Below are 122,608 nucleotides of genomic sequence, written 5' to 3' on the forward strand. Positions count from 1 at the left end.
AGTACAATTCATACATGCTTTTTTAAATTAAATTAACAGTTATCAATTGTCATCAAATCGAACCAACATAGCCACTCCGTGCAATTACTTGGTGCGTCGTCTGCTCAAATCACAAAAGAAATCCCTCTAGGTGGCACCAAGTGACATCTCGTCGCCAAAAGTATGAAGAGCATGAAAATTCTGCACACACGTCGTAAAACCAAACAAACATTTTCAGACTAACAATTAACTCTGTACACTTTGCCGAGGCAAGGTTATAATTATTTATAGTCTCCTTTTTAACGTTTCCCCCCAAAAATTGGTTCCAAATCTTGTTTTAATATTCCGAAGAGCAAGAGGTCTGCGCCCTAGATCTTCAAGGTGCCTGGATACAGGCCGCCTGATGTTGCGTTAGAGGGCCTTCTGTTGTTGTGCATTTTTATGCGTCCTTCCTCCGGTGTTTTTATTGGCGATAACTTCCGTAAGTAGTCGGTAAAAACTTCCACGTCCATTAGCCCTGCATATGAACCAAGTCAAGTATAGGTTATAAAGGCGCAACGAAGAAAATTGGTAATGGTAGCGTCTACTGATTGACTACACACAAAGGCAGTTAAAATATCCTCTCTTAAAAATAAAACTGGCGGCATCACGCCTTTGAAAGACAACGGGAACGCACCATATCCAATTTTACCCACGAGAGTTTTGGAGTCTTTTATTAATATTGTAACTAGGAGAGCCCCGACATTCTCGTGTTACACAACTTTCATGTCGGCGATCCAGTTTACATAAATATGTTGAATCTCTTCAGATGGTGTTTCTGTTTGGCTAAGAGGTTTCTATGGCCATGAAACACTTAGTTATACTAAACCACCCCAAAAAGTATTTTTTTATGCGCTGAGTGAAGACGCCAAAAAAAAAAAAAGAAGTGATTTATAAGCGCTTTATGTATTAATAGAATGTTTTCGTGGATTGTTTCGGCCGTCCTGCTACGCTATACGCTAAAGTTGCGCCACTACTGCGCATGCGCGCTTCTAGCGGATAGCTAGCAAAGCCGCGGAAGGTAGCGGAGGCGCGACATTTTAAGAAAGTTGCGTAGCACGCGCGCAGCGCGGCGTGACAGCGTGGGTGTCGCGAGAACGAGTCTTAACGAGATTAGGGAAAGCCGGCGACAGGGAAACAATTCAAGATGTCCGCAAAGCGGGCATGTGCCCGCTTCGCGATCGCGCTTCTTATGAGCAGATGATATCTTGCTGCTGTGGGAAGTAACCGCGACTAATCCGTTTCCTGGACTGTGACAGAGAGCAATTTAATAAATACATGGTAAATGCAGACACGAAACAGAAAACTAAAGAAAAACCTTCGCAATTTGTGTTGTGCTCGAAAGATGCGACCTCTTGCTCGGTCACTTTCGTCGTGACGACTACTAAGAATACCTTTAAACCTCTATTTCACGTAAGCTAGTGTTCAAAATACATAGTTATTATAATGTACGCTAAAGGTTCAACTGGCGCTAGTGTCATACGACTTCCGGGATGCGAATTGAAGCAGACAGCAACCAATCTACTTTTGTGGTGCTCCTGTGCATTCCTATGGGAAAACGCGCGTGTATTTTGTCTCTTCACCTGAAAATAACATAGTACACGTTTATCATTTGGGTCGTACCGAATAGTATGTACCTTTATTAATACTGTAAAAATGCAATTGCTTTAGTTAGCGCATTTTGTATCACTCAACGATGCTTAACTTCGATGTATTCGAGGCCCAAACCACTTTTTCAAAGTAGGTGTGTAAAAACAAGCGACGATTCTAAGCAAAATAACAATTGAAAAAAAAAAATATTGTGCGTGTTCAAGGGTCTTTACCATTCCGTTGACGCTTATATATTGCAAATAGGTCGGTCCTGTCACTATATAAAGATGACCGCGTCTTGCAACTTTACGAGCGGTTCAAAACGTTCAAAACGTACAGAGTAAAGTACGTGGGCTATGAAATATGTCTATATTTTTTTTCTATGCTGGGCAGCTTTTATGAGGAACATGTTCTCAAAGATCTCGAAGTTGCGGGTGATGGTTTGAACGTAGAACAAGCATCTTCTCAAAGCGTAAAGAATAAACCAGTACTTATTACAAATCGGATTATATTACGTGGCGTTCAATTAATTTTGATCGTACATGCACAGGGAGTTATTGATCCAGTGTTGCTGCGTAGCTCATGCCGTCTTTCTCGGTTTTCCAGATCTCCTCCGTTTGTTTGGCACGTATATCCCCACGCTGAAAAGCGCCGATGTCGTGTCCGAGCTAACAATGTCCGACAGTGCACATAACGACATGTACGAATCCGTTTTAGCAACGCTTTTAATGTAATAAATTGGAAAGAAAAACGCCGTAACTGACCAATTCATTCGTCTGCCTGACTGAGAAATGTTCCATGCTACCTTGTACGTACAAATTGTTCGGAATATTCGCTCTTATAATTGAGCGAAGGGAGAAAATGCTCTCGCTTATTTTCATACAAGTACATTAAAAAAAAAAGTCAATTTTCGACTGTTTGCTGTCTGCCTCAATCTGCCACAAAACACTAGCGCCATTTTACCTCTAGCGTACATTTTAATAACTTCCGAAATAGTCATTAGTGGCGTTGCGTTAGTCTCGTACCGCTATGAACCCTAGCGGTTTTCGACGTGTCTGGAACGCGTCTGCGACTGGTGTGTTTATCGCGTCCAAAAAAAGTGGTCCCTCGATTTCCGCCTGGTGACGTCATAGAAGTGTCATGCCGTCGTCGGTCGCGATCCTTGCGGTGTACCAGCAACGGTGCTGGGTCTGGCAGACGCCCCTTCTGCGGCAGGTCACTCTCTAGAGTGGCAGTTAGCCGAAGCTTCAGCATTTCTACGACCAACTGCCAGGATCGTGACATCCGACAGAAAGAGAGAGAGAGAGAATACTTTATTAATGGCAAAACAAATTAATTTTGATCCCCAGTCCGGGATGCCCTTTGGACGTTACGAGTTCTTATCGTGGATGGTTTTGATATGTTGTAGCAATCGTGGCCAATAGATGTCCTGACGTTCAAGAGGTAGAGTGACCCAGTGTTCCCAGGAGGAGGAGAGGGGAGCGTTGGAAGGGAAGGATATCTTGTTGAAATGCTTAGCTGTTCGCGGGCATGTCCAGTAGGTGTGCTCGGGAGTGGGATAGCCCTGTTTTTGGGTGATATGATGGAGAAAGACTTCTCAGCGGAGGGAGTTGGTCTGTGCCTTTCTAAGGAGGCTTGCGTCCTTTCGAGATGTGGCATGCGGGACGAGAGGTGGAGAGCGAGCGTTATGCCGCAGCGCGCGAAGACGGGAATTACGTCCTTGAAACTGCTGTCGTGTGAGAGCTTGAGTAGTAGGAGCCGATAGCAAGGGGCTGCCAGGACCCGGATCTTGATTAGGAAGTTTTCGTAGACCGCGCTGCCCCCTCCGCTAAGCGTTCCGCAACGAAGAAGTTGCTGCTGCGCCTGCGCGTTGATAGCCTTGACTGTGGAGTTCCCGCTATCGTAGCGTGTTGCGGAGGGCCTTGCGGGACGGCGAGAACGACCTACGAAAACTCCCTATTGTCTCGGGTTGCGGAATGAGCCGCTTCATTCCGAGCGATGCCTTGATGGCCTGGTATCCATTCTAAGAAAATATGGATGAGAGGATGGAGGTGTAGGTAGCGCTGCAGTTCTGCAGTTATGTGGGAGGAGGGGGGTAATGTGTGGAGCTCAATATCACACAGAGCTTTCTGGCGGTTTGTGCAAACTACGACATTGGTGATGGGGTTCTCGTGCAGCGTGATGGCTTCGAGAATTGCTTGTGCTTCAATTCAACTCAATTCAATTCATTTTATTTACTCCCATTTTTACATATGGGTGACGGAGACAGGGAAAAAAGCTGCAAAATGTGCAGCTTGACAAAGCCCCTGCCCCCTATCGGCAGATCGGCAGACAGGAAACGTTAACAGAAACATTTTAAAGAAACATTTTCTGCGCCTGCTGCCTTGTGGACATAGGTATGCTTGTGGGTGATCGTTTACGTTGTACAGTGGACGGCTGTGTATGCCGTCGTGCGTTCGTGGAAATCGGCATCGGTGTAGTATATGCCAGGCTCGTTTGTTCATAACGGATTGCTCTCATCTGGCGACGGGTAGAGTGGCGGACGGGGTCCATATATTTGGTTTTTGCCGCCACCGTGAGTCGGGGTATCATTTGCCAGGGTGGAAGCTGAGGGGGAGATGACACTGGGGGTACAGTGTGGCCTACTTTCTGAAGGAAGGCTCGTCCTTGTTCTTTGGTTCTGAGGTGGACATGCTGTGCTTCAAGGTGGACGAAGACTCTGTCTTGGATGTTTTTATGGAGGGCTGTGGCTTCTATGAGGTGATTGGGTGCCTGTTTGGGCACACCTAGTTCTGTTCGAGGACACCAGACGGAGTGCTGCTTCTAACGTCTTGCATCCTGTGGTTGACACACAGACGTACGGTAATGCGTACAGTACTCGGGTGTAGATTAGGGATTCCGTTATTTTTTGGAGGGCAGATTTAGTCATTCCCTCGTTCCGCGGGTAATGCGTTGGAGGATGTTCTTGATCTGACGTATAGTTTGAAGGGTATTGCGGAGCCATATTGTGTGCCGACTATCTTCTTGCCATAGGAAGCCGAAGACGCGGATACATGTCTTACGGGGTATGGGGTTGTTGTGGAGGCGAAGTTTGATAAGGTCTCGTTGTGTCCAACTTTGAGTTTAATTCGTTCGTCGATGATGTTGATATATTCAAACTTTTCGGGGGCACAAAATAGACCAATTCCGTTGGCATAAGTTTCGATTGTATCGAGAGCTTCTTGGAGTGCCGTTTCTTGTTCCCCAGGATTGCCTGTGTTACACCAGATAGTGATATCATCAGCGTATAATGCATGATGGATATAAAGAATGCGGTTGAGTTGGGAGGGGAGGTTCATCATGGCGATATTGTCACGGGTGGTGACCAAACAAAAAACAGGAAATAAACAGAAAGAAATAAACGTTTAATGTGGCGAACTTGTGCCAAAAAAATAAAGAAGGAAACAGAAGAAAGCAGAGCGTCGCGGGCGTCGAAGTCGGCGTGTCAGCAGAATCGAGCGCTAGGGCGAGACTGACTCGACAAGGTCGCGGGCGGCCTCTTATCTAGAGTGCGCCGCTATCTCGAAGATTCGGCGAAAGCGGTTCGAGCGTCGCGTGATCGGGGCGAGAATGAACACGCACTTTCTAGAAAACAAAAGCAGGGATAAATGATAGAAGTTACGTGCGGTACATGAATAAACGGGAACTTTCTGGAGGACCGTGACCGAGCGTTGCTTTCTCAGCCTTGCGCGCGGCAATATTGAATAACATCGGGGATACAATGGATCCCTGTGCCATGCCTTTAGTGATAAGAAAGTGATCTGATAGTTGTCCCTCACTGTCGAGTACACGATCGTCCGTTCTGTGAGAAAGGCTTGAACATAATTGTATAGTCGGCCGGAAACCCCGAGCTGCTGGAAGTTCCGCAGTACGCTGGCATATTCGACATTATCATATTCTGTTTTTATTTCGACTGCTACGATAGTACGCAACTGCGCCGCACTTGGGTATTCTTGAGTGGTAGCTTTTAACCAAAGCGCAAAATCTTGGGCACTCTTGTGTCGTCGGAAGCCTATTTGGGTTAATGGCAGGAGGTGAGGTGAGTGTGGTCAATGCGCCATTCAAGTCTGGTGAGTGCCATCTTTTCCATAACCTTTCCTATGCAGGAGGTCATGGAAATCGGACGGAGGTTTGCGATAATAATGGGGTCTTTTCCCGGCTTGGGCAGGCAAGGAACCTTAGCTTCCTTCCATTCTGAGGGGAGGATCCTTGTGCGCCAGGCTTGGTTGATATGTTGTAGGAGGTCCATAGTTGCCTGAGGAGAGAGGTTCCGGAGTGCGGTGTATGAAATGCTGTCCGGCTTAGGAGCTGTATTTCGCCGAAGTGTTCGAAGGGTTGCTTCGAGTTCTCTGAGGGTGAAGTTGGACTGAATGCCTTCGTGTGTTTCAGGGGCTTCTGGCTTTAGAGGGAGTGGCAGTTGGTTGTGTTCCGGATAGTAGGTATCCCGAAGTGCTTTTGGAAGTTGGTCTTCGGTGTAGTTGTTCATTTTGAGCGTGGCGAGGTGATTTCGTTGAGCAGTGTTCCCGAGGAGGGAACGGAGTTTGCTCCATATCCTCGTGTTGCGGAAATGCTGGGATAGATGTTCGCAATGCGAGAGCCATTGATCCGTGGTGATGTGTTGAGCATAGCTGGTGATTTCATAATTGAGGTCTTGAATGCTTTGGTGAAGATTGATGTTAATCTTCTACCTTTTCCACTTGCGGAGTAGGTTGTGCCGGCGCGTCCAGTGGGAGACCCGGTGAGTATTCACTGCACGGTAGTCTTCCGTGGAGTGGATATGTTTTGTGTAGACTTTGAAGAGATGCTGGAACGAAATTTTCATTTCAGAAAACAACGCGGAAGCGTTGTTTTCTGAACGGGCGCTACAAACCCGAAAGCATCACTCACAAAGCGATTTCTCCAACGGATGGTCGCATTTTTGGGAAAGAAGAGTGCGCTTGAATAAGGCCAAAAAAGCCCATGACGTCGTGATTCTCGTTTCCTCCTCTTCTCGTTTTGACTCCGCGAGGACGCGAAGAGAGAAGGAAGCACGGCCCCGTTTCTTCTCTTCCCCAACAAGTCTGCAAGAAACGCGACGTCGAGATTCTCACTCAATCGCATCCTAATTTTACAAAAATACGGCCATCCGTTCGAGATATTGCTTTACGAGTGATGTTTTGGGGTTTGTGGCGTCCCGTTGAACACTCCTGCTACCTTATCTTGTAAAATCCAAATTTTGGTTCAGCATCCCTTTAAGGATGTTCTGGAGGGAGAATAACCATTCCGGGTAGGATGATGTGTTTAGTGAGCTTTCCATGTCGAGGCGTGCTTTATGCCACTTAGTGATGTGGTTCTGTCTGATACGCCTGCGTAATGTACGCGTGAGGCCTATCAGCAAGGTGATTTTAATAACACAGTGGTCACTTCCGAGACATTTTTCGGTATTTGCTCAGTGTGGCTCGTCCGGGCCTTTGTACCACGTAAGGTCCGGGTTGGTATCGGCCTCTTTGCTGTTGCCAGCTCTCGTCGGAAGCGTGAAATCGTTGATAGAGGTGAAGGCTTCTTGTTGCATGAAACTCTCGAGTTTTCGGCCTCTTGGCTCGGTTCTATTGTAGTTAAAAGCTATGTTTCCTGTTATGAGGAGTCCCCTGTTATGAGAACGTGCTGGCCTGGAAAGTGCCAATGCTGCAGATACCGGTGCCAAGGAAGGAAATGCGTTGGGTTGTTTCGATGGCGATCAGTAGGTGTTGATGTGTATCTTGATGCCGTTAATGAGGCTTTTCGTGTGCACCCGTTCTATGTGGGAGGCGTTCATGTGTGTTGTGTCGTATTGAATTCTAGGGTGGTGCTTGCGCACATACTTTACTGTCATGCCCGACGCTTGTGGAGCAGGATGATACTGGTATGTTTTGCGGGGGAGGGATGGCTGACCGTAATGATCGTAGACAGGAAGAGAGAAAGTGCCATTTGTCTCCTGGAGAAGGATGATATCCGGTGGACAATCAGGGTGGAGAATGTATTGGGTGAAACTACTTTTTTTTCTTTCAGAAGCCGAGACAGTTCCACTACCATATCATGAGATAATCGGTAGCTGTGTGGTAGCTATTCATGGTTGTCCAAGGGCATTTCACTTAGTGTGGTTGGTGCACGTTTGCAGGAGAGACAGTCTATCGCCTCGTTAGCTGGCGGCTGATTTTTTGTGCAATGAGCTGCTGAAGCTGGGCAGTTAGTGCTGTTGATGTGCGGGTATCAAATCTATTATGAGTTTTTGTATGTGGTATACCATGTCATTGGTATTGTACTCCGGGGGCGAGAGTGTTGCAGGGCGTAGGAGGGGTGGTTGTGGTGGAGGGCAGGCGTATGTGGGATACCAGGTCATTGGTATTGTGCTCCGGGGGCGAGAGCGTTTAAGCGTGTAGGAGGGGTGGTTGTGGTGGAGGGGAGAGGAGCCACTCAGCCCCTCATCTGTCCAGTGGAGGGTGGTGTTTCGGTGTTGGTCCCGGTTAGTGGTGGTCGAGGGGCCTGGGGAGGAGAGGGTCGATTCGGTTGGGGCCAAGTACATCGAGGTGCTGGCTTCTGTGTTTGTTTCTCTGGTTGGGCACCTGGGGAGGGTTCCGGCGAGTGTAGTTGTCGGCGTTGCGTTGAGTAGGATCGGGCCCGGTGCTTTGGGGGGCTCTGTCTTGTAGTGCGGTGCCTGTGAGAGTCTTGCTGGGCCTGATGGGTAGAAGACTCAATGGCGAGTACCGAGAAACGATTGCGTGCTTCCAGGCGGGGCCAGTGAGCATTGTCGCTGCTGGAGAAAGAGGGTTGCGTCGGCTTCCCCTGGCGTGGGCTTCGGCGGCTTTGAATTCGTACCTGGAGATCCGCTTGGAGAGTGGTGCAGGTTGGTGTTGTTGTACTGTGGTCGGCTTGCAATTTAGACAGCAGACTATGCATTCGTGTTCTGGGATTTCGTTGTCCAGCGTTGGTGGAAAATGTTGGCCGCAGTATTTGCAGAAGCAGTGAGCTTGTTTGTGCGGGCATACATCAGCTTGGTGGTCGATGCGAAAGCAGTGCCTGCACTGTGTAGTGCGGACTCTTGGTGGGTAAATGCGGTAGGGTGTGAGGGCAAAGATCGCGTATCGAGGCAGGTGTGAACCCTCCAGAATCACTATGATGGTATTGGTGGCTCGTAGTCGTCGAAATTGGATAATCCTCTTACTTTGTACTCGGTGGAGATCATTGATGTCTTTGTCGCTGTAGTCTTGCGTAATGCCGTGGATTACACCTGGAGCGATGTTAGGATCATGTGCCGTGTACGGCGTGATGCCATACGTTGTTCCTTGGAGCACGATTTGCTGGACATTTCGGAGCTTGACTGTGGTCGAATGACGGTAGCAGTCGACCGCGGTCAGAGTTTGAACGGGGCGTATAATTTATGATGACATGTTAAATTTCACGACGAGTGTAGTCGCGTGGGCTTGGCGAGGAGTCGGGGATTGCAATTTCTATCCCATGTCGGATGATGCTGCGTCCATGTTGTTGGGAGGGCGCGCGAAAGCTGCCGCAGCGGGTGGCGGGCGGCGAGCGGCGAGCCGGTCTCGTTGACCTGGGTGGTTAGGCTTAGCGCAGCAGTAGTGGAGGTTTGGACGCAGTTGAGAGAATACGCGGCTGTTTGTGCCGAAACTGGTATCCAGGGGTGTCGCACGTTGTTAGAGACGTGTGTAGGGCTCTGGATGGGCTTCCGAGACCTGGAGCCGTGACATTCGGCAATCAGAACTGGAGTCCGACGTGCCGCTCGCTTCTTCATTCCTAAGTTGCCAGACCACCCGCCGACAGAAAGACGCTCCAGATTTTATGAAGTCATTTGTCGCTACTTTGGGGACAGTTTTGATGAATGGGCAGACTTGTGCCCGTTACTTGAAAAAATGTAATGGATTAAAATTACAAATTACCGAGTCTCAAATGTAACAGATTACCATGCCAAATTACTTTCGCGGAAAAGTAACGGATTACTTTTCTCGTTACGTTACAAATTACTTTCACGTTACTTTTCCCATACACTCATCAAGAAAAGAAATTAAACAATTTTGATGTGTTCAAAAATGTTCTGCAACACTACTTTTCAATTGTCATACAATCGCATTATGGTAGTCCTTGTGACTCTAAAGTATTTTATTTATAGGAGTGTGGAAAATTCCAGTGCTAATTTTTTTTGCTTTAATGCGTTGCATTTTGCAGCACAACCTCAAAAATGCCAGTTTTTTGTTTGAAAGGCACAAGAAAACTAATTTTAAAGCTAATTAAGCGATCTTTCAATGTGCACCTGGTGGATGCATGTGGAGCCTTTTTGGGAGGTAATCTAGCAACATTGGGGAACTTGCTACATAGTCATGACGTAGCAAGTTCTATCGGAGCAGCGCCGCTCTTTGGAATTCAACATTTTCCTTCATAGCTTTCTTCCTTTACTCACAAATCGCGCATTGTATCAAAGCCGATAGCAAGGGGCTGCCAGGACCCGGATCTTGATTAGGAAGTTTTCGTAGACCGCGCTGCCCCCTCCGCTAAGCGTTCCGCAACGAAGAAGTTGCTGCTGCGCCTGCGCGTTGATAGCCTTGACTGTGGAGTTCCCGCTATCGTAGCGTGTTGCGGAGGGCCTTGCGGGACGGCGAGAACGACCTACGAAAACTCCCTATTGTCTCGGGTTGCGGAATGAGCCGCTTCATTCCGAGCGATGCCTTGATGGCCTGGTATCCATTCTAAGAAAATATGGATGAGAGGATGGAGGTGTAGGTAGCGCTGCAGTTCTGCAGTTATGTGGGAGGAGGGGGGTAATGTGTGGAGCTCAATATCACGCAGAGCTTTCTGGCGGTTTGTGCAAATTACGACATTGGTGATGGGGTTCTCGTGCAGCGTGATGGCTTCGAGAATTGCTTGTGCTTCAATTCAACTCAATTCAATTCATTTTATTTACTCCCATTTTTACATATGGGTGACGGAGACAGGGAAAAAAGCTGCAAAATGTGCAGCTTGACAAAGCCCCTGCCCCCTATCGGCAGATCGGCAGACAGGAAACGTTAACAGAAACATTTTAAAGAAACATTTTCTGCGCCTGCTGCCTTGTGGACATAGGTATGCTTGTGGGTGATCGTTTACGTTGTGCAGTGGACGGCTGTGCATGCCGTCGTGCGTTCGTGGAAATCGGCATCGGTGTAGTATATGCCAGGCTCGTTTGTTCATAACGGATTGCTCTCATCTGGCGACGGGTAGAGTGGCGGACGGGGTCCATATATTTGGTTTTTGCCGCCACCGTGAGTCGGGGTATCATTTGCCAGGGTGGAAGCTGAGGGGGAGATGACACTGGGGGTACAGTGTGGCCTACTTTCTGAAGGAAGGCTCGTCCTTGTTCTTTGGTTCTGAGGTGGACATGCTGTGCTTCAAGGTGGACGAAGACTCTGTCTTGGATGTTTTTATGGAGGGCTGTGGCTTCTATGAGGTGATTGGGTGCCTGTTTGGGCACACCTAGTTCTGTTCGAGGACACCAGACGGAGTGCTGCTTCTAACGTCTTGCATCCTGTGGTTGACACACAGACGTACGGTAATGCGTACAGTACTCGGGTGTAGATTAGGGATTCCGTTATTTTTTGGAGGGCAGATTCAGTCATTCCCTCGTTCCGCGGGTAATGCGTTGGAGGATGTTCTTGATCTGACGTATAGTTTGAAGGGTATTGCGGAGCCATATTGTGTGCCGACTATCTTCTTGCCATAGGAAGCCGAAGACGCGGATACATGTCTTACGGGGTATGGGGTTGTTGTGGAGGCGAAGTTTGATAAGGTCTCGTTGTGTCCAACTTTGAGTTTAATTCGTTCGTCGATGATGTTGATATATTCAAACTTTTCGGGGGCACAAAATAGACCAATTCCGTTGGCATAAGTTTCGATTGTATCGAGAGCTTCTTGGAGTGCCGTTTCTTGTTCCCCAGGATTGCCTGTGTTACACCAGATAGTGATATCATCAGCGTATAATGCATGATGGATATAAAGAATGCGGTTGAGTTGGGAGGGGAGGTTCATCATGGCGATATTGTCACGGGTGGTGACCAAACAAAAAACAGGAAATAAACAGAAAGAAATAAACGTTTAATGTGGCGAACTTGTGCCAAAAAAATAAAGAAGGAAACAGAAGAAAGCAGAGCGTCGCGGGCGTCGAAGTCGGCGTGTCAGCAGAATCGAGCGCTAGGGCGAGACTGACTCGACAAGGTCGCGGGCGGCCTCTTATCTAGAGTGCGCCGCTATCTCGAAGATTCGGCGAAAGCGGTTCGAGCGTCGCGTGATCGGGGCGAGAATGAACACGCACTTTCTAGAAAACAAAAGCAGGGATAAATGATAGAAGTTACGTGCGGTACATGAATAAACGGGAACTTTCTGGAGGACCGTGACCGAGCGTTGCTTTCTCAGCCTTGCGCGCGGCATTACTCCCCCCTTTAAAAGTGCATCGCCCCGATGCAGTGTAAAACAAATCAAAATAAAAAAGAACGATAAACTAAAGAGTCTTTTGGAGCACAAAAGGTCCACAGTCCTATCGAGCGTAGTACGGCTTCAGGCGCACGACGTGGACGACCTCAGGTCGTGGTGGGCGGCGTGACGATGTTCGTGTTCCGTCGGGCATCACCTCGTAGTTCAGCTCGCCGAGGCGACGAAGTACCTTGTATGGTCCAAAGTACCGTTTCAGCAGTTTCTCACTGAGGCCGCGGCGACGGATGGGCGTCCGTACCCACACCCTATCTCCGGGCTGGAAGTGGACGTCCCTGCGACAAAGGTTGTAGCGGCCGGCGTCGACGCGTTGCTGGTCTTGAATCAGGAGTCGGGCGAGCTGGCGAACTTCTTCGGCGCGTTGAGCAACCGCCTGGGCGTCGTCGCTCTCGTTGTCAGATGGCTCATGGGGCAGCATGGCGTCCAGCATGGTCGTTACCTTCCGACCATGTACCAGCTGGAAAGGGGTGAATCCAGTGGTCTCTTGAACCGCCGTATTGTAGGCGAACGTGACGTAGGGCAGCACCTCGTCCCACGTCTTGTGCTCTACGTCGACGTACATAGAGATCATATCGGCGATTGTCTTGTTGAGTCGCTCGGTCAGTCCGTTGGTCTGCGGGTGGTATGCAGTGGTTCGACGATGGCCGGTGCCACTGAGACGAAGGATCTCTTGCGTCAGCTGGGCCATGAACGAAGATCCGCGATCTGTAATCAGAACCTCGGGAGCGCCGTGCCGGAGGACGATGGACTCGATGAAAAACTTGGCGACTTCCACAGCAGTCCCTGAAGGAAGAGCTTTCGTTTCGGCGTACCGCGTGAGATAATCTGTGGCGACGATGATCCAGCGGTTCCCCGGCGTCGAAGGCGGAAAAGGACCAAGCAGATCCATTCCGATCTGCTGGAAGGGTGTAGTTGGAGGAGAAATGGGCTGCAGAAGTCCGGCCGGCCTCGTCGGCGGTTTCTTGCGTCGCTGGCACTCGTGGCATGATCGTGTGTATAGGTGGACGGTCTTGGGGAGCTTCGGCCAGTAATACTTTTCACGAATACGGGCCAGTGTCCGGCTGTAACCAAGGTGTCCGGATGTCGGGTCGTCGTGGCAGGCTTGGAAGATCTCCTCTCGAAGGTCACTCGGGATTACCAGCAACAAAGGTGTGTTGTTGTTGCCGAAGTTCTCTTTGTAGAGTACACCTTGTCGGATGGCGAAGGTCGGCAGTACTCGTGAGAAGACACGTGGCACGGTACTCCTGCCCCCTTCCAGGTGCTCGATTAATGCGCGCAGCTCAGGATCGTCCCGCTGACGTCGTGCCATATCGTCGGTGTTCACTGCTCCTAGAAAGCACTCGTCGTCATTGTCGTCGCTGCAGCCGGAAGGGGTTTCGACGGGGGCTCTGGACAGGCAGTCGGCGTCGCTGTGCTTGCGGCCTGACTTATAGACCACTGTCATGTTGAACTCTTGTAGTCGAAGACTCCATCGAGCGAGGCGTCCTGACGGGTCCTTCAGCTTCGCAAGCCAGCAGAGCGAGTGGTGGTCCGTGACTACACGGAACGGGCTGCCGTACAAGTACGGACGAAACTTCGTTATTGCCCAGACGACCGTAAGGCATTCTTTCTCAGTTGTAGAGTACTTTTTCTCCGCCTTGAACAATGTCCGACTTGCGTAGGCGATGACTCGCTCGATGCCTTCTTGCACTTGGACTAGTACTGCGCCCAGTCCCGCGTTACTTGCGTCGGTGTGAATTTCTGTTTCCGCATCCTGGTTGAAATGTCCAAGCACAGGAGGAGTCTGGAGTCGTCGTTTCAGTTCGTCGAATGCCTACTGTTGCTCCTCGGCCCATTCGAACTTCTTGGCGTCCTTCGTGAGATTCGTAAGTGGTGCGGAAATCCTTGCGAAATCCCGAACGAAGCGTCGATAATAGGCACAAAGTCCAAGGAATCTTCGCACGGCCTTCTTATCTGTCGGCGCTGGAAATGCCGCGACGGCGCGAGTCTTCTCGGGGTCTGGGCGGACGCCTTCGTTACTAACCACGTGGCCAAGGAACTTCAGTTCGTCATAGGCGAACCGGCACTTTGACGGCTTGAGTGTGAGTCCGGCGGTCTGAATGGCTTGAAGAACAGCTCGGAGTCGTCTCAAGTGCTCGTCGAAGTCAGCTGAAAATACAACGACGTCGTCAAGGTAGACGAGACAACTCTGCCACTTCAGCCCTGCCAGTACGGTGTCCATGACACGCTGGAAAGTTGCTGGCGCTGTGCATAGTCCGAAGGGCATCACCTTGAACTCGTAGAGTCCATCCGGCGTGACGAAGGCTGTCTTCTCTCGGTCCCGTTCGTCGACCTCGATTTGCCAGTAGCCGCTCTTCAGGTCCATCGATGAAAAGTATCGAGAGTGGCGCAGCCGGTCTAGAGTGTCGTCGATGCGGGGGAGTGGGTAGACGTCTTTCTTCGTAACCGTGTTGAGCTGCCGGTAGTCCACGCAGAACCGAAGAGTTCCGTCCTTCTTCTTAACCAGCACGACTGGAGAGGCCCATGGACTGCTTGAAGGTTGGATTATGTCGTCATTCAGCATCTCTTGAACTTGCTGATGGATCACCTCCCTTTCCTTAGCGGAGACTCTGTACGGCGATCGATGCACAGGGCGCGCGTCGTCCTCAGTAGCGATGCGGTGCTTGGCAACCGCGGTCTGGCGCACCTTCGACGACGTCGCAAAGCAGTCGCGGTATTCGGCGAGGAGGTTAACCAGCTGACGCCGTTCAGGGTCCGGAAGCTTAGGGTCAATGTCGAGCTGCGCTGGCGACGTACTGTCTTGCTGGGGCGGCGAGGATTCGTCAGTGATCGCAGTGATTTCGGCGGGGTTTCGGAGTTTCTCGACTTGGCCCACGGCTGCACCTTTCGTGAGGTGTTGCGTTTCGTTTCGGAAGTTCGTCACGAGGGCCACAGTCCGCCCATCCTGAAGTTCAGCTACTCCCCTTGCGACGCCTATGCCTCTTCCCAGGAGCAATTGGAGGCTTCCCTCGAGAAGAACTTCGCCACAGGAAGCTTCATCGATCCCGACAAGTACGAAAACACTCGACCGCGGTGGTAGGTTTACGTGGTTTGCGAGGACTCGGACCGTGGGTGACGTCGCTTCGGGTTCCTCCGCTGGTGGAGCAGGTTTTCGTAGCGTCAGCCGGTTTGTTCCGAGGTCGATGACGGCGCCATACTCGCAGAGAAAGTCCATTCCGAGGATAACGTCCCTCGAACAGTCTTGCAGAATGACGAACTTGACAGGGCACGTTTCACCGTGGATCTCGACGCGAGCAGTGCATCTCCCGACTGGTGTGATGAGATGTCCTCCGGCGGTTCGTATTTGGGGTCCTTCCCACGGCGTCATGACTTTTCGAAGGTGGCGGGAGAGCCTCCCACTCAAGACTGAGTAGTCTGCTCCGGTGTCCACGAGTGCCGATGCGTCGAGGCCGTCGATCACAACGTTCAGGTTGTTAGACACCGATGCAGGAGCGTCGTTGTGATGCTTGGGGTCGGGAGAGTGGGAGCGCTCCGTCGTTCTTGGAGGCTCTTTACGTCGGTTGTCTTCGGCAACTCCACCTCCAGGGGTTGCCGCGCCTAGTTTCCCCGGTGAGGAGCGAGGGGTGACAGGCTTTCACGTCGGGGTCGGTGCATCGGCGAAGCTGGACGTCGTGGCGATGGCGACCGGAACTCTCGGCGGGACGCAGGCTCGGGGGACTGGGGTCGTCGCAGGTACTCGTCGATCTCCCGAGGGCGTTCACCATACCGGGGGCGCGGGTCGTTTGGGTGGAACCCGCGCAGCCCGAGTCGTCGGTATGGGCATCGGCGGTACACATGGTCGGGTTCCCCGCAGTGGTAGCAGAGCGGGCGTCGGTCGGCCGTTCGCCACACGTCGGTCTTCCTCGACGAGGGTTGCTCCGGGCGGACGTCCTGGACTTGCCCTTCCTGGCGTCGAGGATACTGTGGCATCGGAGGGTCTCGTCGGGGTGGCGCCGTGGCCTGGCGGTTAGCTTGCGGCGGTCGTCGGGCCATGCCGGCGTAGCTCAAAGTCGGTTCCTCTGGCGTCGTCATGTTGATCGGAACCTCAGGTTGGAAGGCCCGATGAACTTCATCTCGCACGACCTCGGCGAGCGACAGGGAGGACGGGCGATCCATAGCGGGGAGCATCTTGCGGATTTCTTCCCGGACGACTTCACGGATGATGTCACGGATGCCTGGGAGGTCGGTACCAAGGTTGTATCCGGATGTCGCCAGAGTAGTCACGCCAGGGTGTCGCTCGTAGTGCCTGGCGCGTGCTAGTAGGGCACGTTCCATATTCGTCGCCTCCGTGACGAACCCGTCGACAGTTGTCGGAGGATTGCGAATGAGACCTCCGAATATCTCGCTTTTGACACCCCTCATCAGGTGTCGCAGCTTCTTCTCCTCTGTAGCCTGAGGATCGGCGCGGGCGCTCAGGCGAAGAACATCCTCAACGAAGCTGGTGATGCTTTCATTCAGACCTTGGGTCCTTGTTCGAAGGATGTCTTCGGCCCTCTCGCGTCGGTGTTGGCTGGTAAACGTCTTCACTAGCTCTTGCTTGCACACCTCCCACGAGGTTAAAGAAGCCTCGTGGTTCTCCAGCCAGTACCTTGCAGTACCTTCCAGCGAGAAGTAAAGGTTCTGCAAGCAGTGCTCAGCTGACCACCCGTTATGTCGGGCCACACGTTCATAATGTTGCAGCCAGTCCTCGATGTCCTCGTGGGTGTCTCCGTGGAAAGGCGTCGGAGTTTTGGGTGCGACGGGCAGGTATACGACGCTGGCGGTGGACGGGTTCTGGGACGACTGGCTGTCCATCGTTGGCCTCGTTGGCTGCTTAGTCCTGGGCGGTAGAGGTCCGAATTCCGGGTGTAGACCTTGGGTGCGACGACTGAACCGGATCTCGGAAGTGCTTTCGTCGGTTCTTCGTGGGCTAGGCGTCGGACTTGCACTGTGGGCCCTCGGAGGGGTACGCGGCAGGGGCATGCGGTACCCCGCACCTCCACCAAATGTCACGGGTGGTGACCAAACAAAAAACAGGAAATAAACAGAAAGAAATAAACGTTTAATGTGGCGAACTTGTGCCAAAAAAATAAAGAAGGAAACAGAAGAAAGCAGAGCGTCGCGGGCGTCGAAGTCGGCGTGTCAGCAGAATCGAGCGCTAGGGCGAGACTGACTCGACAAGGTCGCGGGCGGCCTCTTATCTAGAGTGCGCCGCTATCTCGAAGATTCGGCGAAAGCGGTTCGAGCGTCGCGTGATCGGGGCGAGAATGAACACGCACTTTCTAGAAAACAAAAGCAGGGATAAATGATAGAAGTTACGTGCGGTACATGAATAAACGGGAACTTTCTGGAGGACCGTGACCGAGCGTTGCTTTCTCAGCCTTGCGCGCGGCAATATTGAATAACATCGGGGATACAATGGATCCCTGTGCCATGCCTTTAGTGATAAGAAAGTGATCTGATAGTTGTCCCTCACTGTCGAGTACACGATCGTCCGTTCTGTGAGAAAGGCTTGAACATAATTGTATAGTCGGCCGGAAACCCCGAGCTGCTGGAAGTTCCGCAGTACGCTGGCATATTCGACATTATCATATTCTGTTTTTATTTCGACTGCTACGATAGTACGCAACTGCGCCGCACTTGGGTATTCTTGAGTGGTAGCTTTTAACCAAAGCGCAAAATCTTGGGCACTCTTGTGTCGTCGGAAGCCTATTTGGGTTAATGGCAGGAGGTGAGGTGAGTGTGGTCAATGCGCCATTCAAGTCTGGTGAGTGCCATCTTTTCCATAACCTTTCCTATGCAGGAGGTCATGGAAATCGGACGGAGGTTTGCGATAATAATGGGGTCTTTTCCCGGCTTGGGCAGGCAAGGAACCTTAGCTTCCTTCCATTTTGAGGGGAGGATCCTTGTGCGCCAGGCTTGGTTGATATGTTGTAGGAGGTCCATAGTTGCCTGAGGAGAGAGGTTCCGGAGTGCGGTGTATGAAATGCTGTCCGGCTTAGGAGCTGTATTTCGCCGAAGTGTTCGAAGGGTTGCTTCGAGTTCTCTGAGGGTGAAGTTGGACTGAATGCCTTCGTGTGTTTCAGGGGCTTCTGGCTTTAGAGGGAGTGGCAGTTGGTTGTGTTCCGGATAGTAGGTATCCCGAAGTGCTTTTGGAAGTTGGTCTTCGGTGTAGTTGTTCATTTTGAGCGTGGCGAGGTGATTTCGTTGAGCAGTGTTCCCGAGGAGGGAACGGAGTTTGCTCCATATCCTCGTGTTGCGGAAATGCTGGGATAGATGTTCGCAATGCGAGAGCCATTGATCCGTGGTGATGTGTTGAGCATAGCTGGTGATTTCATAATTGAGGTCTTGAATGCTTTGGTGAAGATTGATGTTAATCTTCTACCTTTTCCACTTGCGGAGTAGGTTGTGCCGGCGCGTCCAGTGGGAGACCCGGTGAGTATTCACTGCACGGTAGTCTTCCGTGGAGTGGATATGTTTTGTGTAGACTTTGAAGAGATGCTGGAACGAAATTTTCATTTCAGAAAACAACGCGGAAGCGTTGTTTTCTGAACGGGCGCTACAAACCCGAAAGCATCACTCACAAAGCGATTTCTCCAACGGATGGTCGCATTTTTGGGAAAGAAGAGTGCGCTTGAATAAGGCCAAAAAAGCCCATGACGTCGTGATTCTCGTTTCCTCCTCTTCTCGTTTTGACTCCGCGAGGACGCGAAGAGAGAAGGAAGCACGGCCCCGTTTCTTCTCTTCCCCAACAAGTCTGCAAGAAACGCGACGTCGAGATTCTCACTCAATCGCATCCTAATTTTACAAAAATACGGCCATCCGTTCGAGATATTGCTTTACGAGTGATGTTTTGGGGTTTGTGGCGTCCCGTTGAACACTCCTGCTACCTTATCTTGTAAAATCCAAATTTTGGTTCAGCATCCCTTTAAGGATGTTCTGGAGGGAGAATAACCATTCCGGGTAGGATGATGTGTTTAGTGAGCTTTCCATGTCGAGGCGTGCTTTATGCCACTTAGTGATGTGGTTCTGTCTGATACGCCTGCGTAATGTACGCGTGAGGCCTATCAGCAAGGTGATTTTAATAACACAGTGGTCACTTCCGAGACATTTTTCGGTATTTGCTCAGTGTGGCTCGTCCGGGCCTTTGTACCACGTAAGGTCCGGGTTGGTATCGGCCTCTTTGCTGTTGCCAGCTCTCGTCGGAAGCGTGAAATCGTTGATAGAGGTGAAGGCTTCTTGTTGCATGAAACTCTCGAGTTTTCGGCCTCTTGGCTCGGTTCTATTGTAGTTAAAAGCTATGTTTCCTGTTATGAGGAGTCCCCTGTTATGAGAACGTGCTGGCCTGGAAAGTGCCAATGCTGCAGATACCGGTGCCAAGGAAGGAAATGCGTTGGGTTGTTTCGATGGCGACCAGTAGGTGTTGATGTGTATCTTGATGCCGTTAATGAGGCTTTTCGTGTGCACCCGTTCTATGTGGGAGGCGTTCATGTGTGTTGTGTCGTATTGAATTCTAGGGTGGTGCTTGCGCACATACTTTACTGTCATGCCCGACGCTTGTGGAGCAGGATGATACTGGTATGTTTTGCGGGGGAGGGATGGCTGACCGTAATGATCGTAGACAGGAAGAGAGAAAGTGCCATTTGTCTCCTGGAGAAGGATGATATCCGGTGGACAATCAGGGTGGAGAATGTATTGGGTGAAACTACTTTTTTTTCTTTCAGAAGCCGAGACAGTTCCACTACCATATCATGAGATAATCGGTAGCTGTGTGGTAGCTATTCATGGTTGTCCAAGGGCATTTCACTTAGTGTGGTTGGTGCACGTTTGCAGGAGAGACAGTCTATCGCCTCGTTAGCTGGCGGCTGATTTTTTGTGCAATGAGCTGCTGAAGCTGGGCAGTTAGTGCTGTTGATGTGCGGGTATCAAATCTATTATGAGTTTTTGTATGTGGTATACCATGTCATTGGTATTGTACTCCGGGGGCGAGAGTGTTGCAGGGCGTAGGAGGGGTGGTTGTGGTGGAGGGCAGGCGTATGTGGGATACCAGGTCATTGGTATTGTGCTCCGGGGGCGAGAGCGTTTAAGCGTGTAGGAGGGGTGGTTGTGGTGGAGGGGAGAGGAGCCACTCAGCCCCTCATCTGTCCAGTGGAGGGTGGTGTTTCGGTGTTGGTCCCGGTTAGTGGTGGTCGAGGGGCCTGGGGAGGAGAGGGTCGATTCGGTTGGGGCCAAGTACATCGAGGTGCTGGCTGCTGTGTTTGTTTCTCTGGTTGGGCACCTGGGGAGGGTTCCGGCGAGTGTAGTTGTCGGCGTTGCGTTGAGTAGGATCGGGCCCGGTGCTTTGGGGGGCTCTGTCTTGTAGTGCGGTGCCTGTGAGAGTCTTGCTGGGCCTGATGGGTAGAAGACTCAATGGCGAGTACCGAGAAACGATTGCGTGCTTCCAGGCGGGGCCAGTGAGCATTGTCGCTGCTGGAGAAAGAGGGTTGCGTCGGCTTCCCCTGGCGTGGGCTTCGGCGGCTTTGAATTCGTACCTGGAGATCCGCTTGGAGAGTGGTGCAGGTTGGTGTTGTTGTACTGTGGTCGGCTTGCAATTTAGACAGCAGACTATGCATTCGTGTTCTGGGATTTCGTTGTCCAGCGTTGGTGGAAAATGTTGGCCGCAGTATTTGCAGAAGCAGTGAGCTTGTTTGTGCGGGCATACATCAGCTTGGTGGTCGATGCGAAAGCAGTGCCTGCACTGTGTAGTGCGGACTCTTGGTGGGTAAATGCGGTAGGGTGTGAGGGCAAAGATCGCGTATCGAGGCAGGTGTGAACCCTCCAGAATCACTATGATGGTATTGGTGGCTCGTAGTCGTCGAAATTGGATAATCCTCTTACTTTGTACTCGGTGGAGATCATTGATGTCTTTGTCGCTGTAGTCTTGCGTAATGCCGTGGATTACACCTGGAGCGATGTTAGGATCATGTGCCGTGTACGGCGTGATGCCATACGTTGTTCCTTGGAGCACGATTTGCTGGACATTTCGGAGCTTGACTGTGGTCGAATGACGGTAGCAGTCGACCGCGGTCAGAGTTTGAACGGGGCGTATAATTTATGATGACATGTTAAATTTCACGACGAGTGTAGTCGCGTGGGCTTGGCGAGGAGTCGGGGATTGCAATTTCTATCCCATGTCGGATGATGCTGCGTCCATGTTGTTGGGAGGGCGCGCGAAAGCTGCCGCAGCCGGTGGCGGGCGGCGAGCGGCGAGCCGGTCTCGTTGGCCTGGGTGGTTAGGCTTAGCGCAGCAGTAGTGGAGGTTTGGACGCAGTTGAGAGAATACGCGGCTGTTTGTGCCGAAACTGGTATCCAGGGGTGTCGCACGTTGTTAGAGACGTGTGTAGGGCTCTGGATGGGCTTCCGAGACCTGGAGCCGTGACATTCGGCAATCAGAACTGGAGTCCGACGTGCCGCTCGCTTCTTCATTCCTAAGTTGCCAGACCACCCGCCGACAGAAAGACGCTCCAGATTTTATGAAGTCATTTGTCGCTACTTTGGGGACAGTTTTGATGAATGGGCAGACTTGTGCCCGTTACTTGAAAAAATGTAATGGATTAAAATTACAAATTACCGAGTCTCAAATGTAACAGATTACCATGCCAAATTACTTTCGCGGAAAAGTAACGGATTACTTTTCTCGTTACGTTACAAATTACTTTCACGTTACTTTTCCCATACACTCATCAAGAAAAGAAATTAAACAATTTTGATGTGTTCAAAAATGTTCTGCAACACTACTTTTCAATTGTCATACAATCGCATTATGGTAGTCCTTGTGACTCTAAAGTATTTTATTTATAGGAGTGTGGAAAATTCCAGTGCTAATTTTTTTTGCTTTAATGCGTTGCATTTTGCAGCACAACCTCAAAAAATGCCAGTTTTTTGTTTGAAAGGCACAAGAAAACTAATTTTAAAGCTAATTAAGCGATCTTTCAATGTGCACCTGGTGGATGCATGTGGAGCCTTTTTGGGAGGTAATCTAGCAACATTGGGGAACTTGCTACATAGTCATGACGTAGCAAGTTCTATCGGAGCAGCGCCGCTCTTTGGAATTCAACATTTTCCTTCATAGCTTTCTTCCTTTACTCACAAATCGCGCATTGTATCAAACAGTTCAAGAAGACGGACCCTTATTTGTATACCAGGAGACAGCCATTCTCCCCGTCTGTTGCAACCTAAGAACGAAGGGCGAGGGTAAGACGGGCCGGGAAGGAGGAAGCAGACGGAACGGTAAAGAGAGAAGGAGGTTTCCCCCTCTCTTCTCCAGCGTTCCGTCTGCTTCCTCCTCCCCGGCCCGTCTTACCCTCGCCCTTCGTTCTTAGGTTGCAACTGACTATTGAAGATTAGCCCGTCCCTCAAAATTTGGACAAAAGTTGCTTTTCCCATCCCGTTCGCCCCTAAGCTGACAGTGCTGTGGAAACTACGTGCTCCTTGGCCCAGCCACACGCTGATCCCCCCTTGGGTACGTGGAACGGCTCTGTTGTAACAGGTTGACGCTATTCACAATGTAACCAAGGGCAAAGCTCATAGCCACACCGGCCTTTCTACGTCACGAATGCGGGGAATCCTTTTTTTCTTTTTTTTGTTTGCGACGGATGCCCCATGTCGCATCGCGCTCTCCGTTCGCTTTTCTTCGAGCGCTTGCTCGAGGGCACCGTTTGGAAGGAACAATATTGCCAGTCGTTCAAGATACAAACGTGCGATTATCATTTACGTTTATTATCCGTCATGCTTGACTCATTTCCGAACAAAATTCGAATATTTTAATTTTCGTTTCCGTACTTCTTTAAGAGAAAGAATGCCTGTGCATTCCGTTCACCTGTAAGCTGACAAGGCAGCGCAAGCTGCAACCACGTCCGCAATCCCGCTAGCTTACGGCCTCCGGAAATAATCCCTGGAATTGTGCAGATAAAGCTAGCGGTGCGCATGCTCAGTAGCAGCGTCTACTTCCACTAGGAGATTTGGAGGTAAGAAATCGATCTATGAAAGCTCTTTTTTGTAACGGGACTTTTAACCGTAAGCGCTACATCTCAAAGCTGCGCCCTCGTGCCTGCAGCTTTGACGCACTGTCAACTATGCATTTTTAGGGCGATGTTTAGAGCGCATGCTCAGAACGAGCTCACATTAATAAGCTGCTAAGACCGGCAACATTGATGGTGCTGAATGCACGTTACAGAAGAACTGTGAAAGCTCGCCGTCAGTACGCGCTCAGCAGTCGCGCTCACAGCTATGCCCACCAGTGAATACTCCCTATTAGCGGCGAGGTGTTTCGGTGACTCCCTCCTATAATTCCCTCTCGTGACGTCATTACGTTCCGTGCAAAAAGTTCGATGTTTTTTACAATGAGCATGGTGGAAGTTGGAAATCATAGCCCTCTGAAATCAACACTGCCAACACCGCCAAAAGTGAAGTTCTTACATTCCTCTTATATCCGTGGATGAGAAATCCTTTGCTGACGTCATAGCTAGTATTCGGCAAATCGTGGCAGGCTGACCACAGCGACGCTTTCGATCGCGCACGTCGCCTGACGTACTGACAAATACATGGGCGCGAGTGATCGTTTCTGAGCTTAGGTCGAGCAATTGGTCCCTGCAGACTGATATTGCTCCAGTTTCTGTATTATGTTCATATTTTAAAAGGTAACGAGTAATTAAAGTAATCCGTTACCAATATTTTGTAGCGGAATTACATTACGAATTACTACCGCAGAAAAGCAACGTGTCAATTACAAAGTTACTTCGAAACGTAACCAATTAGAAGCAATACGTTGCTTGTAACGGATTACTGCTCAAGTCTGGATAGAACGCTGAACAGACCAGTCGGAGACGCACTTTAAGCTCCATAGTTCTACGAAAACCTAAAATCAGGGCTCCGCTAAATACATATAGCGGAGTTTGTCGCGGATTGCAGTAAGCGCAGTGGTGGTGACTGAACCATCTACTAAAACTCTCTAAGAGAGAGTTTTAATAGAACGTGTTTTCAGGCCATACTTTTTTGTAGTGGGAGCAGGCGCTGCCACTTCGATGAATGCGCTGAAGCGCGGGCCTGTAGAGGTAGCGGGCCTTTGAAAATGATCGACTGCAACTGGCTATTAGGGAGCTTTCGTAGATCGTTTCCGCCGTCCCGCAACGTTCTCCGCAACCCGTTATGAGATCTGGCTTTCTTCAGTCAAGGCTAGCGGCGCGCAGGCGCTGTAGCTGTATCTTTGCTGCGGATAGAGTAGCAGAGGGATGAAAGCAGTTTACAAAAACTCCCTATTAAATCGCTCGCCCGCTAACAGTTACAAAAAAAAAAAAAAAAAAAGAACGTAATAGGTGAAAGCACATCATTGGCGCGTGGTTTCGAGCCCGGCTTGTAATTGGAACACATATACCAGGTTCTCATTGTGCTAAATAGAATTTGCATCTGTTTGCTTTCTCCAGTTTAACCTTCTCGCGTTTCCAGGGGGCGCTGTTAAAAAACGACTTGTGCATAGTTAATGGTAGTACAAAGCTGCGCGTCCGAAACTGCCACACGTTTAGCCAATACCACCTAGAAGACGACGTCTGCGCATGACGCGATCGTTACTAAGTTCCCGACCCGTACCCCAACGGGCAAACAGGCTGACCCTTGATGAAAGTAGCTGTAAATAAGAAAACGCGTCCGTTGTGGCCTCGCCACGTACTAACCTAGCGCACTTGAGACGCTATCAAGCGGCGACGCCACCAGGGACGCACTGCCGCTTTGCAGCGAATCTAGCCAAGCTTCAGCCTGCTTGCCGCTTGAGGCATGCCGGTATCTGCTAACGATGACGCTTGTGGGAGAATGGTACGCGCCTTGTCTTCTAGGCGGTCTTCGCCGAACTACGCCGGACGAGATCATGGGAAACAGATAAAAACAAGTAAAAATCGGAACGCCGTCATAAAACAAATAAAAGCTAAAACCGCGGCACATGAGTAAAAACACAAGTGCCTTGCGGCGGTTTCCATAGCACCTGCCGCGGACAATGACGCAGAGGCTTGGCATAGGTTCACATCGCAGCGTCCATGGCATTTACTATTGTAACCCGCCGCGTGACATCTGTTTTTGTTGCTCAGATGTTTAGGGCTTAGAACACGAAGAGATCAATCAGATGCTCTTTCACGCGCTCTGAAATAAAATTAAAAAAAGGAAAAGAAACTGACGCGCCGCCAAACCAGGTGGTTTGACGTCACCACCCATGCATGGGAGACGCGTACCCCATGCTTGGTGGCATAAATCCCGCGCTTTAAATGTACCTATTGCTAACTTACACAAGCCTCAAGAAGAATGCTGGGAGCGTAGATTTACGCGCCACGAGCCCTCGCCTTCCTCGTATGAAATATTCGAAGTAAATCACCATAATATGATGTTAAACGCACCTGCAAAATGCTCTTCTTTTTTTTTTTTTTTGCTTTTGCTTTTGATTTTTTAGAACAGCTACTGCTGCAGACGTCAGCACGCGCGACGCGTAGACCTTGATTCCCAACACTCTAACCGCTCATTCACACTGGAAGCGGATCCGCGTTCGCAAAGCGGTTGCGAACGCGGTTGTATAAAGATTCAGTACAAATTGCACGCGCACACGATGACATCAAATGCGCGTGCAATTGTACTGGATCTTTATACAACCGCGTTCGCAACCGCTTTGCGAACGCGGATGCGCTTCCAGTGTGAATGAGCGGTAAGGGCTCATTCACACTGGAAGCGGATCCGCGTTCGCAAAGCGGTTGCGAACGCGGTTGTATAAAGATTCAGTACAAATTGCACGCGCACACGATGACATCAAATGCGCGTGCAATTGCACTGGATCTTTATACAACCGCTTTCGCAACCGCTTCGCGAACGCGGATCCGCTTCCAGTGTGAATGGGGGGTAACTGATGACGATGACGATTCTAATCCCTGCAGGAGGGGAAAAAGGGGGACAAAGGACGAACACAAACCTCCAAACACATTTAGGTGAATGTTGATTCACCTAAAAAATTATTATTTTCATTCTTGTCCAGCTCGCTTGCACCTTCGAATTCATTGCGTTATCATCATAACCTTAAAATGCAAGCCGTTCACAATTGCTGGTGTTAGACTGGTGGCAGCTGATAAAACCCGCTTGCTTTATTGGCATCCAACTCTTGTTTAGCTCAGTTCGTACAGCGCTCTACTGGAAATGGAGAGGTCCCGGGTTCGATACCCGGACCAGGCGGATTTTTTCGATCGCGCACCAGTCACCTAGCTGTGTTTTGGGCTCTGTGCTTGTCCTTTGTCTCCATTCTTCCCCTTCTCCAGGGATTATATCGCTATTCTTGTCCAGTTCGCTTGCACCTTCGCATTAACTGCATTATCATTATTAGTGATGCTTGGGTAATTTAGCAATAGATATATTGTTTTACGATGTGAAATCTAGTCAATTTTGAAAGTAGAAAGGAGTTTTTTTTTCATTCTTCAACAACACAAGACAAATAAAAAAAAGTCAAGGATGAGTTTGTTAGCGAAGCCTCTCTGATGCCTATTCAGGTGAGTTTGAACAACCTAAAACGAGCCCTTCGGCATATGTAGTGCGAAGTCATATCCGGTTAGCTTGTACTACCCAAAGAGAGGGCGCCGCAGTTAGTTCAAACCTTCAGAGCAAGAGGCCTATGCGGGAAGAAACGGGGGGAACTGAGGAGATTTGAGCTCAAGGGGACGTCAGAGCGCGAGCTCTAGTTCGCATGATGAGTCGTTAGACAAAAAACTAGCTGCCTTTTCCTCATCTCCCTGTTCGAACGCGTTGAACGCCGAACGCCGGCGTGCAGCCTTCCGTGCTCATGTTCGCACGCGTTCGAACGTTGAGTAGAGACAAAGGCACATAGCTTTGCGTCTACCCCCTAATGATTCCATTCAGAGCTTTGCGCTTTTGCGTCACCGCCGCGCCCTCGGCTCCTCCTCTTCCTAATTTTCTACCCGCATAGGCCTTTAACCCTAAAGTTTTGAGCAGCGGCCCTTACGAGCAAACTTCCATCTTCCTGCTGTGCGTCACGGCGTCTGCTCACGTTGGTAGACATTTTGAAACAAAACAAAGAGAATAGTAAGGGAGAAATAAAATTACAGCGGGTCTATATGACGGTGAAGTTTCGAATTGCATTCTTGTGTCGCTGACTTCAATGTTCTTTTTAGCTCTTCCATACGCTCTGCTAGCCCGCCTTGACAGGCGCCGGCAAATGCGAACCAATGTGATGAATTCACGCTACGATGCCGTTGCGTGTCAGCATAAAATGAACGCAGATGCCGACGGAGGCTACAGTGCCTCTCCAGTGGTCGCGTTTTGCAGACGTTAAAGGGACAATGAAGTCGATTTTAATTACTTTTTTAAATTGTGTTTGCAGACTTCTTGGGCACCTACAACACTGCCCAATTTTTTATAGACATTTGTGATGCCCATTTCTGAGCCTACGAAAGAACTGAAGAAACCGAAACTGAACTCTCTCCACGCCTTATATCCGGGCCTCCGAAAACGGAGGTGACGTAGGGAGTGACGTTAAGCGTGAATAGTCGGTGTCGGTAGCATTTAGGTGATCGAGACTCTGCATTCCGCGGTGGGTTATAGCAGCGCGTTGGCGCGGTCGTTTCGTCGGACCTGTCAACATGAACGAGAATGCTGCTCTCGTGAGCGAGTTCGGGCACCCGCTCAGTTAACTAACACCAACAGAACGGGGGATGCTCCTTTTACGAGGACACCCCAGAATTGCCGTCGACCTCTCAGTCGTCTACCCAGTGTGATTTATCGCCGCCCAGCTCGCCTACGCCACCGCAACGTCGTTACGACGAATCACGTACCGTGATTCATCGCCGCTTCGGTGGGGACGGTGCGGACTCATCGCGAGGTGCAATGGAAGGAACAACCTCCTTCCTCAACCGGAGTCGCTTCGCACCTATGCCCAGACTCCAGTTAACCGGAAGGTGCTGTTCAAAGTCTTCTGACCGAAAATGCTGCAAACCAATTCTGACGCCGTCACCGAGACCTCTACGCAAGATAATCCTATTCAACCAGCGGCTTCGCAATGCTTCATCGCTTGTCGGTACATGACAAATAGCGTCGCCCGAACGATCACGGGTCTTCAGTCGACCGTTAGGGCAGCCTTCCACAGCGCACAAATTTGGCATGGCTACCGCTTTGCAGAATCCTTCGAGTGCCGTGTTGGCCGTATTCCCAAAGTAAACACGACACCGACATCTGAAACCAAAACCAAACGTCACCCGCGTGCTCACCGCTGTGTTCTTTTTTTTATTTATTTTGTTTGCCTATAGTTGCTCGTTGCTCGTTTCGTGTCCAGGGTAGCTAAGAGAAAAATAATTATGCGGATTTATTTACGGTTTAGTAATCATTCCCGGTCCGATTTATACTCTTCATAGTTATTGAAGTGGAAATTGGGGCAGTGTTCATAAAAATCGCGAACCAAAACGTGACCGAGGGCACGTCTCTAGTTTTGACCAATCACTGACGCGTCTCTTGTGACGTCGAGCTTCCTGGCCCCGCAACGTCACGCGAACTCCGCTTGTGCTGGCTTCTCCCGCAACTCCCGGGCCGTCTCCGCAATCGATCCCGGCAGGATTATTACCACGACTGCTTAATTGATTGGTGCGGCACACAAGCGCCCGCTTCGGCTGGAATTTGGGCAATGTTGCCTGGGCCGCCGTGCCTGACACTCAGTTAAATCGAAAAAAAAAATCCGAAATTGTCTTCATTGTCTTTTTAAAGCGCTCCTGGCCGAGGGAAACATGCCTATAGTGAAGAGGCGTTGCTTCGGGTGTGTTGCGGCTATTGCTGAGTTCACGTTGAAAGAAGGAAAGAATCGATGAGAGAAACTTTATTTCATGGTGTTCTAGGGCCAGATTTGTCATGCAGTGATAAATATAGAAGTTGCATTTAATTTTCTCGCTTAATGTACTCTTCTTCCTTGTTGAATCCTCAACGCTTGTGTTTATGCCTAACGAATTCCCGAAGTGATGTCTCACGTGAAAAACACTATGTTGAAAATTTAGTAACAAGGGTATTACAATATATACAAACAAATAGCGTGACTCTGAATGACGAACTTGTTAAGAAGACTACACAGCTCCAATTTGAGACTAGAAATTTTAGTTTAGCCTCTGAAATACTTAGTTGGAAAGCATGGTTGTTATTGGGGGTGACCATAATCCCTACGTATACTCCTAAACATAGAAGCGTGATGTAAATGGGGGCAGCGTACTGCCACTCTCCTGACATCAAACAGCCGGAACACAAGTGAATGGTATCTTGCGTAGAAACTACCAATGCCAAGATTCAAAGAGAACTAAGAGTAACATGTACACGAAGATATTTCGAGACCCACTTGTGTTCTATCTTAGACATCTTTGATAAATAATCTGTGATCCACTGGACATTCGGTGTAAACTTAGTATTGAATGCTATGCCTTTCTTGGCTGTAGCTCTGCCAGCATATTGTTGTACGATTACACATTACAAATGCTACAAACTCGTCTTTATTAATACATAGCAATTTTTTGTGTAGCTTTTATTTCGACAGCCTTTTTCAGCCAATAGCTATAAACTGAATGCTCACATACTTTATCATATAAACGGTATGTTATGAATCACGAGTCATGTAAGTATTGTGTAACATAACGTAAATATGTCTCGTGTTAATATTAGCTTTGAGAAGGACTACGATTTGTATCAAACTACATGAAGAGATTACTTCAAACTTAAAAAAAAATTGTTAATATTTACTATTCCTTTTTAAAAAAGCTCACCTTCAGTTTTCATGGAGTCTAGCACCTCTTTTTCAAATATGAATCCATCTCCTCCTCTTGCCATGAAGCTCGTAGTTACTATCTTATAGGTAACCGTCGGTTCTACTAATTCATACTTAGGTACGCTGCAATTAGCGCACAATATCTTGAGTTTCTCAGTCCTGTTGTGCTGATGACGTAAGAAGTTATAAACCACCCTCATTCCTAGAAAAAGAAGAGTAGTCGGAATAAGTTGAAACAAATAGCTGCACATAACATTGCAATTATTTAAATACCTTAATATGTACAGAAAATAGATATTGATAAAGTTTTACTCAAACCAGCTTTTATTTCCTCTCTTTTCATAACTCCCAACATAACCCAAGCATGCTGATATGCTTTGATAGGCCCCTTGCTTTTTTTTTTGTTTATAAAACAAAGAGTTATTTCAAATCCATTATATGTTCCGAGTAGTTTGTTTACAAGGTGTAAATGACGTTTTTTTCCAAGTGTTGAGTTTCTCTCGCAGAAGTTTGGCCTGGGGAGTAGGCGCTTGTTTTGAGTTTATAATAGCCATGTAATAAGATGTCCCATTTCTCGCTAGAGCAATGTGTCCATTACTAACTTGCCAACGACAAGATTTGTTTTTGTACTAGCTACAGAGGGGCTCTAGTGGAATACGGACGCAAATTCAGAAGAGAACTTTCAAAGAAATCGGGTATTCAGTTTGGGCCTGCGACTCAAAAGTCTTCGAATATGTCAGTCTGTTTTATTCATTGCCATAATTGAAGACAGTTAAAAAAATGGTTCAAGTGTTATTGTTATCCGCTGAAACAAAGATATAAAAAAGCGAAACTAAGCTCGTACTTTTATTGCATGTAACCATCCCTTGCTCTTTTTTTAAACTCGTATTGCATTATAAATTTAAGGAGGCCAAACTGAAAACTCAAAGCGTTTATCTGTAGGGTCGAGTTGCTTCCACTAAAGGTAATTAAACCGGTTGCCAAGATGCTTTCAAACAGTTTTAAGGCGGTGCTTCCCAGGTGACACTAAAGGCTTCAATAAAATTTGGTTCAATTATATCGTATTGTCCTCGAGGATACCCAACATATCTGTGTAGGAAGCAGGCACGTAGCCAGGATTTTGTTACGGGGGCGGGGAAGGGGGGGGGGGGGGGAGGAGGGGGGGGGGGGAGTCCGCTTATGGCAAAATGTTGTATGAGGGGAAGGGAAGAGAGGAGGTCCCACAAAATGAAAGGTTTCGGGGGGGGGGGGGGGGGCGGGCCCCATGGGCCACCCCCCTGGCTACGTGCCTGGTACGAAGGATAATATAGCTGCAATATTGAAAAACAATTTATGGTAGAGCAAATACTAAATAAACTGTAAAAGGACCGACATTTTTGGTAACTCATAATAATACGCAAATAAAATGTAATTAGTTTCATTTCGTCAGCAGGAACAGAACACCAGTCGCGCAAAATGATTATTCGTGCTCTCCTCCTTCCTCTCCTCTCCTTCTTGGCAAATTGCTAGCGGCAACTGAGTATTGTTATGAGAACTTATGGGTCCATTTGCCAACGCTATTTCCGCGGGGCGTAGAAGCAAACCATATCCCTTACAGCACCTGACACGCCCCCTTGTCACGTGACATAACGTCACTTCCGCCAACACAGTTTGGTATGTCACGTAACATGACGTCACTTCCGCTTTAAAACGAAACCACTTTTTTCATTGGTTTGCAAAGACATGACGTCACGCACGCCCGCTGCGGTAAGTGAAACATGGAGCCCGCCCCCTGAAACACGATGCCTACGCTTTCGATCAGTCGCGGCTGAAGACGGAAACGCTTGGAATGCGAAGCGTACGCGGTTGACGCGGTCGCGGCTGAGACGCTGTGAACGCAGTGCCGCGAGGGGTTGAACACTTGATGACGCAGCTATGTAACGCCCGCAGTGTGCGACGTCTCACATCGTGCTTCAGGAGTACGTAAAAGGCGCTAGTTCTCTTTTCGTTAGCGTTCCCAACTCGTCACTTGATAAGAGCGAAACAGGTTACTACCAACGCCGGTGGTTTCCGAAGTCGAGCCTTTTCTCGATGTCGCCGCTGGTGTAGACTACATTCTTGCTGAGCAGGTTCGTCGATGACGCGGTGAATGTGAACCATGTTATGCAAAAACACTTGCACTTTTTGATACAAAAATATGCTCTGTCGTCACAAACGCTTACGCTGTCATCGCATCACCGTTACTCACGGCAACGCAGGTCGTCGTGCTTGCCTTTCAGCGGTGCCGTGGAGCGACCCAAAATAAATGTGGCTATGTCTACAACTGGTCCACGCTCGCTCGAAAGTGGTGAAGGGATTAGCTTAGCACCGTCAGAAACACTCGTGCCATTAAAGATCCTTTCATGGTGGAGCTACGCAGATGACGATACGCATGCCCAGTGGAACTAGGAAGATAAGAAACAAGAATGCATACTTCGAACTCGGGAAGGTTTTCTTTCATCACAATAAATATATCATTGCAATGCCGTGCTGGTTTCAAATTTCAAATGTTATTTACTCAGTCCCTTTGAAACGACTGAGGCCTTTATATGAGGCACGCACATGCAAAAATGAACAATGAGAATATGTGAGAACGCTATGGCAACGAGCTGTAAAGCAAAATGGCAAGTTTACACTGAAAAACAACAGTTTTCATAAACATTAAAAGAAGATGACGAATGGAAATAATAGCTTTTCACAAGAACTTGGATAAAGCAAACGGGCGTGTCGCCTCAAACGTTTAAGGCACATGAAAGTTGTAAATTTGAAAGGTACTACAGCTTATCCATGAAAAGTGGGTTCACACACTTGCAATTGCTTACGACCAGAGTAGCTGACCAGTCACACAGTTACAAGAGACTTAAAACCGGTTTCAAGCGATTCCTATTGTAAGCAGTTGCAGGCGCGTGAAAGCCTTAACCTGTGACGCTTCCGCTGTAAACACCAACTGTAATCAATGAATCAATCTCTTTTGTTCTTACTTAGCTTGCACCATGTCGGATGTTGTAACAAAATTTCACATCACAGTTGTTTGCAAGAGCCCGAAACTATCACGTCTGCAAAATAAGCAGAGATTTAAAAACTCGTGTCGGATTTGAGGTCGCACCCAACTATCCCGGACACGGAGCAGACGTTCGATTGTATTTGTTCGAACGTGCAGCTGTGTTTTTCTTTTCAATAATATAATATATGGCAATGAGCATAAACAACAAAGGAGGCACACAGCAGTAATATCAGAAAAATAAAAACACGTTAGAGAGCAGCTGGACTTTAATTCTACTTGCTGGCTGATGAGAGTGTGGACGACGACATGAAAGTGCAGTCTTCTGCCGCGCATGTGAACCCTCCGAGTACGCCCTCTTTCAATCACTTTTTATGCGCTTCTGAAGTATCTTTAGAGAATCTAAGAAAAAGGAACTTGGGCCTAAGGACATTGGTAACTGGCAACCGGTTCATCCTCAGCAAGTGCTGCCAGCAAGTCTGTGCCCGACTACATTGCTGAGCTGCGTCGTGTTGCTCAGAACCGCGAGTAGACGTCATGTTCATATACGTTTTGCGACGTGTTGGTTTGTGGGGTATGCGAGGAAGCCATTCAGCGACACCTTCCGGACACGAGAGATTTCACTTTTGGCACGGCTCAAGAATTTGATATTGCTGCGAAGCATGCCGCAAACCGCACACGAGGAACCCCATACTTCTGGGCTCAAGAGACGGCAGAGGTTCGCCACATTGACAAACACGACCCACACAGGGCATGAAACAGTTCATTATTGTCAAGTCAAAACCCTGGCGCAGTGAAGACATCTCCGAATACAACTACAAAATGTTGCGCTCGACGCAAGTGGCTATAATTTTGAACATGCCATTTCTGTGACGGAAAGGAACACATTATACATGCATGCCATCAGAAGTTGGCGAAATCCAAGCACCACGCACCGGAAGCAGTATCCATTCATCGTCTGGAATAACACAGGACAAAGGCAGAGCCTTAACTTCAATTAACTGGGGCACAAATCGTCAAAGTTCAACTAAATTAAATACCCATCTGCATAGAAGTTGACAGCTAGGGCTGCTTGGTCCACAATTATTCTATAGAGAGGATGTCACATGGAACGCCAACATAGACTTAAACGTAAATCGCTTCCCAGACGTGTTCCTAGGGGGTTTTGGGAAGTGTCAATTTTTCCATACGGTTCAGGGAAAAAAGCGTGAGCCACCATTGCTGATCATGAGAAGGCGTGGAGCAAGCTTTCTTGAAAGGAACCAGTTCCAAGTGTTCAATAAGCTACGTGATGCGTGAGCGATAGACCTTTCCGAAAATATGTGGTGCCCGCAGCGTCTACTTTATGCCTTGCGACGTTCAGATGTACGGCAAGAAGAATTATCCAAGAATTGAAAGCGAAGTTGACGTTGGTTTTACCGTTCGTGATTTCAGAACGCGGAGAAGGCAAAAGGAAAGCAAAACAGAGGGTGTGATGACCTTTTTCTTTACCGCTCACTTAAATTTTTTGCACGTTCTGAACTCCTAATGATAACAAAGAGTGAATAGCGCTACTGCCACGATATGCGAAGCGTTCAAGCCGGCACAAGCGTAGATGAGAAGAGCCCCACAATTCTCCTTGTTGCAACGTCTCTTAGGACGCTTCAGAAACGTCTATTTTGCGTTCAGAAAAAGAGAAAGAAAGGAGTGGGGGGGGGGGGGGGGGGCGCTCTTTGAAGACGACAAATGAAAACTCTCCTTGCCTAGGCTTGAGGAAGGACGGTCTTTCTCTCTGCCACCGTCTAACACAACACCAAGCACTGCTACTATTCAAGGTGTCCTTCAGCTAGCCGAGTCACTCCCATGGACTTGAGGACTATGAAAAGACTTTCCAAGAGTCTTCGAGTACCAACTAGGCTGACCGACGTACACTTTCGCACTTAATCAAAACTTCAAACTCAAGCACCACAACCCTCGATTTGTTCCTTTGGAACTTGAGCCAAAGGTACGACACCATCACGCAACTCGTGCAACAAGGGATTGTGCCCCAGTGAGGAACCTCTGCATGGGCTTCGCCAGTTGTGCTTGTGGGGAGGTCAAACGGCGTGATAGGGCTATGTGGAGGTTATAAACGCGTCATTATTCCAGTCTTAAAACGGAAATCGTAGCCACTACCAACAGCACAGCAAATGTTGACTCAACTAGTAGCATAGTCCTTTATTACGCTTTTGGTCACGAAACGTCTCCGTAACGCTGTAGAAGGGCTTGTTATGCGACCACGCACAGCGCAGGGTTGTCAAGGAGCCAGAAAGCTGTCAATCTAGCCAGCACCGCTGGTAACTGGGCATTCAGGAAGTGCTATTGTAATTTCGAACTCACTCTGAATGAGCCCCCTTTAGATCATGGTGACGCGTCACCGCACTGACAGCATTTCTGATAAGTCTAAGTGTCTTTGGCTCTGTAGGCTGAGTCAACTGGTAAAATTTTGAAACCTTCATTGGAGGTACCAATTTGTAAACAGTGTAAATGTTATATGTGGTGGCAACACTTACAAGAACATATTGCAGGGTCCAAGTGACGGCGCTTTCTCTGCCCCTCTCGCCCTCTCGTATCAAGTATTGTCCGGGGCAGGGAATGGCGATCATAAATCAGACTCTCTCAATGAGCGTCGCAGCATCCTCTTCGCTGCACCGTTCTTTCAATCGAAATTTATTAAAGAAACGCATTTAACCCCAGTATGCCTTCAATTGGCGTCGACGAAGTTTCTGCACCCCTCAGGATGGACGACTCTGCTCATCACGAATGGGTTCTAAAGTAGTTCCCTGGTGGAAACTGCAGTTAGTGATTGGAACGCCTCTAATTTAACTTCGAGGCTAAGAACACCACAAGCTCCGCAAATAAGCTAGCCGTCCTCCTGACTTTCTTTGGTGAATTCACTTATGACACCGTACGAGTCATGCTCGCACCCAAAAAGCTTTCAGATGTTGTGTTTGAGGAGATCATCAAGCGCCTCAATGAACACTACGACCCCAAGCTGGTGGAACTACTCAGTCGGTTCAAATTTCATCAATAGAACGAACCAAACACCGAGAGACGCCATCTCGGAGTATGTGGCCACACTGAGAACAATCGCTGCCGATTGCAACTTCGGTACAGTGACGGCCACACCGACCGCACCCATTCCGGCATAGGCCACTGCAGCCATCCCCGTGTCAAATGCCAGTTCACCACAAAGGACTCGACAGGCCCCACAAGCCCCAGCGAGAGCATTCGCCGCTGTACTATCGCTCGCAGTGATGCTCAGAACCGAATCATTAATGACATCAAGGATTTCCACCTTCAATATTTGCTAGTGGAACGGAACATTAACTTCGACTGTGGTACACTCTTGCATTGGCAAGAGAATCTACCGCCAGCCAGAAGCTCCAAATGCAGAAACAAGGTAAAGTGCCCAGCTCCGCTGCAACCACAAGTAAACGGGCGAAATATTCAATAAACTGTTTCCGTTGCACAGTTATGCGTTCATTTGATGAATGCAATCTTGCTAAAGCCACGTGCGAATTTTTCCAAAAGGGACACCTCGAAAAAGCGTACTTCAAGCAGAGGTACTAAGCTAATCCCTTTGCCACTCCCCGAATTAGCGGTTCGAGCGTCGACCAGTTGTAGACATATCCACATTTATTTTGGGTCGCTCTGCGGCACCCCAGAAAGGCAAGCACAAAGACCTGCGTCGCCGCGAGTAACGATGATGCGATGACAGCGTACAGGTGAAATAAAAATGCTGGCAATACTTCAAATTCAGCTTGTTGGCCAGCGCAAGCGTTCGTGAAGACAGATCATAGTGTCGTATAAAAAAGGCCAAGCGTACATGCATGACATGGTTCATATTCACCGCGCCGGCGACGAACCTGCTCAGCAAGAATGAAGCCTACTCCAGCGAAGATGTCGAGAGAAGGCTCGGCTTCGGAAGCCAGCGGTAGGTGTTGTTGGTATACCCGCTTCCCTCTTATCAAGCAACGAGTTGGGAACGCTAAGGAGAAAAGTACTTGCGCCTTTTGTGCGCTCCTGAAGCACGATGTAAGCCGTCGCTTATCGCGGACGTCACATAGTTGCGTCATCAAGCGTGCAGCCTCTCGCGGCACCGCGTTCACAGCGACTCAGCCGCGACTGCGTCGACCGCGTACGCTTCGCGTTCTAAGCTTTTCAGACTTCAGCAGCGACTGCGTCGACCGCGTAGGCTTCGTGTTTCAGGCGGCGGGATCTATGTTTGACTTACCACAGCGGGCATGAGTGACGTAATGTCACGTGACATTTTGCAAACCTATAAAATAACTGGTTTCGTCTTAAAGCGGAAGTGACGTCATATCACTTGACGTACCGAACTGCGTTTGCGGAAGGGACGTCATGTCAAGTGACAAGGGGGCATGGCCAGATGTTGTACGGGATATTGTTTACTCATACGCTTCCCGGGGGTGGCGGGGGGGGGGGGGGGTACACAAATTTTTATTTTAAATGGTTGCCAGATATATATGTTTAATATATCTTTAAAAGAAGTCTACTGCTTACAACCGATAACCCGACCGCACTGCTTTCGTCAATTGAACTCCTTGTTACAGAAAGAAGTAATGTTTCAATCACGTGCATATGCGAATGCCATAAAAACAATAACAGCTCTTCTATATCTTGTTAATTTGGAATGCCTGCTACTTCCCTCATATTTTATCCGGTTTATTTTAGTCTATCTAATAATTTATCTTCGTAGATTTGCATTAAAGTTGTTGACTCTAATAGGTTCAGTGTGCCTTCATCCCGTAAAACACGCGGATAACCGGCAATCAACTGAAAGGAAATATGGAAACGACAAAGTCGGAAACTTTCGTGCTCAAATATCTGTCATACATTGCTACGCTATATACGCGGCTTTTATTTTGTCCGGTTACCGAGCTAAAAATAGCACTTTAAAACTTTCAGTGTGGCTATATATGTTTAGGAGTTTTATATACCGTTATTTATGTATCGATCACTCGTCGCATATCATATCTCCGATAAAGTGCACACACAAATTTTAGTACTAGGTTTTGTTAGCTTAATAAGTGAAATAAAATCAGAGCCATACCTGACACTTGAAGAAACGATCCTTCAGGATCTCCGTACCAAGTGAACTTCGAAATACCATCATCGAACATTTTCTGTAATTGATTTCCATTCATTGTCAGCACTACAAGCGAGCTTTCGAAGGGCATTGCCTCCATGACGTGTTTTCGCAGTACAGTACCTGGAAAGCAAGAATAATTTTAGCTATTACAGTTTCCTCGAACAGACAGCATGACAAACACAATGCAATGCTAGAATATAAAATATGCCACCCAAATGCAATCAAATGTCATTAAGAACTACGCGAGAAATATAGATCCGTTTTATTCTGGAAAATCATTATGGGTAGAAAGAGCAGCACGAGTATGGCGTTATTAGATTTTGCATGACTAGTAAAGTGATGATCGGTACCGGTCTATCAATGAGGTGAGGCCGATGACATCGCGGCGTAGTTGTGCTGTAAATTAAACCGAATTCAGCAAATGCCTATCGCGAGAGGTAAATGCACAAAAACGTTCTGGCTATTTCCCTGGCGAGATCCTTTGCCTTGTTTTGTTCCTAATTAACTGGTGTCTGTAGTGGTTGTGACTGTGGGCTTTTCGTTCTTTAGCCTTGATACCTTTTTTTAAAATTTAGACATAACATTCCTGGCCCGCCACTATAACTTCACCAAGTGTTTTTCAAGGAAAGTTTAAAATCGTATGCTCTTGTTTTAATTTTTTTGTAGACTAAATCACGTTTCTGACCCCGTGCCCCCTTGTGCTAGGTTTCGCAGTCACGCTGTACAATACGCAGGTATTAAAACTCAAAGAGCATATTGTTTTATGGGGGCCATATTAAGTAATTCAAAGTTTACTCGTGGAATGTTTGTCACCTATTTTTCCTTACATCACTCCTCATTGTCCATTGGCAGAGTAGCACGAAGAATTGTTGTTTCTGCAATCGCACAGGGGTCTGAGCACTTTTGTTGTATTTTGGGAAAAGTCCCTCTGCCTGCAGCTATACTCAAACAATGTTGATTTTGTCCCCGTCCCCCCACGTATATCTTTCATGGTTCTTCATTAACGGTGACAATTTGAAAATCAAATAAAGAACATATATAATAATTCCAAACAAGGACAGGAGAACAATTCAGACAGGACAAGGCATATAATAAAAATTTGCCCATTTCTCGGTAACCGTACCAAAAAAAAAAAAACAGAAAAAAAAAAGAAAGTCGCTTACAACTTCTTGCAACACCGAATTAGAGCGCAGCTCTTGAGGAGGAGGAGGGAAGGATACTGAGGAGAACGTATACCCTTCCTTCCTCCTCCTCCCCTCCTCATCCTGTCTGCTACTTCTCCCTCCGAGCGGTGTCGGCGTCGCCGTCACCGTCGACGCCGACACCGCTCGGACCTGCGAGGTCACGTGACGCTCGGGACCTCACGGGGGTTACGTGACGTCACCGGGGTCACCTGACCTCACGGGGGTCGCGTGACCTCACCGAAGTAACGTGACGTCACCGGGATCACGTGACATCACGTGACGTGACGGGGTCACGTGGCCTCACGGGGGTCACGTGACGTCACCGGGGTCACGTGACTCCATGAGGTCACTTGACATCATCGTGAGGCAGGGGCGTAAAGGTGGGTGAGGAGGAGTGGCAAATCCCGCGCGCCGACATCCTGGGTCCCGACTGAAAGACCGCAAAAGAGAGTGACAGAACACGAGAGAAAGAAACCAGTGTTACCAGCTGAAGGACGAGAGTCGCAATGGTAATCGCGAAGACTGAAAACTCTCAGCAATATAAGCAATGATAATTTAACGTTGTAAACTAAACTCTGAGCTATTCTAACGCTTATAAAAAGCATCATACTCATTACGCTGCATTAACTTCCCTACTGTCGAAATCTCGGAAATCTGGTGGTTGCGCGGTTTCGTATTCCCGGGGCGCGGCCACCCCCGAAGCCGATTATCTGGTTTAGATTAGTGTTGTCGGGAGGCCGTACATCTGCGCGCTATGCAAAAAGAAAGCTTCGAAAGGATCGCGAATATCTTTCCACCGGTAAGTTCGTGGATTGTTGAAGTTCATGAAACTGCTAAGATGATATAATTATATTTGTGAAATCGAAGGCAGTTGGTAACCATGTGTGGGACCCCGAGGGTCTGCCTGCATGCCGCCGCTTGCGGCACCCAGAATGCATGGAAAAATGGCGGACCTTTTCTTCTACAGTTAGTATGTATGATCTCTATGACGTGAGGGCGTCATTGCCATCGTCAGTGATGACGTCATCCGCGTCGTCATCGTCATCATCACGATGACGTCATCGGTGACGTTACCAGTGACGTCACGCGTCCCATAATGCACCGCGCGGTTACGCCGACGCCGCTCAAGCCGGAAACGGGCGCCTAACAGCTGCGTTCTAAAAAATATAGATTATCATGAGCAAGATAGCGTCGCTTCCCATTGTTTTTTTTTGTTGTTTTGTTTATTTGGGAACTGATTGCTTACGCATATTACAATGCTTTTGCTGAACGTTTGATGGTCGGGCCTGCCATGCCTTCTATGTGTGACCGACTATGGGGTTTTTCCTCGCTTACCTACTGGCGGCCGAGTCTCATCTTTATTTATCTAGAGGCCTTTGTATTCCAGATTTCTGTGTTGAGAGCGACGAAACACAGCAGTCATGTCGGCTTGGGGAAAATATAGAATCACACTTTATCGTCTTTCATGTCTGGTAGTGGCACGCGGCTCAATGCCACGAAAGCAGCACGTGGTGATGACACCATCTACATCTCCCCCTTCCGATAAAGTATAGTAGTTAATTCTAAATAAAAGGTTAATTTATACAATCTCTGTAATACTCAGGTGTCGGGAGAAGTACGAGCTTTTCTGGTCTTGGAAAACGCGCGGGACTTTGTCGCCGTCTTGAGCTTCTCCTGAGCTCGGGAGCTAGCTCGGGCGGCTCGGGTGAAGGCCCTGGGACCGACGGCGGTACAGCTGCTGGAAGGTGCTCCCGCGTTCGGCGCAATGTATGCCAGTCGTTCGCACGAACAAGGTAGGAACGTGGGGTTCCCGCTCGCCCTGCTACAACGGCTGGAGCCCACGTGCGTGAGCGCGTGTGAACGCGTGTCGTACACAGACACCGGTGTGGCGGTTTCCAAGTCGGGCAGTGGATTAGTAGCACTGTTGTTGTATTAGCGCAGGAGGTCTCTAATCACCAGCCGTCGGTCTTGTGCCTCTCTGGGGGGAATGGTGCTGGGCATTAAGTGGCTTGATGGAACTGGGAACAGCGTCCATGTCTGCCTTCCCATGAGTCTCGGGACTGGAGACTTTAGACGGTCGTCCCTCGGGCTGTTCCTGTGTTCCAGCAAAGTTCAGGAAAGCTCTGGAGATTTGAAAGAGAACTTGTTCTGTAGTTTTTTGTATTCTTGTACAGCGCGCTCGGCCATTTCGTTTAACCTTGGAGAAGACGGACTTGAAGTAACATGCACGATTCCGTGTTTACTCACAAAATCTCGGAATTGATGGTTGCAGTAAAATGGTCCATTGTCGCTGCATAATTTCACTGGAGGCCCGTTGGTGGCGAAGACTTCCAGGCAGGCTGTGATAACTGCAGTCGCAGTTGTCTGTCGAAGCACCTTGACTTCAAGAAATGATGAATAGAAATCAACCACAGCTAAAAAATATTGACCGGTGGGATAAAACAAGTCAGTAGCTACTACTTGCCATGCAGACTGGGTATGTCGTGGTTAAGAATATGGACTTTCGCATTTCTCGGCTTGAACGTTTGGCAGACGCTACAGTCTCCGCCAACTCTGCAATGTCGCTATTGATGCCTCGCCAGTACATCACGCCTGTGGCCCTTGCTTTCATCTCAGTGCCCCCATGTGCGGCCTGCAAGTGACTCAATATGTCGTGTCTTTTTCCCGCTGGGATGATAAACTTGTTAATTCTAAAAACCAGTCCGTCCTGCACATATAGTTCGTCTCGGTAGTCCCAGTAGCAGCGAACTTCTTGGGGAACAGAGCTTTTTTCTTCTGGCTAAGAGTCGCTTGCGAACTGCCGGAGTTGTGCCATCGCCGGATCCTTGCCAGTTTCCCGGGCAATGTTCGCCAGCCGCTGATCAGATACAGGTATATAGTCGAGAAAATTCACGTTAAAATGTTCAGATTTTCCCTGAAGTTGCGTTTTGCCTAAAAATCGCGACAAGGCATCGGCAAGAAAAAGTTCTTTTCCTGGTTTGTACGTGACGTTTATCGGTTATTTCAGTAGGTTATACCGCATTCGTTGCACAAAATGGTTTTCTGAAAATAGACTCAAGAGGTCTGTGATCTGACGGGATGATTACTTCTGACTACCTAAAGATATAATCTTGAAATTTAGTGCATCCATGCACGATAGCAAGCATCTCTTTCTCGATCTGCACGTATCGCTGTTGGGTCTTGGTGAGCGAGCGTGACAAATACGCTACTGGCTGTCCGTCTTGAAGAATCACCGCCCCTACACCTGCCTGACTGGCGTCTACTGAGAGAGTCTCCGGCTTGTTTTTGTTGAAATAGGCTAGCACTGGAAACTTCGTGAGCGGTTCTCGCAGTCATTCAAAAGACAACTGTTGCCGTTCTGTTTAAACAAAGACGTCATTCTTTATTAGCAACTCTTGCAGAGGAGCGGTAGCTGTCGACATGTTTGGTATAAAGCGTGCCACAAAATTAACCATTCCAAGAAAGAGTTGCAGCTGCTTACTGTCTTTTGGCTCCGGTATTCGCATGATGTCCTGAAGTCGCCCGGGATCTAAGCTGAGCCCTTCGTTGGTGATGACGTGGCTCAGGTACCGGACTTGCTCCTGCAGGAACTGTCAGTCCTTTTTGTTAAGTTTCAGGTTGTGGTCCTGGCAGCGTTTAAGTACTTTTCTAAAGTTCTCGTCATGCTCCTCCTTGGTTTGGTCCCATACAAGAATGTCATCCATTACTACGGAGATGCCTGGAAGCCCATCCAGCACTTTGTGCATCGCCCACTGGAAGACTTCTGGCGCTGTTGATATGCCAAAAGGCATACGAAGGAACCGGTATCTGCCGTAGGGTCTACTCATTGTGAAAATCCTGGAGCTCTCGTCGTCCAACTTGATTTGCCAAAGACCAGACGCCGCATCGAGAGTTGGAAAGTACCTTGCTACACTGAGGCTGGGGGCAACGTCCTCCAACGTCGGCATCGGGGCGGGCTTTCTGAGGAGGGCTTGATTGAGGTCTGACAGGTCTAAACATATGCTGACCTTTCCTTTTTTGGCAACAACGACCCTGTAAATGGACCACTCAGTGGGTTCTGTTATCTTGACGATGACCCCGTCAGCTTCCATCCTTCGTCATTCGGCTTTGACCAGGTCTTGAAGGGCGACTGGAACTATTCTTGCTGGTTTCATGACCCCGTGCGAATCCGCTTCAGTTTCATGTGGTATACCGCACATTTAAGCTGGCCTAATTCATGGAAGATATTTTCATAAGGCCGAGCTGCTTCGTACCGTTGGTCACTGTTTTCAACTGCTGCTACGTGGATCATCAGTCTGAGGCGTTCGGCTGTCCCGCCACTCAATGTAACCGGGACGTCTTGTTCCGTTACGAAGAACTGAGCTTCGCAAGATTTCTCGTCCTTCTGCAGCCTTAGAAAAAATCTCAGAAGCTTGATTCTTGTGCCCAAAGGACGTTTTCAAAACCACAACGCATGATTGTGCTCGTTTGGTCGTGACCTTTCCAAGCTGATATCCCTTGAGATGACACAGCAGTTGGCCCCCGTGTTGAGCTTGCGCATCACAGGAGTTCCCTCGATCTCGACGGTGTCCAGCCAGCGGTATTCTCTTGAGATGGCGTCGACAGTCAGGGTCTCCAACCAGTAGTCTTCATCTTTGTTAGCTTCCAGCTAACGAAGATCTTTTTTCGTGTGGGTTCTACCTCTTTTTGGGTCTTGATTTGTCATAATTAAAAAAAGAAGTAAAAATATTTTTTATTAACTTTTGTTTATCAGTTTTTGTTCCGAACGGCAATCTGAAAGTCAGTTGCTGCGCGAAAATGGGAGAGTGACGCTAAAAAGCACAATTCCTCTGAAGATTCGGGAGCATGTCACCGTGTTTCACCTGATCTATCAAATGCTTGACTTAATGCTCCGCTGTAGCTTCTCAGGGAAAGGTATGAGTGGACAAATACTAGTTCTACTCAAGCATTTCATACGCAGTTCAGGAACCGGATCGGACTGGAGTTTCTTGACAGCCTAGATTGTTGTACAATTTAAGTTTTGCGAAAATGGCAGACGAGACGGAGTTTTATAAAAAGAAATAAAAAACAAGGTAAGTCGAAATGCAACGTTGATTTCGCTCATTGCTAGCTCAGGTTGGGGATAAGGAGAGTGCGAAAAAGGAATAATAAAACAAAAGGTGCCTGAGGACGACAATAGGTAAGGGACGCCGTGTAACGTTGGGCCGCCGGTAAGTAGAACTGCCTTTACACGCATAGAAACTAAAGAAGAGGAGGGTACGAGAGCGCGCGGGTGCGTCAGAGCACCGTACTCTGCTTGGAACGATTTGTGGATAGACGCAAAGATTAGCGGGTAAATGCCTTTCTCTCTACTCACTGCTCGAACGCGAAAGCCGAACGCCGGGCGCTGTTGTTCGGCGTTCGAACGGCGTTCGAACAGTGAGCAAAGACAAAGGCAACTAGCTTTTGCGTGTGCCCCTACTAATAGGAGTTTGGCACTCTGACGTCCCCGCGAGGTCTCACCTCCTCTTTCCTTTCAATTTGAATTCGTATATATGCTCACGTAAGGCCTCTGGTTGGGGCCGCTGGCGTCTGCGGCTGCTGGCCGACACAAGAGAAAAGGCACACAGTAAAGTGCGAATGCAGACGTAAGCAGTCAGCACAGCACATTCCGAGTGAAGAGGTTGAGCGAGTCAAGGAATTTAACCAGTCTAATGATAAAATACTGGGCCTCTTCATTCCTTGAATGTTTTTAATCGTTAGATTCGTTGACTCGTTAGACCTCTTCACTCTCCCTGGATATCTTGACTCTTTAGACCTTTTGACCCACTTTGAATATCTTGACTCATGTCCAATAAGTTAAGAGGCTTATTACCACCTAAAATTGTCTTTCCATTCAAAGACGCAGCTTCTATTTATTTCCAAACATATACCTTGGAGCAGGGATGGGCAGTATTCCAAATACAAGTATTTAAAATACGTGTTTCAAACGCTTTGTGTATTTTGCATTTGTATTTAATTACAAATTGGGTAATGTATTTGACGTGTGTATTTAAATACTAAAACGTGGGTATTTCAAATACAATTTTAATTAAATACAATCCTGTGGGCGAAAATACATCCCTCAAATTCATTGTCACTGTCCAGAGCAGGAAGAAAACTACGTTCTGCAGCGATTGCAGTGTCTCCCAATCAAGCAAAGCGTTTAGTGACTTTTTGATTACGGTGCTAGTCCAAGACAAGAATTGTGACGAAATTGACGTTCACAGACAGTTTGGCTAAATAAGTGCCTGCGACAACTTGTGATGCTTTCCAGCCCGATTTCCATCCATATTTTTGCCGGGAACATTCTAAATGCGCGGGTCGTCCAGATTTTCGTAACTCGTGCGAGTTGCAACAATAAAAAATTCTCTATTTAGTGGTGCGCGTTTTGGTCGTCTCAGTTCTTTGTTGGTCTATACCAAAATGTAATCGACAAAAAAAAGCTGCTTGAAGTTCTGTACTTTTTTCACCTATTACGTCCAAGCTGATTCCATTTTTTGTTATTCTATTTCTGTTACGTTACTAGAGCCTCACACACTAACTCCCGAGGGTGCGATGCAAAATTAAAATGAGATCCGCAGAAACCTGTTGCACGTGTCCTGAAGTCGCTGACGCAAATTTTGAGGAATGTATTTGGAAAAGTATTTGGAGGAGACGAAATACATTTGGTTGTATTTGTATCTTGTACTTAAATGCTTTTTTGGAAATGTAATTAGATTTGTAATTAAATACGTTTTTGACGAAGTATTTTGTATTTGTATTTCGATACATATTTGCATGTATTTTGCCCATCCCTGCCTTGGAGCATCAGCGCAATTCGTAAGATCCAACGAGCTGTTGCAACACGTTAAACACCAATGCCTCTCAAAACTTGCTCATGAGATGACAAACTGCAGTCATCAAAACAAAATATATTTTAAGAGAAATTTACCCTAATCTATGCAGTAATAAAACCAACGAGTGTTAGTTCGAAACATACGCGTCTCACAATAAACGCATTTTTTAGGTCATAAAAAAAAAAAAAACAACGAAACTTGAGCAGAAATTAATTTGACCCATCGCCCTTGTCTAATAGTGTATTTGCTTCTGTAATTACTTTTAAACAGCCGTTGAATCTCTTAATTTTACTCGCTGGTTCTCTTAACTCAATAAATTTCTTGATTCGTTTCGTTGAACCCCTTGGCCACAAGTGAATCTCTTGACCTATATTTGATCTATTAGCTCGATGGATCTCCGACGCGGTTGTCACGTCACTGCCGGATTACTAGACACGTTGGATGTTTTAACTTGATGAATCCCTTGACCAGAAGCGAACACAGCAGGTAGTTAGAAGGAGTCTTGTGCAACGCTGGATTGCTAATTACAATATAAAAATATGCTAGACTTAATGAACTTTAGGCAAGAAGCTTACAGTTTGCAACTTAGAATGGGCACCGTCGCGGCGTTCTAACCTTTCGAGAAATACACATGCAGAGACAAGAAGATCTGAGACATGTGACCACTCTACTCTTTCGAAAGTATGCTGCTTTAATCGTGTTCCCAGATTTTCTTGCGTATGTTTTTTTTTTTTTTTTTTGCTATTGTTTAAATCTCTAACTGAATGCGCCAGGTTTCCGCAGGGCGAGAATGGTAGAAATTTCAGTATCAAAATTAGAGACACATTTTTGCAAGCATCGGGTCGTTTCAGAGAAGGGATAGTTTTGAAAAAGCACTAGTTCCATCATTCTGATATATGTTTTTTTTTCTTCTCGGAAACAATACCTTTCCCAAGACAACTACACAATGAGTGTACTATTGAATCCACCTGCATTTTTAATACCGCTCCGCCAGCCTAGTGTGAAATTAAGTTGAAATGACAGACACTTTGGGAAAATAGTTGCTCATTGTTTAATAATAATAAAAGCTTGATAATGCGGAGGCTTGGGCTAGTTGGTAATTCATGGTTGAAAATAGTACACCAGCTCGTCTGCGCCCTTACATTTTGTTGGTAATTCATACTTGGATGGAACAGCGCGGGATACAGTTACACGCACAGGCCGACAAGAAAAAAACAGACTTGCAGCGGTGACTAACAACTCTGTGATATATTTCTCCTTTCTCAAATCGTCACCTTCTTCTACTTCGACGTTTAAAGAGAACGTTTAAATTTTTTTGAACACCGATAGAACCCTAGGTTGTATACAAAAGTATCACATCCGTTTTGTTCCGTGCTCTGAGGGGGTGGTTTATGAAATTTCTTTCTTATGCGGTAAAAAATATGGGAAAACTGGGAGGTGTCTAAATGACCGGTTACGAGATCATAACTATAACATAAACAGAGTAATTTCAGGTAACCTAGGCATTCATTGACGGGACTGCAAGTGTTCAGCAGACTTCAGTAACTGCGTTGTTCTTGCCAGAAGTGGTAACCAGCTGACACGAGAAATCATCGAAGCTGAGAAAAAAATGGCCAGGTTAGACACGCAATACATTAGTGCCCCATTCTTAGCTTTACCAAAGAAAGAATTGGATATACAGATAACATCAAAATACCAATATTGATAGGTAATTGCGGATTATTTTTAACTTTTTAAATTTTTTAAAATTTTTTATTTTTTATTTTTTTTTTTAATTTTTTTATTTTTAGTTTTTTTTTTTTAATTTTAAATTTAATTTTATTTTAGTTTTCATTTATTTGTTTATTATATATTTAATAATATGTATTGGCTATTTCGTTTCTGGTGTTAAGAAATTTAAAATGTTCTCTTTAAGCGGCGGAGGAGAAGAAGATGACGATTTGAGGAAGAAGAAATATATCACTGAGTCGTTAGTCAGCGCTGCGACTCTGTTTCTTTCTTGTTTGCATGTGAGTGTGACTGAATACCCGCGCTGTTCTATCCATGCAAAAAAAAAATAAACAGATTTATTGACTCACGAGAGCTGCGTAACCACAGAAAGGCTCTTACCATGGAAGCCCGCGGTGCCGCGAATATAACGTCGCTGATGCAACGAGAGAATAAGGAAGATGATGATAAAGATAGATATAACATACAAAAGTTCAGTTCGAATATATGAAGAAACATTCACAAAATGGACAAATGCGCCCTCTTAAGAGGCACGTAAAAATATAAAGAAAATATTGAGGCTTCAATTTACACTGTAAAACTGGCTGACAGCAAAGCTGTGGTATCACCTGCAACGACTGTCGGCTGAACTATAGACCATTTTCATGGCAAACGCTACCAGTGCAAGACCTGTTAAACTGTTTCGAGTATTCTTGTGGTCGAACTGGCCTCCTTAAGATGTATTATTGTACAACCGAAGGCTCTCGTTAAGTCTCCAGCTTTGTTGTCCGTGTAGCATTTATGTTCTGTAGCAGTGGTGACATAGCACACTCAGCAGGCTTGCAAAAACGGTGTCACAGGAAGTCGCTTGAGACACAAGCGGCAGATTATGTTTGTACACAGCAAAAGGGTCTATACCAAATTATTGACGAAAGAAAAGTAAACGCACAGTCCCAAAATGTTTTAGGGACTGGTTTGGGACAAAACTTTCTAGGACAGATTATCAGGATGGAATCAAATTACTAAGAGCACATGTTTTATATTCCGTCCGTTACCTGATCGGGGGTAATCCAGCACGAACCTTGCTTGGACACATTGTAGGTGGCGCTAGGCGGCGCCAGTGACGTGCGAACTAACAGTGTACATAATATATGAAAGACATCGTACGCTGCCGTTGCCGCGGTAGCTTATGCAACCGCAATCTTTACCGAGAAATGCATGCGGGGAGCGCTACGTGCTTATAATCTCTCACGTAGTTTTGACACTTGTTTTGTAGTGTTCTTACTGAAATGAGTGTCCAAACCACATGATAAGATATAAGCTAGGCGCGCTCGAACGCTGATCCGCGCGATGGTTTTCAATCGACTATTTTGTCGACTACTGTTGTGTCGACTAACACGAAAAAACCCGACCAACAAGTCATATACAGCTTCGCTGTAAATCAAACTTGTATTCTTAAAAAATATATATCATGAAAGTGCAGGATTAGATCTCGTTCCACCCTACCTCATAATTTTCCGCTCACTATTCATTACCATCAAGACGATGACGTTCCAAGCACCAGTCTATAATTTACAATCGACCTATCAGTTGCTTCAAAGAACCCTCGCCTTGACATTTGATACTGCCTAGGAGTTACAGCTCGCTTAGTTCCGAAAATTATGTAATGGAAGTTGAGCGTTTTGTGCGCAGGTGATGTAGAAGGAACAACAAGTAAAAAGAATGTGAAATAGTGAGAGGTGTCAGAAAAAAAAAATTAAATATGTAATATACCTAGTTGGCTTCTCTGCGCAGGGATGCGGTATATGGTAATTAAATGGGGAAAGGAAATACAAATGATGGAGTCAAAACACCAATATTACATAAAATACCCCCTCACACACACCACAATATTTTATAATTGAGTTGTTCGTCTAAAAACCCGTTTTATTTTTGTAACACGAACCGCTCCTTGTTGCTTTGGCTCCTTCCATAACAGAAAATCGACACTTGTCAAGTAGCGCCAATGCACTTTAATGGCGTATATTGTGGGGTGGTACAATAATCGTAATTGCTCAACTACATGCAGAAGTCAGAAGCCCAGTATATGTTCAGCAAGCATTGTAAGAAGTATATTCTAACATCACAATTTAATAAAATACGGGCAAGAAAGTTTCTGCGTGTACCTTGTTGAATGGATGTCCTTGTGATTCCGGCGTTCACAACAGCGGCATTCACGTCCGACCAGGCACCAGGAATGGTGCTGTTCCTGTCGGCGTAGTAGGCCAAAAAAGAGTCGGCTATGAGATTCACCATGTTACATTCTTTCAGGCGGCAGATCTTGTGGCTGGCTTCAAGTAGGACTTTGGAGGTTCCAATGGGCTCATCCCCGGCCTTACGAACTATTTCTTCATAAGGTTTCAACTTTGTAAGCATGGCTTTATCTGTTGAAAATGAAGTCCACAATATTGTTGTGGTTTGTTTAAAATCAATCGCTGAGCTAGTTGGTTAAATATCATATATTCAATAGTGTAACAGGACAGGAAGATGAAAGGTACAGTACAGGACACGCGCTACTGAAAACTGGTTCTTTATATAGAAAGACGAGATGGAAGCGTAGAAATGTGAGGAATGAATATATATATATTTTTTTTAATTTTCAATCAACACATTATGTTATTCCTTCTCGTCTTTCTTCATAAAATACCAGTTGTTAGTAGCGCCTGTCCCTTTCATGTTCGAGCCGTATTGCGCTATTGTATAGATGGGAGTTCATTTAACATATTTTCATTCATTATGTAACGGAACAATATATAATTTCTATTTTGAGCAGGAAACTGTTTAAGAACCTTGAGATGTAAGATTATTTTACCAGCTCGCTCAAGTATTTATAACAGTGCTTTATAAACACATGCTTGTTCACCAATATTATAGACAAAAACCCTATCGAAAAACCGCGTATAACGTTTTACTATATGGTGTATGAAACTTGAAAACTAACTGGAATTGTTTCGGGAAACCCGAAGCCCAGATTGCAGACAAAGGAATAATTTCTGAGACGATAAAATCCAGAAATAATCGAGATATTTTTTTAGCTCCATAATCCAGAAAGCGAAAAATTATACTGGGTTTCTTGGCAGGGAAGTTTATTGCAATTAGAGGAAAGTTGCGTCCGATAGGCATTTTTTACGTTATGCATCTTACTAGAACACGCAGATTCGAGAATGGGGAGAGCGAACAAGCTATAAGTGCGTAGTTATTTCTTAAGTCGTACGTCCATTAGCAGGCCTGCAAAGCTCGATTTATTGAAGACATATTTACTTTTTTTCAACGACGTCAGTCTGAAACAACACATTTAACCTGCTCATCAGTAGAAACTTAAATTATTCTTTTTTTACAGCTTTTTTACATCAGAGAATTCCCGAGCCCCAGGTATATCACAATTTGCCATACAGGTTATTATAACAACTTCTCTTTCTCCTGTTATGGAACATATTTGCTAAGAGAAACTGACTTAAATATTCTAAAGGTTTAACTTTGAGCGCTTATAGCCTCGGCCCTCGTCCCACTAGAGCGACATACACCGATTTTTGTCTGGTGACAGCACAAAGTTCCGTGTCACTGAAGCTGTCCTAATGTAATGACCAACACCCCCGACGAAAGCCGACAAGAGTCGACAAACGATGAAGAAGTTATTTTTTTGTCGTTGGACTAGAAGCACCGCGAGCAGTCCCAATGGGCGCGTTCAGTAGCGGCCCCGGAGTCAAGGAGTCACTGACTCCTTCCACTAGACGGCCAAAAGTCACTTTCGGTGCACGTAACTCCGGGGCTTCGGAGCAACGAGTCCGTAGGCGGTGCACGTAGAGCTAAAGGAGCTAAAGATGGCGTCATTTTCTGACAGGTGACGATTTCCGGCGAGAAAATCCAAAGAGCTCTGACTCGGGTCACTCCGTTCGGAGGCAAGGGAAGCGCTCCTGAACGCGTACAATGAGGCACATCTCTCGAAGACAAACTTGACCTCCTCGCTTGCTTGTACCTTCTGTTGCTTCTCTTTACATCCTTCTAACCTTCCTCCCGTTCCTCTCATGGCTCGCTCCGCCGCTCGATTTTCAGATATGAGAAGACCTTGGCGGCCACAGGTCGTTCCCGCAGTTTCCGTCCCTCGATGGCTCTTAGTGCTCGTGGCTCGCTCGCTGGCGGTCATGTTCCGAAATCTCTAGGAAACTTGGTGCGCGAGTTGGCGCCTCAAGACGCAGAGCTCTACGCCCCAGTATCAGTATGGATACAGCGACGTTCGAGGACTCACCAAAGGAAGACTGCTCACCACAAAGTAGGACACTACTTTCCGGCAAGCCGATTTAGAAATTCTAGTTCGGAAAACGTTTGTGTCACTACAGTTTACGGAAGCTCGCTAACGGGAAATGAAGACTCACGGAAGCTTTCATCAAAAAAGAAAATAATCGCCTTTACTTTCACTGTTTTTGTAGGTGGGTTCTTTGCCAAAAGAGGGGAGCATAAAAGTCGTGTCGCCCGACTAGCTTTGTCTTTGTACAGGGTGAAACGAGGAGACGCCAGGCTCTTTAAATCGACCGGAAAATTCGGTTTCTTAATAAAGGGCAACTCCGGCCAAAACTCAAAATGAATTAAATTACTGGTATCGCTTTAGTGACACAAAATACGACCCCAGCCAAAATTTCACGTCCGTGGGACGCCGCATTCTCAGCTAATGCCGATAATAAAAACGCGACCCGCCGCGAGCCGCTGCTCCTTAGCGGGATGCCAGCGGGTTGCCGATCGCTAAAGCAACATTGGGCCGTGATGTCAACATCGTTCTCTTTTTTTCCTCCGTTCCGGACGGGAGCACGGCGCAGCCGTCGCGCGCGCTTCTTTGTGCCGCTACCACCGCTACTTCGGCTTGTAATTGCGTGTTTAGCAGTTGCTTTTACCTGTAGCCCGTGTACCCTCGCTATAGCTTTTTGTTTATTTGCTTGTGAGGTCTCCTAGGCTCGTTTTAGCGAGCAACTCGGTGCGCCCAAGACTGCCCAGCTGTTCCTCGAAAGATGCCGAGTACAACTTAAAGCGCTGTGGGCTGCTGAAACAAGCCGCTGCGCAACCCGGAGGTGCTTTTTCACAAGTTTCCAACGGATCGGAAATCGGAGAAGGTGCGGGTGAACGCCGTTCGACAAGTGGACTTTGGAAAGCCTTGGACGTCGACCCCCAGATCGAAGCTCTGCTCCGATCATTTTTCGCCGGAGAGTTACGAACGAAACCTACGGGAGTTGGTTGCTTGTGGCTTGTCAGCGAAGGGGTCGAGGCTTAAAAAGGATGCCGTGCCGTCGCTCTTTGCCCATCGTACATGTAGAGAAAAGGTAAACATGATAAAAGTATCCTGATCAATAAATAAAACAGTCATTGTCAAGTGCAGTGTTGAAGATTGAGCATTCATGCTCCATTGAATGTCTGTTGAATGGGGAATGGTGGGCATGTAGAGTACAACCACTAACTAGCTCCAAACACTGAAGTTTGTAATGAAAACGAAAACAATGTTCTGCTTTGCGTCACTGCTTGTTTACAACGCAATCTCGTGCGTAGTATTCAGGTCCGTAACGACTACTAGCGAACAGCCGGCGCGTGAAGCTCATGCGATATAAACATTCGCCTCCCAATCGTTCCAACCCGTTACGCAGCAGTAATAATTGCGCTTGTGAATACCACAAGGGACTTTAAAGAAATCGCGGAAGTTCGGATTTGTAAGTTACAACTCTCTAATTTGCCCGAGTTCGGCTGGAGGTAAATATAATATTTAAAAATTAAAAAAAAAATTGTTGTGGGTGGGGGTGGGAATGCGGAAGGGAAAGAAAGTGTTCTCACCTTGCTAACGTTCTCTGTTTTCCTTTATCACCCACAAAAACTTTTGCTAGCCTTAATGCCCAAAGAACCTTTTTTTTTTTTTTTTTTTTGTGCGGCAAGTTTTTTTTTTTTATTTGTACGAAGATTCACTACCTGGACGAAGTTATGTGGTAAATTGGTGTCGTAGCTTACAAATTCAGCTTTTACGCGCCTGAGGAAAAAATAACGAAAAAACAGACGTCTACAGCTTGACACACGTCTGTTCGGTTGTTGCGGAACGCGCCGGAGAGCCTCAAAGCTTCGTGCCTGGGACTGACCCGCTGCGCGAAAGCGCCAGCACTGTACGTCTCTGGCAGCGCGGCGTCGAGCAACGCCTCTCCATCCACGGAGCCCCGATGACAATTTAGGCCTAGCGACGAGTGCGGGAGACCGCACGCACGCCGACAGGTGCCGAGTACGGCACCGAACGAGTTCACTCGTTTTCCAGTCGCTAGCTTTTGGGTATACAAGCAACGAGTACGGCATAGCGCACGCGCGGCGGCGGCCGCCGAGTACGCCACCGAACGAGTTGACGGGTTTTCCAGTCGCTAGCTTTTGGGTATACGCACTAACTCTTGCTACATATGCTGGATAACTACCACATACAGAATTAAAACAAAATCAGTTTACCTTCTATCTTTAGACGACTAGCGCAACAGAGGTAGGTGCCGCTTGCACTGCGTACTCGCTGAACGAGAACGATCTTGGCGTCACGTCCACATAGCGGCTGATTTCCAGTGTTGCCGGAACCTCGAGCGGCTAGTTTCGGTTTTGTCGGCCGCGCCCCAAACAAAACTTTGAGACGTCGATATCTTTAAAACTACGCACAATAACGAGAAAAAAAATTACACCTTGCAACTCAGGGGCGCTAACTGCACTAAAAACAGCCATAATCCCAAAATCGAAAGTATGGACCGGAGTTGCCCTTTAACCTATCGCGCTACGACTTTGTGCAGCGTTGCCCACAGATGGTGCATTTTTTTTTTGTCGTAAAATTTGCAAAGAGCGAACTTACGTGAGGAAAAAAGCAAAGAACGAAAAAGGCTTAGCTCCTATGGAAACACAGCGACGCCACCGGTCTTCAAACAACACGGCGCCGTTTCGCACGGGAGACAAGAGATGGCGCAAGCGGTCGCGACTCCAACTGCCGCCAACGAACGCGCAGACGACGCCGAGAGCCGGCCCTTTAGCAGACAAAGAACCGCATGCAGTTCCTTGTTGTCACCGCGCCTGTTTTTGTTTCTGCGACTGTCGCCGCCTGCGGAACGCGCGCCGCTTTTGAGTCTTGTCTGCTAAAGACGCTGGCTCTCGGCGCCGTATGCTCGTTTGTTGGCGGCGTTCGTTGCGCCATCTCTTGTCTCCCGTGCGAAACGGCGCCGTGTTGTTGGAAGACCGGTGGCGTCGCTGCGTTTCCATAGGAGCTAAGCCTTTTTCTTTCTTTATTTTTTTTCTCAGATAAGTTCGCTCTTTGTAAATTTTACAAAAAGAAATGCACCATCTGTGGGCAACGCTGCACAAAGTCGTAGCGCGATAGGTTAAGAAACCGAATTTCCCTGTCGATTTAAATAGCTTGGCGTCTCCTTGTTTCACCCTATATTTTAAAGTGTTTTGTTAACAACTCCAGTCCCACAAAAAAACAAGTCTCCTTCGCCCAGTGTTCTGCGTCGTGTTTTCCAGGTGGGACAGCGCACTCTGAAAAGCAGGCTGTCTCTTGGTGTCTTTTGTCACTCGTTGTCGTGAGTAGCTGTTTGTTGTGGCTGTATGTCGCTCTAGTGGGACACGGCTGTTATAAAGGTTACACAATAATGAATTGGTTGGGTTTTCAACCAAGATGGAGCGCAACTTGCTTTCTCTAGGTCAGGTCTCTCAAACTCATATGAGTATGGAGGGCAGATAGTCCACCCCGGAAAGGTCGAGGACCAATGTGAAGTCAGAGAAGGGAGGGGGAGGATATATATTTTGGAACAATAAAAAAGCAGCAATGAATAGTGTTTCATTTTGTAAATTAGCCGAATGTTTCAGTGACACCCATATGCTTTCTAGAGAAAAGATCTCGTGCTGACTTCTTTGTCTAAACTGTTCGTTTTGCCAATGATATATCTAGCTTTCATTTCTACATGCGACTACTCTGAGCCAATACCTTAGGTTATAACAAGATTGAAAATGTCAAATCCACTAACGGGCTTGAGTTTTTAATATAACAACGGTAGTCCTGTTGCACATTTCACATTTAGGAATTAATAAAGTTGAACATATCTAAAATATTTTATTGCCATGGCTTTTGGTTTCTTAATAATTTTTATAGCTGCATTATTAAAAAAGCTACTTATGTTACAATGGTATTTTCTAACGGCTAAAAGACCGTCTCGCAGTCCCTCCACCCGAGCGAGAGATCGCGCAAGCCAGGTGCATCCACGAGCAGAGAGCTCGCGGGCTTGTAGCCTGGAAGTGGCATTGTCGTAGACGTTATAACAAAAAAGTTGAGAAGTAAAAACTAAGACGAGACAATACTCACGGCGCAAACACAAAAACAAGAAATGGTGTCAAATATGTGAGCACGTTAAAAAAGCAGAGCTAAGTTCCAAGGGAAAATGAAACGACAACCTGAGACCGGTAGGTATGACTCATGTAGCGCTCGAGACATGGGAATGGTTCTTCGTCGCCACGGGATGCTCGCGGGCCACTTCCCGGCTAATTATCAGCCGGATGCTGCCGTGGCTCTCTGGGATGCGGCCCACAAGCATCCCACGGCTGCGAGCCCCCGTTCCCATACTTCGAGCGACATATGGGCTAGAAAGAATAGTTTTATATTGTCGATTCATTTCAGCTCGAAAAGGAGGTCTGCTTCGTTCACGTATTTTCCACTATTCTGCTGTTGTTCTTTTAATCCGAAAGCATTAACTGGTCCCATAGAGCGCCGCCGGCGTTGTCCTTGACCACGAAAAAACGGGCAAGTATAGTGCGGCGCCCATGGAGACAGCCGGGAAGCACAACGCGCAGTTTGAACAAGCATAAAAGATTTTAACATAATATCGTTAAGGAGCTCGTTTCGCTGAAAATCGGTGGCGTGGCGGAAAAGCCCGCGTCGGTGGCGTGCCGCGAAAATCCTGATTGGGCGATAGGGTCATGACGTCACAGCCACATGTCCTCGGGCGGACATTTCAAACGACCCACAACGCTCACGTGAACTGTGACGTCACGCATGGAATGAAAGTGTTAAAAAAATGACCTGTAATGCGAATTAAAGGGGGTCGCATTTCTGAAATGGTTAAACTTTAAAAAGTTACTACTTTGCCTTAAATAAAAATTCAAAGAATATTAAACGGGATTCGAAGCCACGACCCTTCAGTGGCGTGCCACACACGCTGTTTAGTCAAAGCGAGGCAGACGTGCGTCGCAAATGAGAAGGCGATGCAAAAGGGGCCCGATGACGCTATCGCATTTCACTGTTAAAGGTGACGCTTCAGCGTTCTTCCCTATTTCTTGTGGTATTCTAAATATGGTTTCTTCAGCAATGTCCAAAGTTATTTCGTACATTGTTTTGAAATAAAGTTTCTTGAACTATTATGGATGTTTTGTATTACATGGAATACATGTGCCACTTAGGGGAGAGCGCACGGCACGAGAGCGCAGACGGCAGAGCGCGCGACAGGAGAGCGCCGCGACACGCGAGCGCACGATAGCAGAGTGCCGTCACACGAGAGCGTGTGTCATTATAGCCCGCGTCACGAGAACGCTGAACAGCTGCAGTTACTGATGTGTTTTTCTTTGTGGCAGAACGTTCAATTATCGAATACCCTTCTATATTAACTTGGTAGTTATACATTTAATTAACTGCTACGCGATAGCCAGCACTGCACAATATGTGAGTGCAGCTTCATATTTCGTCATTAAACACAGGAACGAACGGATTGATTTCTAGCGCGTTCCAAATTCGACGTTTTCTCGATGTTTGCCAGGATTAAACATGATATTGATGTAACACCTGCGCGCACCATAGACTCCCGGAGCCTTACTCTCAGTAAAGAACTAAAACCTTCAATCACGGAAAAACGGTCATCGCCAAACTGATGTTTTTCTTCAGCCATATTCATATGTGAACCAAATTCCTGCTTCTGGGGGACAAAAATAACAAGGAGAGTTGTCTCGAGAGCGAAAGTAGTGAACGATTTCAAAAGAAGCAGTCTATGAGCGGCAGCGGTGACAACTGTAGAATAATGAATTCCCCGCAGGTCTGCATACTCAGCCAAATAAATAACATCAAGCGTTCAATATACGACTCCATTTGGTGTCAAAACATCAGCACCGTGAAAACATCTGTGTGAAGACCTCAATATCAATCGTTTCTAAGGCACGCACATGCGCTCTCGTGGCGCGTGCTCTAATGACACGCGCTCTCATGTCGCAGCGCTCACCTATCGTGCGCTCTGCTGTCGTGCGCTCTCGTGTCACACAGCCGCCACCCAGTGCTTACTTTTGCTCTCTGCGCCGGCAGCATTTTACTACTCCACGAAATTAAAAAAAAAAAGTAGCTTAAAGGTTATAAAACGTGAATCTTACCTTCTTCAATCGTATAATCCATGAGAATAGGATTTCCTGACCAGTTCTTCAGCTTTCCGGTGGCATCAAATTGGAGCTCCAGAAAACCCAAGTATTTTCCAAAGCAATAGTCTTGCGTTACTAGGGCTATTGAACCATCGTCTCTTTTCACAACTGTTGGATATGGCCCAGCTGGTGTGTCATCCCCAGGACTTTGACCTTTATGCAAACAATGAATAAAAATATGACGGTTATGTGACCCAGTTATCGAGAAGGCAACGTCGACCACGCCCATTCGGTTCTGGTAATTACGCACTTTGGGATTGGTCGCTTAAAATATATGAGCTACAATTAAATGTTTCGACCGCATTCAACTCTTTTTTTTTATCCAAGATTAGAATTAAGTAAAGCAACGTTGTTAAGAAAACTTAAAAGTTATGAAGCGCCACTTTTTTTTCGTGAAATACGTAGTGGGGATGCTTCGTCTCTCATAGGTGATTTGGGCATTAAAACGAGGCAATTCAATATTGAATAATCAATATACGTGAAGATATAGCAAGTTAAACTTACCACTGTAGAGAAAAGTGTTGGTATGACCCCCTACAATAAAATGAAGATCCTTCACTTCTTTTGCGATTTCCATGTCCTTCTCATAGCCGACATGACTGATGAGAGCGAATATTTTTACGTCAGTCTTTAATTTCTTTGTTTCTTTTTTTATACTCTCAATTTCATTTTTTATACTCTCAATTTCATCGAAGATGTTTATTTTTCCTGAAATAAAAAAAAAATTACAACTTGAACCAAAACCTAGGTACACAAAACGCATCGTGAGGACGGAGAAATGGATTGACTCCAAGATCGATTTGCTTCTGAGCTAAAGTAGACTTCTCATCATCCTTTTCCAAAAAACAAAAATAATAAAAACGAAGGAAAAACACGCAATTAGATTTTATGAGCCTGTTTTCGCACAAATATTTAAGTCTTTTCCCTACACTGTTAGCAAAAATAACACGCCCAGACGTGTAAACCGTTGTCCAATAGCGGACACGTCGAAACGTGTTCGTTTTACACGCAGCTATCTGTGTTTTTCGTCTACACATTAGGTGCTGTGTAAACTTCACACACTACACCGTGTCTGCCTTCAGCAAAACACGTTTCGAGCGTGTTCCTTATGAAACATGGCGGCCAGCGGCCGAGAACAGGCGAGAGACGAGCCCAGCGAGCCGAGCGCCTTTCACCCGAATTGAAAGCACACAGGGCGCGTTAGTTCTCGTTCGATGTCTTTTATACACAGTAAAGTCTCCAAGCGGCGGACGTACCTACGTGCAAAGGTGCGTACTGTACGTGCGTCGTCGGTGGTCGGCGGCGTCGGTAGCTTCAACGAGCCGCTGGACAAAAAAACGAATGCCGAACTCACATGGATAAATAACTTGAGCAAACTATTTAAAATCGGGCGGTGACTTGCGCCACCTATCTAGATTTCTAGCAGCCTGTATATAAAAAAAAGACGAGTCTGTTAACACTGCGTACGAACAACCACGACTAGAGAGCAACCCTACATACAACGCAGGCAAATCAGTACCACATGCTACACAGCACCAACATGTACACAAACACAACAACGACACTACGCCCGACACTTCCTACTCCACATCTATTTCTCCCCGCGGCGCATATAAGCTTGACATGTGCGGGTGAGCTCTTTGGTCGCTGACCATTACAGATTTATAGAAGAATACACAAAACACGGCGCAATGGACAGCCGTGTGTTAGAACTGTTTGCATTTAAGAAGTATGGAGGCAAAATCTATAATGTTAGTCCGTTGCAATAAATAACGATACGTTAACAATAAATCTTAAACCGGTAATGAAAAAGTTCAAATTTTTGTTATTTTCTTGCTTGACCAGTGTTATGAGCATTCCGACTAGCTTGAATCAGATAGGAAAACAAATTATTGGGATTTTGTCATTACGTATACAATAATAAATGAAAATGATCCTTCCGCAAAGCATTTTTTATATATTTTTGTGAAGGACATCCGCCCAACACTTCACTTCCGCTAGTTGCAGTACGGGAGCAGACGCCTTCACTTTAGGGACGTTTTGATGCAGTTTGTTGTCGTATGTCGTGTCGGTGTCGAGTGGAGCGGTGGGGCTCGGGAGTTTGTGACCGGTGTTATTCGTAAACACTGGTGTGAGGCGCTGATGCGTCTTCTTTTTTATACTGCCACCACCCCGAACTTTGAAGATACTCGGGCCCGTAGCACTGCATTATGCTGAATCGCGAGCTCCTTCTCTGTTGACGTCGCTTTCCTGGTACCACTCGTGGATACTGCAAGTGTTTAAACAGTGTGCGTCGTCTCGCCTACATCCCCGGTGACGTACTCGACCTGTTGAAACTTATTGCTTCCGTCATTTTAGAGTACGCAAGGCAGTTATCTCGTTGGTCTGGTTTCGGTTATAAAAGCAAGGCAAAACGCTCGTAGTTCCCGCCCTCAGTACACGTTGGACATCTTCCACACTTTGACACCGGATAACTGAATGAACGAGGATTTACATTCACTTTCGAGGTTACTCTCGCCCTTCCTCACCGTTGAGCGGAAGGATAAGCTGGCGACAAGCCGCGGATGAAAGGCTTGAGCATCAACAGCCCAAGCGCACTCGGTGCCGATGCGGGCGACGCGGGTTTCTGTCAACCGGGAGGCCAGCACAAACCGTTACCGTTCCAGCTCTTCGTCATGACACGGTGTTGCAGAGAGCAGGATAAAATACAGCTACAGGGATCACCGAAGCAAACGCACTGCTATCGTAAATCTTGGCTTGTGATTGTGCCTTTGTAGTAGATCCTTTTATTCGTTTTGCTGGAGAGACGCAAACGACGGGCATAACAAAATCGCTTGCATATTCGGCATACCTCACAAAAGCATTTACCCCGTCACCTTGGGAAAAGCGCGAAACACGGAGTCCGCACCGTCCTAAGCTTCCCGTTTTTTAACTGCTTTAGAGCAGTTTGTACCTGCTAGTAGATATGCCTACTGAAACTGAAACAGGGCAGTAAAAGAGAAAAAGAGACAAAGTTGGGAAAGCTTGCTCGCTCTCCAATTTCTCAACTCTCAAGTGATTGTACCATAATAAATGCACCAACGCCTCTTCCCAAAATAAAAAAAAAACACTACGTTCACTACGTAAAAAATGGTCTCAGTACATGCATCTGTGGGCAGGTAGGAAACCTTGCCCTAATTTATTCACGCCGCATGATTGGCGCAACAAACTCGTAGCAGGACCGAATCATCTACTCGAGCGGTGTACGTCGCAGTGCAAACGCAGTCCAACACGAAGCATAAAAACGGCAGATTTAAGACAACAATCCGGAGTCCATTATTCAATTAAAACGACGTAATTTTGTTGAAAACGCCCGCAGCTTTTTACTCACGTATGTGTCGGGATATGTTCACAGTTTGAAACGGAACGAAGGAAGATTTACTTTTAAAACCGCTCGCTGCGTCCTCTCGGACCAGCTGGACCGGACCAGCTGACGACGACGGGACTGTACCCGTTGAACCTCCACCCCGCAACAAACAATTTGCGCTCCGTGTTAAAAGCGCGGTTCAAACAGACCCGGAATACAAAACACCGCACCACACACGACGAACGTTTCAGCTCTTTTTCGCATCACCCTGTTGCACCAAACCAGAACGAGATCGCCGAAGTCAACGCCGCGCTGTCGTGAACCTTGGCTTGTGGTTGCGCAATCGTGGACCCTGTGACTCCCTTTGCTTTCAAAGCACACACGACGATTACGAATGGTATTTTCCGTTTTCCGGGAACATCACAGAGGCACTTTTCCGGTCACGTTTTCACTATGTGCTCGCAAACTGCAAAGCTCTATGCGAAGCTCCTCGCGTCCCGTCAAACCAAAACAATAGCGGCGCCATGCGTACTTGCCATACTTGCCAGATTTTCTCCGGTCTAACAAAAACAACGAAAGCCAACCGGCTCTTGCTTCCAACGTACATCGACGTTGCGCTTGCGCCGTGGCCAAATCGCTTGCAGTTGAAGCAAAAACGAAACCAACTGCAATGTCACGTGTTCACATCGAGGACACGCTTTTTATATCCATTTTAACTGTTTGGAACGAATAATTAGACCCATGACTTTATTTGTGGTGTGTAAAAAACTATTACCAAGACCCCTAAGCTAAATACAAACATAGGCGACATGAGGGAAGCCACATTGCCATCGACCAGAAAATGGCGGCGAGCATGGTAAGCGCAGGTTACGACGTCCTGCGACATGGCGCAATTTCTTTTGGCGCATATCTGTCTCCGAGACATGTTTCTTTCCGCGGCATTTGTCTCGACGGTCCTTTCTAGGTGTGTCCCCAAGCATTCCGGTGCTTCGACAGCCGGCAATGCCGCGGTCGTTGCCGGGGGCGATGCGTGTTATCGAGGTCGGCTACACGATTATGCGTGTATGACCGAACCAAAACACGTTTTTTACAACCTCGCATGATTTGAGAACGAATTATCCGTTACTGATCGTGTAAAATTATGGTAATTTGTGTAAATAGCGTGTTTTTCACCCCAAATACTCGCCAAATACACGGGACTTGCTAACAGTGTAAGATATATTCACTGCACAATTGAGCATGTTTTTTTTTAATGATGGTCTGCAATTTTGCCCGTACTAGATTTAAACCCCAATACATTTAACTCCATTTTTTTCTGAAATACCTATTTATAACGCGATACTAACTGTCATCAGTACATAAATTTGGAAAATAATTTTATTTCTTGTAAACGAAGAAAACCAGAAGTAATATTAGACCAAGAATATTCCGACTTTCTACTGATCAGACCTTACATTCTTAGGGGTGGAGAAATGGGAATTTTGAGTTCAGATTTTATGAATATTTAGAATGTCTGAAACAAACATAACATGCTTGTGCAACAGTGATGATAACTCTGGTACAAGTATAGTCTCCGTTTAATAACACGTTTACGCTTCCGTCAACAATGCTGCCGCTCTAGTGAAGGCAGCCGCACGGAAGTCCGGAGGTGCGGCCGACGATCGCCTACATTTATTTCCTCCGCCGGCGGTCGTTTTATCGGTCACTCGCACAGTGTTGCGTCAATAAGGAGAGGGCACGATGATTTTTTTGTTACTATTGCAGCGGCCGTCGCTTTTCTTTCGGATACCTCGGTGACTCTCGGTTAGTCGAGTCTCACTGGTTTCTTGTCGGAGACAAGAAGGCGCGGTATATCCACCGGTACACACATACCGCGCTCAACAGTCGACACAAAAGTCTCCACTCGGGAAATCGCACGAGGGTTTTCAATCTTGACGAAAAACAATCCCGACGATTCATATTCCGTGCTCCCTATCTCTATATATCGGGTTACGCAGCGCACACCCGAGAAGCAGCAGTTCCGTAGCCGATGGTGATTCGTCCGCGCGGCGAAAAGACGGAGTGTGCACGCTGCCTGCTTTCTCGTGTTCGCAGTTGAATGTATTTCTAGCCGTGAGCGACGCTTTTGCTAAACACAAAGAAAAATGCGTTGCGCAATTCAATGAGGCAACTTCCGGCCAACGCTGGTTGGCTTGTGTCATGCGAAACGAATTTTGCCCGGCGATAACGATCGATAGGTCCTTTTCACATAAAAATGGGGCAAGTAGGAAGCGGGCGGACTTAATTGAACCCCCAGCAGGGTACCCCTAGCGGCAAACGGGTTCGTTTCATCGGGAGGCTTCTGCCAGTTGCTGCGTTGGTTGTGCATTGTAGCGGGTTAGCGCTGCAATTTCTGAGATTGCTACTCCGCACCAAAAAAAAGCCACAACATTTGCTGCGTGATCGGCTGTTACGTACAAGAACGCGCATGGCACGAAGTTTTGCGGCTTCCCTTGGAAAATGTACGAGGCGGAGTGCTGTGCGCCCCCAGTGCGACTTATGTGTTGATGCAAGTAATTGACGTTTCTCACTTTGTAGTGCGCGTTTTGCTTTAAACTGCTGACGAATAATAAAACATAACTCTTTTTTCTAGCGAAGATGGAACAACATGGGCACCTATAGCAAACTCTAAAATAGGCAGAAAATACATCACCGGGAACGAGAAGTGGAACGAGGTCGCTCACCCAAGCTACAACCCACCCTTGGATGTTTCCATCAGCTATACAGGAAGAGAGTAGTCCTGGAAATCGCGGAACGGCGCGAAAACAATTGCCCAGTTGTTGTCAAGCTGATTCAGAAAGCAATATACTTCGTCTCACCTTAGCATGGGCTAACCACGAATGCTGTACCAACGGCTAGCCTTGACTGCCTTGACTGGAGCACTCGCTGCACGAGCGCTCGTGCAGCCGCCGAGGCTTCATTCAAAGTAACTAGCTCGCGCTTTTAGCACGCGCGGCTAACAATAGTCCATATACTAAGGATCATTAGCTCAGTTCGCTGAACGCCAACTAAGAAAACTGTCTTCAGTACTTACGCGAAGCTCGACGTTTTTTGCGGGCGCGTTCCATTTCGTCTGTGGAGTATACAGCGCGTCGTGGCATTTACAATTGTCCGTCGAAGCGGACTTCCTTCACCTCGAACACGTGGCCAGATTCGTGAAGGAGTTTTTCCTTTGTGATACTGGCATCCCGGAAGAAGCTTTCTGAATTCGTAACCGGCTTAAACCCCGTCGTAATAACGACGGGGACGATATCCGCTGTGCTGTTTGTCACCATTGCTTCCCAATGATTTTGCGCCGGCTACCGCTAGGAGGCGGGGAATAATAGCGACCGCCGCGACCGCAGCTGGCTCGCCCGCTTCCTATAAAGAGACCCAGGGTGCAGAATATGTACCGCTTGTATCAAAAACAAATTTACAGGGCTTTTTCCACGGCAAAAATTAAAGGAGCAATGCAACAATTTTTGTACTTTGCGCAAATACCGCTTAAAACGGATCCCTAATGTTAATGACCTATGAAACACGCGTTCGTTTTTCACCCCACGCAATAGAAGTCCCAGAAAAAAATTAAAGAAAAACGAGCAGCGTTTACCCCCTCAACTCGCAGCCAGAACAAGCGGCCATGTGATCTGGAGCCGATTATATGCCGCCAGTGTTGATCATAGCCACGCGCTGGGGTTGGCAAAGCGGAGGACACGCGCTGAGTTCCAGACATTGTTATGGCTCGGCTGTTGTCGTCGTTGCAGCGATTGGACACGGGTCACAACCCGAATGCTTCTCGAGCTAGCAATTGTCACGAGCCCAAGTCGAGTGCCCACGCAATGCTCGGGTCCAATCTATGAACCGCATTCAAATATCGTCACTTGGGTGTACTGCGATCCCCGAGTTACGTCATCAAATTTTGCAAAGGAGAGATTGAATGAAAATGATCGCTTTTGTCCTTGAAATTACACCGCAACAAAGGAGTTTCTTGGCCAGTGGCGTTGCGTGTGAGTATCCTTGAGTCCCAGGTGTGCCAGTAAGCTCGTGTAGAGAGAAAAACATTCCAACTGAATATCGTTGCACAGCTCCTTTAACTAGGCATCTCCGAACACTTATTCTCCGCCCAAAAGGTAGAGCGAGCGGTCCGAACCAAATACCAAAGTTTAAGAACTACGCGTTATCTTATTCAAAGCTATAGATGATTTTTAGGAAATTTCAATTAAAAATTCAAGCCAGCTTTTTTTTTTTGCCCGCTTTCGGACTTTTGCCCGCTTTCGGCGCCATCCAGCTCCAAGTATTCACGAGTTCCGCCGGCCGCCATTGTCCAATTGAAAAAGTTAAAGAATATCGCGTATTTCTTTCATTAAAGATAAAGATTACTTCTGAATCCTTCGCATCTGGTTATCTGGTTGTCCCCCCCCCCCCCCCCCCCCCCAATTTTTTTTGGGGGGACAACCTGTATATAGGCGTTAGAACACAAAGTGCGGCGCACGCTGCGACGAGATCGACCAGATAAAGTCCTATTTCCGCGGGCCCAAGTTGCCTGCCTCACCCGACAGCGTCTCTGCCGTCCAAACAGCGCAACTAAAAAAAAAAAAAAAAATGGTATTTTTTTTTTATGGGAATTGGGCACTCTCTTATTCTATCCGCTTGTAGCGCCTGCTCTGAAATCGATGAACGCTTGCTTGAGCACCATGCAAAACATCTCTCAAAGCGTTCACAAAACTGTTCTTGCCCCAGTTGAAGCTCTAAACTAAGGTGAATGACAAAAGTGGCTTTTTAGATATTTGAAGTTATTAAAGCGATGCGTTCAATTTAGATACCTCTAATAGAAGGTCTTAGAGAACATTTTTGCTGCTCTGTTCGGTACACGCGAAATAAATTGATTTTTGCTTACTCTGGACCGCGCCGTTCGTCCCTTTCTGCGCCTTCACATACCGCGCCCTATCAACAGCCCGGCGCTCCTTTTATCGGAAGTTGGAAAAGGGAGGAAACTTTTATATCACTCTTTCCCTGACGGAACTGAAACCAGCGCTTGCCTATGGCTCTCGGGCTATCAGAAAAAAGAGCGATTAGGTTTGCCATTATGTGGAATAAACTGAAGCCGGTGTAAAAAAGAAAGTATCTCAGTGATGTGCGTTCTCTTTTTTTTTTTTTCGCAAATTCTCGCAAAATTTTTTCGCTAAATTCAGCCGGAAATGTAGTGAAAAATTCCCCGCTAAATTTAGCTGGCAACTATTTCTATAACGCAACGCGCGGTTACGTCCGGCTGCATTATTCCCATAATGGGAATAATGCCATTATTCATTATGGAAATAAAGGGAATAATTATGGGAATAATGCAGTTTCGAAACTGCATTAAGAAAAGTCATAATCATTATGCATAATTATTATGCATAATGATTGTGCAAATAATGCATAAAAATGATGCATTATTCCCATGCGCCGACGCCGACGGTGACGCCGACGCCGACGCCGCTCAACGTGAAAACGCGCGCCTAAGGGCTGCGCTCTAAAAGTTCAAAGAATTTTAGGCGGAGGCGGGATTCGAACCTAAAACTATTAAGTTGCGAGACAGACATGATATTGATAGGCCACGCAGGGGCTTTTTTTCTTTCTTTATTACTAGGCCACGCAGACTCGCTTCCGCGAATCGGGAGCGACCGGTGGTTTACATATTTAGTTATCGCGTTCCAATTTTTAAAGGCGATGGTTAAGCGTCCTCCTCTATTTTTTTGTTAAATATATTTTATGTAATACGTTTATACTGCGAACCATAGTAATCCGCGCCAGGATGGGGAAAATCACACATACTTAATGCCCTAAAAGCAACAGGAGGACAAGTAAATGAGCAGTCCACCCAAAAAAAGCAGCAAGGTTGAAGCTGTACAACAATTGCTGCAGAAACCACTGATGTTGATTGTTTGTAGAGCCCTGCATATCCGCGGATTATCCGTGGATATCCGCAGATATCCGCAGTAAACGGGCGGATGCGGATAAAAATTAGACAGATTTTGGCGGATTGCGGATCGGATGCGGATGTCAGGGGCTGCGGATGCGGATATCTGCAGATCCTAATCTAAATTTTTGCCCGGTGGCATTCAGTCCGTCGAGTCTGGTGACGTTTCATCTACAGATCGTTTCGTCGGCATGCGACGTTTCATCGAAAAGCTTCCCGTGTTCGTTTCATCGAAAAACCTGAGACGTTTCGTCGCACGCAACCCTGCTATTTTCGTAACAAACTTTTTGCGTCTCGCCTGGATTACAAGGGGGAGGGGGACATGGTTTGGTTAAGCACGGTTAGTTAATCGCGCGCTAGCTTTTAGCGGCCCAGTGAAGAAAGACGTTGTCGACAAAACGTCGCAGGCGCATGTGCCCACAAAACGCACAGCGTCGATAAACCGTGTTAATGAAATGTATGTCCGTGAAAACTTGTCCACGAAACGTATTTCTACGAAACGCGCTTCGAAGAAGCGATAGGGATCCTAAGAAAGATCGGATTCTCACTGAGGATCGCTTCAGTTAGTGCATTTAATCTCACCAAAATGCTTTCTATGGAAAAAGTTAAGAATGCATGGCATCAATCGTCCCGAGAAAGCTAGTTCTTTGGCAGGGAAAGAGCGGAAAACGTTTTTGGGGCAAAGAAAACCTCAAACGAACAAGTCACAAGAAAGTAGAAGAAACCTCCCCCTTTCCGCAAAAAGTGGTGTGGTCATGATACGGTGATACCAAAAACAAAAGACGTGCGTCGACAGCGAGCGCGACCCTGTGGCGCCATGGTTTGCAAAGTTTCGGAATCAGCCTCGCACGCACATAGGCAGCCCGTAAACTGCCTGTTACTTTTTTGTATGCTTAGAGTTCTAGTTAAGAAAATCTGGTAGTTCATATTCGTCCGGTTACGACGCCAGGGGGCCAGGGCGCCAGCAATGCCAGCGGCTGCCGCGCGCAACCACCGTAACCGCCCCAAGCAAAAAAAAAAAAAACTTTTAATATATATATTTGGGCGCCTGCAGGCCGCGATCTTTCTCGAACAACACGTTAGTCGATCCGATCAGGCCTTGGACTCTGACTTAGCGGCGCATCTGCCCGCTGGCTGACACAAAACAGAAACACCGTGAGACTTGAGGCGGCCGGATACGCTCGGTAACATCACAGAAATTATTTTGTCTTCATACCACTACTTCTCCTCTCTTTCCGAACTTTCTTTTTATAGCTTTTCTTTTAGGCGTTTAATTGGGCTTCTGGGTAGAGTTAAGGGGCCTCGGGTGAAAGTTTCTAATTTTGCGTGCGGCGGGGAAGAACGCGATCGGCGTTATTTTCGCTGATTTTGCCAGTCTAAATGTAATCGTAAGCTTGAAGTGAGGCGCCAAAACAACGAGGACACAAGGAGAGAAGCAGACAGGACGAGAGCTCTGGTGGTTAGCAAGAACATCGACATGGTTCCACATTTAGCGGATGCGGTTCGGAGACGTATACGAAGCATGCGGATGCGGATCGGATACGGATACAATAATGTAAAAAGTATGCGGATGCGGTTCGGACACGGATACACAATCTGTTATCCGCGCAGGGCTATAGTTGTCTGTGAAATGCGATAGCATTCGTCTAGGACAGGGGTCTCCAAACCCCGGCCCGCGGGCCAGATTCGGCCCGCGGAGGCCTTCTGACCGGCCCGCGGCTGGCCGTGGTGCTTATGATGTGATCCGGCCCGCGGCCCGCTACCAGCAGGTCCGCTGCTAAGAGTGCGGGCAGAAGCGCGCGTAAAGAAGCGACGGCGCGAAGAGCACCGAACATACCGGAAAGAGAGAACACCGCATCGTATTTCTCGCCCGACGCCGAAGCGAAAAAGGCATTTTCATGCTCGGTTCACCCGGAAGCTGACAGTGCGGTGGAAGCTGCGTGTTCGCCGGACCAATCAACCGCATGTCTCTTATCGCCAGATCTCGCTCTCCACGCGTGAGTCTGCAGGGAGGGTGTCATCACGTGGTAAAAGACCGGGAGTTGACTGGTTCAGCGGGCACGCAGGTTTCAGTGCACTGTCAGCTTAGGGGTGGATAGAAGAATCTCGAACGCGGCTTCAGTGGTGCAACGAGGAGGAATGGTATATACCTGTATATACCATTCCTACCTACAATCCCATTTTGACACTGATGATTTACTTTTGATTGCAGCAATGGACAGGAAGAAAAGTAGACACCGAGTGCCGTAATCTCAACCAGGAATGGGGGGGGGGGGGGGGGGGGGGGGGGTGAAGTACTTGTTCATCTAATCTTGGGGGAAAGCAGCATGCCTTGTTTGTAACGAAACCGTGGCCGTTTGAAAGGAATATAACCTCTTAGAATGGATGCTTGGGCGAGTTGGATATTCATACTGTAGGAGAAGCGCTAAAGTAGATTCACTCACCCTCAAACTCACACTCATACTCACACCAGAAAAACGGTGTGAGTTTGAGGGTGAGTGAATATAACCTGCGTCGCCACTACGAGACCGAGCATGAAAAACCGTACTCAAAATTTGTTGGAGCAGAACGCGCAGAAAAATATAGGTCACTGGAACGAGGTCTACAGTCACAACAAGCGGTGTTTTCGCAGCAAACAAAAAAAAAATGAATTCTTAAAATTTGCAATCTATGACGTGGCGCATGAATTGGCCAAAAGAGGAAAGCCATTTACGGATGGTGAAATGGTGAAAGACTGCGCGCTGCGAATGACTACGCGGTTATTCCCTGACAAAATTAATATAATCAAGAATGTCAGCCTAGCTCCGAACACAGTAGCACGCAGAGTTGAGGACATCGGAACCAACATCACGTGTCAAATTGCCGAGAAAGCGAAGCAGTTCACGCAATACTCTCTGGCATTAGATGAATCCACAGATGTTTGTGACACGTCACAGCTTCTAGTGTTCATTCGCGGTGTGGACAGTCAGTTCAACGTTACGGAAGGACTAGCGTTAGTACGTAGCATGCATGGGACCGTAACAGGAGAGGACATCTTCAGAGAATTAGAAACGACTGTATCGGTATACAACCTGGAGTGGGGCAAATTAAAATCGGTGGCAATTGATGGAGGAAAGAATATGTCTGGGGTAAGGAAGGGTCTGGTTGGACAAACCACAAAAGCCGCTGAGGTTGGTGGATTGACAAAGCCAATGTTTATGCACTGTATCATTCATCAGAAGGCACTCTGTGGGAAATATGTGGACATGTCGTGTGTTTTTAAACCTGTGGTTTCACCGTGAATTACATCAGGTCGCATGGGCTTAATCATCGCCAGTTTCGTGAATTCCTAAAAGATGGCGAATCGGAGTTTGTAGACGTTACCTATTTATTACACAGCAGTACGATGGCTGAGTTGAGGTAAAGTGCTGTCGGGTTTCTGCAACCTTAGAGAAGAAATAAGAAAATTTCTCGCAGACAAGAATCGGCTCGAACGGCTGCTGTCGAACGGTGAGTGGCTTTGGAAATTGGCGTTCTGTAGACCTGACGGAGCACATGAATAAGCTGAATGTGAGGTTGCACGGCGAGACAAGTCTTATTCATGACGTATACATGGATATTAAAGGATTCAGGGTGAAATTACAGTTCTTCGAAAGACAAGTGCGAAACCAGAACTGGGAGCACTTCCCCTGTTGTGCAAACCTCCGTACAGAGACTGATGCGGAATTCCCCTCATTCTTCGCAATGGAAATCCTCCGACACCTTCAGAAGCAATTTTTCGAACGGTTTTCTGACCTCGATGGAAAATTTGAGGAAATACAAATGTTCCAGAATCCATTTAACTGCGATGTGGATGCGCTCCAGAGCCAGTTTCAATTAGAAGTCATTGACTTACAGTCAAACGACATTCTGAAGGAAAACTACAAGAAAGAAAATTTGATACAGTTCCACAAATCCTTGGGCTCTGAGCAATTTCCAAACCTGAAACAATTCGCTCGCGGATATGTATGCATACCTTTGTGAGCAGACGTTTTCAAGGATGAAGTACGTAAAATCCAAATACAGAGCTAACTTGTCTGATGTACACTTGAAGTCCCTCCTATTATTGGCTCATCAAGCTCGCAGCCGCATTTCAGCGAAATAATAAAGTTGAAGAATCAGCTACACCGCTCGCATTAGTCCTGCACTTCATGTCCGGGTAAATGTGTCAAACTTCTGATGCATTCCGGCTCAAATACTGCTTAGTGCTTTGTGGCATATAGTCGTATGTTGTCATCATCAGGTTCACCGTTTTTAGTTCTCCTGCTTCATATCTGCAACTACATAAAAATTCCTTTGCGTTCTCGTGTATATTGTGATATTGCCGCGCGCAGGGTCACGGACTTCTAGAACTTTCTCGTTTATTCTTGCTCAGGACATAACTCCTATTGTTTATCCCTGCTTATGTTGTTCTAGAAAGTGCGTGTTCATTCTCGCCCCGAGCGCGCTACGCTCGAACCTTCTCCGCCGAATCTTCGAGATAGTGACTCACTCTAGATAAGACGCCGCTCGCGACCTTGTCGAGTCAGTCTCGCCCCTGCGCTCGATCCTGCGTTTTCGCCGACATCGACGCCCGCGACGCTGTGCTGTTTTCTTTTGTACCCTTTTATTTTTGGCACAAGTTCGCCACATTAAAAGTTTATTTCTTTCTGTTTATTTATTGTTTTTTTTGTCACCACCCGTGACAATATTGTCCCGAATGACAAGTGATGAGGCGACGAATGACTGAATAAACTGAACGTTTAATGGGGTGAACTTGTGCCCGAAAATAAAAGGAAAAAAGAAATATAACAACAGAGCGTCGCGGGCGTCGAAGGCGGCGAAGCAGCAAGACCGAACGCTGAGGCGAAACTGACTCGACAACGTCGCGGGCGGCCTCTTATCTATAGAGTGCGTCACTATCCCGAAGATTCCGCGAAAGCGGCTCGAGCGTCGCGCGCTCCAGGCGAGAATGAACAGGCAGTTTCTAGAAAACAAAAGCAGGAATAAATGATAGAAGTTACGTCTGGAACAAGAATAAACGAGAACTTTCTAGAGGTCCGTGACCGAGCGTTGCTTTCTCAGCCCTGCGCGCGGCAATATGAGTCATGTGTGATAACTATTGCATATTGTCATAACAGTTTTACCGTTCTCAATATTTTTTTTTTATCTGTGCGAATATTCCAGAGTTCCTATGCGCTTTGATTTATGCCTGGTGAGTTTTCTGGGTCACACTTATCGCATGTCATAATTACCTATATGCTGAATTTCGAAATAAAGTACAGGGTGTCACAAAAGAAAATTTACACGGTCTTTTTTACTGCAAAAATAAACTAGGCATCGCCGAACGCTCATTCTCCCCCAAAGGTAGAGCTAGAGGTCACAACCAGATGCCAAAGTTTCAGCTCGATCAGATAACTTAATCAAAAGTTATTAGTGATTTTCTGAAAATTACAATGGGAAAATCGAGCCCATTTTAGTCTGTTTTCGGTTTCTGGTGCCATAGAGCCGCATGTGTTTGAAAACTCCGTCGGCCGCCATTTTCCCATTGAAATTTTCAAAAAATCACTTATAACTTTTGATCAAGTTATCGGGTCGGGCTGAAACTTTGGCATCTGGTTGTGACCTCTAGCGCTACCTTTGGGCGGAGAATGAGCGTTCGGCGATGCCTAGTTTATTTTTGCGGTAAAAAAGACCGTGTAAATTTTCTTTTGTGACACCCTGTATATATATTAATCCACCTTTGATTACCTCTCGCTTTTATTCTAACTTGAGCTCCTCTATTTAAAAGCTCATCTGGGCTTATTAATATAGTTTTTACTGATTTATAATATTTATTTGTTTCCCGGCCCTCGAGACTGCGACGGGTCTCCAATCCGGCCCCTTGGCAAGTTTGAAGACCTCTGGTCTAGGACAACCCAAGGACGACATCCACGATGACGTCGAGCATGAAGTCCTAGAGGACGACATTAAAGACGGCGTCTAGGACGATTTCTAGTACGACCTTAAAGGAACACTGACACCCCCAATTTTAGAGCGCAGCTCTTAGGCGCCCATTTCCGGCTTGAGCTGCGTCGGCGTCGGCGTAACCGCGCGGTGCATTACGGGTAAATTTCCCGCTAACTTTAGCGGAAAAATTTCCCCGCTAAATCTAGCGAAAAAATTTTCTCGCTAAATCTAGAGGAAAAATTTCTCTGGGGGTCACGTGACCCCCATGTGACCTTGGGGAGGGGTCACGTGACCCCCCCCCCCCCCCCGAGGTGGAGGAGGAGGAAGAGGGGAGAAGTAGCAGGCAGGATCACGAGGGAGGTGGAGGGAGGAGTTGTATACCCTCCCCTCAGTATCCTTCCCTCCCCCTCCTCAAGAGTTGCGCTCCAATTTGGTGTTAGTTGTAAACGGCTTTCTTTTTTTTTTTTTTTGTCTTTAGTTAGGTGGTTTATTATGGTGTCCAAGGACTACCCAGTCAGTAGTTTGCTACAGCGTCACGTATATTTTTAATAAAGTAAAAAAAAAAAAAAAAACGCAACTGCTCGAAACCGAAACCGAAACTGGACTCGGGAGGAAGAAGAAATATAGAGGAGGAGAGAGGTGGCGGAGGTCACGTGTCCGTGATACTTTCCCCCCAAACAACGCATTTGAAGATTTTTAGAAGCCACAAAAATGGGTATCATATTTCTTTTCCATTTTTAATATTGTGTGCGTGCCTTCAATGACCTACGACTTTGATTATATTTGTTGGTTGTACCTAAACCCTAAAAAACAGCAAGTGGCCACGGGGAGGAGAGTGAGTGCGACTGAAACCGGCAGTTCTCGATCGGCTGATTTCGGTCAAAATGAAAACGAATTTTGAGCCAGAAATTTTTTCCTGGGTAGTTGGGCTCTCATATGTAACGTACAAATAAAAACCTTGGCGAGCATAAATACCCTGTCAGTGTCCCTTTAAGGACGACGTCCTAAAGGATGATGTCAACGACGACGTCTAGAACGATCTCTAGGCCGATCTGAAGGACAATCTTTAAGGGCTATTTATATTCCGTCGTGACGTCAACGAGCGCACGCGCTCGTTCACGCTCGCTGAAGCTGTCTGCGAACGGGTTCTCTATACTCCAACGTCAAGTTCAACGCGGCGCCTCGCTGAGCAGCTGGACGCGTGCCAGCGCAGTTTGCGACGGACTTGGACATGCACTAAGTTCAACGTTGGACGTCCCTCCCGCTAGTGCCTAGCTCATTCGGGAATCCGGTTGTCGGGGCCAGTCGCAGTGTGCGAGAGGCTCATTTCTGGGATCTGAACTTGTCATTCTTGCTGTGTGTCGCGTACTGTTGTCGTGTTCCCGTGTTGGTGTGCGTATTTAACGTTCATGCGCTTGACTGGACGAGTGTGTGCGTGGACGTGGACTGCTCCCAGGATGCGCTACCCTCGATTCTCGATAGGCCTATCGAGCTAACGAGCAGGTGGTGGTGGGCCGTGTTGTTGGGGTGCCGGCAATAGCTGGAAGCTCGATGACGCGCCCAAGGTGGGGTTAATTAGAATTAAGGATAACCTAATGTGTCTGCTATTTATAATCATGTGCTAGTCGCACTCACCGGCGGTGGTTCCCGATCGAATAAGCGTCGTCGAATGTACGGGAACGGCGGAGTGAAACCTCTGAACTATTTAGCCGGCCAGAAATTTTCAGTTGGGCTGTCTCAGCTTGGGTAAACGGTCTCAGCTTGTAAACGATAGTAGCGGTACGCTATGACAATTGGACTGCATCATGTATTGCTTTGTAAAGTGCGTCACAATTTCGAACGCGTACATTGCGTAATTTAGGTATCGTCCGCTCTCTTCGGTGTCCCTTTCTTAAGTCCGCGTGAAAGTCTACAATGATGATAACACACCGAATATATGTCAGAAAGAGGTCTCTGTGGAATATCGAGTGCATCGATTTTATCGAAGCATTCCGGCGGAATCGCCGGAGTCGCTTGGCACGATTCCGGCGAACATGCGAAACAGCTAGGTTCGACAAACGCGATATCAGGCTTTTTTTTTTTTTCGTTTTTGTTTTTTATTGACACTTGTGTGACAATTATCAGAAAATAAATGCTGGTTTGTACTCGTTATCACGATCATTTGCTTGTTTTTAACTGCTAACCGCTACCTTGAATGGTTGTTTTGTAGCGTGACATGACAACACAAGGACGAACCACAGTGACCGATTGCATGTAGGCTAGGTAGCGGAAGTTACCGCTCATAGATAACCCGTACAGACGATGCGGTTGCCACGGAGACGCGCATGCGCAAAGCGGGGCAGTTCGTCGGGGCGCGCTGGACCCCTTGCTGGACCAGCGTTGGTCTACGCTGGACTGTAAACACCCTTGTTCGGGCGCTTCTCAACGCGACGTAGTGGCCGACGAACGTCGATCTGCGCAGGCGTGCGTTGCGTTCGTCGACGTTGGAGTATAAACAGCCCTTTAGGGCGACCTTTAGGACGACGTCAAGGTCGTGAAGTCCTTGGATGGTGTTGCAAATGTGAGAGTGTTTGAATACGAGGAGGCCAGAAAGTCCAAAAGTAGACAAAGTCCAGAAATCCCGGGTAGGAGTAGATAAAGAATGCTATACGATTAAACACAGCAACAAAAAAATTCAGCACGACCTTTTTATACCGAATATACAATATACTCTGTTCACCTTTAAACTGCGACCATACTTTGTTTCACCTTAGGACTGAGCGTGACCGATGTTATGAGCCGAAGGGCCAATATAAAGGGGGAAAAGGCGCACTGTCATGGCGTGCTCTCCGCAGTCGATAGGACCAGAAGGGTGTTCGCCGTCTTTCAGTGCATGCTCCTCCGCCAGCTTGTCCTATCAAGAGCGGAGAACACCACGACGTTGCGCTTTTTACGCTCTGCGATTGGACCTTTGGCTCATAAGAACGGCCACGCTCGGACGTAAGCTGAAACCAAGTATAAAAGCTCCGCCTTCGGCGTGAGTTCGGTGGCTTCGGTTGCGTGCCTGCGCCTTCACACCTGTGTTATCAAGGGCAGAAAGCTTGCGCTGAAGATGGAGCTTCTAGTCTCATCTAAATTGTGAAATGAGCATAGTGATATAATTGTAAACGCCTTTACGTTACAGGGTGTCGTAAAATTAAGTTTTAAACAAAAAGTAAGCGCATGAAGTTATGACCCTAGTTTCATGTAACAAGAGAAAGGCCTTAGTATAAATGCGTAAACCGACGTTAGCGCCGTTTTACGGAGAGAGCGTTACAATAGACAAAAAGAAAAATACAAACCTGGTCTAGCAATCGTTAGTGTTTCCTTAGTAACAACTCCCATGACGGCCATCTTCACGCCATTGAATTCATATATTTTGTGCTTCAATACAGTGATGTTTTTCTGTATGAATATATCTTCCTTTGTCGTGTCCAAGTTGGTGCCCAAAACGGTCACATTAGCTGCCATCATTCTTAACAGGAAAGGAGCGAGGCCTTCAGGACCGTCGTCAAACTCGTGGTTACCCAGACACTAAGAGCAAATCAAGCAATTTGGCACTGTAATATCAGAAATATTGAATTCTCTGGACACGTACAAATAGCTAACTTCCTCTCTTGGTTGAGAAAACCCCGAGACTGCACGTAAACGACGCAACACTAAAAAGTTTCTTGGGGACTTTTTAATGTTGTGTCGTTTACCCGCAGTCTCGGGTTTTTTTCAGCCATGTGCAATGTACACCAGCTCGTTTGCGCCCTTACATTTTGTTCACTTCCTCTCTGTCACTCAGAGGTTCTGTCACGTAAATGTTATCACCTTTCTTTAAGGAATATAATAATAAAGAACACCACAATGCCACTGCGAATGATTACGTATATTAAGGGCAAATTAGACAACATAGTTGTAAATTTTATGCTGTTTAATTACAGCAGTGAAGGTTTCATTCTTATATCACTTCTACGAAACATTTCTATAATGTGCAGTAATATTTTCTATACTATTTAAGCGCTGTGTCTACGCTTACCTTTTATTATATAAGAAACTGCTTAGTTCGGCCGCTTATGGAAAATAACGGGCGATACGAAAAATGACCCCTTTTCGCTTTATTGAAGTACCGTCGGCACACGGTACAATGACGTGCGCGTGACCTATCTCGGCGGCACCACCCCACCACTGATTTTGGGCCTGCGACGGTCACGTGATTTTAGGTAACGAGACACTGTCGAATGACATTTTAGATGTATCCTTTAACCATAAAGAAACTCATGTTTTGCCTTGTAATTGTAGAATGTAAAATAAACAATGATCACAACTGAAAAAAAAATGCAGATGTGACATGTCCGAAGGAAAATTAATGTTTTTTCACCGATTTAGAAGTGCATGAACAAACTATACTTTATGGCTAAAAATATAATACAAATTACCTACTGATGCTGTTCAATCCAATACGTTGCAACCAAATACAACGTGTCTTTAACATGTAAAATAATTTGTACATGTAAAGAAAGGTGGTGCATATGCTAAGTAAACCAAAGTTGTTTAGACAAAGTAGAGAAGTACGTTTTATTTTGTATACTTTCTTTGTCTAATTGCTTTGTACGCCAGCAAAAAACGCAGATTGCGGCGCTGCTCTTGCATATTGATGTTTTTTGGTGTGCTACCTAATGAATGTGTTTTCTTTTCTATGAAAAGCTTCATCTAAAATGAATGAACTAAAATAAATATATAGTCTCACATGCAGAAAGCTGCGAAAACAATATTTTTGCCGTCTTTTTTGTTTAGTGCAAGGCTCGTAATTCTTGAGTTTCCCATGGATTACTCAGATGCGTGGAGACACCAGGCGGTTATCTTACACATTATATCCCATTTAAAACTTGCCATGAAGTAACCACAATTCTAAAGTTTTTGTGCTTTGTTTGTCAATTTATAGGGAAAAATATTGCTGAGGAAAGTACTCGCAAAATCGAACATTCCGTTAAAATCAAAAATAATTTGTCAAGAAACAGATATAATAACCCTTCGGACGAACGAGGGCCCTTGTAATGGGCCTTGACAGGAAGCTGGGACCACCAGTTACCAAAAACATACAAATGCATGTAAATAAGCTTGAAATGCCAGTGCATCTCCCCGCATGCAGTCGGAAAAGCGGGCTCCCAGGAGAGACAGTACTGGAGCGAATTTTGAGATTGGCGTTTTATGAAGCCAACTCAACCTCGCACTCTAAGTACGCCAGGAATCCACAAATTACAATCATGCGAGGACTATTTTTTTTTTTTATAAAAACACTGCAAAACATTGCGGCACGCCCTTTTCTGCTTGGGTTAATCTCTGGAAAAGAAGCTTTCCCCAATGTTTATTAATAGGAAAAACAGCCACGAATGATATAAAATCTTAGTTTTCTGGAATGCTTAGGGCACTTAAGTAGAGTTTACACCATAAACATACGATCTCAAAGTTCAAATTAATGCCTCTTTAAGAGAAAAAATGACAGACACAAAGTCAGAAAAAAAAAAGTGAAGAGTAGGATATGGGCGTACAGGTACAACGATCTATTTGTGTCAAGAAGTTTTGGAGGCTGCCACCTCAAGGATTTGTCTCGCCAAGCAGAGTGGTGATCCTTCAAGTTTTCTACTGCCGCAAGCAGGAACAAAATTTTGATTATGCTAAGGTTATATGAACTCTTGAATTAATGAAATTAGCGTGAGAGGTTTGTGTGTACAAGCTAAAGCGAGTATTGCTGAGGTAAGCCCAGGGTGCCGGGAAAACGCAAAGACATTTGCAACAAATAGAAAATATCTATATACAATGCTCACTCTCATCTTATACAAACTGCAGCAGGAACTTTCGGTTCGGGAGGAATAAGCCTTATAGTCTTTAGTGGATGCCGTCGGTACACGAGCGGTCGTGCAGGCGGGGCACATTATGAAGCAAGGAGCTGGCGCTTGAAGCATTTATCTAACTATTCTTCGGGAGGTTTCGCGTTTAAGGAAGGACTAATACGGGCAGAAATTGAGAAGGAGGAGGAGCTGGCTGCGCGCGTTTACGTTAGAACACCCAGCTCTGGTTGGAATGATTAATGGGTAAACGCAAAGCTTTGTCTGTACTCATTCACCGAACGCCCTCGAACAGTGAGTAGAGACAACGGGAGATAGCTTTGCGTCTATCCACTAATCATTCCAAGCAGAGCTCGGTGTTCTGACGTCCCTTCACGCTCTCACCTCATCCTCTGTCTTAACTTCTACCTATATAGACTTGCATTCTGTACGATTGGCTCAAAACCTTCTGCAACAATATTTCAGCGTAACATTCTTATTTTCCATGTGGTCACCCCGAGCGTCGGTGTGGTCGATTGTGTCTCTACTTCAATACTAAATAATTTACGTTATTTCACGCTGTCTATCTCTATCCACACATTCAATGAAATATATGACATTTGTTTTAGCAGAATACATTCTTACTGACGTTTGTTTTACATTACGTTTGAATATGAGGTAACACTTCATTTAAAAAAAGTTTCGTTGACGTTATATTGTGTTTACACCTCTCCTTCTTATCGCACTTTTCCGCGCAATCCTCCGCTGACTGGCAATGACTTCCATCACTCATAGATGCAGTCAATGACAGTGGCAATTTTGACATTGAAATGATGAAGTATTTTATCGCGCGTCTTTTGTGTTTTCTGCGTGTTCTAGTTCTGCTTTATTAAGATATTTTGCCGATAAATATAGCTCCCCCTTGTTTCTAACGACCTTCAGATGCCTGCATAAATTATGAAGGAAATAAATGCTGTGGAATCTTTACGCCAGCCTGGTTTGACATGGTTTCATCAGGTAAGCCAAAACAGCGTCATCCGATGTACCAAATAAGGTAGCCATTTATTATAATTCCCGATATATTTTTGACATAAAAAACTTTCAGCCTTTCCGCTCTGGTGAAGAAGGAAGAGCAGCGGAGCTGCACCTTCTGTTATCGGCGGTGGCTTTCCAGGCGGGCGATCCGCTCTTCTTTCGCAAGGGAATCTGAAGCGCTTGACGCAGTGGAACTTTAGGCAATAGTGGCCTCGCGGCGGTTGCGGAACCATTCGCGCTGCTGCGTACCTCGCCGCTCGTTCCGTTCCCGCTCTTCCTCCGAAGAAATCTTGCCGCCTTCTATGAGCGACGGCGGCATGCAGACAACCGGCAAACACAACACTCTGGGAAGCTACCGCCATCTATGAGCGACGGCGGTAACCAGAGTGTTGTGTCGACATTCGTTTGGTACCCGACACGATTTTGGGGAAACAAGCCCTTAGCAGCTTTGCTGTAAAAATAAATTGTAAACTAAGATCATGGAAACTAGTCAAGTGTTTTGTTTGTTTTATAAAGCTCATTTTGGAATTTAGCTTGCCATAAGATTATGCCTGGCGCCTCTGTACCGCTTTTGATGGGCAAGATGAGGAGTACAGTACGACTACTCTTATTACGATTTTACACAAGCACCGCGCGGATCTTATTACTGCGACCGTAGACCTCTACTCTGCTCATTCCAAATGCTATCTGGACTAGGGCGGCAAAAACTAAATGTGTACACGATACGGTGAAACCTTTCTAGGATGTAAAAAAAAAAAAAACGCATATGAAAGAGTTGAAAGCGGAAATCAAGTGATTCCTATATGAGCAGAAACAACTTTGAAAGAAGTATTAATACATTTTCACAACGTAACGCGCAGGATAAAACTTTAATTGCGTGGTCCCACTTACCACAGCGTCATACATCATGTTCTCCATTGCAAGAGCAACAATGTTGTATTTGAGAACGGTGTACCAGATGGTGCCTTGAAAGAAGTCTCCACCATTGAAAAATAGCGGGTTTGGTACCTTACCTTTCAACTCCTTCACCTGGAAGAAATGATCTTGGATATAAAATCATTTATTATTTGCACCAGCTAGAATGCTGATTTTTATCATCTTCTAAATATAGTTAGAGCAACGATGCTATTACAAATTTCTCATGTTGATACAAAATATTGCTACTATGCACTTGGAGAACATTTCTAGGTTTGAATGGGTTCATTCAATTGCAAGCATTTTTACAGCGGTACTGTATGCAGTATTGTTAGCGATTGATTACATAGGACTCAAGAAAATAGAAAGGCCCATTATATCTGTAGACTCACAAAGTGTAATCACTGCCATTATCTCCTTGAAAGACGCCAGCAAAATGCTCGTACAGCTTTTACGTGCCCAGATTAATAGAGCATTAAATAACTGAAACTGTCTTATATTTTGTGGCGCTCCGAGTCACGTGGGCATATTAGGCAACGAGAGGCTCGCTTCCTCATCTAGAAAACTTCAGCAATTAGCAGCCTCTGTAGCCTACCAGGACATTAAACCAGTCGTGAGCGCGTCAATTTTACATAGATCGCAGACAGAATGGGACAAGGAGTCTGACAATAAGCTTCACTTCACCAATTGCCCATCTTAGGGTTGTGGCAGAGTGCACCTTTTCCAGGAACCGCCTTAAGAAAGTTCGATTATGTATTCTTTGTATAGGTCATTCACATATCGCCCCCAAATAACTCCTTTGTGGCGAACATCTACCACGGTGTGCACACTGCCGAGATTGTGTTGTCCATCCTACATACCGTACTTCAGGAGTTTGCTTTGGTTTTGAAGAAAAACGACAGCATAATTTTACCGAGTTTTTAGGTATCATATATACTTTCGCCCTGTAGTTTTACTGGGAGATTACTCTTTCATCTCACTTGATTGTGTACTTAGTTTTATTTCTAGCGCTGACGTCTTGCGCCAGTTCTAATACAACACATATCTGTCAGGTGACGACGTACTAAATTAATAGAATATATAACCTCGTCTGGCGCACTGAACAAGGTTGCATTTTGCGCCATAAAGTCCTTAATCATCATCATCACCTGTGTCATCAATGCCTGCTACAAGGTGCTTTCGGTGTCTCTTCTGATTGCTGGGTAGCGGAGCCGCTCAACGCTTGTGCGATTGCCGTGGCAGGTATCACGGTCGTGACTGTTGTTGTGCCGTAGTTGCAACCTTTTGCAAGGTCTCGCTGTGCATCGACTTATTCTGGGGTGGTTTCGTGAGGAAACCCAAACCTGATCACGTTTGTGAAGTTTTCATCTTCCGAGCAGTTCCGATGGATCAGGCTCGAAGTTGCGTGATAGACGTTACATGATGTCGCCATAGGGAACCTCGGGTGGCACTTCTGGGCGAAGTAAATCGCAAGCCTTGCGATATGTTTCTTCCCCGCATAGGCTGATGAGCAGAGCTCGCTTCTTTGGAGGCTCCGTTACAATGTTGGTCTCGAGGCAGAATTTTAGGCGCTCCTTCCAGGACGTCCAACTTGTACCAGGAGTGTAGTCCGGAATTACACCTGACGCCATGATCGCTGAACTATCCATGGTTTTCCTCGTCGCCAGCGTTACGTGTCTGGTTTCTGCATTATTTACAAAACCGGAAAGCTCCAAAAAAGTAAGATAGTGCTGCGAGGCCGGCGAAAAGAGAGGAAGACGAAAATTCCACGGGGCACGGGGCAGAGCTCCGGTGGCGAGCTCGAGAACAAAGCTCTTAAAGTGAATCGCGAAAGGTCAAGTCGCTGTCCAGCTCGACCAACTGTGAAAGAGTAAACGCCAATACGCACATTTGCGCAGAGCTGGCCAAATTACTCATATTTTGTAGTTAAATTACATTACTAATTACTTTGCTGAAAATTGCTGAAATGTAATTAAATTACATTACAAATTACCACAGCCTGAAAGTAATTAATTACCATTACAAATTACTTTTAAAAGTAATGACATTACTTTTGCATTACTTTTGAATACTTCTAAATATAAAGGAGCTATTGATAACTTCATTTTACAGATAACTTTATTAACATTATTTACACAGTTCATGACACACAGCTAGAACTCTCTGTTGCATGTTTACCGATGGACAGAGGAACGCACGCGACTGATCCGTTTCCCACTCCAACCCGGACAACTATTTTTGGAAATGACTGAGGACCCTACGCGGATTATCTTTGGGAGGGGGAGAACACTTGTCATTGTTCGCAAAATCGCGTCGAGGGCCGTTCCACCAGGGGCCTTGGTTCAACCTACTTCCCCTCCTTCGTTTCCCCAGAATGTCGAGCAGAAAAGCTCGAAGGGAAGGCACTTACCAGCCCTATTTCTAACAGTGGACGATAACACAGAGAGGGTACGCAGTATGCATCAGAAAAAGTAAGCGGAAACTTTCAAGAGGGGCCAGAAAACGTCGAATGCAAAACCGCAAAACATAGGTACAGAATCGCACTGAGCGGGTTTTCACAGTTCAAGAGAGTGGTAGAAAATCTCTAGCTGATAGCGGGCGCGAGAGTCGCACCAGCCGCATTAGCATCAGCAACATAGCGGCGGCCAAAGAGCGTTTTTTGGAAAGGTGTAGAGGAAAAAGAAAAAGTAAAATAAAAAGAAAAGCGCTCTTGTGTATTGTGGACACAAAAAATATGCCTGGTGCGAAAAAGTAATTAGGTAATTTAATTACAATTACCGTCGCTGGAGTAATTCATTAGATTACTAAATTAAGTGCTACAAAAAGTAATGAATTACATTACTAATTACTGGAACAAGTAATTAAATTACTGTAATTTCATTACAGTAATTACATTACTGCCAGCTCTGCATTTGCGTTTGAGCGCGATGCGATCCCGAACGTCAAGCGTACGCGCAGCTTTGCGAAGAGCGCTTCCGCCGAGATTGTACACACAGTTACGTTCACATGCTGTCGACCGCAATCAAGAGCCAAAAAGAACGCGCTATCGCCGCTAGCGGCTCACAAATAGTAAGCGAAATTCACGGTAGCATGACGGCGGCCTAAGTCAGCGTCGATGTGGTCGATCTTGGAACAATCCCGCTGGCTTCCCGGACGTTCTGTCCAGCTTGAGTCAACGCACCCTGGGAAAAACTTGCTCGCGCATTCACCACCGCTCCACAAAACGAAAAAACAGGTTCTGGGAACGGAGAACTGGGTACCCATCGTCGAGTGGCGCGAGCGATCACGTGACCCTTCTTTTTTTGGCTTTTGATTGGTTCAACGCAACGCGCGGCCGCTACTGCCGCGTCCAACGTTGAGCAGGTTTCGACTCCCTTGAGGCGCGTTGCAAGGCGTTGCGCGACAGCGCGCGTCGTACCGCAAGCAACCGCTTCGGGCCGCAAGGACGCCTCAATGCACTCAAACCCGTTAAAACGCGGATGTGCGCATGGGCTTTGAAGCCCTTTGTATCTTGCGTCCCGGGATCTCCTTAGGGACGGTCGAGACGGGGCCTGTTTGGGCGTTGGCTAGAGTGGACACCCACATTGTCTGGCGCTCCAACGTGGGATCCGAACAGCTGACTCTCGCTTTCGAGCGTCCCTTGGAGGTCACTCTCGACGCGTTTCTTGACCATTTTGGGGGACCGACGCACCGAACTCGCTGAACGCTCGTAATTGTCAGAGCAAAGGTTACCCGACGATAGGAGGCCGAGCACGATGTGAGCGCGAAAAGCGACGCTTCGTCCAAGAGCGAGAACCAGAGAGTGCCGGACGCCACCGGACGTCTTCCAATGAGCGGAGGCATGGGCTTCCAAACGCTGTCGGAGCCTGGGATTCAAGCTTCGGAGGTGGACGTGGGAGACGTCGGCGAGCTCATGAACGCCTCTGACGGCGATAATCGAGACGCTTTCGTGGGCGTTGGGAGTGCCGGGCCTACGTCTGTGCACCGACCGTGGTTGAACGTTCCGACGTGGCTAGAGTTGCTGCGATGAAAAATTGGTCCATTATTTTCTACAGAACCTGGATTCGTGCATAGCTTTCTTTTGCCAGGCGGGAGCACTTTAGAACTGGGCTGCGCGTGGACAAAACAGACGGCAAATGTGCAGATCGGGTATTGTAGCATTTTTAGAGCGCTACACGAGAGAGTAGAGTATCATAACTTGGGGTGAAGTGGTAAGCAAGGAAAATATTGTTGAGGCCTAGAAAGTGCAATGGTTTTGTCAGCGGATGTTACAGTGATGGACGAGTTAATGAGCTCTTGGATTTATACCTGCTGGGTGAAAAGAACTTGTTGGTTTACTTCATCCTAACGACCAATGAAGGGAAGGGTAATGATTCTCCCCTCAGGGTTGTCATTCCTATAAAGCCACGGAGCAGTTTTATTGGGTAAATTCACGACTCAAATCTGGCTGTTCATGACAGCGACAGAACGACTTTCTGTAGGTTATGTCGCTCCACGACCCTGCCCGTGAGGAAGCGAGATGTACTCCGGGATACTTGTAGCTGGCCGGCCTGGCAGGAAGCAAAGCCGAGAGCGGGAAACCCTCCTGGTCTGATGCGGCCGGCGGCGAGTCGCTACCCGTGGCTGATGGTAACTTGCGACATCATCGGCTTACTGCTAGAAACCCACCCCCTGAACAGCGCAGCTTGCGGTTTCGCTGCCTCTTTGCGTTCGAAGTGCGGAGGGCTATAAAGTGTAACGACGCAAGTTTTGCGTCTTAACTACGGACTCACTAGGCTCAGTACAAAACGGGCATTCTGAACGCGTTCACGCCACCAGCTTGAAGGGGTCTTTCCTTTCGTTACCAGGACGACAATGAACAAGGCTCTACTTATAGAGATGAGACGCGTTCAGGAACACTTGCAGCGATTAAAACATTGTGTAAGAATTAACAGGGTACAACACACACCCTTACCAAGTGGCGCTGTATTTGCTGTTGGAATCGGACCATTATTTGTGTGTGTGTGTGTGTGTGTGTGTGTTTGTACGAAACAGTGAGCCTTCCACACGCGCTTCGTTCTTTTTCCTCAGTTTACCCACTCATATGCGAGATCCGTTAATATTACATTTTAGAGCGCAGCTCTTAGGGGCCCGTTTCCGGCTTGAGCGGCGTCGCCGTCGCCGTCGCCGTCGGCGTAACCGCGCGGTGCATTATGGGTAAATTTCCCCGCTAAATCTAGCGGAAAAATTTCCCCGCTAGGTTTAGCGGAAAAATTTCTCCGCTAAACCTAGCGTAAAAATTTTCCCCGCTATATTTAGCGGAAAAAATTCCCCGCTAAATCTAGCGGAAAAATTTCCCCGCTAAATCTAGCGGAAAAATTTCTCCGCTAAATTTAGCGGAAAAATCTAGCGGGAAAAATTCTCCGCTAAATCTAGCGGGAAAATTTCCCCGCTAAATCTAGCGGAAAAATTTCCCCGCTAAATCTAGCGAAAACACTTTCCCCGCTAGATTTAGCGGAAAAATTTCCCCGCTAAATCTAGCGGAAAATTTCCCCGCTAAATCTAGCGAAAAAAATTTCCCCGCTTAATCTAGCGGAAAATTTCCCCGCTAAACCTAGCGGAAAAAATTTCCCCGCTAAATTTAGCGGAAAAATTTCCCCGCTAAATCTAGCGGAAAATTTCCCCGCTAAATCTAGCGGAAAAAATTTCCCCGTTAAATCTAGCAGAAAAAATTTCCCCGCTAAACCTAGCGGAAAAAATTTCCCCGCTAAATCTAGCGAAAAATTTCCCCGCTAAATCTAGCGGAAAAATTTCCCCGCTAAATCTAGTGGAAAATTTCCCCGCTAAATCTAGCAGAAAAAATTTCCCCGCTAAATCTAGCGGAAAAAATTTCCCCGCTAAATCTAGAGGAAAAATTTTGGTCACGTGACCCGGAGGGTCACGTGACCTGGGGAGTCACAACCCGAGGTCACGTGACCCCCTCCCGAGGTCACGTGACCTCTGAGGGGGCACGTGTTTGCCCCCATGTGCCCCCACCAAGGTCACGTGCCCTCGGGGGGGGGGGTCACGTGACCCCCCCCCCCCCCCCCCGAGAACACGTGGCCCCCAGTACCCTCCCCTCCTCCTCCTCAAGAGCTGCGCTCCAATTCGGCGTTACAGGGAGTGGTAAACGGCTTTCACTTTTTTGTTAGTTTTTTCATTGAAAGGCGAAGCTAATCTGCGCCTTCCGCGCAATGCTGTCCTGCTGCACACAACGTTACTCGGTCTTGACCCTAGGCATGCGTATTTATGTTATTCATTTTAATTTTAATTTTAATGTTTCATCTTTTCAATTTGTATTTTTAATTCACTGTCCAATACGACGACGTCTTTGAAACTATCCAGTGGCGTTCTCCCCCCCCCCCCCCCCCCTCCCCCGCGCCCCCCTAGCCCGCGATCTGTTCCTCGCTCCCCTCTCTCCTCTCTTCCGCGGCGTGCGGCGTCCGAGGGGAGGCGGGGTGACCGTCGCGGAGAACGGACGCTGTTACGGCTCAAGGGGTGTCCAAACAGGACACTACAAAACCCACGACCCCGACAAATCGTGAAAATTGAAGTGGACGTTCCCGCTTCAATTTTCACGATTTGTCGCAGTCGTGGGTTTTGTAGTGTCCTGTTTGGACACCCCTTTAGCTTTACGGGCGATCGACGATTTGCAATTTTCCCAAGCGCCCCGGCCCGCGCGCGAGGAATTGTGGGAGAAACTGTCTCTCGCCTGGCAGCTCTGCCTTGAGATCGCATTGCCTTGTCGCTTGTCTCCTCTTAATCCTCTGTTTTTAGATTTTATTACCTATTTTATATCTATTCCAGTGTAATTTCTATTGCCTCTAAGCGTTTCCATTCTCTTCGGCGCGCGATATTTCTTGTATATATAGAGTGTTTGTGTCTTTATTTCGCCTTTTTCGACGGGAGTGCCGACGGACAACACGCCGCTTCGCGCGTCGTTCCCCGGGTGAGTACTACCGTTGCTACCGATTCCTATCGCGCTGTTAGCAGTTCATATTGGTTCATTTGACCCGCGTGCAGTCAAGAGGAGCCGTTTATGAACACCCGCGCACGTGTCATAGGGGTCAGCGGTGTTCTGAATCAACAATCGCGACGCGAGAGCCGAGTGCACTGTGGTTTGGCCGCGCGCGCTCGCTCCGTTGACTCGCAGTGCAGCGTATGCCTTCGAGTTCCGCTTACTTGACCAAGATACAGCACGCCGCTTGGTCGCCGCGAACCATTCGTCCGAATGTTTGCGAAGCTGAGGCATATGTAACGCTGCGGCGCCTGACAACTGCGCGCTGCGGCGCGATCCCTTCGCGGACGGCTCAACGTCGCGGCTTCAATGCGCCTATGGCATGCCTTCGTAATCTATCTGCTAAGCTGTTGTCAATGCCAACGCCTTTTTTCAAGTGCAGAGATGTGATGCCGCGAATCATTTGTCCGAATGCCTGCGAAGCCGTAACACCGTTCGGCATATCCAACGCTGCGGCGCCTGACAACAGCACGCAGTTGTCTTCACCCGAACGCTTTACAGGACGCTGTCTTTTGGAAAGCGGTGCCAGGAAACATGCTGTGCGCTGGCAGTATTCTTTGCACAGCCTGGTACACAGCAAACTGTACCAAAGGCCATGTTGCTGCTGAAAGTCACCTAACGAATTAAAATACCTTGAGCTGACATCTTGACTAGATAAATAAAATTATCGAAGGAACTACGAGTTTCAAGATAACTGCCTGGGTGACAGTACATTTCTGCGCTTGAAAAAGGGTGTTTGCCACTGACAACCGCTTAGCAGATAGATTAAGAAGGCACAAATGCCATAAGCGCATACAAGCCGCGACGTTGGGCCACCGGCGCTTAAAGGCCCGACCACACTAGCGTGAACGGCGCCGCCGGGCGGCAACGCCGCCCGGCGTCCCAACGCGAGGAGTCCACATTGACCTCCGTTTTGCAGGCGTCACGTGACAGCACTGGATCCCTCGATCGCGCCTCCCGTCGGATTTCCCGCTCTTTCATCGTCTGCTCTTCGTTAGGTTCTTCCGTTCCACACTCGGTGTCTAGACGGTAGGAGTTCATAATGACCTGGTGTTCAGCGTGAATGTGATCATCCTAGCCTGCTCGTTGATCTTGCGACGTCGCCGCGCTCTGAAGGGAAGGAGGCGCAGGTTTTGGGTCCGGCCGAGTTGGTTCTACCGAAACACCGAAGGACAGGACAGGTCTGGCGCGCCGCCGGGGCTTTGCTGCCCCGGAGGCGCGCCAGAGATGAAGGCAACTCTCGAAAGTGTCACCAAATCAACACGACATCCGTCACAACAGAGACGACATGTAACAAGTGCCACGGAGAAACTCACTTGTAATTCCGAATTCCTCTCCTATAATTTCCCAGCGGTTAGCTTCAAGGAACCGCTCCGTTGGGGAAGGCATCGGGGGGAAATAGGGGGAGCAGACGACACGAAATACGTCTTTCGCTTCGAGACGCGCCGAGGACCGGCTTGAGCGTTGCCATGGCATCGCGACGTCACTATCTACGCCACCTCCCATTGGCTCCTCTCTTCTGCGGCGTGCGGCACTGAGCTCTGAACCGCGCATGGAGCGGTTGGGTGTGCGGCGCCGCACGTCGTGACGTTGAAGCCGAAAACTGGTTTCCGCCGGCAACCGGCAGCGACGACCGTCGCGCCGCAGGCCTCCGAAACGCTAATGTGGTCGTGCCCTAAGAAGGGCTCGCGCCGCTGCGCGCAGTTTGTCAGACACCGCAGCGTTGGATTTATGACGAACGGTGTTACGGCTTCGCAGGCATTCGGACAAATGATTCGCGGCATCACATCTCTGCACTTGAAAAAAGGCGTTGGCATTGACAACAGCTTAGCAGATAGATTACGAAGGCATGCCATAGGCGCATTCAAGTCGCGACGTTGAGCCGTCCGCGAAGGGATCGCGCCGCAGCGCGCAGTTGTCAGGCGCCGCAGCGTTACATATGCCTCAGCTTCGCAAACATTCGGACGAATGGTTCGCGGCGACCAAGCGGCGTGCTGTATCTTGGTCAAGTAAGCGGAACTCGAAGGCATACGCTGCAGTGCGAGTCAACGGAGCGAGCGCGCGCGGCCAAACCACAGTGCACTCGGCTCTCGCGTCGCGATTGTTGATTCAGAACACCGCTGACCCCTATGACACGTGCGCGGGTGTTCATAAACGGCTCCTCTTGACTGCACGCGGGTCAAATGAACCAATATGAACTGCTAACAGCGCGATAGGAATCGGTAGCAATGGTAGTACTCACCCGGGGAACGACGCGCGAAGCGGCGTGTTGTCCGTCGGCACTCCCGTCGAAAAAGGCGAAATAAAGACACAAACACTCTATATATACAAGAAATATCGCGCGCCGAAGAGAATGGAAACGCTTAGAGGCAATAGAAATTACACTGGAATAGATATAAAATAGGTAATAAAATCTAAAAACAGAGGATTAAGAGGAGACAAGTGACAAGGCAATGCGATCTCAAGGCAGAGCGGTCAGGCGAGGGACAATCTCTCCCACAATTCCTCGCGCGCGGGCCGGGGCGCTTGGGGGATTTCGCAAAAGGTCTATTAGTACCGAAGATGTCGGTCCAGAGCCTGTGCCGTCCTTTTATTACCTATTGTACCCACCGCAGTGTCGGAACACTCATATACGCCTCCTTAGCTTTGAAACCCGTCGCCCTACCGTAAAAGCGCGCTAAAAAAAAAAAAAAAAAAAGAAAAACGTTTGGGATGTTTTATTTTGTTTTAATATATTTTTTATATGTCTTTTTACTTTTATATTTCCTGACATCACGTTTTTCTCGCCCCATTGGCCGCTTACTGCTTTGCGCAGTCTGATGCCCTCGCACGTATGCCATCTCCTGACGGAGCCGAGCCTCTCGGCGAAACTGTCGTAATACATACAATAAACTCCTGGCATAGCAACTCCGCAAGTACGCATCTCTGACTTATTCTCTCTCTCTCTCACTTTATATCTATATATATATATGTTGTTATGTATCGATTCACACTACGCCACTTCCGACACCGTTCGAGTCACCTGCGGCCAGTCCCGCGTACATTTGCTATTTACTGCCGCTTCTTCCTCTTCCCTCCCGTTCCCCCGCGCATCCCCGGGACGGGCCCGCTCGGTGCCGCGCTATCCCTCACAGTGCAAGCGGAGGTCTTTTTTTTTTGTTGTTGAACGTGTACATGTTTATATTGTTTGTGATATACTTGTTTAAAAATATGGTACATTATAATGTAGTTACTGAAAGTTATAGTTTGTGCGAGATCGAGGAAGCACATATGTCTCTGTACGGTGTGTGTTAACATTACTTTCATTTATTTGAGTCCTGAAATAATGTACAAACATCTACAAATGCCTGAGATGAAAAACGAATCACACAGAGTAAACGAATTTCGTACATGCTCGCAACAGGATGTATTCTAAATTTTGTAAACAAAAGTTCTGTGTGGTCTGTATACGAAACATCCGCATTATAGCGTACTATATTTTTTTTCAGTAGTAGTACATTTTGAAGATTAGTTTTTGTCGTTGTAGCCCACACGAGATGGCGACAGTTTAAATGAGACTGAAATAGAGCGTGGTAAATTTGCAGCTTAATGTTGGGGGTAAAACACTCCGGCAACGAGCGACAATACCGACAATCCGAGAAAGTTTACCAACTAGATAGTTGACATGAGATTGCCACGTCAAGTGCTCCGAAATAAATACACCTGAAGTTGTACGTTTATTTACTAGTTCAATTTCCGAAGAGCCAAGTTGGATGGTATGATTTGGCACGATTGGCTTATTGGTAGCCCTGAATAAAATAGCCTTCGATATTGCCATTTTTTAGACCACCTGAGACTGGGTGGAAGAAACACGACGACGTCTCAAACACAGCTAACCACTTTATTCAGTTCTCCCTCCCTTTATACATCCTGATCCCAAAATCGTCACCATAAAAAGCACTCCAAACAAAGGTACCAAGGGGACACGTCTTGACTTCGCAGCCGCAACAGTGTTAAAAAAAAAAAAAAATCACTTTGAACTAACAAAAGCTACACGCAATCAAAACGTCGGCCGAAGGTAACATTCTTTGACCTCGCAGACACTCTTATCTTTACAAAAAAACAAAGAAACGAACCCCACGGAACCGACTGCAGTTCGAACCCATCAAGCTGTTACACCTTTTTTTTTTCTTCTTTACGTATGTATACAAACGGAACAAGATCATGACAAAGGAGGTACCTCTGGCGAAAAAAACATAAGACCTGTTCAATTCATACTGGCAGAAAAGCTTTCGCCCTATCACTAAGAAGCATAGAGGCCTGGCTTATGCAATTGCCGATCGACCTAATTTTTACTGTCTCTTTTACAACCCTTTTAGCGTCATTGATCTCTTTGCATACTACCATTGTACCGGACCACTCGGCTGAGCAGTTTCTGAATTCTCGTACATGTGTCGCAATTTCGGAATTAGTCGATTTTATCTTTACGTTTCTTTTGTGCTCTGTCAGATGATCGTTCAAACATCTTGAGGTCTACCTTATATACTTAAAACCGCACGTCATCGGTATGTCGTAAACAGCGCCAGTTTCACAAGGCACAGACTTTTCCCTGTGGCCCTTTTGGCACCCTCTTTGCTCTCTTTGGAACGAAGTGAGGTTGCCCAACTTAAAGTCCAAACTGAAAACTACATTAACGCCAAATTTTTTTGCACACGCTTTTATGTTGTGTGACACGGTGTGAAAATACGACATCATTGCGATTCTGTGTCTCAATTTTTCCACCGCGTTTTCCTTTTCCCGGTTCATTAATGTCATTTGCCTCCCGATGAAATCTCCCTCGTAGCCTGCGTTCATCAATCGTTGCCACTGCCCCCTCACTGCCTTAGCCACGAAATGAACACGTGACCTGTTCAAAGCATTGGGGAACAGCGATCTAACGACACTCGCCTTTACCGTCTTCGAGTGGCAGCTCTTCTTCGGGAGTACTGGTTTCGGGGCATCTTTTCCATACTCCCAGCATAGGGTTTCACCCACATGAAGTTTTAGATCCAAAAACTGTAACCTATTATTCGTTGGTTTTTCCACTGTGAACTTCAGTTCAGGAGCTGATGACACTATTAGTGACTTTAGCTTCTCCGCAGTTCCACTCTGAAAGGTGCATACCACAATGTCGTCGACATATCTCCTGACTATACAGCTGCCCGACGGCATTTTTCCTAGTCCTTCTACCACTGTAGAATCAAGTGAGTTTAAATATATCTCCGCCAAAGCTGGTGCTACCGATGAGCCTATGCACACTCCATTTTTCTGCACAATTTTTTTCCCATCGTATTCTACCACCGTTGAACGAAGATACAAATCCAACACCGTCAGGAAACAGTCTACCGAAATGCCCGAACCTGACTGAAATTTTACAAGATTACGCTCCAGGGCCTCTTTTACACGCTTCAACAGTCTGCTCTTCTTCAAAGAATAATAAAGGTCTTTTATGTCCATAAAAAATATCTAACACTTCCTGCCATGATGGACCTCCAGGATATCAATTAATTCGTTTGAGTTTCTCAGTGAGAGCGAATCTTCAAGCCTTACATACTCTAATCCTTGTTGCAGGAATTTAGACACCACCTTCTGCCAAGTCCCGTTCTCATTTATCACTGCGCGGAAAGGAAGCTCAGGTTTATGGTCTTTTAGAAAAAAACTTCAGGCTCAATGTTGAGTGTCTTGAGCTCAATATCCCTTTCGCCATCCCTTCAAATTCCTCTTCCCGAACAACCCCACAAATCTCTTTTCTCAACTTTCCAATATTCCCGGTCCATCCCGGTCCATTCCGCAAACAGGGAATCCAACGCCTCCTTTGCCTTCTTCCGGAAAACCGGCTTGGGTAAGACTGCAAACTTCCCAGTTTTGTCCGTCTGCAACATCTCTAGCGATTTACAATCTAACTCGTTTTTTGCCGCTTTTACCTCACTGATGTTCCTTCTTTCCGTCGGGTAATCTCTGCCCATCACATTTTCTATTCGGCCAATTGCTTGATCAACAAAAGCTGCCTTCTGATCCTGAGTGACAACTTTCGCGACTGTCTGTATCGACGAGAACACGTCCAGTCTCGACGGTTTTACATTTAAACAAAACTTCGGCCCTCTACTTAAAAATTCCTCAGTCTTCCGGGATACCGCTTCTCTACATGGGTTTACAAGGGACGCATGGGGCACATCAAGATAGCTGTTTTCATGGGAAACTCCCTGACACATCTGTCTAACAAGATTTCTATCCACTAGTCTTCCATCCATTCTCCCGCACGCGCTTAATCTCTTAACACTGTCCAAAACGGTAACCGGACAAAAGCTCACCGGACAGAAGCTCACCGGACAAAAGCTCACCCGTTTTTTGACAGACCCGGACAAAAGCTCACCCGTTTTTTGATAGACCCGGACAAAAGCTCACCTCGATTTCTTTCTTTTTTACTATCCGGGCGAAACACGGGCTGAAATAAAGTGCGGACGCAATGGACATTGGACCATTTTTAAGAGAACTTGTACCTCATCCACCATTGAGTTGAGAATTTTTTAAAAATACTTTGAAAGAACGGGAGTTCGGCCTTTCGGAAAAGTACAGACAGATGACCAATTTAAAAAATTGTGCGGGATTTTAGATAGGCTCGGGTTCCTTCTACCACAGCTTGTTCCACAAGAACTGAATACCAGGGAAAAGTCTACCGGTGACATCGCTACCTACTGGACTATTTTGATTGCACGTATTTCAACGGCCGCTTTCTTTATGCTTCTGTTCCATCTGCGGCGGCACCCAGAGCGAATTCTTCCCTTCGCCTGATTCTGCGCCGACGGCGACCGGAGTCTCCCCCGGTACAGTGGAATATGTACGACACCACTCTTCAAGATAAAGACCGGATGAGCAACACCTGCGAAAGATAGAGTACCGGGTTCCAGAAGCCCGTCGGCCACGCCCATGCAAGCGTCTTGAGGCTGATTGAATGCCTACAGCAAAATCAGGCGCTCGTTGCCACGGCATTGACAAAAGCCCGGAAAGGTGAGCCCACCGTAAAGCGGGTGCGAAAAATTACTCTGCACCTGCAGCACCGTCTTAGAAATATGTGCGAGGGCTTGCATGTACATCGAGATCTACCAAGACTGCTGGAGCTAGTGGGGCACTGCATTCGCTTCTAACCAATCGATAAATAAACTTGTTTCTACTAAAATCAACAAACCATGCGTTTGTCAGCTTTAATTTATCGTTGCCTTTTTGTGTCGCACGCATGCACCTAAGTTGTCCGCACTCGTGTTAGGACCAACATGAAATTTTCTCGTGGTGAGCTTTTGTCCGGGTCTGTGAAAATATGGGTGAGCTTTTGTCCGGGTCTGTGAAAAAATGGGTGAGCTTTTGTCGGGTGAGCTTTTGTCCGGTGAGCTTCTGTCCGGTGAGCTTTTGTCCGGTGAGCTTTTGTCCGGGATTCGTCCAAAACATGCTTTCGCTTTACGCACCAAGTCCGGTTGAAGTGGGCCCTTTTGATGTCGTTCCAGTTCTGGAAGTCCCGATGTTGCCTGAAGTCCTTTCCCAGCAGCAAAAACCACAGTCTATCGCTTGCGTTGCGGACATCCTGGATTCTCTGACTTGCACCGTCCCTGTAGGTCTTCAATATCTTCTTCTTGATTAACCAAGAACTCGCCGATGGTGACAAATGCTTGAAAAGTTCCGGGTCAACGTACCTCTTCCGTAAGCATATGCCGAAAAACGCTACTTCAGCCTCCAGTTCCGCAAGGCGACGTCCCAGCTTGTCCAGGACCGTGACAGCTTTCAGTAGTAGAGCGGTTGGTGGCGATGAAGGAATCGAAGATGCACAAGAAAAGGGGACTAAGCCGGCCTCAGGTACGATTAATGAAAAAACAGTTAGGGCGCAGGCGAGCTGGTGTAAGTTTACCATATTTTAGACCACCTGAGACTGGGTGGAAGAAACACGACGACGTCTCAAACACAGCGAACCACTTTATTCAGTTCTCCCTCCCTTTATACATCCTGATCCCAAAATCGTCCCCATCAAAAACACTTCAAACAAAGGCACCAAGGGGACACGTCTTGACTTCGCAGCCACAACAGTGTTAAAAAAAAAAGAAAGAATCAGTTTGAACTAACAAAAGCTACACGCAATCAAAACGTCGGCCGAAGGTAACATTCTTTGACCTCGCAGCCACTCTTATCTTTACAAAAAACAAAGAAACGAACCACACGGAACCGACTGCAGTTCAAACCCATCAACCTGTTACACATTTTTTTTTCTTTTTTACGTATGTATACAAACGGAACAAGATCATGACAAAGGAGGTACCTCTGGCGAAAAAAACACAAGACCTGTTCAATTCATACTCGCAGAAAAGCTTTCGCCCTATCACTAAGAAGCTTAGAGGCCTGGCTTATGCAATTGCCGATCGACCTAATTTTTACTGTCGCTTTTACAACCCTTTTAACGTCATTGATCTCTTTGCATATTACAGTTGTACCGGACCACTCGGCTGAGCAGTTTCTGCATTCTTGAACATGTGTCTCAATTTCGGAATTAGTCGATTTTATCTTTACGTTTTTTTTTGTGCTCTGTCAGACGATCGTTCAAACATCTTGAGGTCTGCCCTATATACTTAAAACCGCACGTCATCGGTATGTCGTAAACAACGCCAGTTTCACAAGGCACAGACTTTCCCTGTGGCCCTTTTGGCACCCTTTTTGCTCTCTTTGGAACGGGGTGAGGTTGCCCAACTTAAAGTCCAAACTGAAAACTGCATTAACGCCAAATTTTTTTGCACACGCTTTTATATTATTTGATGCGCTGAATTGAGATGCAAAAGCGAGCTCGCTGGAACTTTCGAAGGACCAAAAAGTAGTTTTGACCAAGATTTATTTACATAATAATAAGCTGTAAAGTTTTACTTTCGGTTCCTATACCAAAATCAAAATCTACCGTGCAGATGCTTGGGCTAATATATTATTTCCGCCTTTAAATCTGGTAATACTTACTGCCTTGGTTCACAAAATAATTGTATTTATGAAATATATATACACAATTTGCTTCGTTTTAAATTAATATAATATTTTGTAATTCACAAACCTCTAATTGTTTGATAGAAATTCGGCTATGAATTTTGTCTCTATGATATTTACAGAAATAATGATTATATCATACCTTTGTTATAATTCTGGCCACTCCACCGTAGCACGCACTCTTGTTTAGGTCTTTCTCTGTGCAACTCCCACCTCTCTTGTTGCTTTGAAGAAAATGAGAATGAATATCATTGGTGTGCAGCACTGTTATATTAAATCCTTTATCAGATTTGGACAGTGCGGCGCCCCATAAAGCAAGGAAAACTGCGAAGCAGAACCCCATAATTCTACCACACCAAGAGCTCATGCGTCGACACCTCTTCAAGAGGATAGCTGCGCAAATAGTGTTTCCATAAATATTTCCGCGAACACGTCAGTATTGTGACAGAAGCCGAGTTTCGTATTGTTTATTTCAATAACAACTCTGACACGTAAGCATGACAAAAAGAAATACAATGAACAACAATGGCCAAAGGCAGTGAAAACCGACCGACATCTTTTCCTTGACCTTTAGACAGGAGAGAGGACGGCTCTTTTCCTTCACACAGTACTAACGTTTCAGATTTCATCGAAGGCATGCGTCTACCAGAGATAACGATATCTCTGGTAGACGCTTACCACTTATCCTTTAAAATGGGTCTATGATATCTGGTGACGTTATATTTATGTTTTCTTTATTCTCATTAGTGCTCGTGGTACCTTTGGGGATCTTGAGAGCAATAATACATAAAACGCAGCATTACACAAGTTGTGGAACTTTAGTACTTATTTCCCCAAAACCTACCTTTCAATGGTTCTTATTGGAAACCAATACCGAGTTTCAGTAGGTTTGAAAACATAGTTTTTTTGTAGCTTTTTCTGCATACATAGTTTTTTATTACAGTTAATGTGCAGCGCAGTTCACAAAACGCTTAACCACTTTTGGTAGCCGCGTTCCGCCATTTTGAGGAACAGCGTCTCCCAGTTTCCCTGTCAGATTGCATGCGGAGAATAGCTATTGGCGTCGTTTGGGGGTTGGTGAAACTCATAAGCACGGCGAGTGGCTCCATCGATGAAAGAAGTCAGTAAGTACGAGCAAGGACATATATTCAACGCCAAACACATGCTTACGTTTCTTTTTTTTTTCTTTTTTTTTTCCGATGTCGCCCCGACATTTACCAGAGCCATTTGAACCACCGACGGTTCGACGTCTCCATCGCCGGCTCGCGAAATAAAGACAGGCAGGTATGTCTAAAATTTAGTACACGCAGATACGCTTGTTGTATTCCCTGGCTGGTGCGGTCAATAACGACGAGAAGGATCTCGTGCGATTTGTAGAACACACCCTCCGCGTAGAGTAAGAGAGAGCGAAATTTCATCAACGTGGCGCGCTCAAAATTAGAGCCGAGATAACGTCACTTAGATCGCCCTATGGCTTGCGAAAAGGGCGAATTTCATGCTTTCTCCAGATATCAAGAATATAACATAATTTCAGATAATTTACTAGAATTATAATAAATCTAATTAAGAAAGATAATTGCATATAGTACAAAAATCTGATTCTAGAGCTGGGCTGGGCTGTCTTTTAAGAATAGATATATCTTGGTGCTTACGTGTTAGAGTTTGTATCTAAACCGGTTCAAATAGGGCACAAAAAGACGATAGGTAGAAAGAACACACACACAGCTTTATAATAGTTATTTTAGCGCTTAGTGTGTTCAAAGTTTTTCGGTGTTGTACTTCGTGGGCACTATGCTCACCTTTTAGATTAACCAACTAGTTCAAGTTTGACTGAACCGGCATTTTTAATATCAAATTAACTTACATTTGTCGATATTTCAACACCCAAAATCTACAAATTTCATTTCCAGTATGACAATCATCGCGCTATATTTGGAAGTACTTTCCAACGTCTATATTGCGCTCTATCGACGGATGAAAACCGTTCCTTTTGCCTGCTTTTGGGAACAGAAACCAGAGGTGGCGAATCCATAATAAAAGCTCTCCTGACCTTTTCAATGTTCCTATCAACTTTAAGCCGTGGTACTGGAACTTATAACCTCGTTTGTGAACACAAAGCAGGTATGGTCAAACATATTGAGCACAAGTAGAATGGTGAATGTTAAGTGGTTAGTGAATAAGACAGAACAAAACTTAGACGGTCCCCAAGGGAAGCCAAACCCAGGATCTCGAAGATTTCTTATATATTTAGTTATTTAGTGTGCCTACCAACCAGTGTTGCCAACCTCTGTGGCTGTGTCTTCCCCGAATTTTATTAGAAAGTTCCCTTGATTTCCCTAGATCTTCAGAAAATGAGTTAATTTGCGTCAATAATGAGATTATCGTTATGGTGTAGCTCAAGAATAGATTCCTGTAGTTGGGTGGCCATTTAAAGGTTAAATTTGCTTCGTTAGAACATTTTTTCATACTTCACTTTTGTTACATTGGCCTTTTGTAGCCCCCTGAAATAGCCATTATTACCACTGGAGATTATCTCTGGCCGCGACAGTATACATAGAAACCTCATAGTCGCTGGACTCGGCCGGCACGAGGAGGAAAAAGGGAAGGAACGTGTCTCTAAAACCCCCTGAAACCCATTAAAACAATCCCTAGATTTGAACAAATTTCCCTTTGCCCCTAAACAATGACGAAAATACCTACATCTAGGGAAAAATCCCCAAGGTTGGCAGCACTGCTATTAACAGTCATAGATTTATTACCGTAGTTCCGGAAAAATATCCATAACACAACGCTGCAAAAACGCACTATAACAAGAATGGAATGCTCCTCCTGAACGACAACAAGTCATCATTAGAAAATCCCAACAATTGATGTGCCAAATTGATTAAAGATGTTCTGGATGCGAACTAGCGGGGACAGACAATACCTGGGGTTAATGGCGAATGTCGATTGCAGCAGAAAGGTCGCACAGGAACGTTAACCTGAATGTGAGTTAGGATAATTAAGCAGTCATAATATGCATGAAAGCACTTAAACAAAAATATGAGGTCACCACTTTCTCGTCTAGATTTTAACTCGGTTAAACCCCAAAATGAAGAAGATTCTGATAAGAGTAAGGCTGAGACAAATTTTGTCTAGCGTGAAACGTTCTCCCGAATCTCTGTTGGACTCGTTCTAAAGTCGCCGCTGCAGTGTCACTGAGGTTGTTTCAATCTACTGATGCAAAATCTAGTTGGGACAAAATGACTCTCTGAACAAGACATAAAAACAAAATGGGTCGCGAAACACAGAACTGAAGCGAGTGGCAATACCCAACACTCTAAAATATTATAACAGGATCATACAAACATGACGACTGAAGTTCAGTTTCTTATCAAGCATTACACCTAGGTCACGCACAACAGACACACGCATTTTAATAGCTATATCGAGATAGCAATCTAAGAAAACGAAAAGAGTTCTGCGTGAAAACTTTATCACCTGTGATGGTCTAGGATAGAGGTCAAGATCGTTGTCTACAGAGCACTGAATGATGGCGTCGATTTGTAACAAGGTGTAGTCATGTAAGCATTCCACTCTGCGATAGAACTTCATATCGTCGGCAAACTGACAAATTAGAGTGCTATAGCATATCCTGAATGCCGTTCACAAAAATATTAACGAGCAAGGGACAGTGGTTAGATCCTTGTGAACTCCTGAAGGAACCGAGAAAAAAAGTGACTTTGCACATCTCTGAGAAAAGTAGTTCAACCTATCCTGTAGGTAGCTAGAGACCCATGAACAATAACCAGTAATTAAGCTGTAGAATGATTATCGACGCAGTACAATTTTATGACTAACTTGAACGAAGGTCTTACTGCGATCGGAATATCATGTCAGTTTGTTTGCGACAGATACCGCTTGGTGCCACGTCGCTCAGAAAAAGCTACAAGGTTTGTGGCGGCCGAACCGGAACTCATAAAGCCGTGCTGATTCCCGTCTGCGACTCGCTTGAAGATATTAGATGTTTGTAAACAGCTTTTTAGACAACTTTAGAAAACGCAGGTTAGAAGGAGATAGGCCTGCAGTTTGACAGAGAGGTAAGTTCGTGGATGTGCTCTTTTGGTGAAGATCTCCATCGAACTTGCGATGCGAGTACAATCTGTATTAAACTCACTATATGCTTTTTGTCCAGTTCTTTCGCGCTTTGGTGTCTTGCGGAAATCTGAAGGAAGTTCAAGAACCTTTCTCCACGCGATGGTTACAACCAGGTTCAAAGCACCCTCCCATAGCGCGAGACCACAAACAAAATTCGGGATCTCAATCTCTCAACCGATCGCCTGAAGTGCTTTTCTCACGGGCCCAATGCATCTTTTAGCAGACGATCATCTCGATCGACGTCTGGGCTTTCTATAAACCATATTTTGCATCGCACCCCACTATGAATTCTTATAGGTGTCTGAAACTCATTGTATTTCAAACAAATGCAATATGACAAAATCTTCTTTATTCACATTATTCAGACCCCGGCGCCGGCTTGGCCGGCGGGCGTGTTTCAGACGGCATACTTCTTACATTCGTCGTCTGCTGCAGGTATATTGAGGACCGGAAGTCGCAGTCGTAAATATTTCAGAAACAAGCGATTACCGGCACACTTGTGTCGAAACATATATGACATTCAAGCTTTCTATATCTGTGATTTTTGGAAGTATAAATCCTAATCCTGATTTTTGAACGGTTTGGGTTTCGTAGCGAAACCTAGCCACATGTATTTGTCCATAACAACGACCCTAGCAACGGTTTGTTTGGGCCCATGACGTCACACTTACGGAGTCAATGGCGCCGCACGACGGACCAACGTTGCGACCAACGTTACTCAAACACTCAGTTGGGAAACTCGCCGTCGAAACCTGGGCCGCTGGCGTCCACCGAGACCGAGCTAAATGCGACAACAGCGCCACTCTTTATCGTTTGTCTGTACTGTGGTCGCCTTGAGCTTTTTGAAAGCCTGTTTTTGCGTAAAAACAAACGGAAAGGACTCTTTTTGTATGAAATTTATTGGAGATTAGTACAAAAAGAGGGGCGCGTTATGTTTTTAAAATCTTTAGTTTGCGGGGTTTTGCGGCACAATTAACATTGTTTTTATACAACCATGCCTCAGCGGTCCTTTCAGGTAGCGCGTCCTGACCTAGGTGCATTTTAACTTGGGTATCGATGCGGCGCGTCCGCCGGGGAGACGGGGGTGGCACCCCTGTATCCTCTTCCGCTGTATCTGTTCTTAAAGCCAAAATAGCGGTAACGTGCAGTTCTTCGAATGGCCGCTGCTGGAGAAATGGTGGCGGTGTGTTCGTCATTAGCTCGGTGCTCGGAGACAGATTGGGGCCACTTTTTCAAAGTTGTCTCTATGAGAGTTTCCCAACTGAGTGTTTTAGTAACGTTGGTTGCGACGGACGTGGTGCCGCTACTTTGAAACAGCCGTTCGTGTAACCAGCCAATCGATCTTCAAGCGCAGATAATGATGCAGAATTGATATAAGTGTGAAAAGATTCCACGATAAACGGTGCACGCAAATTCGTTGTCGTCGTCGTCTACTTCGCTCGCCGGAGAAGCGAGGAAAAGAAAACTCGGTCGGGTGCAGCTACGCGTCTTCCGGCCATGAGCTTCCGTGCTCGTGTTTCGGTTTCGGTTTCGAGCAGTTGAGTTTTTTTTTTTTTTTTTTACTTTATTAAATATTTACGTCACTTTGCATCAGCACAGTGATGCGCACCCAGAAGTCGAAGAAAGGGACCTTCGTGTCTCGGTTTACCAAAAGGCGTCGCTCTGTGAACATTTGGAGATGGGCAACACGGGTTTCTGTGACCACGTGCACGTTCACAATGGCGATTTCACCATCGACAGCAAACCAGAGCGAGAGCGAACATAAATTCTGCGTCAAACGTGGCAAATATAAAACAGACAATTGAAATGATTCATCAGGCTTGTGTCAAAAAGCATTTTCTTTTGCGAAATATTTTGAGTGACATTCGCGCTTCAAGAAAGGCAGAACTTCGCTGGAAGACGAAGAGCGATGGGGCGACCTTATCCGTCCTCTCCTTGACTTCAGTGACGTTCTGTCATTCTTGAGGCGCGAGTGCGACTCAAAACCTGGCACACCTTACTGCGTTTTGATATAAGCTTTTAAAATAATTTCAGAAGTTTCTGTTTTACATTTGCTGAATTTTACGTAAGATTGATGTTCGCTTTCGCTTTCGTTTTGGTTCTCAGTCTATAAAAAGATTGCCACATATGCTCGTGCATATGGTCAAACAAACTTGTGTAGCGCAGTTCCAAAAGTTCACAGCGACTCCCTTTGGCATAATGACGCAGAGAGGTCCTTGCCCTCGACTGCCGCGCGCACATCACTGTGCTGCCCTCTTCTTACGCAGCAAAAATCAGTCTCGGAACTTTATTATGACACCTCGTATTAAAGCGCGAGGCTAAAAATAAAAACCAAAATTTTTAGGGTGTCAGTGTCCTTTTAAGAAGCGGCGGCCAGCTGCTCATTCCAAGAGAGACCAAATAAAAAGTTAAAGTATCCTATAACAAAATGTATGGACATTATCACAGTTTATTATACTCACAGCTAGACTTGCCCACGCCGCTGAAAAAAAAGTAAGGGATTTAATTTACCATTACTCAAGTGTAAATTTATTTATTTACAGTTGCATTACCCTTCTATAAAACTAAGTGACAGTTACACCAAAAAGTAATCCATTACTTTTCTGGCGTTACTTCTAGCGTTGTTGTCCTCGAGTAAGAAAAAAAAAGGAGCGAGGGTTATCTGAGCGTTTATTGTTGCCACCAGTCATACTTTATTGACCTTTTGTATCTTGAGCAACATATGGCTTTGGGAAGTCTTGTAGGACATCGGGTATTGTTTCATCGCGAAGACGTTGACGGCGACGCAGAAGACCGTTTCAAATGGAGCGCTGGATGAGAGCCGTATTGCGCCTCACGAATGCTTGATGTACTGCATTGTGTTTCTGTAACGAAGTGACAGACGTTATTTTTACTCTGGACAAAGGGCAAAGCTTCGCCGTTGCAGTTGGTGCTTGATGCCCTCCGAATCGCAAAACCATAGAAGTCGTCATACAACTGGTCTAGCCTGGAATGGTAATTTACATATCTACGTCGAACTATACCAATTTGATCAAAAAACACCGGAAAATATTGCCAGACGGTAGGTAGCAAACGATGTTAGGGAGACAATGTTGTTACACTTAGAAAAATATGCCTATATTAAGTAATTTCGCCATATTCATCTTTACTCGGCTCTGAACAGATCGAGGCTCGGTTAAGAATTTGGTGAACAAGATAATAAATATTTTATTTAGAAATTTATTTTATATAAGAAATTAGCGCATGAGGACACTAGTCCGAAGATCAATTAATTACGTGTCGTAAAAAAACACAATGTAAACGCACGTTTCCCGTACACACCGTTTCTTGATGGCGTTCGAAAACGCACATAGCACAGGCGGGCGGTACTGCGCTCCAGTGTTCTCCAAATAGTCGTCCCATGAGGTCACTGGCCAGCGAACGGCAGAAAGCCCCACTCACCAGTTTTACGGCTTACTCATGTCCGGAATCTATGTCAATTTTTTTTTTCTTCTAAGTAAAACTTTGTCTGAGAGAATGCGTGTCCTGCTGTAGAAAAAAAAAAATTCCGAAGAGCTTACAAAAGCTGACGCACAAAAAGTGTGAAAGGAATGCCGATTAACAGGAATACACAAATTTCGGTAAAACGAGTTTTATGCTGCTTTCACCGCTAAGCTGGCAGTTCGGTGGGAATTAGGAACTGCTTCCCCTTCATCACCTGAGAAAGAGAGAGAAAGAAGGGGGAATCGCGTTGAAGATAGGTGAACATGTCGGTCAATATGCGCCTGTGCAGCGTCGCGTCGCCGTCGTTGGGGAGGGAAAGGAGTGGGTAGAAAATCCTGAGTCATTCTCCCCTGTGAAAGTGGATGACCAGCGAAGCTGTTTAGCACACGACACAAACCCGCCCCGAGGGGCCGGAGGAAACTAGACACGCGCGACGGGAAAGCCACTTGGTGGAAAGTAGACACCAAAGCCGTGTATACAGAGAGTTTGGTAAATCGCGGGGCAGAGCCAGGGCGTGCGCCAGACGCGCAAACGCGCAAAGTGGGCTTAACATGCTCTCTTGTCCAACCAGAAGCCTAGAAAAATTCCTTAGCGGTGGTAGCAAGGAACAGTTTTAATCAAAGGTATATGATGGTACATTGTTTTAATAAACGCGTAAGACTGATGTTCTGTCACCCTTTATGATTGAAAAGAAGGTGCACGTGATGTTTCGATCATGATCATACAGAAAGATGTAAGAAACGAATGCGCCGCTCAACTCTATTTTGCTCGGACAGATTGTGACCGCTCGGACGGCATATTCCCGGCCCTCGGCCCTTGGCGCACGGATTATGTCCATCGTTTCGCTTGTCATACTCTTTGACGATGATTTTGGATGACCATGATTGAAACATCAAGTGCACCACATTTTCAGTCACCAAGACATACTCCGACGCACTTGTCAAGTTTGCTTCTCGCGACTACCGCCAGGGCATTATTTCCGTCTTATGTTTGGCCACATTCGAATTTGTGAAGACGGCCTGGAACACGGCCGGCCCGCTTTCGGCCGACGGCGCCTCCTAATGTTTGTCCTATAGGCCCGTAGCTCTCACGTTTTGAGCAGCGCTCCAGGCGAGCGAAATAGAACATTTGGCTCGCGTTTCGAACGAGCGTCATAACGCTTCCCCACTACAGTTTTTTATACTCCGTTCCATTATAGACGCTTTCATGCAGCTGTGCATGGGCGCCGCCATAACCAACCTTCAGTTTCTGTTCCCTCTTATTCCGTTCGCTCCACTTCATCATTGCGACAGCAGGACTGGTTATTGTTATTTTAAGTGTTACTGTGTCCTCCCCAGCATAGGCCCTAATGGAAACTCGTCAACGCCCGCTTCAGTGTCTCGGCATCTCGAGAAGACAAGAGAAGGTCGGCTATGGCGGCTCAATCTGGCGCGCGCTGAAAGCATGTATATGCGTAAAGTGAAAAATACGAGCTCACGGAAGCTATGACAGAAAGCAATAAAATAATAAAGCTGAAAGGAATGTTCAATGGGACGCTGAGGCCGCGAGCTGCATAATCCTTTTTTTTTAATTTTAGTTTTTCTTTTTTTGGACATTTTGTTACCGCGCGTCTACAGATGCTGACAGATGCTTGCATTCGAACGTGGCACGTGCAAAATCAATTGTTACAGCGCCGCCTCGACGGTGCTGCCGGCATAAAATAGTCGCGTCTTGCATAAAGGGGCTTTAGTCTTGCGGACGCGCTCGCGCCCCCTGCCCGAGAGCAACGGGTCTATACTTCCCTACGAATGGCCAAACACTCTACATATAGACGCTTTAAACATGCGCCAGATTGAGCCGCCATAGCCGACCTTCTACTGTCTTACCGAGATGCCGAGTCACTGAAGCGGGCGTTGACGAGTTTCCATAAGGGCCTATGGTGGGGAGAAGGACACAGTAACACTTAAGGCCACGGCCCCAGTGAATGTGTCAGTTTAGGTACTTTTTCGCAGGTCATTACTCATCTTCTTTTAAATACTGTTTTGTGGGATCGATGTGATTCGAAAGGCAATGCAATCCTCTTTCATTTGATATTATGTATGTGTTGGTTTTTACTGTTCATGCGCATTTGCAGCGTTGCGAATATGATGGCGCGGACCCTCACTTGCTCCGTTAGTTCATATTTTATGAACGATACATTAAAGATAACACGGTTCCAATATAGCAGTTTTGTTAAGATGATGTCAGACCAGAATGTAACGATACACTTTTTTGGTATATGCACTAAGTTTTTTTCATCTTTCAAATATTGCCTTAAAATTGCCATTTTTTAGCACGAATATGTTTTTAATGACACGCGCTAGGCCAATGAAATTAGCTACAGATGTAGTGCTTATAATTGGTAATATACAGAAAAAATTTAATGTTGTGTAAAATTTTTTGTTTAGATATTTTATATCAAACGTAGTTTTTTTTTGTGCTTCGAGTATGGTACTTCAAGTGCCGCTGAGGAATTAATTAAACTATGATGAAATCTTTTATATAATTTATTGCTACAATGGTTGCCCAAGAGATGGGCGATGACTTTTTTTTTCATTTTCAAAGTCATAACGCTCCAGGAGCGTTTTAAACTTACCTGTTTTGACGCATATCTTTTTTGGACATCAAACATATTTATTGGCATCTAATAATATTTATTGTTTGGAATAGATATACATTGCGATGTATTAAATTTTCACTATGATCTTGCTTTGATTTCTTAATATATGTAGAGCTTAGCTAATTTTAAAATCAATTAAAAACTGTATGGGTGTTTTGTTGCGCTACCTGGCGGATGACAAACAAACTTCTGATTTCTAATGTTCAAAAATTTCCGAGGGCGCCGTTGGCGTCTGTATCATCATCAATCTCCGTGTCTTTTTACCCTCACATTTAAAAAATATATTGGACGATTTACTATCGATAACTGAATGGTTTAAGTACTCGGTCAGGCTAATAAATCTAAGACAAATAATTACACAAGCGTAGCGTGATATAATGTGTTCATTATTTGATATGATTGAAATCAATAAACAATGAAGACGAAGAGGAAAAGAATACACCAGAGTTCATTTTATGCCTAGAGTCACTAAATGAGCTTTAAACTATCGGCGCTCCGTTCCCCAAAATCGTTTTGGGCGCCGCCATTTTGGGTCTTGCTCAGAGCAAACGGTAATACGCATCACTTTCTTCATGGTGCGATAGAGAACATCTAAAACAAAGGGCATCCATGCAAGAAACAAATACATGCACAATATTTTCAGATGGCTTACCTAAAAAAAAAGAAAATCAGTCGTCCGCGGTACATCAACACCATTTTCGTTTAGCTACAATTTGACCGGCGACGTATTGGTGCGTAACTTAAAAAAAAAAGAAAAAGAAAAGGTTTTTACTTAAGATAGCACATATCCATACGCTCTCTATGGTTCGGTGCATCTTCGGCCCCAATACAAAAACAAAATGCAGAAAAAACTAAAGGAAGATTCATTGAATCAATTAAAACTTGTTGTTGGTCTAGTTGGTTCATTGGTGGATTCTTTGGGAATGCGTTAGCATGACGGTTGGGAAATGCCACACAGCTTCTCTGGGAAACGGTAATGCTGACCCCTTCACTTTTCTGTTTTGGCTTTCTCCTTCGCTCCCTCTATCTTTTGCTCCATCGTTTTGGCTTCGATGCAGGGTCAGTGTAAAGGCCCGCTCACACACTTGCGATCGACTACGACCGAGTGCGTTAAAGCCTCTTGAGACCTCTTGCGACGAGATGGTTGCTAGAGGAGGAGGCCGAAGTCCGCGCTACGGCGCCCAGCCGGTGGTAGTAGCTGGTCGCGAGGAGTGGCAAGCGGCCCTCTGACAAGCCAATGAGGAGCCCCCCCCCCCCCCCCCCCCCCCCCAAATCCTCAAAAATGAAGAAAAGAAAAGAAAAAAGAAGAGAAGTGTGGCTTTTTTTTCTCTTTTTCATCCCTTGCAAGATCCTATCTCGACTCTCGTTCGCTTCGAAGATGGCCGCTAAGTTTACTTTCAGTTGTGAGGAGGAATTGATCGATAAAGTAGAACAGTTTCTCTGGATTTGGGACACCTCGAGACACGATTATCGTGACAAAATAAACCGCGAGGGCTCCTGGATCTTTATAGACACCTCACTGAGTAAGTAATCATTTCATAACTTTTGTTCGCGTAAGGTACCTATTCTGAGCGCATCAGCTGGATCACCGAGCGAGCTTAGTCCGGATTTTATCTGTGAATAGGTGACCAGAGATTAACAAGCTAGAGCGTGTGCACCGTTTCTAGAACACGTGAAAACAGCGAATTACCACTACGGCACCTCGGGATGTGTATCGATTCGAAGCGCCCATGAACCGAAAGAGGAGTTCGTAGGCTAATGTTGCACGAGCGCACGGGCAGCTACGTATTGCTCACACAGATAACCGGGGTCGGTGACGCTCGCTACCATCCCCCATCCTTCATCCCCACGGAGTGATCCGAAAGGTCGGCACAGGTGCTGCTGCTGCTCGTGCGACACAGCTCTTACTGAATGCTAGATCAGCTAGGTGGTCAGGCCCGCAGCAGTCACTCCAGTCAGAGACTTCGGTAGCCGCCTACTATTTATCGATCGCCGAATTCTATCGTGCGATGACGGGTACCGTATGTACTCACTCTAAGAACACACCTTATAACTGGAGAAAGATAATAACTAGCGACCGAGTACGTTATCAAATGAATCCTCCTATCATTGTTGAATCGCTTTCGCTTGATACCTGCAGTTACTGAGAAGTTTTACCACGCGCTAGCATGAAAAACGCAATCCTGGTAGAATACTAATTTCTCAGTTTTTATGAAAGTCAACATGCTCATCAGATTTTGATCACAAGCATAAAATGTTAAAAAAAATGCTAGTGCACGCGAGGTTAGCCGTAGTCGTATTTGCAGTATGTTTCAAGAGAACTTGCTCATTCCAGCAAGCTGCTACGCTTTTGTTATTTAATGTATGCCATACTGCAGCGTACAACGAATGATTGTGCGTAGGGAATACCTGTATAGACGGAAAACTAACAGGCATTTGTACTCCTGAACCTAAGGACGCAAGTGTGGGCATTGTTCGAGCTGAGGTACCTAATAAATGTGCGGTGCCTTGAAGAGGCTACGAAAAACTCATGCAAATATTTATATACTTGCACATGAGCTAGCTTGCAGATAGAAACATTGAGTACATTCTAAACATAATTTATTGCTTCTGAACCAAACTTAGTATATGTTGAAAACATGTTGGGTCCTCAAGTAATCAAGGAACAGCCAAAACTCCCTCATAAAAAAAAAAATGAAAGACGTTTACAGTCTCCTGTAAGGCCGAATTAGAGCGTAGCTCTTGATGGGGAGGAGGAGAAGGTACGGAGAGGAGGGTATGCCCCTCCTCCAAATCCGTACCCTCCTTCCTCCTCTCCTGCTGGCCTCCCATTTAGGGGGAAATTTTCCGCTAAATTTAGCAAGAAATTTGTTTCGCTATATTTTGCCGGGAACTGTTCCCGCTAAGTTTAGCGGGGAAAAGTTTCCGCTAAAGTTAGCGGGGAAATTTACCCATAATGCAACCCGCGGTGACGCTCGTGATGTCACACGTGACGTTACCTTTGACGTCATCTGTGACGTCACTGGTGACCCTCGTCACGTCACACGTGACGTCATGTGTGACCTCATCATGGGAAACGTCCCATAATGCACCGAGCAGTTACGCCGACAGCGACGCCGACGCCGACACCGACGGCGACGCCGCTCAAGCCGGAAACGGGCGCCTAAGAGCTGCACTCTAAGATATACAAAACGAATAACCGACCCAGTGAAATCATGTGGGTCAAAAAATAGTAAGATGCTTATTACTTAGACCAAGGTGACTCGAGCTAAGGAAGTCTTTTCCTTTCGCTAGGCCCAAGAGCTTTTCTTGAGAATGTAAATACCTTATCTGGTAAATATTTGGTTTCTTGGCTGCAGAGTGCAGTGCAGAATAGTGCAAACAGGCATAGCAGGCCATACGAGCCAGGTATTGTCGGGGGCCCAGGAATTGTGCTGGCCGCAGCGGGCTGGTCGGGACAAGGTCCGGCAGTCAAGTTGGACATTTTGGAACTTGGCTTCCTCAAGCACCAGATCCGCCACAATGTGTACTATGCATATTGTATTATTATACTATAAATGCATTTTAATTTCTTGTGTGAGTGTAACAAGCTCATACTTCCTTTCAACTGAAAAATATCATCAAATGGCCGCGGCACAAAAAATCCTGTGGTAGCACTCGTGTTGAGCTCCAGGACCACAGACACAATCGGGGCATTATCAGCAGAGATGCCCATAGGTAAGCTTCCTTAAAGGTAACATTCTGCTTTTCATAGGCCCACTGCCGAAACCTCTAGTGCTCCTTAGTCAAACTAAAGTGACAGCAAAAAAAACAAGTTGGTTATAAATACTTGGTGCTGCTATAAGGACCAACACATTTGATGCGCCTTGCGAAATTAAATTTTTAAACATAAATATCTAAAATAGGGCAGGCGTACATAGTTTCGCGAGAAATTTTTATCTATTATTTTCAACCCAGAAGTGAAGGAGTAATACATTACAATTTAGCAAAAACGGCGGCCGTGCATCTCCTATGTTGTCTACCAGATGTTCCTCGTCTTCACACTGCTTTGTGAGCTTTCTCCCAGGTGGTCATTGTTCATATATTTAATTAAAAGTATTAATTCTCACGATTATCTTGATCATCGCCAGCCTCTGCAATTGGTTTTTGGCGTTTCTGCGTTCAGCAAGCCACCCGGGAGCGAGCTGATAAACCAGTATGCAGACGACAAATAGGCTTGGACATGGGAAATACACTGCCTCTAATTTTGCTTTATATTTTAATATTTCTCTTCCTCAAAATTGAGTTGTAAAAATATATATAGAAAACTTCTGCTAAACTACATTCGCGTGCCCAATTTCTGGTATGTACTTTTGGAATTATTATTTTGCAATGCGTATATATGTGTTAGTGTCATTTCGTTCGCACCCTGTACATCCAGCAGAATGAAAGGTTAGTCTAGAATGTGCATTTGCAATGCTTCACTGTTGTAGAGGGAGAATTTTGTCGGTGCTGTATTACTGCCAGACCTAGGAGGTTGCGTGTGCCGTAGTAGCAGTACATGTTGAAATTGTAAAAAGCTGGACTTGGGATAATAACTAGAAACCTTTTTTCGCTGAAGCGTGAGCATATCTTGAGTTCAAATACCTCAGTGCATAACTTATGTCACAAAGATGTGCGTGTTAATTTACCTTGAGCATGCTGCGCAATCACACTAATTAAATATTTTGAAGGCTTACTTTTTAAGCTGTAACTTTTAATTTGTAGTGCTCCTTATGAAAGCTGACACTCCTATTCCAGACTTAGATGGGTGTCCTGAAGACAAGGATAACCCTTGCATAGACACTTGTGTCCCGATATATCTCTGTTGTACCTTCGGTAGATACAGACAGGGGAAGCGCGTGGTGTTCCAATATTCTCAGATCCGATAAGTTCTGCAGTTACAGACTGCCACTTACACAGGAGTGCAGGCACAGTATGCGCATGAGTGCTATTGATATTCACTGTTTACAAAACTCTCACTCTTATGGAAAAGGAAAAGTTCAGCGAGTGCATGCTAGTTGGTTTGGTGGGCAAGATTGCGTGTACTAAAGACACATACATGGCAATATCTGTTGCCCAAAAAGTACATTTTGATTGGGGCGAGATTTAAATGCAGAAGGAAGTGCGATTTGATGTTTTATGCATTAATTGGACTAATCATTAGTTTATTTTTTACTCTCTGAGCAGTGCATTATTCATTAAGTAGTGCATGATTAGTAATCTATTACATGCGAAGCAATGCAAAAGACCTAGGGAGCGCAAAAATCGTGAGCACCATCGAGAGCCATTGAAAAATAATGAGATCTGCTGCTTCGCTTGGAAGCGACATCAAGAGTATAAAATTTTCCAGGACTGAGATACAAGGGCCTTAGACCTGCAGGCAAGTCCTGAGTACTTTGGTCTGCGATGCCTCAACACGCTCAGTCATGAACCACACTTCAGGACCGATAGAGATGGACAGGTCATTAAAATCAATTGAGCTAGTGCACCCTATCTAGACGGCATCAACGCAGTAATGCTATGCAACACCCTGCAGGGGGCTAGAGGCGAGATCCTTGCCTGGTTCAATTGAATGTGAGCCACAGGTATACTCCTCGATGAGTGGAAGATATATAATGACATCTAAAAAGTGTCAGGCTCAGTCCGTCAGCTGATAGCACTAAGTGTGTATTCTTTGGGAAAGGCAACCAGCATAAAATACTTTATGTCACTTTCGATGACAAGCCCATTGACAAGGAGAAGGAGACTAAGGTGCTGGAAGTTTACCTCGAATGTAACATCAGCCAGTCCCGATGACTGGAAATTGTCACAAAGACATGAAAACGAGGCCTCCAGCTTCTCAGGCGCGTCATTCATCACATGGTTGGAGCAGGTGAGAAAGGTGCCTGACAACTCCTACAGTCGTAAATCTCCAAGGTAACGTATGACACGAGATTCTACCGCCTGTCGAGGAATGACGTAAACATGCTTGGTTTGCAACTAAACGACGCCGGGAAAGCGATCGCTGGCCTTCTTAAGCACACTAAGTTGGTCACACTAGGCGATTGCATCTCCCTCCTCCAGTGGAAGGAAGGACAGCTTCGACAATCTAATCCTGTTGCGCTGGGAACGTCTCGACTATACCAGACAAGGCTGAGCCCTGAACCAATATTTATCCGTATTGGTCACCAAGCTACTAGTCATCCTGGCACAGGCACTGCCATGGGACCTAATACACCTGACTAGAACATGTAAAGCGTCTATGAAAAGCGTATTTCTTGTCTCTTCCGATGGAGCCCGTTCATTTGCGCCTAATACATTGTAAAAGTGTCAGGCTGTTGCCTGCCACGACCCTGGTGGTGGCACATGAGCGGATGCAGATACGGCAGCCGCCTCTTCTGCTGTAGCTCGGTCTTATTTTCGCAGTACGTGGAGGCTTCTACAGCATCACGTTGGGACCCTGTTATAATAGTGGTGCTTACGTTAGACTCATTCCTTGTTTCAGAACTCCTACAACAGACCGTCAGAATCGCAGTGTCTGTTAGTATGACACGCCATCTCTTATGACGTAATTTATTCCCTCCAACCTCGGAACCACTTTCAATGCCCGGGGGGTGTAGGACACGGAAGGCACGCTTCGAGGAAGCATTGCAGGCACTGTAACCTGATGCAGTCATCCCCTTTTCCCCACTTTAAAGAACACAGGCCTGTTATATTGTCACGAATGACAAATGACGAGGCGAAGAATAACTGAAGAAACTAAACGTTAATGAGGCGAACTTGTGCCCAAAACAAAACAGAAGTTAATTTAGCGTCGCAGGCGTCGATATCGGCGAAGCTGCAGAATCAAGCGCTGGAGCGAGACTGACTCCGGCTTGCTACGCGGGGCCCCTCTTGTACACGCGTGGACTTCTAGAACAATCGGCCTAGAAGATTCGGCGCGTAGAACATTCTAACCTAGAACAAGCAACACGGTTCTCGAAATTGCCAGAAATCTAAATTGAAAGAATAAATAAAAGACTCCCAGGAATCGAATTCTGGGCTACCGCACGAAAGACAAGTGCGGTAACCACTCGGCCACGCACGCGCTCGCTCGCCGACGCGCGTGGCTATTTGTGAATAGGAGAGAGAAATACTCTGGAAAACACTAAAGCAGCAGCAAAGCATCTCGTAAACACCTAATACTAACTAATTTACAGAGATGCATCCACCGGCATTAGTAGATTAAGTGGTTCATAGCGTCAAGCTTCTCCACTTCACATTAGTGCTAAACAGACAAGCTTAACCAAGTTTCACTGGCACACATCCATCAAACGTCATTGCTTTGCTCCGGTGTGCCAGGAGAAATGGCTCGTGTCGGAGAGTCTTGGTCGGCTTGATGGTCTCTATATTTGTGAACGCTATTGCGGGTCAGCCCTTTCTGGTTGTGATTATAGTTGAACCGCTAATTTTAAAGGGCAGTGACGAAACAGAAAACCTCGAGCAATGATTTATTGAAGAGGCTATTCATTGCCTTGCTTGTCATGTTACACCTAACGTTCCTTATAAAAGCCCTCTTTTCCTTAATGCAGCCAGTGAAACGTTTCTCAGATAATATATAGTCACTTTAATTAATATGCTTTGTATCAAAGGTTTGCCGTCATGTTTTATTAAGCTATTCCTGGTCAATTTGTATTAAATGTAATATATCTGAATTGGACTTGAATTTAAACTTCCAACATTCAATTTGTAGTCAAGAACTTGATATCCCCGCACCCCTACAAAAAAAAATACAAAGACGTTCAACAATTCTACTCATATACTCAACTCAACTAATAAAAACTTAAATTTAAAACTCTATCCTTGGAGTGGCTGTTTTTGCGTATGTAAGTTTTAGAGCAACTCTATTTATGTTCCTGCGAATGGCAGTTCAGAAAAAAGGCTTCACTCAACCTGGTACTCATTGCAGAACGATCTGCAGCTGTCCCCCACCTGCCAGGTGCTCCTTCAGCTGGAGCAAGACAGGTGCCCAGCCCATCTTAGCTGGTGCCATCCGAGTTCACACCTTTGGGATTCCACCGCATCCTGCTGTCGCTGTCAAGACCGGCCCTGGTCGAGCGGCAGCTGCAAACCCCCCAGACAGTCCCATTGCATTTCAGAAAGATGGCGCGCAAGGGTACATCTCCGCAGTGCAGGGATCAAGAGGACGCGGCCCTGACGACGGTCATAAAACAATCTGTGCGGTAGATGGGCAGGGTGTTCTCAAGGACGCAACTTGACATCAACATCCCTACTCGGTCATTAATGGCCTTTATGGTCATGGAGGTCGAGAACATGCCACTTAGTTATCAAAACCGTTTTAAATTGAACATGTACAAGATGTCATACGGGTTAAAGATGGAAGGATAAAAACCTTGCTAGATTTTTATCCGGTGGAGCTACTACTACTGAGAAAGGGGCTTGCGATGGCCCACTCTAGAGAGCAAAAGTTGATGCTGAGAGTGGTAAGCGATCGCCCTTGCTGCTGGCATGCTGTTTTTTTTTCCCCAGATTTGGTTGCCTGCCTTGCTGAACCCTTGTCGGTTCTGACGAGGTTTGCGTTTGTTCAAGTTTGAGATAATAACCAACGTTTTCCGTGTGGAGTGGAGCGAAGTGTGTTGAAAATACAGGCCTAGCTTGTTGAAATGGTCTAACTTGGTAAGCAAGCTATGCTTCCAAATCCTCGCTCTCCTCTAAAAAAAAAAATCAGGTTCGATGTAACAGAGAGTCTCGTCGGAACTGACAAGGATTGAGCGAGCTGGGCGACTCTGTCTGAGGAACACGGAAGCAGCATGCAGGCTGCAGGGGTGGCTGCTTTCTACTTTCAGCGTCAAGCAGCGCTCTGTTGAGTTGGCCGCCCCAAGAACCTCCTCCAGAAGCCGCTCCAACCGATAAGAAGCCGTCAATATCAATACCCTTTGCTTCCCGCCTGTGAGCATACATTAAAGAAAAAGAGAATCGTAACATAACGTGGCCACCTTTCCTATAGCATTATTCTAGTTACCTTGTGGTGTGGTACCCTAAAATCTATTGAAGTTTTATTTTACTAAGCGCTTATTCCACGTCTTGATTGGAATGCTGCATTGACGTGCTCTCTTTTTACACAATATTATGTTTCCACCTGTCCATGTTGTTGCAAAAAATTAACTTCTCAATTTTTAGTTATAATTTTATGTCATGATAGGAATACATTAATATGCACACCTGTGGTACATTGCAATCGTCTTTACTTGTGCATGCTGTAGCATAAAATATTGAATAATATTTTGCTCGCTGTTTAGTTTATATCGTGGTTTTAATGCATTTATGGCCCCGTTGTCTGATATCCACCATGGAAGATGGAATAATATAAGGCAGTGAACTATTTCGACGTCTTCCGCCAACATATCTTAAAATTTATTTTGACGACCCCCGTAGATGCAGCTGTCGCGTCGGTAGTGGGTGGTAGCTATTTTGTTCGGTTTAGTTTCCAACATAGGTATTGGTCTTTTATTGACAAAATCACATGTCGCTGTGTCGCATACCCAAGAAGTTTCGCTCCTACTTGGCACTGTAAATGTCTTATTCAGGGTGGGTGCTCGACTCGCTCGACAGTCTATTGATTTTTTCGGACATGAATCGTCTGGCGGCAAGGCTCTTAGTTCTTGCTCGTCATCTCAGCACACGTCTCACTTAAAGTTGTGAATCCCCAACCAAGGGGAGCTGGATATCATTATATTCTAACTGCACATAAGAAATGTGAGTGCTTATGTGAACTACATGACACAGCGAGTTTAAAAACATTTCTGTGCCTCTAGGCTACAGTGCGAGCGCATCTTTCAATGGTTGCAAAGTCTCGCTTTGCATCTGGCTCTCGTCTTTTTTAAACTGGGTTTCGTGTGTTTGTTTTTTAATCTAGAGTTTTGTTTGTTTGTATATACCATGCATATTGAATGTGGATTGCTTACGAAACGATCGGTATGTTAAATAACGTGTTGTGAATCCAAACATTCTCTCCTAGACGTTGGCTGGTGCAAACGAACAATTGAGGTTCCAACACACCGAGCAAAAATGTATCATTTATCGTAATGTTAAGCAGAACCATGCAAACCTTATGTGTGGCCTGATATCGGAGTTGTACTTTGACAAGTGTTTTTGCATTCCCTATAAGTAACGTTTTCTGATTTCGGATAAATCCGAAAGACTCCGAAAAACGCCCACAGGTAAAATTCTTGTCAATTCGGATTCATTCGATAAACACCAAATTTTGATGTACCAACGCCTCCTGCCACACACACACACACACACACAAATTAAAGCTCCAGTTTACGCTGTGAATGTGGTTAAACAGCGAAGCTGTGGTATCACCTACAATGATTGCCACTGCACTATGGACCCTCTTTATGGCAAACGACACCAGGTGGTGCTGCAGTCTTTGACGTCCTAAAAAACTTTAGATTTATAAAAAGAAAAAATTAACAAAGGTCACCTTAACACCACTGCTTGAAATGTAGATGAAACGTTTAACCACCAATTCTCCAGGTGAGCGCGAGAAGAACAAAAGAAAGCAAGAGTTATTAAAATGTTTACAGTATTCTTGTAAACCCAGTTGCCTCCTCCAAGATATTATATTGTCATACAGCTAGACAAGAAGAAAATCAAGCCTGCGATAAACTTCCAAGCCTCTCCTGGAGTGTCACCTGTCGTCTACCTGCCTGTCTCCCCTCTCACGCTGACACCATTACACGGCGGCTTCCGCGAGGATGTGGAGGACTGGCTTCAGCAGTACGATTGTGTGGACCGCTTTAACGCATGGACGGCAGAACAACGCCTTCAAAACATTTACTTCTCACTGGAGCGAACGGCAAGGCACTGGTTAGAGGACCACGAGGCTTCCCTTACGACGTGGTAGACTTGCGTGGAGGAGCTGAAGTGGACCTTCACAAGATAACACCGACGACAACGAGCCGAGGCCATCCTTCAAACAAGATTCTAAGGTCTCAACGAGAGCGTGACAAGCTTCACTAAAGATGTGCTGCGCCTTTGTGCTCGCGCCGACCCTAGGGCCATAGAACACAAGACGTTGTGCGTCCTGAAAAGAATCGTGGAGAGCGAGGTTTTTGGCGGCCTCGTTCGCAATCTCTCGACGACCGCGGATGAATTTTTGCTAAGACAACAAACGTTGAACGAGCGCTGTCGGTCAGGTCGGGTCATTATTACAGACTCGCCGGCGTAGCTACTACCTCAACTCTTCCATTTTCAGCCCTAACCTCGGCGGCGTTGGCATCAAGTTCTTTCGGAAGGTCATTAGGGATGTTGTTTGAGAAGAACTGAAACGGTTGCTCCCTTCTCCAGAACGACCAGCCGCTGTTTCGATTGTGGAGGCTGTTCGCGACGTAGTACACCGAGCGCTCTTGCCAGAGGTCCCCGTCGGAGTGGCTCGCGAACAGCCGGCCCTGGCGTACGCCGCCGTCGACAAGAAAGCGCCTCCCGTCACACGACAATACCAGTCAGCTCCCCGACGTGAGGCATCGGCGCCGCAGTATGCTCTACGCCCAGAGCAACGTGGCACGAGGAAGACCGACGTTTCTAGCACGGTTGACCGGCGTTCCTTTTGCTATCATTGCTGATAGGCAGACCACATCCACCGGCACTGTCTCTACCGCCAGCTTGAAATTCGCGGGTTGATTCCGAACGACCCGCGTCCAGGATACGGCCGGCGTCCATGTGAAATTGAAGAGTATCTGCGACGCTCACCATCCCTGGGGCCATCTCCACCTCGAAGATCCCGCTGTTTACACCCCGACGTCCTGCTTCAGCCCTTCGCCACTCTCGCCGGGACAGCGTGTCCTCCCTCTCTCGCCAGGAAAACTGTATGCGGCAACGCCTGGAGGTGGCGTTGCCGATAACGGACGAAGGAAAAAGCCTCCAAGAACGCCGGAGAGCTCCCACTCTAACGACCACAAACAACAAAACGGCGCATCCGTAAAGGTGTCAAACAACCTCAACGGTATAATCGACGGCCTCGAAGGTTCGGCGCTCATTGACATCGGTGCTGATTATTCCGTTTTGAGTGGGAAGCTCTCTCGTCAACTTCGGAAAGTGATGACTCGTTGGAATAACCTGCCAATAAGAACCACCGGAAGTCACCTGATAATGCCGACAGGAAAGTGCACTACACGCGTCGAGATACACCGCGAAGCCTGTCCAGCGACATTCATCGTGCTGCAGGACTGCTCGAGGGACATCAATCTCGGAGTGGACTTTTTGTTTAAATACAGCGCCGACATCGACCTCCTTGAAAATAAGCTAACATTCCAAAAACCAATTCCACATTCAGAAGATCGAAGACCATCAGTGGCGTCGGAAGTATTTCTGAGGTGGGGGGCAACGGAATTGGGGTGGCGTGGGGGGGGGGGGGGGGAGGGAGGGAGGGATGAAGCATCTAGAACAGTAGGGATACATCAAATCGAAACGCTCAAAAAACGTTTATTTAGAACGAATATATGTCCTTCCTCTTTTGGAATGTGGTGATCTTGTTTTTCGCCCATGTTGACGTCTTCGAACAGCGTGAAATAAGAAGGAGCTCACTGGTGCCCGAAAACGGTTCGTCGTTCAGCCGTCCTCGACACGAACTCTCTGATGATAGAGTTCAGATCAAGTTTTGCTGCTCGCTCACTATTTACGTGCAGCAGCATCACCTGAGTCAGTCGCTTTTGTGACATGGTAGCTCTGAGGTAATTCTTGATACGCCGAGGTGCGCTGAAACTTCGTTCAGCTGATGCCGCTGACGCTGGCACAGTCATTTTAAGTGCCGCAAGGCGCATCACCTCAGTCATCATCCTCTTGACCTCTGGTACTTGTCCGCCCAGAGCACGGCACAACTCGGGTACGGAGCCGATCTGACCGAGTGAACCATGTTCAGCTGCCTTTAACGGCTTTCCGGGTAAAAATCAGTAGCGTGGGATCCTAACTTCCTTTCAAGTTCTTCTGCAGTTTGTGGCTTCTCTTGAATAGCGCACAAAATTATTTGCTCTAGTTGTGCGAGACTCTGCATGCCTGGTGATTTGAATCGTCTTGCAAGCTCGGCGCGAACACAAACTAACGCTTCGTAGAACTGCTTCCGAAGGCCTGTCTCCGCGACTAGAAACGCTGGTTGACAGGGCTCGCTGCTGTGTGCGAACCTTCTTGGAGGGCCGAATATGATTGAGCCATCGAATAACTAATCCCATGATGATGAATATCATCATGCCACTCGTAATGCGAGAAATTCATGCCCGCGAAATATCTTAAAAATCGCACTCTGAGAAATTTGCGAAATATCGAGCTCGCGAGCCGCCATTACTAAAAAATCTCTAGGGGGGGGGGCGGTCGCCCCCCCTGCCCCCCCTGTTCCGACGCCACTGAAGACCATTGCCACCCGCTGTCCGAGTAATTGCCGATCATGTTAGGTTGCCACCTCGGTCAAGCGCCCTTGTACTCGTCGGGACCGACAAGGCCACTTGAGGAGAAGCGCTACTAGAAGTCAGCATATTCTTGCTCCTAGTTAAAAGTATCGGCATTGTCAGGGGTGTCACAAAGCTTCAAAACGGCCGCACAATGGTTCTCGTAATTCCCGAACGAGCCACAGCACCTAACTAAGGGCACGACTATATCCCTCGTCCAAAACTTCTGCGATGTAACCGATGAACTTGCGGCAGCAGAAGCGTCTCAAGTACGCGGCCAGGAAAGGTCTGCACCATGAGAGGTCGACGTCAACCCGAAGATGTCATCCCAGCAGAGACAAGAACTCATCGAACTACTTGACGACATTCACGTCTGCTTCGCCGCGCCATCCAGGGTTTGCCTGACGACAATCGCAAAGCACTGGATTATCACCGATGGTGATGCGCACCCTGTTCGTCAACCGCCATATACTGTTTTTTTTTATAAAGAGAGAGAGAAGCCACCCAGGCTTATGAAGTGAGAGAAGTTGGCACAAAAAGTGAAAGCCGTTTACAACTTCCTGTAACGCCGAATTAGAGCGCAGCTCTTGAGGAGGAGTAGGGAAAGGTGCTGAGGGGGGGTGGGTCACGTAACCCCCCCCCTCCCTCCCCGAGGTCACCGGATCACCGAAGGTACCCGAGGTGCTCCCGAAGGAACCCGAGGTCCTCACGAGGTCCTCCCGAAGGAACCCGAGGTCCTCCCGAAAACCTCCCGAATGAACCCGAAGTCCTCCCGAGGGGGGGGGGGGGGGGGGGGTCGCGGTTACGCCGACGCCGACGCCGCTCAAGCCGGAAGCGGGCGCCTAAGAGCTGCGCTCTGAAAATTCTCAACGTTAACGCCATCCAGGCTTCGAACAGCCCGTGGGCCGCACCGCTGGTGCTGGTCAAGGAGGACGATGGGACCCTGCGCTTTTGCATAGACTACAGACGACTAAACAAGATTACGAAAAAGACGTCTACACACACTCTCGCATCCAAGACACGCTTGATCGACTCCTTCATGCTCCTTATTTTTGTCTGTAGCCCTGAAGAGCGGTTACTGGGAAATAGAGGTAAACGAGCGAGACAGAAAAAATATGGCTTTCATTACTCAGGATGGACCCTACGATTTCAAAGTGATGGTGTTCGGACTTTGTACGGCGGCAGCCCCGTTCTAGCGTAAAATGGACATCGTGTTGGCGGGACTAACATGGCAGATAGTTGTGGTCTACCTCGACGACGTCGTCGCTTTTTCAGGCATTTTCGATGAGCATCTCCAGCATTTAAATGAGGTATTCCAGGCCATCTATAACGCCGGCCTCACTCTAAAGACGACAAAGTGGTGGTTCGTCAGTGTCGAACTGACGTTTCTTGGCCCTGTCATTAGCAGCGAAGGCGTTCGGCCCGGCCTCGAGAAGACAACCGCTGTAACTTCTTT

The 122,608-nt window shown here is 46.6% G+C and overlaps 1 protein-coding gene across 1 annotated transcript; it reads right to left on the bottom strand.

Moving 5' to 3' along the window:
* Positions 1-347: 347 nt before the first annotated feature.
* Positions 348-97,795, bottom strand: LOC8042861 (protein 5NUC-like). Its single transcript, XM_040207091.1, has 9 exons — positions 97,595-97,795; positions 81,366-81,503; positions 76,929-77,160; positions 58,844-59,047; positions 58,295-58,492; positions 50,032-50,289; positions 38,080-38,238; positions 29,964-30,167; positions 348-496 (listed from the first exon to the last, which is right to left on the bottom strand). The coding sequence occupies exons 1-9, from the start codon at positions 97,793-97,795 to the stop codon at positions 348-350; spliced, it is 1,743 nt and encodes a 580-aa protein (XP_040063025.1).
* Between the last annotated feature and the right edge of the window lie 24,813 nt (positions 97,796-122,608).

This window comes from Ixodes scapularis, unplaced genomic scaffold (genome assembly GCF_016920785.2).
Source record: "Ixodes scapularis isolate PalLabHiFi unplaced genomic scaffold, ASM1692078v2 PGA_scaffold2__306_contigs__length_199485367, whole genome shotgun sequence".
Taxonomy (NCBI): domain Eukaryota; kingdom Metazoa; phylum Arthropoda; class Arachnida; order Ixodida; family Ixodidae; genus Ixodes; species Ixodes scapularis.

What these genes read in the sequence shown, in the direction of transcription:
- LOC8042861 (XM_040207091.1), bottom strand. Translation starts at nt 97,795, where the DNA reads ATGGGGTTCTGCTTCGCAGTTTTCCTTGCTTTATGGGGCGCCGCACTG. An exon ending in CAACACTTTTCTCTACAGTG is followed by an intron (nt 58,493 to 58,843) that starts GTAAGTTTAACT and finishes GTTTGCATAAAG; the next exon opens with GTCAAAGTCCTGGGGATGAC. An exon ending in ATCGTTTCTTCAAGTGTCAG is followed by an intron (nt 30,168 to 38,079) that starts GTATGGCTCTGA and finishes TTCTTTTTCTAG; the next exon opens with GAATGAGGGTGGTTTATAAC.